Genomic DNA, 103,774 nt, shown 5'->3' on the forward strand with positions numbered 1-103,774 from the left:
CTTTACCTCTAAGGGGTTAGGAAGCTCAAATTACCTGGTTGGCACCTGACCAGAAGGACCAGTAAGGAAAGAAGATACTTTCAAATTGGATAGGGATTGGTTGTGTTCTTGGTTTTTGCTTCCTCTGGATAGAGACACAGACCAAGCAGGTAACCCAGCTCCTACTGAAGTGATAAATCTAAGATTACAGAAATTGTAAGTAATAGTAAGGAAATGTGTTAGATTATCTTTTGTTTTAGCTTGTGAATTTTCCCTGTGCTAAGAGGGAGGTTTATTCCTGTTTTTGGCACTAAAGTGGAGCCTAGAGGGGAATCCTCTGTTTTAAATCTTATTACCCTGTAAAATTACCTTCCATCCTGATTTTACAGAGGTGCTTCTTTTACTTTTCTTTATTATAAAGTTTTTAAGAAGCTGATTGGTTTTTAGTGTCTTAAAAACCCCCAAGAGTCTGGTCTGTGCTCACTTTGTTAACCTATTGGTTGGTAGATTATTCTCAAGCCTCCTCAGGAAAGGAGGTGAAGGGATTTGGGGGGGATACTTTGGGGAAATAGGCACTGCATTTGAGTGTGGTTATGGGAGAGGGGGTAGTAATGACAATTGAAAAGTTTGTCTGTCAGGCAGTGAGGACTTCAGGGAGATGCATTCTCCGCTTGCTGTGTGGAGGCCTAGGTACGGGGGGAAGGAGGGAGCTGGGCTGTGGGGGTGGGGAACACACTGAATGTGTCATGTAGGGAGGTGAAGTGCACCTGTTTGGGATGGGGGCATAGCTGGCTCAGTCTAAATTGCAGAACATGGTATGTACAACTGCCTAAATCGGTGGTCCCCAAACTTTTTACCTTGTGCTCCCCTTTACTACTTTGTGCCCCCCTCCAGAGCTGGGAGCAGGAAACAGACAGGGGTAAGGGAGCCAAGGTTGAGAGCGGAGCCTTGGCCAGGGGCAGAGGCTGGCAGCTCAGGGGTTGGGCCAGGGCTAGGAACAAAGCTGGGTGATGCTTCCTTCGTGCCTGTTGTCAAGGCTGGCTCGGGCCCCAGATGCACTTCCCTGAACGTTCCTCTGTGCCAACCTAGGGAGATGCACCCCACAGTTTAGGGACCTCTGGCCCAAGTATTAAAAACCTGGGAAATTCAATGGCAAACAATGTTAATGCCTAGTGAAGGTTGCTTGTGGTACGGGGTCCCCTTGCAGACTGCAGAGCAAAGCTCAAACTTCTGAAAGCCAAAAAATGCAGAGTTAACTTTGCTGGCTTTCAGCTATGCCCCATTAATACATACACTTTACACACTCAGCCCCACAGTTGCTGAAATGTGCAAGCTGTTAACCTCCTTTTACAATCAGAGTGGCTCACACTGCAGGAAGATAGGGCCCTGCACATGAAGAATACCTATCCAGTAGGCATGCTCAGAGGCTGCCTGCTGGATTGAGTCCACTGTGGTGGTGGTGTCCATACCCACCTTACAATTTATCCTAGGGTGAGAGCACTTTAGTTTCCTGGGATATGGGAAAGCAGGTTCCGTTCCTCCTGCCCCTCTCTGCCACAGGGGTCTCCCACTTGGCAGGAGAATGCTCTGACCATTGGGATATTCTGATGGGCAGGGGGATCCCTCAATCTCTCCTGCTGAAGCTGTTCCATTGTGGATAAATAATGAGCGATTCATAGAATCATAGGACTGGAAGGGAGCTCAGGAGGTTGTCTAGTCCCATCCCCTGCATTCATGGGGGAATGAAGTATTATCTAAGCCAGGGTAGGCAACCTATGGCATGGGTGCCGAAGGTGGCACGAGCTGACTTTCAGTGGCACTCGCACTATCCATGTCCTGGCCACCAGTCCAAGGGCTCTGCATTTTAATTTAATTTTAAAGGAAACTTCTTAAACATTTTAAAAGCCTTTTTTACGTTACATACAATAATTTAGTTATCTATTATAGACTTACAGAAAGAGACCTTCTAAAAATGTTAGAATGTATTACTGGCACACGAAACCTTAAACTAGAGTGAATAAATGAAGATTCGGTGCACCACTTCTGAAAGGTTGCTCACCCCTGATCTAGGCCATTCCTGACAGGTGTTTGTCTAACCTGCTCTCAACTTACACTGGTGGAGATTCCACAGCCTCTCTAGGCAATTTATTCCAGTGCGTAAGAAAAACTGCCTGTCAGGGTGATTAATGTCCAACCTAAACTGCCCTTACTGCAGTTTAAATCCATTGCTTCTTATCCTATCCTCAGAGGTTAAGAAGAACAATTTTTCCTCTCTCCTCTTTGTAATGACCTTTTATGTCCCCAAAAAGGTATGTCCCCTCTCAGTCTTCTCTTCTCCAGAAGAAACAAACCTAAGTTTTTCAGTCTTCCCTCAGATCATGTTTTCTAGACCTTTACTAATTTTTGTTGCTCTTTTCTGGACTCTCCAATTTGTCCACATCTTTCCTGAAGTGTCGTGCCCAGAACTGGACACATTACTCCAGCTGAGATCTAATAAGCACAGAGTAGAGCAAAAAATTACTTCTCATGTATTTAGGGTGTACCAGATGTCCCAATTCTACAGGGACAGTCCTGATTTTTGGGTAGTTGAAGTCCCCCACCATCACCAAGTCCTGTGCTTTGGTGGATTTTGTTAGTTTTAAAAAAGCCTCATCCACTTCTTCTCTTAGGTGGTCTGTAGTAGATCCCTACCCTTTTTTTTAAAAAGCTCTTTTATCCTTACCCAAAGACTTTCAAGAAGTCCATCTCCTATTTCCATCTCAGCCCCAGTCTGTACACTAATATACAAGGCAACACCGCCTCCTTTTTTCCCCTGCCTGTCCTTCCTGAGGAAGCTGTACCCTTCTATACCAGTATTCCAGTCATGCGTATTATCCCACCAAGTCTGTGATGCAAAGTATGTCATAGTTGTGTTTATTTACTACCATTTCAAGTTCTTCCTGCTTATTCCCCCCAGGGCCACCCAGAGGATTCAGGGGGCTTGGGGCAAAGCAATTTCAGGGGCCCCTTCCATAAAAAGTTGCAATATTATAGAAAGCTATTCTCATGGGGGCCCCTGCAGGCCCCAGGGCCTGGGGCAAATTGCCTCACTTGCCCCCCCCCAGCAGCCCTGTATTCCCCATACTTCTCACATAAAATACAGACATCTAAGATACTGATTTGATTCCCCTCCACTCTGTCTTGTCTCCCCTTTATCCCTGCTATAACAGCCCATGCACCCCCCAAATTCAGACTCTTCTCCCAGGTCTCCATGTTTTTTACTTACCTGTAGGTTTGATCATCTGCCCCTTCGAATCTAGTTTAAACCTCACAAGGTTAGCTAGTCTGTATCCAAATATGCTCTTCCCCTTCCTCAATTGGTGGGCCCCATCCCTGCTTAGCAGTCCTTCTTCCTGGAAGAGCATCCCATGGTCAAGGAAGCCAAAGCCCCCCTGGCAACACCATCCTCACAACCAGGCATTCACCTCCAGGATGCATCTGTCTCTGGTTGGGCCCCTACCCTTGAATAGAAGGATCAAAGAGACCACCACCTGCACTCCCAACTCTTTCACCCTTACTCCCATAAACTTGGGTTTGTAATGGGGTCAGGACTCACCACCACTGGCACCTCCTGCTGGTTGCTCGAGGAATTAGCTCATTAGCCATGGAGCACCCTCTGCATATTGTGTCTTGCCCATTGTCTGCTCTGCTGGTTTGGGACCTGCATTGTTCCCTGCTCAGCAGCATCCACCTCAGAGCACCTACTACTCCATTCTCACCCGCCTTCTGGGGTGTGTGAAGGTTTAATAGCAGTCCTTCAGCTTGCACCTGCCTCAGTGGCCAACCACAACCCCAAAGTCTAGCCTTTCACCTCAGGGGCAAGTTGCAATCAGTCTCAGCCATACTCCTCCATGGCCAGATGCAGTGCAAGGGAAGAAGGGGGGGAAGAGATCCAGGCCCACCCACTACTCTGGGTCTTGACCCAGGCAACCTCTAGCAGTAGGATTTCTGTCCTCCTCTCCCCTCTTGTCCATCTGTCTTCCCTGGGCCACTTCCCCTTTGGCCCCTTTCACCTTCTCAGCCCTTCTAATCAGGGGCCATAGCCTGGCAGGTAATGGGACAGAGTTCTCCTCTGCTCCTCCAAGCCTGCCCAGCAGTGCTCTGTCCAAGGAACTACCACCTTGCCTCAGGCACCCAACCTTCTCCCTTACTGGTCAGGGAGACACTGACTTGCCCAGCTTAGCCTAGGCAGCTTTTATATAGGGCCCAGTCTGGCCCTGATTGGCTGCCTCTTTCTTGGCCCTGATTGGCTCTCCACAGGCCTTTGCTGATTGGCTGCTGGTCTGCACAGTCTCTCTGGCCTGTTCCATCCCTTTTTCTCATGGAGTGGGGCAGCCACCCCATTTCAGTGCTATAAAGTAAAAATGTAGAAATAAAAATGCCAAATTAGAAGTCATAGGAAATGCTATACTAGAAACACAGAGGGCATTGCTAAAGCTACTAGCAACTATTTACTTAGAAATATTTTCAGTGATTATTTGCTATTAAGATGTTAATTAAATAGCACAATGAGATCCATCCGCACAATGTTAACAAAGGTCAATGATGAAATGCTAAAAGTAATGAGTAATCATTTTTAAAGTAAACAAGAAGAAGCAAAGAGTATATTTCAAATGGATTACAAGGAAGGGAGTGCAATTGAAGGAATGGCAGCAGCAGATATGCAATGCAAATATCTGAGCTGCTAGGAGACTTTCTGCAGACATATACACTGATATGGGATTCTTCTACATACTCAGAATGTGTGACATGGTTTTTGGAGATGTATGTAGAATATTTCATTGAACCAAGCCTCCTGCAGCCCCTCAGTAGATTATGTCAGACAGAGAGGAGCTGTCTGGCTAGGTATTGAAATGCCTTTGAGGACACAGCCCTCGGAAGCTGAGTTGTCCTGTTCTGTGAGAGGGGAAATAAAAAAGCCTTTGACTCTGCCCCCACCCTATTTTTGCAAACACTGCAGGTGGCTCACCCCTCCCTGGGCTGGGGCTTTGCTCTCTGGCTGTGCCTCCTCAACCCAGTTCTTTATCATGGCTCCTACCCCTTGTTCCTGATTTTGCACCTCAGCCCCTTTTCCTTCCCCTGTCACCAGCTGTTTGATCCCCCTGCACAGTCAGTTTCTGCCCCCTGCACATGACCCCTCCGATTTGCCCCCTTTGACTCTCTTTTAGCCCCTGTGAACAGCAGGCAGCAGATTTTAATCCCAGGTGAGGGCAGAGCGAGGGCACTGGCTTCAGCAGCTGTTACTGGGCATGCTCAGTCCTCCCAGTACAGCGAATGCAGTTAGGCAGCATCCACACAGGTGGGTGATGCTTCTTTAATGGGATAATGGTGGAACCAAAATAGAAACAATTTCTATGCGCTGATGCTGCCAAATAACGGTCACCATGGACCCATCCATCCCAGAGGTGGCTACATCTCAGCACTGGATGAAGTAACCCCTCACGGAGACTGTTTGTCGTGGGGTTTGGGATACTCCCGGTGAAATCAGTGGTGGGGACGTGTGGGGTTAATACAGTAGTTATGGTGATGCCGGGACAGCAGACAGTAAGGACCCAGTCCCACGCTGAGCAGCCCCCTCCTGTATCCCTTCCAGGCCCTGTTGGTGGCAGGGAATGGACACCTCATGCCCACCGAAGAGGCCGCTTCCCACCCTACGAGGTGCGCGAGGTCATTTCTTTTAGTGGCCCAACTTCTGCTGGCGAAAGAGACAAGCTGGTCCAATAAAACTATCCCCTCCCCCACCTTGTCTCTCTAGTATCCTGGGACCCACACGGCTACAGCGCCCAGGGGCCATTTCCCATCCAACCAAGGGCAATTTCCCGCAGCTAAAATGGGTGGGAAAATATCCCAGACGTGAGACTAATTGAAAACTGACCGTCAGCGAGGAAATGGGGGGCTGGGTGAGGGGCCCCCCAGAGGGCCCCCGAGGTGGGAGAAAGGGGGACTCTACGGGGCGCTGATAAAGGATCGTAGGGTCAGACGGGCCCGCCGGGGACATTAGCCCTGGCCCAGGGCAGCGCCCCGGCTCCCTGGCACGGCGGGGAGCCGAGGAGGTTTCTCGCCCACAGCAGCTCCAGTCCCCGCCAGTCACAACCCCCTGCGAGGGGCCCGCCGGGGGCAGGGCCAGGCCGGGGAGGCGCCGCCCCTTCCTGTCCCCTTTGTGTTTGCGCTTCGCAGCGGGGCCATGGCCGGGGCCGGCGGCGCAGCGCGGGGCCTGCTGCAGCCCTGCAGCCCGCGGGGCAGCGCGGTGGGGCCGGGGGCAGCGCGGAGCGGGCAGGGCCCGGGGAGGCGGGGACACGCGTGGGGCGGACACGCTCCTGCCGGGAGGCGCCGGGCCCGGCTGCCGGGTTCGCCCCCTGCCCGGGGGGGTCCCCGAGCTCCCGCGGCCGGAGCGGGGCTGCGGGGGGCGAGTGTCCTGGGCGGGGCGGAGCGGCCCCTGCTGCGGGGCCGGGGCGACGGAGCCGGGAGCGGCCGGGCCGGGAGGTGCAGGAGGGGCTCGGAGCCTGGCTCGGCCGCGGAGCTCGGAGCCCGGCTGGGCCCCGGGAGCGAGGGGGTGGGGGTGTCTGGGGGTCAGAGCCGGGGCTCTGGGGTGGGAGAGATGGCGGGGGCCGGGGCTGTTTGGAGCATGCCAGTGTGGGGGGCTCAGAGCTGGGAATTGGGAGATATTTGGTTGGGGCCTAGGGAGGGGGGTGTCCATGTTTAGATCCAGCACATGGGCAGGGTTGGGGGAGGCAGCTGGGGAAGTGGGAGGTGGGGGAAATGTCTGAAGTTAATTGTTAGGGATGTGGGTGTGGCCGTGGGGATGTTCACCAAGGGGTCCTGCGTTTTCTCTATAAAACCTGCCCCCTTTTTCACCAGCCCCTCTTGGATGTTGCTTGCTGTGGTTGAACTAGCCCTGGAGAAAAAAAAGGTCTAAGTGCATCCCAGGGACTCTGCTCAGGCATCCTCAGGGCAGGCGGGCTTTGAAGTGCAGTTGTGAGGCCATTTGTAGCAGGCTGTAACCCTCTCCCCTGCTTCTCGTAGGAGGCACCAGAAGAGTCTCTGGCCCCTCTGCGGAAAGAGAGAGAAGTAGACAAAGCCAAGGAGGAGCAGCAAAGTGAGGAGCTGCTGGTAGGTGCCCCCTGCCCCTCAGGTTTGCCTGGGATCAGAGTGCCCTGAGCGATGAGGTGAATGCAGGGCCCAGCCTGCCAGGAAACCATCCCCACTGGAGTCCAAGGAGCATGCAGGGTCAGACAGGTGGGTAATGTGATGTCCTTAGGATGCAAGAGGCTGCTGTGCAGGAGAGGGTCAGACTGCGTGTTAACCTAGTAACCCTGCCCACGGGCTGTCTGGATATTACAGTGACCGGGGTTCCTCTGTAGCGGTATGGGGAGATGGGGAGGAAGGAGATGAAATGTGGGCTGCAGAGATGGAGAGTGTAGCCCAGGGCAATTTGATGAGGTTTTGGGGAGAAAAGCCTCTTCTGTTAGTGATGTACAGCTCACCTCTGCCCTGATCCCTCCACCCTTCCTGGCCTAAATGAACTTCCCATCACCCACTGCAGGAGATCCTGTGTTCTGGTAAACAATTCCTCCATCTGCAGGAGGCACGTTTATGGTTCTCCCTTGTCGCTGATCTGCCCTTTCCCTGTGATTGCAGAAACAGACGGAAGTCGAGAGGCAGAAGATCATCTGGGAGTGGAAGGAGCTGCAGGAGTTTCTGGAGGAGCAGGAGCAGCGGTTGCTGTCCCAGCTGGAAGAGCTAGAGAGAGCCATTGTCCAGAGAAGGGATGAGGGCCTCTGCAAACTTTCTGGGGAGATTTCAGTGCTCCGTGAGAGAAGAGGAGAGAAAGGACAGCAGCCACTGAGCCAATATTTGCAGGTCAGGCTGTGTTATTGCAATGATAATATACAGTGTTTCTATAGGAGTGTCTTAGCCCTAGACCCCAGAGCACTTTGCAAAGGGAGGGGTCAGGGCAAGGTCCCTATTTTACAATGGGGAAAGTGGGGCATGGGGAGAAGGTTAAGGTCTGACCAAGGTCACACAGTAAATGCCTTGTACATATCTAACTGCATTTGGGCTTGAGTGTGACATCTCCTCCCCACCATGCCGAGGTCCTCCTGAGCCTAAAGCCCCACATCACCCCAGGTGAATGGGTTTAAGGGGTAGGGTGCTTGCGGGACTCTCAGCACTAGTGGGAATTTCACTTTCCAGGCAGATGCATATTTTCTTGCTTGTAAAGTGCATGGGCAGAAACTTTCCCCAATGACGACGTCCCAGCAGGGATCCCTGTGGGGGTGGCAGCTGCTCTCTGGACATGATTTTGAGTGTCTGAAATTCTCCAAACACCCAAGACTCCAATGGTGCCTGCCCTGCAGAGCGGGGGGTCTCCCCAGCCTGGGACACCCCACCTGACTGCATCTCCTTTCTCTCCCTCTCAGGGTGCTGGAAGCACTGAGAGCAGGTAAGTCCCTGGCTCCTTTCACTCCTCCTTCTGCTCAGCTGTGCTTGAGAACTGCACTAAAGATGGAGCTTTCCCCTGCAGTGTTAGTGCCTGTGATCACATCTCCCCTAGTGGCTGCCTCACCAAGGGATAGAGTCTGTGACTATCTGACAGCTAATGAGGTCACCCCACGCTGTCAGACATATGGGCCAGACTCTGCCTGTCTGATGTATTTATGTGGCCACATCACATACTCACGCTGTGTTGAAACTCAGCTTTCAATTTTATAGTGAATTTCTAATCTTCATGGTTGCAAAGAAACCCTCCCATATGCAAACAGAGACGCTGTTGTCTGTCTGATTTAGCAACGGCCTGAAGCTGGGACTGAGATGGCTGTGAACGCCCCCCGTCCTCCGTTAATCTCATTGGCGTGTCAGCTGAAATGATGCCACTTTAATGTCAACATTAAATATTCCACAGCCGATCGCTCTAGCAAGTGGAATGGGGAGGGGGTGAGAGTGAAACCCTTGAGGGGTGGGAAGAAGGAGTTTCTGTAGGAAGGACAGAACAGAGGGGAGATACGAGGACAAATGGAGAAATAGAGAAAGGAAGGGAAATAGAGTAGAAATGCATGAGCCCTAGCCGGGGTGGGAGGGGGCTGTGTTCCCACGGAGTGATACTTACTGTGACAATAAAGGACTTAACAAATAGTAGTAACTCAGAAGTGTATTTCCTATAGAAAGGGCAGACTCTCGCCTTGACCTTGGTACGTGGGTGTCCCACTGAGAGCAGTAGGTGTCCTGCCATGAATGGAGCATTGTACATAGTCCTAAATTGATACCCTGGCCCGCTGGCCGCAACAGGAAGTGGAATACGGCCATTGTCACCATTTAAGTTGGACACCCCAGGGTTACTGCTTCTGTTGAAGGGCTTAGGGCTCTTGGCATTAAAGGGCCCAGGTTCACTCCCTGCTGAAGATCTGGCCTCTGGGGCCTCAGTGAGCACGAAAGACGCCCACTCTTTAGTCCATGTCTCCTCCCTTTCCCCATAATCCCAGTGCCCATCGTTACTGGAATAACCCGCTGTGGGAGGTGCCTCAGCTCCCCAGACGAGGAGGGTGTCCCAGAGAAAGCTCCACCCTGTATCCATTCCTCCTCATGTCCTGTCTCTCTGGGCCCATGGAGAGCACAGGGCTGAGGGCAGGTGACTCACCAAAACTGTGATCATCTTAGGCTACAAAGCTCAGATCCAGGTTTCTGGAGTTTGGGGGCTTCTGGGGCTGGGGCCCATTTCTCACCCCTCCTGCTTTCCTTAGCAGGGAGGACGGGAAGTTTCAGAAGCCAGAGCTGGGGTTTATGGTGCTGGAGAAGAGACTCTGCAATTTCTCTCTGAAAAGTGCCGCCCTGCAAGAGGTGCTGCTGGGATTCAAAGGTGAATTGGAGTCTGGGGTGGCGTCTCCTCTAGTTAGATTGTCTCGCCCTGGAGAGAAGTCAGGGATCTAGTGATGTTACTGACCCTGAGCTCCATTTCACAGCCCAGCTCAGCGAGTCGCCCTGCCCCATGGGAGCACCCTTGTGGGGCTGGCTCTGTCTGCAGCGGTCTGTGTCACCATCTCAGAGTTAACAGCAGTTACCTTAATACCCGCTAGGAACAACCCCACGAATGCCAGGGCCTGAATTCTCACCTCTTCCGTCCTCTCCTTCCTCTAGAGACGCTGCGACTGGAGCTGGGGAGCGACACAGGTACGTTTCTGTCTCTGATGGGCTAAGCAGAGATTTCAGACCAATCACTATGTTATTGCACCAGGAAACTGTTGAATAGTGTGAGCCCCGTGACTGCCCCATTTACTCCTCCTGTGGCTTCTGATGGGGATTCAAAGTAAATCCTAATCTCGGGTGTGTTTCCTCCTGGGGAGAGGAACAATACCCTGAATGATGTGAAATAGGGTGAGACAAGGATGAAATATCCAGACACTGAAGAGTCTGACAGCTTCAATGGGTGACTGAGCATGGCCACAGGGGGGTAGCCGAGTCTCAGGTGTCAGGAAGGGGTGGAGCCCAGCTGTGTCCTGAATAGAAACTGACTGTGCGTGAGAAATGGGGCTGGTACCCTGTGCACAGACTGGGTATGAAGGGGAAGAGAGCCCTAGATTGCATATGGGATCATTTTGAATGAGAAGGGAGCTGCTATTGTGCGTCTCAGTATTTCTCTCATTTTCCCCATTTGGTCCAATCTCTTGCGTTCACTGTGAGAGTAAGAATAAAACGTGTATCAAGGCTGAGCTTATATAACTTGGGTGTGTGTGTCATGAGGCTGACAGAGAATAGTTGACCTTGAAGTTGAAAAGTGACAGGAAGTGGGAGAATGAGACTTTCTTTGCTTTAGATCATAACAAAATGGATAATACACCTCTACCTCTGTATAACGCTGTCCTTGGGAGCCAAAAAATCTTACTGCGTTATAGGTGAAACCACGTTATATTGAACTTGCTTTGATCCACCGGAGTGTGCAACCCCGCCCCCCGGATCACTGCTTTACTGCGTTACAACACGAATTTGGATATATCGGGTAGCGTTATATCGAGGTAACGGTGTATCTCAAAGGTCCATCTTATTGCCTGTCGCGAGCCACTTGGGGTTGTGAACCAGGGTGTGAGAAACAATAGGCTAGATCATTCATTATCTTATATCCCTATTGACTGTGAATGGGAAGAGGGTATTACTGCGTATGTGGGCGTACTGTGAATGAGCAGTTGGCTGCTATACAAAATATGGACTGAGTCAAAGGGCAATGAATTCCCATAAAACCGCCATTTCAAAAATCTTTTCCTTATTTTAGAATCCCAGCTGTGAAATCAGGAGACTTGCACCTGTGCCCAGTGGCCCTTTCTCTGCTGTGTCTGTGTCACAGCCAGAGAGACTGAAACCCAGCCAGGGGTTAGCAGAGATGAGGATGAAGCACAAAGATTGGATCCCAAATTTCACACTTGTAGGATAGTGAAAGCCTCCATGAATAGACAGTAACCAGGTCGCCCCGCCAGAGGGAGGGGAGAGAGAAACTCAGGAGAAGTAAGTGGAGAGAGAGGCCACAAGTGCCCAGACCTACTCATATCCGGTTCCTGTCTCCGCACTGGACAGATTTTGTCCAGTCGCTGCCTCTGCCTAGATCCCACCCTGCCGGGGAAAGGTGCTGCCCTCAGGAACCAAGTCAGGTGTTAAAGGGTCTCAGTGAGTTTAGCCGTGGTGGGAAGGGATGCAATAAACTGACTGAGGGTTTTCCCCTTAGGAGAGCCTAGAACATTTATCTGCAGGGAAAGAGCCTGGGGGATGTGCTGTGAAATTATCTAAAGCCTGTTCTAAAATCTCTCCTATCCCCCTTCTCACCCTGGCAGGCTGCAGAACAACATCCACTTTTCACTCCAGATGGGCCCAGCCTCCCAGGGAACGGGGAAGGGAAATGGATGCTGTGGAGCTGGCTCAGGTAGGGATTATGAGAGAGTTGCTCATAAGTTCCCTCTGGACTGTGAGGGGCAGTAAACACATAGGAGATGGGAACAACAAGGAACAACTTTTTCAGATGCGAGGTTTTTTACCCACGAAAGCTTATGCCCAAATAAATCTGTTAGTGTTTAAGGTGCCACCGGAGGCGTTGTTTTTGTGGATACAGACTAACACAGCTACCTCCTGATACAGGAGATGGGAGCTTCTAGGGAGTTTAGTTTGGAGGTGGGAGGGGGCAGGAAATCCACAGGGTGGAGAAAAGGAGGAGGACAGGCTGTGACAAACCTGCTGGGACTTGTTTAACCTGAGGCTCACGTTCTAGGAACAGACCCATGGGGGTTGAGGGAGGAAATTGGCCTATTTATGGAACAGAAAACACCCACCTGGACGGGGCTGGGGAAGTTACCAGACTGCCAGTGCTGAAGCTGGAACCTACTAACCCAGTGGCTCCTATGAGATATGAAGGGGGCACCCACCAGTGGGTCATAGGGCATATGCCCCCTCCCCTCACATCCAGCTGCTGGCAGTGAGGAGGGTATTTGGATTCCTGCCAGAGGGCTCCATCTCCTGTATCAGCCTCTGTCTAGCAGGTGTGAGAGACATGAGAATATCCTGCCCCCCCTATTTCCTGTGAGGGATGAGGGCCTCTTTCTCCTCTCACCCTGATGCCTCCTGAGCAGGGTGCAGGTGGGACTCTGCTTGCTGCTTCCCAGAGCTTCCATTTGATTGGTCCTGCTTCCCCATGACTAGTGGGTTGTGACTGGGGTAGCAGGTGCTGAGTGGGGGATTCTTGTTTTTTTAGGGGCTGGTGACCTTTGAGGAGGTGGCTGTGTATTTCACCAGGGAAGAGTGGGCTCTGCTGGACCCTGCTCAGAGAGACCTCTACTGGGATGTCATGCAGGAGAACTATGAGAAGGTGACCACTCTGGGTAAGGATTTCTGTCCCTTGGTTATTAGAAGGGGAGATGAAGAGTAAAGTTCAGGTCATCTCCATAATGCAACCTTGACTCTACCGTGTTTCAGCAACACTTGACATGCCAGTGACACACACATTAGGTCTCTACCTTGCTGCTAGAGAACACTTTGGGAGCAGAGCTCAGGAGCTGTAAAGCACAAAGTCTAACATCTTCTGTTTGATAAGGCAAAACTCGGGTGTAGGTTTGGCATAAAGAACAGAAGCTGCCTACACCTCTGGCCGACATTCAAACCCTGAGCCCGCTCCACTCAAACCATCTCCAACTTGCAAAATGTTCCTCCCTCCTTTCCCCCCCGCTCCTGATGATTCCTTCTGAGACATTGCCTTCACGTACCCCTGACTGAGTCCTGGAGACAACTGGCATGTACGTGACCAGAGTTCTGACAGTCCTCATGGCAAGAAAACACCCTTGTGCACGTTTGCTGACACAGCCTGCAACACAGCACTGAAATGAGGCAAACGGTCCTTCAAGGTTCACTTGCACCTCTCTTCATATCACAGTCACAGCTCTGCAAAGCTGCTTCAACTAATTCCTCCACCATCCAATTACAGCTACAGCTGACTCAGTGCACGCAGTTGCAGTGCATGCAGATCAGTGCTGGTATTCCAGTCTGTGGAACACAACACAAACAATGGCGTGTTCTTTTAGTCCTTCCTCGTAGCTACTGTAGATTCATAAATTAAAAGGCCAGAAGTTAGGTCATGTGCTTAGACCTCCTGTACAACAGTTACTGCTGTATTGGCCACAGCATGTCCCCTAGAGACAGCTAAATACTGTGACAGCCGGAAAACATAATCCCAACTATACATATAAAATGGTAGGGTCTAAATTAGCTGTTACCACTCAAAAAAGATCTTGGAGTCACTGTGGATATTCTCTGAAAACATCCACTCAGTGTGCAGCGGCAGTTAAAAAAGCAAACAGTTTTGGGAATCATTAAGAAAGGGATAGATAAGAAGACAGAAAATGTCATATTGCCTCTATATAAATCCATGGTACGCCCACATCTTGAATACTGCGTGCAGATGTGGTCGCCCCATCTCAAAAAAGATGTATTGGAATTGGAAAAGGTTCAGAAACGGGCAACAAAAATGATTAGGGGTATGGAACAGCTTCCATATGAGGGGAGATTAATAAGACAGGGACTTTTCAGCTTGGAAGAGAGATGACTATGGGGGGATATGATAGAGGTCTATAAAACCATGACTGATGTGGAGAAAGTAAATGGGGAAGTGTTGTTTACTCCTTTTCATTACACAAGAACTAGGGGCCACCAAATGAAATTAATAAATAGTAGGTTTAAAACAAACAAAAGGAAGTATGTTTTCATACAATGCACAGTCAACGTGTGGAACTCTTTGTCAGAGGATGTTGTGAAGACCAAGACTACAACAAGGTTCAAAAAAGAACTAGATAGCCATTGAGGGACCTATCCTCCATGAACTATTAGCCAGGATGGGCAGGGATGGTGTCCCTAGCTTCTGTTTGCCAAAAGCTGGGAATGAATGACAGGGGGTGATCCCCTGATGATTACCTGCTCTGTTCATTACCTCTGGGGCACCTCGCATTAGCCACTGTCAGAAGACGGGATACTGGACTAGATGGATCTTTGGTCTGACCCAATATGGCCGTTCTTATGACAAGAAGTTCTCTGTGGTTAAGAGTCTGAGTCTTCCTACAAATGTGCTTTTCAGTCTCTTCGATTCATCAGTTTGGCTCATATTGATCTGACATTCCAAATTCTACAGTTAACATTTTCAATACTGCTTCCCCAGAGAGGCAGTGGAGGCCATGTACTAGCTGAGATAAATGCCAAGTGACTGAGATCAGTCGGGGGACAAATAGAAGGACAGTTTCAGCCGAGGTGTGTGCATAATGTTGTAAGAATACGGGGATTTTGTAAAAAGGTTCTTTTTTGGGATTGGGTGGGGGGTGGGGGGACTGGAAGGGAATCTCAGGAACTCCATGCTCAAATAACACCAAATTTAAACCACTATCCATGCCCTGCATACCCATAGCAAATGTCAAAACAGTCCGAGCATGCACCTGGATCTCAGGGCATTTAAATTAGTCAACTTTTAAACAGTTTTTAATGTGGGAGTCAGCTGGGCCATTCCACTGATAGAAGACAGTGTGAGGTTCCTATTCTTAGGAGAAGGGAGAGCAGGGAGCAGTGGAGGGGATAAATTGATAGGGTGCTGGTGACACTGCAGTACCACACAGCAGGGAGGGCTGAGGGCAGTGGGAGGAAGGGGAGTGGGTGTCCTACTGAGTGACAGAGATAGCTATACCTCTGTCCCCTTCCCGGGATCTCTAAGTGGCCCCCCACAGCAAGTTGTCAGCCTCATGCCTTTCCATCTCATGGAATGGATTTCTGCAGTTCTCTCTCTCCTTGACTGGGCCCTGGGCTACTATACCTGGCACACCAGCTGTGCTTACCCCACAGATCAGGCTGAGTGCAGACATCTTTGGGAGCCTGAGATCAGTGGTGTACAGTGACAAATGCTCCTTTGGTATGCAGAAGGCTGTTTTATTTTGCAGTAGGAACTAGCTGAGGTAACCTCAGCACCATTAGCAATTATCGTTGAGAACTCATGGAAAACAGGTGAGGTCCCAGAGAACGGGTGAAGGGCAAACATTGTTCCTCTTGTTAAAGATACCGAAAGAGGCTGTCTCTACACTGCACTTTTGGCCGTAATACATTTGTTGATCAGGTGTTTGAAAAAAACACCCCCAACCGACCAAAGAATTACCGACGAAAAGCACCGGGGCGGACAGCACTTTGTCTGTGAGAGACGCTCTCCTGCTGACAGCTGCTGCCACTTGTTGAGGTTGGTTTTATTTTCCAGCAGGAGAACTCTCTCCTGCTGGCAAAAAGCCTGCTACACAGGAGACCTTACAGCAGCACAGCCGGTTGAAAGATCATACTCAATCTTAATCTGCAGCAAGGGCTATTTAGGTTTGCCACTAGGGCAAAACTGGTAACTACAAGGGTAGTTAAGCTCTGAAACAAGATTCCAAGGGAGATTGTGGAATCTCCATCATTGGAAACTTTTCAGGACAGCTTAGACCAGTGGTTCTCAACCTATTTACTATTGTGGGCTGCATGTTATATGGGCTGCATCCACACGATATGTATACTACCTCTACGGCCCTAAGGATGTCACATGGGCTGCAGCTGTGTGCTGATGGGGCCGCAAGTGGCCCAGGAACTGCAGGTTGAGAACCGCTGGCTTAAACAAATACCTATCAGGGATGGTCTAGGTGTACTTGGTCCTGCCTCAGTGCACGGGCTGGATTCAGTGACTCTTGAAGTCCCTTTCTGCCCTGCGTTTCTGTGGTTCTGTCACTTTATAACTTTCACTATACACTGGGGGATTTTCATACTCCTTTCCATTACGCCTGACTCACTATAGTCCCTAATTCCTCAGCAAGTGCTTTCCTGATATCCAACACCCTGACTTACTGCCCTCAGTGATGTCCCCTTAACTGCTCAGAGCTCAACCAGCCCGTTTCCCTGTTACTGTCTCATTATCCTTGCGTCTCTCTGTTGGTAGGAAGCAGTTCCAAGCTAATTTCCCTTTGGCTTTCCATGATGTGGAGTTACTGGGTTTTAGGAGCCCCTTTGAACAGGAGTGTCTGGCCATGTGTCAGCAGAGCGGTGGAGAATTAATCCCCTTATAGGCAGAGTGTCTGGCATCTTACCTGGGGAGCTAGCTCCAGAATTTCAGTGCTTTAAAATGAGCAGGGGTTTAAAAAAAGGCCATGCTCTTTGTGAGACATGTCCCATGAATTCATCTGATCTCACTTGTTTTCCTTCATCTGAGCAGGGTTACCAGTTTCCCAACCTGAGGTGATGCCCCAGCTGGAACGAGGGGAAGAACTGTGGGTCTCAGATCTCCAGAGCTCTGAGGAAGGAGAGATCCTGAGAAGAACCTTCCCAGGTGAGGAATCATTAGTCCAACAACTCAAATACTGTCTGTGCCTGAAGAAAACAGCTGGGATTCCCTACCAAGCCCTTGAGAGCTCACTGAGCCCAGATTGTCCCCCAGCAGATGTTATATCCTCAGGGCAGACGTCACTGATGGCTTCCTTCCCATCCCAAGCAACACGTGGCAATAGCTCCCTTCATTGCCTCTCTTCATCCTGAGCTTTGGGATGGGATGTGGAGATAGAATTGATCCCTTCCTCTTTCCCCTCTGGGGAAGAATTTGGAGAAATTCATTTCCTGATATATCCCTCTTTTCTCCAGCACTTCCCCTTGGTTTCCTCTTCCCATTTTCGTTCCTGCTTCTGAGGTTTCTCTCTGTGTCGCAGGAGATGGTGGGATGGTGAGTGAGAACAGGGAGCACAATCCACAGCAGGAGGATGCTGAGCATGTGGAACCACACTGGGAAGTATCACAAAGAACGAAGGGGGACATGTCCAGGAGTCATAAGGAGAGGCAGCAGGGAACCCAGCCAGTGGAGAAAATGATTAAATCCATCAATTGTGAGGAAAATCACAAGGACCTCCAGGAAACCACAGTGCAGCAGAGAATCCTCATGGGAGAGAGGAAACACACATGCCCTGAGTGCGGGAGAAACTTCAGTAGACGCTCACACCTTATTCACCACGAGCGAATCCACACAGGAGAGAGACCCTATGAATGCTGTGAGTGTGGGAAAAACTTCACTCGGCGCTCAGACCTTATTAGACACCAGAAAACCCACACAGACGAGAGCCCCTATGAATGTTGTGAGTGCGGGAAAGCCTTCATTTACTGCTCAGACCTGAGGAGACATCAGAGGATCCACAGGAGGCAGAGACCCTATGAATGCTGTGAGTGTGGGAAAAGCTTCCATCAGGGGTCACACCTTATTTATCATCAGAGAATCCACCAGGGAGATAAACAGCATAAAATCCTTGTCTAGGGCTTGCAAAACATACAATTGTTTCTTTAATATTTTTGATACTTCCCAGACGTGCCCTTAAAGGCTGTTAGTGCCATTTACATGATTGTGGTCTCAGCTCCCCCATGTGAGTTGTCCAGTTCTGCTTTTTGCAGCTAGCCCTTCTTTGGGGGGATCCCCAAAGCCCGGTTCTGCCAGCTGCTTTGCTCTGAGTCACAGGAGTGTGAGTCCCTCTTACTAGGGATGTGCGTCAGGCCCAGGTGAGGGGACAGGAATGTCCTTAGTTAGCTGCATTGTGATAAAATCTACCTGGGCCTTGTCTCCATTGGCATTTTTTTGCAGTTAGCCAGCTCGAGTGAACTATCCAGATGGAAAATCACAACTCTGTTTTCTGCGCTGATATGACCCAAGTACAATAGTCTGGGCAGGTAGCACTTTTCCCTCGACCTGACCTAGCCTCCTCCACTTTTCCTAGCCTAGACAAACCATTATCATGATGCTAAAACTTTTGTAAATAACACAACTCAATAATAATGAGACAGCACTGAGTGTGAAGCAGGTTTCAGTGGATCAGAGGAGAATGCAACGGGAAAATGTGTGGTTCTCATTCTGAGTCATCAGATGTAACCTGCTCTAGAATCTCGTTCTACCTGAAATGGAAAATGTCTTATACCGCCATAAGATGTAGATTTTTCTCTCTCCTGAAGGCTGTTTGGTCACACAACTGGCAAAATGTAGTTAGGATTTATTGTGGATGTTGAGTCAAATTACTATTTGCTTCAATAGTCATTTCTTCCTTTACTTTTGCTTCTCCCTCACCCCTCCAAGATTTCATGGGGAAAGTTCAGTGCAGCTCAGTCAGCTGGAGAGAATACTCCCAGTTCTGGGATAAGCTACCAAGGAAACAGGAGTGGTTTTAAATCACCAGTTGAGATGGTGGACATCTGCACATTCCGCACTCTGCAACTAACTGGACATAATCACAGCGTTGTTCAGTTATTTAGGTCAGTATTATCTCAGATAACCCAGGGAGAGAGTTCCACATTAAGTGACTTTGAACTACGCAAAATGCCCATGTATTTGGTTCCCAAAACAGTTGTAATCAAGGCAATACTGGCAGTTACCAGGTACTAGCTGAGACAACTGCCAAGTGACTAAGGTCAGTCGGGGGACAATAAGCAGCATAGTTTCAGCCTAGATGTGTTTAAAAGGTTGTAAAACGAGGGTTTTATAAAAAGATCCTTTTGAGGGGGGAGACCTAGGGGAAAATCTAGGGAACTCCTTACTCAAATAACCCCAAATTAGAACCACTAACTATGCCCTGCATGCCCATAGAGAGTAGCAAATGTCAAGACAATCTGAGCACGCATGTGGATTTCAGAGCAGTTAGATCAGTCAGTGTCTAAACAGAAAGTCGTGCTGACCCATAAGAGGGTCAGAGCTGGTGCTCTGCTGTAATCTCTTCCCAAACGCATGGAGCATGTGGGAGTCAGCTGGGCCCATCCAGTGATAAAAGACAGTGTGAGGATCCTATCGGGTCACAAAAGTTGGGAGGTATTGCCAACGCGGAGGAGAACCGGAATATCATACAAGAAGATCTGGATCACCTTGTACACTGGAATAATAGAATTGGGATGATATTTAATATGGCAAAGTGCAAGATCATGTATTTAGGGACTAACAACAAGAATTTTTACTATAAGCTGGGGACTTATCAGTTGGAAGTGACAGTGGAGGAGAAAGAGCTGGGTGTATTGTTTATTCACAGGATGACTATGAGCCGTCAATTTGATGCAGCTGTGAAAAAAGCTAATGCAGTCCTAGGATCTATCAGGCAAGATATTTCCAGTAGAGACAGGGAAGTGTTAGTACCATTATACAAGGCAGTATTGAGGCCTCATCTGCAGTACTGTGTGCAGTTCTGATCTCTCATTTAAGAAAGATGAAATCAAACTGAAACAGGTGCAGTGAAGGGCTACTAGGATGATCTGAGAAATGGAAAACTGACCTTATGAGAGGAGACTCAAAGAGTTTGGCTTGTTTAGTCTAATCAATAGAAGACTGAGAGGAGATATGATTACTCTGTATAAATATATTGGAGAGGGATGAATACCAGGGAAGGAGAGGAGTTAAGTTAGGTGCCAATGTGGACCCCAGAACAAATGGATATAAACTGTCCATCAGCAAGTTTAGGCTTGAAATTAAGTGAACGTTTCTAACCATCAGAGAAGTGAAGTTCTGGAGCAGCCGCCAAAGAGGAGCAATGGGTCAAAAACTCAAACTGGCTTCAAGACTGACCTTGATTAGTTTCTGGAGGGGATGGTATGACAGGGCTGCCTAGAAGGCATGTGACCCATCGGTGACTGCCAGTAGCAAAAATCCCCAATGGCTGGAGACAGGCTCTGAGTTACTACAGAGAATTCTCTCCCAGGTATCTTCCTGGTGGATCTTGACCACATGCTCAGGATCTAACTGATCACCATATTAGTGGTAGGGAAGGAATTTTGTCCTGGGTCAGATTGGCAGAGACTTTGTGGAGAGTTTCACTTCCTTCGCAGCATGGGTCACGTGCAGGTTTAAACTAGTGTAAATGATGAATTATTTGTAACTTTCCATCTTTAAACCACTTTGTGAGGACTTCAGTGGCTCAGCCAGAGCTCAGGGGTCTAGTACAGGAGTGGGTAGTGGAGGTTCTGTGGCCTGCGATGCGCAGGGGTTCAGGGTAGATGATCACGATGGTCCCTTCTGACTTCAGTAAGCGTATCTGAGTAAGACTAGACATTACAATTTTAAACCCAACCAGTGATCCATAAGTGACTTGCCACAAGATGTCAGAACATATTAGTATTAGAGCTGAGTGAGTTGAATATTTATTTAATTTTCTTTCTTGATATAGGAATTAGAAATATCTGACAGGAGCACTGTAAGTTAGGCAACTGAAAACTCTGGTGTGTTTGCAGATAAGTAGCCTCTGGAATCATGGTTAAAGTTCTTCCCCCCAGCCCTCCCAAATGTGAAATGGTGCCCCTGTGGGCAGGCACAGATTTTTGTTGTGTCCTCTTCCCCCCCGCCCCCACCCCACGTGGTCCTGTTGGCCTGAATAGAGCCACCTCGCAAATATAGAAGTTGAACTACGCTTATGGTTTCCGCAATTCTCTCTCTCCTCGGCTGGGCCGTGGGCTACCATACCCTGCGTACCAGCTGTGGTTACCCCGCAGGCCAGGCTGGGTGCCGACACCATTGGGAGCCTAAGATCAGTGCTGTATAGACACAAACACTCCTTTGATGTGCAGAAGGCTGTTTTATTTTTCCAAAGGGGAAAAAGGATTTTAAAATAGCAAACAGTCTTCACGCCTGTGTGTCCCCCGGTGGTCAGTGAGGCAAGTCTATGGCCTTCAGACACCCCAGGGGGGTCATCTTGTCTCTTCCCCGAAACAGTCACCAGAACAGCTGTGCCCCTCACAAGAGGGAGTCCCTTTTTTAACTGCTCCAGTCTGTTTGATTTTCTGGTCCTGTTCGTCTAAGCCATGTCTGTACAATCGCTGGAGCTGGGAAGTAGAATACCCAAAGCTAATCGTTCAGACATTGTCTCTTAACAGTCCTTAAGGGTTTGCCAAGGTGTGGCTCCTGTTGAGCCAGTCTTCTTCCCTTTTTGCTTCTTTTCCTGCCAGCCCCCTATTGAAGGAAACCAAAGTGTTCATGCCGTAAATATCTCAGTATCCAGGACAACACATAACACACCGTTATTACAGATATCAGAGGGGTAGCCGTGTTAGTCTGGATCTGTAAAAGCGGCAAAAAATCCTGTGGCACCTTCTAGACTAACAGACGTTTTGGAGCATGAGCTTTCGTGGGTGAATATCATTCACTGTGAATGGCTTGCCAACTACAGAACCAGTTTCTCCTCCCTTGGTTTTCACACCTCAACTGCTGGAACAGGGCCTCATCCTTCCTGATTGAACTAACCTCATTATCTCTAGCTTGCTTGCATATATATACCTGCCCCTGGAAATTTCCACTACATGCATCTGATGAAGTGGGTATTCACCCACGAAAGCTCATGCTCCAAAACGTCTGTTAGTCTAGAAGGTGCCACAGGATTCTTTGCTCCGTTATTACAGAGCCACTCCAGCTCCACCCCAGGGGGCCGTGGGAACTAGGACTAAGGGCTTGTCTACTGTGAATGCTACAGTAGCAGAGGCACAGTGCTGCAGCTGTGCCGTAGTAGCACTTCAGCGTAGACATGAACCAGAGGGACAGGAGAGATTCTCCCCACGCCATAGTCAATCCACCTCCCCAAGTGGTGCTAGCTAGGGGTTGCTGGAAGAGTTCTCCCATTGGCCTAGCATGGTCTGCACTGGGGGTTAGGTCAGCTTAATTGTGTCACTCCGTTGCATGGATTTTTTCACCCCTAAAGAGTGATGGGTGAGCTGAACTTATGAGTGGCCTAAAGGTCTCCAGGTAAGTGGGGAGGGTGGGGTTAGTGAGCAGGAGGGAGAGGTGGTTTGTGGATCCTAGAGCCTGTTGTGAGAGAATCCCTGCCCAGTCCCCATTGGTGGAGAGCCTGAACTCCATTCTGATCACAGTCCTCTTTCAGTTCACATATTTTCAAATATTACAATTCTCATTCTTATCTCTCCGCTGTTCAGGGCCTCCCTCCCTTCCACCCTCTTCCCTTCAAACTGTGACCCCAGCCTCTGTTCCTGAGTCCTCACAAGGTGACTCCTTCCCTGGCATTAATGTGCATTTGCTTGGTGACATCGTTGGTTGGTAATGAAACTTCTGGGGGAGAGTCCTGCTCCCCCTGTCCCTATCTGCAGGAGCTACAGTCTCTTCTCTGCAGGCTCCTTGGATCTCTGAGTCAGTCCCTGCTGAGATCCCATGGTCTTATTCTTACTTTCCCAGAGGAATTAGTTTGTTGCTACTAGTTTTAATCCTATCTAATTCCCCACCCTCATCCTAGGTACTTAAGGAACTAGCTGAGGCAATCTCAGCACCATTAGCAAGTATTGTTGAGAACTCGCGGAGGACAGGTGAGGTCCCAGAGGACTGCTGAAGGGCAAACGTTGTTCCCCTTATTCAAGATCGGTACTAAGGAGACCTGGGAAGTTATAGACCAGTCAGCCCAACTTATCTACCTGGGACATGTTATTACACAATCAGTTTGTAAGCACCTGGGGGGTGATTGTGTTATAAGGAATAGTCAGTATGGATTTGTCCAGAACAAATCATACCAAACCAACCTGATTTCCTACTTTGGCAGAGAGATTGGCCTAGGGTATTACAGAGAAGCAGCAGATTTGGTGTATCATCATTTTAGTACATCCTTTGACACAGTCCCACATGCCATTCTCATAAGGAAACTATGGAAATGGGGTCTAGCTGAAATTATTATAAAGTGAGCGCACAAAACTGGTTGAAAGATCGTACTCCATCTTAATCTGTAGCAGGGGCAATTTAGGTTAGATATTAGGGAAAACCTTGTATGTGCAAGGATAGTTAAGCTCCAGAATACACTGCCAAAGGAGGTTGCGGAATCCCCATCATTGGAAGTTTTAAAGAACAGCTTAAACAAATACCTCTCAGGGATTGTCCAGGTGTACTTGGTTGTGTGCATGGGCTGGATTAAATGATCATCCAGTCCTACATTTCTGTGGTTCTATCATTCTGTAATTTTCTCCACATACTGGGGGATTTTCAGACTTATTCCATTACACCTGACTCACTATATTCCCTAACTCCTCAGCATGTGCGCTCCTGATATTCAACATTCCTGACATACCACATACGGTCATATCCCCTCTCCTTCCTGTTCCTTACTGTGCTGAGCCCCACCAGCCCCAGTTTCCCTGTTACTGTCTCATTATCCTTGGGTTTCTTTTGGTAGGAATCAGTTCCAAGGTGATTTCCCCCTGGCTTTCTGTGATGTGGAGCTACTTTCCCTGGGTTTTAGGAGCCCCTTTGTGCAGGAGTATCTGGCCATGTGCCAGCAGAGTGGTGGAGAATTAATCCCCTTATAGGCAGAGTGTCTGGCACCTTGCCCGGAGAATCTAGCTCCAGAATTTCAGTGCTTTAAAATGAGCAGGGGTTTAAAAAAAGGCCATATTCTTTGTGACTCATGTCCCATGAATTCATCTGGTCTCACTTGTTTTCTTTCATCTGAGCAGGGTTACCAGTTTCTAAGCCTGAGGTGATGTCCCAGCTGGAACGAGGGGAAGAGCTGTGGGTCTCAGAGCTCCAGGGCTCTGAGGAAGGAGAGATCCTGAGAAGAACCTTCCCAGGTGAGGAGTCATTAGTCCAACAACTCAAATACTGTCTGTGCCTGAAGAAAACAGCTGGGATTCCCTACCAAGCCCCTGAGAGCGGTTTGCGTTCTGGATAGTCCCTCAGCAGGTTTCAGCTCCTCGGGGCAGATATCACTTATGGCTTCCTTCCAATCCTGAGCAATACATTTCAATAGCTCCCTTCCTTAACCTCTCTTTATCCTGAGCTTTGGGATGGGATGTGGAGACAGAGTTGATCCCCTCCTCTCTCCCTTATGGAGAAGAATTTGGCGAAATGCATTTCCTGATATTTTCTCCCATCTCTCCAGCATTTCCCCTTGGTTTCCTCTTCCCATTTTCGTTCCTGCTTCTGAGGTTTCTCTCTGTGTTGCAGGAGATGGTGGGATGGTGAGTAAGAACAGGGAACTCAGTCCACAGCAGGAAGATGCTGAGCATGTGGAACCGCACTGGGAAGTATCACAAAAAACGAAAGGGGATGTGTCCAGGAGTCATGAGGAGAGGGAGCAGGGAAACCAGCCAGCGGAGAAAATGGGAAAATCTATCAAGTGTGAGGAAGATCACAAGGACCTTCAGGAAACCACAGCGCAGCAGAGAATCCTCATGGGAGAGAGGAAACACACATGCCCTGAGTGCGGGAGAAACTTCAGTAGACGCTCACACCTTATTCACCATGAGCGAATCCACACAGGAGAGAGACCCTATGAATGCTGTGAGTGTGGGAAAAACTTCACTCGGCGCTCTGACCTTATTAGACACCAGAAAACTCACACAGACGAGAGCCCCTATGAATGTTGTGAGTGCGGGAAAGCCTTCATTTACTGCTCAGACCTGAGGAGACATCAGAGGATCCACAGGAGACAGAGACCATATGAATGCTGTGAGTGTGGGAAAAGCTTCCATCAGGGGTCACACCTTATTTATCATCGGAGAATCCACCAGGGAGATAAACAGCATAAAATCCTTGTCTAGGGCTAGCAAAACATACATTTGGTTTTTTTAATATTTTTGGTACTTCCCACATGTGGCCTTTAAGGCTGTTAGTGCCATTTACATGACTGTGGTCTCAGCTCCCCCATGTGAGTTGTCCAGTTCTGCTTTTTGCAGCTAGCCCTTCTTTGGGGGGACCCCAAAGGCCCGTTCTGCCAGTGCTTTGCTTTGAGTCGTGGGAGTGTGAGTCCCTCTTACTAGGGATGTGCGTCAGCCCCAGGTGAGGGGACACGAATGTCCTCAGTTAGCTGCATTGTGGTAAAATCTACCTGGGCCTTGTCTCCTTTGGCATTTTTTGTAGTTAGCCAGCTCGAGTGAACTATCCAGATGGAAAATCACAACTCTGTTTTCTGCGCTGACATGACCCAAGTACAATAGTCGGTGGATATCAGAGCAGTTAGATTAGTCACCATTTACACGGAAAGTCGTGCTGAACCGTAATAGTGTCAGAACTGGTGGTCAGCTGTAATCACTTCCCAAACACATGGAGCGTGTGGGAGTCAACCTGGCCTATCCGGTGATAGAAGACAGTGTGAGATTGCTATTCTTAGGGTACGTCTATGCTAATCGATCTATCGGAGATCAATTTATTGCGTCTAGTAGACGCAATGAAATCGATCCCCGATCGCTCTGCTATAGACTCTGGAACTCCACCGCGGTGAGAGGCGGAAGCAGAGTCGACAGCAGAGCGGCAGCGGTTGACTTGGCACTGTGCTCACGGCCTGGTAAATCAACCTAAGATACGCCGACTTCAGCTACACTATTCACGAAGTTGCGTATCTTAGGTCGACACCCCACCCCCTGCCCCCCAGTGTAGAGCAGGCCTTAGGAGAAGGGGGAGCAGTGGGTGGCTAAATTGATGGGGTGCTGGTGACCCGGCAGTACCATACAGCAGGGAGGGCTGAGGGCAGTGGGAGGAAGAGGAGTGAGTGTCTCAGTGAATGACAGGACTAGCTGTATCTCATGGTATGTGTACACTACGGGATTATTCTGATTTTACAGAAATTGGCATTTGGAAACAGCTTATATAAAGTTGAGGGCACGCGGCCAAACTAAGTACATTAATTTGGTGGTGTGCGTCCATGTACCGAGGCTAGCGTCGATTTCTGGAGCGTTGCACTGTGGGTAGCTATCCCATAGCTATCCCATAGTTCCCGCAGTCTTCCCCGCCCATTGGAATTCTGGGTTGAGATCCCAATGCATGATGGGGCAAAAACAGTGTTGCTGGTGATTCTGGGTAAATGTCGTCACTCATTCCTTCCTCTGTGAAAGCAACGGCAGACAATCATTTTGCGCCCTTTTTCCCTGGATTGCTCTGGCAGACGCCATAGCATGGCAACCATGGAGCCCATTTTGCCTTTTGTCACTGTCACCGTATGTGTACTGGATGCTACTGACAGAGGCAGTACTGCAGTGCTACACAGCAGCATTCATTTGCCTTTGCAAGGTAGCAGAGACTGTTACCAGTCCTGTTGTACCATCTGCTGCTGTCATGGGTGCTCCTGGCCAGCCTCGCTGAGGTCGGCCGGGGGCACATGGACAAAAATGGGAATGACTCCCCAGGTCATTCTCTTCTTTACATTTTGTCTAAAAGTAGAGTCAGTCCTGCCTAGAATATGGGGCAAGTCTACTAAGGAACCAGAGAGCACAGCCGCTCCGGGTCAGAGTCCCAGACATCCCACAGAAATGATGAGCTGCATGCCATTCTGGGGAGGGGGGAGGGGAGTACCCTTGCAACAACCCCACCCCTTGCTTCCCTCCTCCCCCACCCCTCTTGGGCTACCGTGGCAGTGTCCGCCCATTTGTGTGATGAAGTAATAAAGAATGCAGGAATAAGAAACACTGACTTTTTAGTGAGATAAAATGAGGGGGAGGCAGCCTCCAGCTGCTATGATAGTCCAGGCAGGACTGAATCTCCAGGAGGCAAAGCTTAAAGAAGGGAATGACCGAGAGTCATTCCCATTTTTGCCCCGGCGCCCCGGCCGACCTCACCTAGGCCAGCCAGGAGCACTCACAGGATGATGATGATGACAGTTATCAGTCCTATTGTACTGTCTGCCATCAGGGAGGGGCTGCTGCTGTTTAGTGCTGCAGCAGCATCCAGTAGACATACGGTGACATTGAAAAGACGAGAAATGATTTTTTTCCCTTTTCTTTCACGTGGGGAAGATGGGTGAATTGACGACATATACCCTGAAACACCTGCGACAATGTTTTGAACTCTTCAGGCATTGGGAGCTCAGCCAAGAATGCAAATGCTTTTCCGAGACTGCAGGAACTGCGGGATAGCTCGAGTCCTCAGTCCCCGCTCCCTCCTTCCATGAGCGTCCGTTTGATTCTTTGGCTTTCCATTACGCTTGTCATGCAGCACTGTGCTGAGTCCCTGCTGTGGCCTCTGTCTATCATAGCCTGGAGTTTTTTTTCAAATGCTTTGGCATTTTGTCTTCTGGAATGGAGCTCTGATAGAACAGATTTGTCTGTCCATACAGTGATCAGATCCAGTATCTCCCATACGGTCCATGCTGGAGCTCTTTTTGGATTTGGCACTGCATGGTCACCTGTGCTGATCGGTGCTCCATGCTGGGCAAACAGGAAATGAAATTCAAAAGTTCGTGGGGCTTTTCCTGTCTACCTGGCCAGTGCATCCGAGTTCAGATTGCTGTCCAGAGCGGTCACAATGGTGCACTGTGGGATAGTGCCCCGAGGCCAATACTATCGAATTGCAGCCGCGCTAACCCTAATCCAACATGGCAGTTTCGATTTCAGTGCTACTCCCCTCGTCGGGGAGGAGTACAGATATTGGTATTAAGAGCCCTTTATATCGATATAAAGGGCTTCGTTGTGTGGATGGGTGCAGGGTTAATTCGGTTTAATGCTGCTAAATTCGGTATAAACGCATAGTGTAGACCAGGCCTCTGTCCCCTTCTCAGTATGTCTGAGCCTCCTGCCCCGCCCCTCCCCCCACACACACCAGGTGCAGCCTCATGCCTTTCCATCTCTTGGAGTGGATCTCTGCTATTCTCCCTCTCCTTGACCGGGCCCTGGGCTACCATACCCTGCGTACCAGCTGTGGTTACCCCGCAGGCCAGGCTGGCTGGCGACACCACTGGGAGTCTGGGATCAGTGCTGTATAGACACAAACACTCCTTTGATGTGCAGAAGGCTGTTTTATTTTTCCAAAGGGGAAAAAGGATTTTAAAATAGCAAACAGTCTTCACGCCTCTGTGTCCCCCAGTGGTCAGCGAGGTAGGTCTGAGGCCTTCAGACATCCCAGCGGGGTCGTTTTCTCTTTTCCCCCAAACAGTCACCAGAACAGCCGTGCCCCTCACAAGAGAGAGTCCCTTTTTTAACTGCTCCAGTCCATTTGATTTTCTGGTCCTGTTCGTCTAAGCCATGTCTGTACAATCGCTGGAGCTGGGAAGTAGAATACCAAAGCTAATCGTTCAGACATTGTCTCTTAACAGTCCTTAAGGGTTTGCCAAGGTGTGGCTCCTGTTGAGCCAGTCTTCTTCCCTTTCTGCTTCTTTTCCTGCCAGCCCCCTATTGAAGTAAACCAAAGTGTTCATGCAGTAAATATCTCAGTATCCAGGACAACACATAACACACCGTTATTACAGAGCCACTCCAGCTCCACCCCAGGGGGCCGTGGGAACTAGGACTAAGGGCTTGTCTACTGTGAATGCTACAGTAGCAGAGGCACAGTGCTGCAGCTGCGCCGTAGTAGCACTTCAGCGTAGACATGAACCAGAGGGACAGGACAGATTGTCCCCTCGCCATAGTCAATCCACCTCCCCAAGTGGTGCTAGCTAGGGGTTGCTGGAAGAGTTCTCCCATTGGCCTAGCACGGTCTGCACTGGGGGTTAGGTCAGCTTAATTGTGCCACTCCGTTGCATGGATTTTTTCACCCCTAAAGAGTGATGGGTGAGCTGAACTTATGAGTGGCCTAAAGGTCTCCAGGTAAGTGGGGAGGGTGGGGTTAGTGAGCAGGAGGGAGAGGTGGTTTGTGGATCCTAGAGCCTGTTGTGAGAGAATCCCTGCCCAGTCCCCATTGGTGGAGAGCCTGAACTCCATTCTGATCACAGTCCTCTTTCAGTTCACATATTTTCAAATATTACAATTCTCATTCTTATCTCTCCGCTGTTCAGGGCCTCCCTCCCTTCCACCCTCTTCCCTTCAAACTGTGACCCCAGCCTCTGTTCCTGAGTCCTCACAAGGTGGCTCCTTCCCTGGCATTAATGTGCATTTGCTTGGTGACATCGTTGGTTGGTAATGAAACTTCTGGGGGAGAGTCCTGCTCCCCCCGTCCCTATCTGCAGGAGCTACAGTCTCTCTTCTCTGCAGGCTCCTTGGATCTCTGAGTCAGTCCCTGCTGAGATCCCATGGTCTTATTCTTACTTTCCCAGAGGAATTAGTTTGTTGCTACTAGTTTTAATCCTATCTAATTCCCCACCCTCATCCTAGGTACTTAAGGAACTAGCTGAGGCAATCTCAGCACCATTAGCAAGTATTGTTGAGAACTCGCGGAGGACAGGTGAGGTCCCAGAGGACTGCTGAAGGGCAAACGTTGTTCCCATTGTTCAAGATCGGTACTAAGGAGACCTGGGGAGTTATAGACCAGTCAGCCCAACTTATCTACCTGGGACATGTTATTACACAATCAGTTTGTAAGCACCTGGGGGGTGATTGCGTTATAAGGAATAGTCAGTATGGATTTGTCCAGAACAAATCATACCAAACCAACCTGATTTCCTACTTTGACAGGGAGATTGGCCTATGGCAGGGCTAGTCCATAGGTGGACCACAGGCCAAATCCAGGCACTTTTTAATGGAGCCTGAAATCTTTTTATTTTCTTATAACAAGGACTGTCTAGAAATTAATTTTTTTATCATATGATTAATTTTTGTAATCGCGATTAATTGCACTGTAAAACAATAATAGAATACCATTTATGTACATGTTTTTGGATGTTTTCTATATTTTCAAATATATTTCAGTTATAACAATACAAAGTGTACAGTGCTTACTTTATATTTTTTATTACAAATATTTGCACTGTAAAAAAGAATTGTTGTGCAGTCTCTTTAGAATGAAAGATAAATGTACAAATTTAGAATTATGTACAAAAAAAACCTGCACTCCAAAATAAAACAATATAAAACTTTTAGAGCCTACAAGTCCACGCAGTCCTCCCACTTGCTCAGCCAATCGCGAAGGGAAACAAGTTTGTTCACATTTACAGGAGATAATGCTGACTACTACTTATTTACAATGTCACCTGCAAGTGAGAACAGACATTTGCATGGCACTGTTGTAGCCGATGTCACGAGGCATTTATGTGCCAGATGCGCTAAAGATTCATATGTCCCTTCATGCTTCGACCACCATTCCAGAGGACGTGTCCATGCTGATGATGGGTTTTGCTCGAAAGAAGTAGGACTGAATGGATGTGTAAGCTCTAAAATTTTTTATTGTTTTGTTTTTGAATACAATTATGTGACCAAAAAAACCTGCATTTGTAAGTTGCACTCTTATGATAAAGAGATTGCACTACAGTACTTGCATGAGGTGAATTGAAAAATACTCTTTATTTTACTTATCATTTTTACAGTGCAAATATTTATAATATAAATAATATAAAGTGAGCAGTGTACACTTTGTATTCTGTGTTCTAATTGAAATCAATATATTTGAAAATTAGAAAAATACTGAAAATTATTTAATACATTTCAGTTGATAGTCTATTGTTTCAGTGTGATTAAAACTGCAATTATTCACGAAATTTTTTTAATCGTGATTAATTTATTTTTTAGTTAATCGTGTGAGTTAACTGCAATTAATCGACAGCCCTACTTATTATCATTGGGTTGTTTTTTTTAATTGTTTTCTTTCAAGTCTGGATCTTGACTATCCCTTGACCAAGATATTTGGACCTTAACAAAAATTAACTAACTACACTGGCTTAAGGTATTACAGAGAACCTGCAGCTTTGCAATATCTTCATGTTAGTATATCCCAGGGGTCATCAGCCTATGGCACGCGTGACAAAGATGGCATGTGAGCCAATTTTTAATGGCACGCGGCTGCCTGCTCGGACTCCACGTGTCATTAAAAATCCTGCCAATGCGGCAAGCTGCAGGGTCCGCGGTCCTGGGCCGGAACGCCGGCCTCAGCGCAGCAAGCCACCAGCCCCTCCCCCGCCTTCCCCCCTTCCCCTAGAGCCCTGCTGCCATGTGCGCAGTGCTCTGGGGGCTGGGGCTGTGTGCTCCCGCGGGGCAGCATTTGGCTCCACGGGAAGGGAAAGACGCTCCCCACTCATCCGGAGCCCTGCTGCTGCGCGCACAGCACTCTGAGGGGAGGGTCCGGGTGGGGCTGCACACACACATGGCGGCACGGCTCCGGATGAGCGGAGAGCCTCATGGTAAGGAGGTTGAGGCCGGGGCCGGGGGGTTGTTAGGTAAGGGGTGGGGGCAGTCAAGGGACAGGGAGCAGAGTGGTTTGGATGGGGATGTGGGATCCCTGGGGGTGGTTAGGGGTCGGGGTCTCTGGAGGGTGCGGTCAGGGAGCAGGGGGGGGTTTATGGGGCATGGGAGTACTGGGGTCTGTTTGGGGGGTGGATGGGGGTCAGGGCAGTCAGGGGACAGGGAGTAAGGAGGGTCCTAGGGGAGCAGTTAGAGTGGGGGGGGTCTCTGGAGGGGGTGGTCAGGAGACAAGGAGCTGGGGGGGTTGGATGAGTCAGGAGTTCTGGGGGGGGGCTGTCAGGAAGCAGGGGTGTGGAAAGGGGTTGGGGCAGGCAGGGAGCCAGGGACGGGGGTTATATGAGACCAGAGTTCTGGGAGTCCTGTCAGGGGGCGGGGAGCGCTTAGATAGGCAGGGAGTCCAGGGGGTTCTGTCTGGTTGCGGGGGTGTGGATAAGGGTTGGGGCAGTCAGGGGACAGGTAGGGGGTAGGGTCCTAGAGGGGCAGTCAGGGGACAAGGGGCAGGGAGGCTTAGATAGGGGGTGAGGTCCCAGGACGGAGTAGTCGGGACAAGGAGCAGGGGGGTTGGGGGTTCGGGGGGGGCAGTCACCCAGCCCTCTGCCCTGAGCCCTGCCCCCCCAACACCCTCCAGGCCCCTGCCCTTAGCCCTGTACGACCCGGCCCTCTGTTGACTCCTTCACCCCTGCCCCCATGACCCCAGCCCTGACTCTGGCACCCCCTCACATACCCAGCCCCCCTACCCTGACACCTGCACCCCCTCACATGCCCCCAGCTCCCTGCCCTGACTCTTGCACCCCCCCACATCCCATGCACCCCGCACATCCCAACCCCACCCTGAGCACCAAATGGGAGCTCCTGCACCCCTACTCACATTCCCACCTGCACCCCTCACACCAAATGGGAGCTGCCCAGGTAAGTGCCCCCACACCCAAACCTCCTGACCCAACCCTGAGCCCTCTCCTTCATTCTAGCTCCTGGCCAGACCCTTCACCCCTAGCCCTGTGCTCGGTCCACTCTCACCCTCAGTTCAGTGCAGAGAGAGGAAGAGAATGGACCAGAACCAGGGAGAAGGTAGGTACCCACTATGTGGGCAGGGCCGGGACCCCAGACCGGCAGCAGGCTGAGCAGGTCCTTCAGCCAGGATCCCGGCTGGAGGATGGAACCCCTGAGCGGCAGTGGGCTGAGCCACTCAGCCCACTGCTGGTCTGGGGTCCCAGCCACCAGCCCCACACAGCCTGCTGCCAGTCTGGGGTTCTGGCTGCCAGACCCTTTCCAGCTGGGGTCCTGGCCGCAGGCCCCGCTCAGCCCACTGCCGGCCTAGGTGAACGGAACCCCAGACCAGCAGCAGCCTGCGCGGGCCGGTGGCATAAGATCAGCATTTTAATTTAATTTTAAATGAAGCTTCTTAAATATTTGAAAACCTTGTTTATTTTACAATAGAACGCTAGTTTAGTTATATAATATATAGACTTATAGAGAGAGACCTTCTAAAAAACGTTACAATGTATTACCGGCACACAAGACCTTAAATTAGAGTGAATAAATGAAGACTTGGCATAGCACTTCTGAAAGGTTGCCGACCCCTGGTATATCCTTTGACATGGTCCCACGTGCCATTCTCATAGGGAAACTAGGGAAATGAGGTCTAGATGAAATTATTATAAAATGAGCATACAAAACTGGTTGAAGGATCATAATCTGCAGCAAAGGTGATTTAGGTTAGATATTAGGAAAAAACTCAAGGGTAGTTATGCTCTGGAATAGGATTCCAAGGCAGGCTGTGGAATCCCCATCATTGGAAGTTTTTAAGAACAGCTTAAACAAATACCTATCAGGGACGGGTTCTAGATGTACTTGGTCTTACCTCATTGCATGGGCTGGATTAAATGACCTCTTGAAGTCCCTCCTATCCCCACATTTCTGCAGCTCTGTCACTCTATAACCATCTCCATACACTGGGGGATTTTCATACTCCTTTCCATTACACCTGACTCGCTATATTCCCTAACTCCTCAGCATGTGCTCTCCTGATATCCAACACCCTGACATACCACATGCGGTGATATCCCCTCTCCTTCCTAGTCCTTACTGTGCTGAGCCCTGTTTCCCTGACTGTCTCATTATCCTTGGGTCTCTCTATTGGTTGGAAGCAGTTCCAAGGTGACTACCCCTTGGCTTTCTGTGATGTGGAGTTACTTTCCCTGGGTTTTAGGAACCCCTTTGAGCAGGAGTGTCTGGTCGTGTGTGTGCCAGCGGAGCGGTTATTCCCCTTATAGGCAGAGTGTCTGGCACCTTAGAGCACCTGGAGAGCTAGCCACAGAATTTTGGTGTTTTAAAATGAGCAGTGGTTTTAAAAAAAAGGGCCATGTTCTTTGTGGTAAGTGTCCCATGAATTCACCTGATCTCTTTTGATTCTTTCCTCTGAGCAGGGTTACCAGTTTCCAAGCCTGAGGTGATGTCCCAGCTGGAACGAGGGGAAGAGCTGTGGGTCTCAGATCTCCAGGGCTCTGAGGAAAAAGAGATCCTGAGAGGAACCTGTCCCGGTGAGGAGTCATCAGAGGAACCCAGATACTGTCTGTGCCTGAAGAAAACAGCTGGGATTCCCTATCAAGCCCTTGAGAGCAGTTTGAGTTCTGGATTGTCCCCCAGCAGGTGTCCTCAGGGCAGATATCACTCATGGCTTCCTTCCCATCCTGAGCAATTTGTGGCAATAGCTCCCTTCCTAACCTCCCTTCATCCTGAGCGATGGGATGGGATGTGGAGACAGAGTTGATCCCCTCCTCTCTCCCTTGTGGGGAATAGCTTGGGGGAATTAATTTCCTGATATTTCCTTCAACTCTCCAGCACCTACTCTGGTTTCCTCTCCTCTTTTAGTTCAGGTTCTCTTCCTGCACGCTCTAGAGTATCCCCTTTACCCTTCCATGGGCTCAGGGCATAACCTGGTTAATTTAAATCGTCTCCCCCCACCCCCTAAGCATAATCTTCTTCAGGTTTGCGGGGTCTTTTACTAGTGAAAGAGCCCTGCACAGTAATATCCTTAACTTCTGTTTATTAACAGTTACCTAAGCAGAACACACACACTAAGCATTCAATGCTCACCACTCCCCATAATCAGACACACTTTTCTTGGTGGCCAGCCAGGATCAGGTTGTCTGCGGCTCCACCAGCTTCTCCATGATGGAGTTGGCAGGATGTTGAGGTCTGGCAGCTCTGATCTTGGGCTGTACCCTGGAGTCAGTGTCCAAGAAATTCCTTTTGGACTCCAGTTATTATAGTGAAACTTGAGTCCTGCTTAGCTGTACTGTCACCAGCCATTGTAAATGAAAGTCGTACAAAGCAGTATTTTTCACCCATCCCAGCCCATAATGAAACCACTCTTTACCCAATCAAACCCCACCACTTGAGCTTATTTAAATCTTGCAAAGTTAGTGGTGCATCAGGCAAAAACGATCAAAGAACCAGACCGAGACCAGACAGATAAACAATAGAGAAGCAGGGACCATGAAGGCAAAACAATAAAGAAGTATAGATTTCACAACCACATCTGTTAGGTGATTCCTTGCCAGACAGAATGCTGTCAAAGTTTTCTTTATCTGGTGATGGTGCTATTATGACAGGAACCTCCTTAATAGCCAGATATTGCACTGTTCTGATATAATTTAAAGGGACTGTGAGGATGTGACATCCTGCTTTTTACCTTATGGCTGCTGCTGTCCTAATATGGCTGCAGAAAAAGGCCTCAGACCTTACAGTTTCTCTCTGTGTCTCAGGAGATGGCGGGATGGTGAGTGAGAACGGGGAGCACAATCCACAGCAGGAAGATGCTGAGCATGTGGAACCACACTGGGAAGTATCACAAAGAACGAAGGGGGACATGTCCAGCAGTCATGAGAGGCAGCAGGGACACCAGCCAGCGGAGAAAATGGGCAAATCCATCAATTGTGAGGAAGATCACAAGGACCTCCAGGAAACCACAGTGCAGCAGAGAATCCTCATGGGAGAGAGGAAACACACATGCCCTGAGTGCGGGAGAAACTTCAGTAAACGCTCACACCTTATTCATCATGAGCGAATCCACACAGGAGAGAGACCCTATGAATGCTGTGAGTGTGGGAAAAACTTCACTCGGCGCTCAGACCTTATTAGACACCAGAAAACCCACACAGACGAGAGCCCCTATGAATGTTGTGAGTGCGGGAAAGCCTTCATTTACTGCTCAGACCTGAGGAGACACCAGAGGATCCATACAGGACAGAGACCCTATGAATGCTGTGAGTGTGGGAAAAGCTTCCATCGGGGTCACACCTTATTTATCATAAGAGAATCCACCAGGGTGATAAACACCATAAAATCCTTGTCTAGGGCTTGCAAAACATAAAATTTTCTTTAATATTAATGGTAATTCCCACATGTGGCCTGTAAGGCTGTTAGTGCCATTTATTTCATTGTGATCTCAGCTCCCCCAGGTGAGTTGTGCGGTTTTGTTTTTTGCAGCTAGTCCCTCTTCTTTGATACCTGGAAGGAGACTGGAACATACTGTTAAACATTCTCTTTTGTAAGCACCTGGAGGATAAAAGCTGTATAAGAATAGTCAATATGGATTTGTCCAGAACAAATCATACCAAACCAACCTGATTTCCTACTTTGACAGGGAGATTGGCCTAGGGTATTAAAGAGAAGCAGCAGTTTTTCTGTATCTTCATTTTAGTACATCCTTTGACACAGTCCCACATGCCCTTCTCATAGGGAAATGGGGTCTAGCTGAAATTATTATAAAGTGAGCACACAAAACTGGTTGAAAGATCATACTCAATCTTAATCTGCAGCAGGGGCAATTTAGGTTAGATATTAGGGGAAACCTTGTAAGTGGAAGGGTAGTTAAGCTCCAGAATACACTTCCAAAGGAGGCTGTGGAATCCCCATCATTGGAAGATTTTAAGAACAGTTTAGACAAATACCTCTTGGGGATTTCCCAGGTGGTTCTGTGCATGGTTCTGTGCATGGGCTGCATAAATGATCTTCCAGTCCTACATTTCTGTGATTCTATCATTCTGTAATTTTCTCCATACACTGGGGGATTTTCATACTTTTTTCCATTACATCTGACTCACTATATTCCCTAACTCCTCAGCATGTGCTCTCCTGATGTCCAACATCCCTGACATACCACATGCGGTCATATCCCGTCTCCTTCCTAGTCCTTACTGTGCTGAGCCCCACCAACCCATTTTCCTGACTGTCTCATTATCCTTGAGTCTCTTTTGGTAGGAATCAGTTCCAAGGTGATTTCCCCTTGGCTTTCTGTGATGTGGAGTTACTTTCCCTGGGTTTTAGGAATCCCTTTGAGCAGGGTTTTCTGGTCGTGTGTGTGCCAGCAGAGCTGTTATTCCCCTTATAGGCATAGTGTCTGGCACCTTGGAGCACCTGGAGAGTTAGCCACAGAATTTTGGTGCTTTAAAATGAGCAGTGATTAAAAAAGGGTCATGTTCTTTGTGACAAATGTCCCATGAATTCACCTGATCTCCTTTGATTCTTTCCTCTGAGCAGGGTTACCAGTTTCCAAGCCTGAGGTGATGTCCCAGCTGGAACGAGGAGAAGAGCTGTGGGTCTCAGATCTCCAGGGTTCTGAGGAAAGAGAGATCCTGAGAGGAACCTTCCCAGGTGAGGAGTCATTAGTCCAACAACTCAAATACTGTCTGTGCCTGAACAAAACAGCTGGAATTCCCTACCAAGCCCTTGAGAGCAGTTTGAGTTCTGGATTGTCCCCCAGCAGGTGTCCGCTTCTCGGAGCAGATATCGCTCATGGCTTCCTTCCCATCCTAAGTGACTCCAGGCCAAAGCTCCCTTCAGCTTTGGGATGGGATGTGGAGACAGAGTTGATCCCCTCCTCTCTCCCTTACGGGGAAGAATTTGGGAAAATTCATTTCCTGATATTTTCTCCCATCTCTTCAGCACTTACCCTTGGTTTCCTCTTCCCATATTCATTCCTGCTTCTGAGGTTTCTCTCTGTGTCGCAGGAGATGGTGGGATGGTGAGTGAGAACAGGGAGCACAATCCACAGCAGGAGGATGCTGAGCATGTGGAACCGCACTGGGAAGTATCACAAAGAACGAAGGGGGACGTGTCCAGGAGTCATGAGGAGAGGCAGCAGGGAAACCAGCCAGCAGAGAAAATGGGCAAATCCATCAATTGTGAGGAAAAACACAAGGACCTCCAAGAAACCACAGCGCAGCAGAGAATCCTCATGGGAGAGAAGAAACACATATGCCCTGAGTGTGGGAAAAACTTCAGAAGTCGCTCACACCTTATTAACCATGAGCGAATCCACACAGGAGAGAGACCCTATGAATGCTGTGAGTGTGGGAAAAACTTCATTCGACGCTCACACCTTATTAGACACCAGAGGATCCACACCGGTGAGCGACCCTATGAATGTTGTGAGTGTGGGAAAACCTTCCTTTACCGCTCAGACCTTGGGAGACATCAGAGGATCCACACAGGACAGAGACCTTATGAATGCTGTGAGTGCGGGAAAAGCTTCCATCAGGGGTCACACCTTATTTATCATAAGAGAATCCACCAGGGAGATAAACACCATAAAATCCTTGTCTAGGGCTGGCAAAACATACATTTGTTTCTTTAATATTTTTGCTAATTCCCACACGTGGCTTTTAAGCCTGTGAGTGCCATTTACATGATTGTGGTCTCAGCTCCCCCATGTGAGTTGTCCGGTTCTGCTTTTTGCAGCTAGCCCTTCTTTGGGGGGAATCCCCAAAGCCCTGTTCTGCCATCTGCTTTGGTCTATGAGTCGTGGGAGTGTGAGTCCCTCTTACTAGGAATATGCGTCAGCCCCAGGTGGGGAGACACGAATGTCCTCAGTTAGCTGCATTGTGGTAAAATCTAACTGGGCTTTCTCTCCATTAGCATTTTTTGCAGTTAGCCAGCTTGAGTGAACTATCCAGATGGAAAATCACAACTCTGTTTTCTGCGCTGACATGACCCAAGTACAATAGTCTGGGCAGGTAGCACTTTTCCCTCGACCTGTCCTAACCTCCTCCACTTTTCCTAGTCTAGACAAACCATTATCATGATGCTAAAAACTTTTTTAAATAACACAGCTCAATAATAATGAGACAGCACTGAGTGTGAAGCAGGTTTCAGTGGATCAGAGGAGAATGCAATGGGAAGATCTGTGGTTCTCATTCTGAGTTATCAGATGTAACCTGCTCTAGAATCTCATTCCATCTGAAACTGAAAATATCTTACACCTCTGTGAGCAGGGTTAGATTTCCAACTAGGCAGTCGGAAGGTTGCCAAGTATTTGATTTTCTAGCCTTTGGGCTATTTTCAGCTGTCAATTGCCAGGGTTTTTTTAGCAGTTGGAAGTTGCAAGATTTTGAGTTCTTTTGCTACACTGCTTCCACTGGCCACACTGCTCAGGAGGGAGGGAGCCTCCTGATCTGTCCCATCCCTTGCCAAGATGCCCCACACACCACTTGTCTCAGTTCATGGTCCCTCTCCTTAGGTGACATTTGCAGCATGTGTAGAATTCTTATCCGAGGGAGGCAGAATTTTTTTTCTGCAAAAATATGCTGCAGTTCTGTCTTTTGTCCACCAGAGGCCACTGTGGTGCCAGAACAGCTTGAGCTGGCTGAGGCTGACTGCTCCAGCAGGCAGCTGCAAACAGCTGGCAGGCCAGTGGCAGGGGCATTTCTTCCTCAAGTGAAAAGTTGCAGCAGCCTTCTTGGAGGCAGAGCAGGCCACACAGGACTGCTGGGCTGGGGAGGTCACAGGGTCACATGGGGAGGCAGGGGGGCCACTGATGATGCTGTGCCTAGGAGCACAAGATGTAAATCCAGCCCTGATTTTCCTCTCTTTCCTGAAGGCTGTTTGGTTACACAACTGGACATTAGTATTCTGTGGCAGAATGTAGTTCAGATTTATTGGGGACTTTGAGTCAAATAACCAGTTGCTTCAATAGTCCTTTCTTCCTTTATTTTTCCTTTTCCTCCACCCCTCCATGATGACATGGGGAAAGTTCAAACGCAGCTCAGTCAGCTGGAGAGAATATTCCCAGTTCTGGGATACGCTACTAAGGAAACAGGAGTGGTTTTAAATCTCCAGTGGTTAACAACAGCACACCCCAAACTCTGCAACTATCTGAAGTAACTAGGTATAATCACAGTGTTGGTCAATTATTTAAATCATTATTATCTCTGATAACACAGGGAGAGAGTGCCACAGTAAGTGATTTGGAACTAGGCAAAATGCCCATGTATTTGGTTCCCAACACAGTTGTGACCCAGCTCCTACAGGAAGTTACTCCTGAAGATATCTCTGAGCTAATCCTAATATTTGGGAAATACTGCTTTTAGCTATGCAGATGTGGGGGAAATAGAACTGGTGTTTTTTGTTGAATTCACCCTTTGTAATACTGCAAATGTGTGTAAAATAAATTCAGTGTTCAGTGTGAGACAGCTGAAGGAAAAATAACTCTTTTTGAACAGAACCCAACCTCTTGTACCATCCAATGAGTCTCATCAGGGCTATATCTGATTGCTGATTTAGACCTGTTCCATCAGATTAAAGAAGTAACCTGGGCATGTTTGAGGAAGTCATTACTCGCTAGCACAGCTGACATTCTGGGTGAGCTGGTAAAGGATTCTTCTCCAAAGAAACGTAAATATGTCCTCCTCAAGACGAAGGATTTGGCAAGAACTCAGAAACCACAGGCACCTAACTGCTGGTTTTCAGCACAGAGATGAAAGCTATGGTGAGCTATGGTCTAAGCAGAAATGTGTTTCGAACACAACTCCTTAGTTCTGTGACATTGATTAGAGTCCCAACAGGTGCTAGTTTGATTGAGAACAATTGTCCTTTACCATTTGAATCCAGAGTTTCATGAGGCAAAGAAAAAGAGTTGATGCCTTCAGAGGACATTCCTTCCTCAGAAGGATCCCAATCTGGCTGCCTTGTTGGACAATAAGCACTTTCCTTCTGTGCAAGTGATGGTAATCCATGAGGAAATGAGTGGGTCAAGCTCCAAGTTCAGACTGTAGGATCTATGAATGTTGAATCCTGATTCTGTGCTTTGATCTCTTGGTTTTGGTCTTGTGTTTTGTGCCTTTGCATCACGTCTCCATCTCCTGTTACTTTGAAAGATTAAAAAGTGTGAAAATAGAATAGAAGGTTTTTCTCATGTTGCAAACCTTGTTGCCACGTAGTGTGAGACCCCTTCCACCAACGCTTATGGCAGAAGAGCCATAGGTAAACTAACTTCCAGAAACGGAAGGCACCTATATAAAAATACTGCTCAGGCATGCAGGAGTGAAATCAGGAAGGCCAAATCACACTTGGAGTTACAGCTAGCAAGAGATGTTAAGAGTAACAAGAAGAAAGTCAAGGAAAGTGGGGGCCCCTTACTGAGTGAGGGAGGCAGCCTAGTGACAGAGGATGTGGAAAAAGCTAATGTACTCAGTGCTTTTTTGGCCTCTGTCTTCTTGAACAAGGTCAGCTCCCAGACTGCTGCACTGGGCAGCACAGCATGGGTGGGAGGTGACCAGCCCTCTGTGCAGAAGGAAGTGGTTCGAGACTATTTAGAAAAGCTGAATGAGCACAAATCCATGGGGCCGGATGCGCTGCATCCGAGGGTGCTAAAGGAGTTGGTGGATGTGATTGCAGAGCTGTTGGCCATTATCTTTGAAAACTCATGGTGATCAGGAGAGGTCCTGGATGACTGGAAAAAAGTTAATATAGTGCCCATCTTTAAAAAAAGAGAAGAATGAGGATCTAGGGAACTACAGGCCAGTCAGCCTCACCTGTGTCCCTGGAAAAATCATGGAGCAGGTTCTCAAGGAATCAATTGTGAAGCACTTGCAGGAGAGGAAAGTGATCAGAAACGGTCAGCATGGATTCACCAAGGGCAAGTCATGCCTGACTAACCTAATTGCCTTCTATGAGGAGATAACCGGCTCTGTGGATGAGGGAAAGCAGTGGATGTGTTATTCCTTGACTTTAGCAAAGCTTTTCATATGGTCTCCCACAGTATTCTTGCCAGCAAGTTAAAGAAGTATGGGCTGGATGAATGGACTATAAGGTGGACAGAAAGCTGGCTAGATCGTCGGGCTCACCAGGTAGTGATCAATGGCTCCATGTCTAGTTGGCAGCCAGTATCAAGCGGAGTGCCCCAAGGGTCAGTTCTGAGGCTGGTTTTGTTCGATATTGTTAATGATCTGGAGGATGGCATTGACTGCACTCTCAGCAAGTTTGCAGATAACACTAAACTGGGAGGAGTGGTAGATACGCTGGAGGGTAAGGACAAGATACAGAGGGACCTAGACAAATTGCAAGATTTGGCCAAAAGAAATCTGATGAGGTTCAACAAGGACAAGTGTAGAGTCCTGCGCTTGGGACGGAAGAATTCCATGCACTACTACAGACTAGGGAGTGAGGGGCTAGGCAGCAGTTCTGCAGAAAAGGACCTAGGGGTTACAGTGGACAAGAAGCTGGATATGAGTCAACAGTGTGCCCTTGTTGCCAAGAAGGCTAGCGGCATTTTGGGCTGTATAAGTTGAGACAAATTACAGCAGATCGAGGGACATGATCATCCCCCTCTGTTCGACATTGATGAGGCCTCATCTGGAGTACTGTCTCCAGTTTTGGGCCCTACACTACAAGAAGGATGTGGAAAAAGTGGAAAGAGTCCAGCGGAGGGCAACAAAAATGATTAAGGGGCAGGAGCACATGACTTATGAGGAGAGGCTGAGGGAACTGGGATTGTTTAGTCTGTAGAAGAGAAGAATGAGGGGAGATTTGATAGCTGCTTTCAACTACCTGAAAGGGGGTCAAAGGAGGATGGATCTAGACCGTTCTCAGTGGTAGCAGATGACAGAACACGGAATAATGGTCTCAAGTTGTAGTGGGGGAGGTCTTCTTTGGATATTAGGAAAAACTTTTTCACTAGGAGGGTGGTGAAGCACTGCAGTGGGTTCCCTAGGGAGGTGGTGGAATCTCCTTCCTTAGAGGTTTTTAAGGTCAGGCTTGACAATGCCTTGGCTGGGATGATTTAATTGGGGATTGGTCCTGTTTTGAGCAGGGGGTTGGATTAGATACCTCTTGAGGTCCCTTCCAATCCTGATATTCTATGATTCTATGTGAGTGTAAACCACAACTTTACAGAAGGGTTCATTTGGTGGAAATGAGTGTTAAATTGAATTAAAGGAAAGTAACAAAAAAGATTTTTATTACCTGTGAGAATGAAATTAAACATGAGGTTAATTATTAATGAACAAGACTAATTATGTGATGACTTTCAGCTTTCCAGTATAATTCTGATTTATGTTTTCTTTTTATTGGTAATATAGGAAATGGTGGCTAATCCTTAAAGGCTTGTTTGATGTATTTTACTCCCTTCTGACTAAGGAATTCTGAAATAAAACTTTACTCCAAATGTTGCAGTGATGGAATATGTGAGAGAAATGAGGTATCTGAGAATACGGGTCAGTATGGACATGAATTATTTCCAAATGGAATTTATTCTGTTAAGAGGAAAACTACTCAAGAAGACGAGTTGTGTATCCTTTTACTGGTTAGACTGTAAAGGTCACTTAGTTCCTCACTTCCCTTGTTAGCAAAGGAAAGACAAGACTTGTGATGAGATATCCATATTTATTTATAAGAAAGATGATGGATGCATTTTTTTGCTAAAAACTTCTGCAACCAATTTTTTTTTTATGGGAATCCCAGACCCCTTTTCGAAGGCCACCCATTAAAGCCTGGCCATTGTCTCCTTAGGCCAGGCTATGGAGACCTCCTCAAAACTGGCCTTGCTTTTCTTTCATTTTTATCTTTGGGATCCATGCATCCACTGAATGTGGTTTTCAAGAACAGCTATTTTAAGAAAACTGCTGGATTAAGGGAGAATTATCCAAAACGATGTTAGCTCAAAGTGTGCCTCATTCCAAGTGGATTGGGTCATGATGTCGGTATCCAAGGCATACTTCACCCCGAGATCTCACCATAAAATGGAGTAAGCTGGAATATTCAGCCATAAAGACCAAGGCTGAAGTCTTTCACCTTTCAGGTCAACAAGTTGTCTAAGAAAGATTGATCTCCTCTGGGGAAGGAAGTCATGTCATCAATGACAGGCTCTGTCAGCCTTTTCCGTCTCCCTATGTCTGAGAAAACCTGCTGGTGTGGAGTGCTGGGCCAGCTGCCCAATCACCTTGTTTCTCAACTGCAGTTACTGCCTCAACTATATGTGAGTTCAAACACTGAGAGAGCTGGAGAGTTCCAACCCCTTGTCATTTTAGTGTTCCTTTTTCTGCTTTTTATCCTTCATTTTTATTAACAGGGAGATGTCCTGGCTTTTCTGTTACATTAGGGCAGTGGTTCTCAACCAGGGGTGTACACACCCTGGGGTACGCAGAGATCTCCAGGGGGTACATCAACTCATCTAGAGATTTGCCTAGTTCTACCTCAGGCTACAGAAAAAGCACCAGCGAAGTCAGTACAAACTAAAATTTCAGACAGAGGCAACTTGTTTATACTGCTCTACATGCTATACACTGAAATGTAAATACAATATTTATATTCCAATTGGTTTAGTTTATAATTCTATGGTAAAAATGAGAAAGCAGGTTATTTTTCAGCAATAGTGTGCTGGGACGTTGGTATTTTTGTCTGATTTTGTAAGCCAGTAGTTTTTAAGTGAGGTGAATCTCAGGGGTACACAAGACAAATCAGACTCCTGAGAGGAGTACAGTGGCCTGGGAAGGTTGAGAGCCCCTGGATTAGGATGTGGCTCAATGTGTAATCCACACAGGGAAGGCACGAGATAGAATAGTTCTCCAAATCCAAATAGCCCTTCAACTCTGCCCTCTGAAATGGTTGAACGTGCACTCCTCGTTCTGCAAAAGTCTGAGGAAACTAAACTCAGCTGTAAACTATTCAGTCAGAGCTGTTAAACCTCTGCTTATTGAAGTCTCAGTAGAGTCTGGATCTCAGTTGGAGGGGGAGGCAGAAGGGTTTAGCCAATAGGGAAATGGAAGGAGGCTTTAATTGACCGTGAGGTTGTAGCTTAAACATGAGCGATCATGTGGTTTCAGCATTCAGTTGCCTCAGTGTGAAGTTCTCTGATTGGGGCTTACAATTAAATGAACAGCTGCCTCTCTGAATTATTAGGATTTATAAGGGTTGATTTGGATTTCTTCATCAAGTAGTTGAAAGTACCTACGAGAGGGGATGCCATTTTAGATTTGGTGTTGGTGAGCAGTGAGGACCTCGTAGAAGAAATGGTGGTAGGGGACAACCTTGGTTCGAGTGATCATGAGCTGATTCAGTTCAAACTAGATGGAAGGATAAACAAATGTAGATCCGGGATTAGGGTTTTCGACTTCTCGAGGGCTAATTTTAAAGAGTTAAGGAAATTAGTTAGGGAAGTGGATTGGACGGAGGAATTAGTGGATTTAAATGCGGAGGAGGCCTGGAATTACTTTAAGTCGCAGCTGCGGAGACTGTCGGAAGCCTGCATCCCAAGAAAGGGGAAAAAAACCATGGGCAGGAGTTGTAGGCCAAACTGGATGAGCAAGCAACTCAGAGAGGGGATTAGACAAAAGCAGAAAGCTTACAGGGAGTGGAAGAAAGGCAGGATCAGTAAGGAAAGCTACCTTGGTGAGGTCAGAACATGTAGGGATAAAGTGAGGAAGGCTAAAAGCCACATTGAACTGGACCTTGCAAAGGGAATCAAAACCAATAGTAAAAGGTTCTACAGCCACATAAATAAGAAGAAAACAAAGAGAGAAGAAGTGGGGCCGCTATACACTGAGGATGGAATGGAGGTTCTTCTTCGAGTGATTGCTCACATCCATTCCAGTTAGGTGTGCGCGCCGTGCGTGCACGTTCGTCGGAAACTTTTTACCCTAGCAACTCCAGTGGGCCGGCAGGTCGCCCCCTGGAGTGGCGCCACCATGGCGCTCGATATATACCCCTGCCGGCCCACCCGCTCCTCAGTTCCTTCTTACCGCCGTGTCGGTCGTTGGAACTGTGGAGTGTGGCATAGCTGTCCTCCACGTCCCTAGCTCTCCTTGTTATCTCTCGTTATTGTTATAGTTGTTAGTTAGATCGTTAAGTATAGTTAGTAAGTAATTAGGTGTAAATAGTGTTGTAGATAGTTGTTCGCCGGGGGCTGTAGCCCTTCCCGGCACCCGGCACCGGGCTCATGCCTGGTTCGCCGGGCTTTAAGCAGTGTGCGGCCTGTAAGAAGCCTATGCCTACGAGCGACCCCCACGACGCGTGCCTGAAGTGCCTGGGGGAATCGCACAGATCGGACAAGTGCCGCATCTGCAAGGCTTTTAAGCCCAGGACAAAAAAGGAGAGAGACCAAAGACTCCGGACTCTCCTCATGGAGGCGGCACTTGACCCGGCGGCTTCACAGGCCGTGATCTCGGCGCCGGCACCGGATCGCACCGGCACCGGGAAGACTCCCCGGCACCGACCTTCTCCGGCACCGGGTGCAGAGCCGAGACCGTCAGCGTCTGCTACTCCAGCCAGGCAGACCCGACTGGAGCGCCCGGCCTCTACATCGGCCGCGGCGCCGCCGGCACCGTCGACTCCGGGCCCGGCGGGTCCGTCGAGTCCGGTGCCGCCAAGCTCCCCCATAAGATCTGGGGTTGAGCTATTGGTCCCATCCACGCCGGAGACCTTCGCCTCGGCACGGGACCTTATTGCCTTGACGGAGCCTACTCAGCTGCCACCCCCCGGTACCTCCGGTGCGGGTCGCATCTAGAGGCAAGCCCATGATGTCGGCACCGTCTCGGGACTCGCGCTCGCGGTCCAGGTCCCGACGTCACGGCAGATCAAGATCCCATCGCCGCTCGCAGTCCCGGCACCGCTCCCCTCGTCGGTACCGGTCGCACTCGCGGCACCGATCGACCTCCAGACGGTCGCGGTCTGACTCCAGCCGCCGATACCGGCACCGCGACTCCAGGAGCCAGTCCCGCCGTCACTCGCCGCACTGGTCGACCTCCCGGCACCGAGCTGGTGGCAGGTCCCAGTCCCGGTCGACCTCCCGGCACCGCGTCGGTGGCAGGTCCCGGTCCTGATCCCGGCACTGAAGCGGCGGCCGGTACCGGTCCAGATCCCGGCACCGAGACAGAACCCGGTCCCGGTCCCGATCCCGGCACCGCTATGACTCCCGGTACCGATCCCCAGCACCGAGAAGATCTTCGCTGCCGACCCGCACAGACCTTTACCAGCCAGGGTCGGCCCCGCTGTGGCCTTCTAGGCAGCCGTCGGTGTCTTCGCAGACAGACAGTGGGTATGCGCTGGGCACCGACCGGCAGGCGGCGCTCTTTCAAGACCCGCCGCAACAGGACCAAGGCCCGCAGCAGTGGGGGTTTTGGACCCCATGGGCATACCATCAAGCCCAGGGCCCCCAACAGCTTCCTGCTAGGCCTGCGACGGCGGAGCACAGGGTGCCGGAAGCCTCGTTGTCTCGCCCCCCTCCCTCCCCGGATGGAGAGGAAGGGTCCAAGCAGCAAGACTCCGCTCTGGCTCCTGAGACAGAGGCGAGGGCCGAGGGGGACCCCCCATTGGACACTTTCTTGCCGGGGGTCTCCTCATCCTCCTCCCCTGATGAAGCGGTGGCTGGCACCTCCTCCAGTAGCCCCCCCCCCCCCCCGCTGGATCTCAGGGCGCACCAAGACCTCCTTAGGCTAGTAGCTCAGAATCTGAGCCTACAAGCCGAGGAGGTCTCGGAGATCGAGGATCCGATTGTCACCATCCTCTCGTCGGATGCTCCCACCAGGGTCGCCCTACCCTTCATAAGGACGATCCAGGCCAATGCCAATACTATCTGGCAGTCACCGGCCTCCATCCCCCCTACGGCGAGGGGCGTCGAGAGGAAGTACATGGCCCCCTCTAAAGGCTATGAGTACCTCCATGTCCACCCGACACCGTGTTCCGTGGTGGTGCAGTTGGTGAATGACAGGGAGCGTCATGGGCAGGAAGCTCCAGCCCCCAAATCCAGGGAGGCCAGGCGTATGGACCTCCTTGGACGCAAAGTCTACTTGGCTGGGGCACTGCAGCTCAGGGTTTCGAACCAACAAGCCCTGCTCAGTAGGTACACGTTCAACTCATGGGTGGCAGCGGACAAATTTAAAGAGCTGCTGCCGCAAGACGCCCGCCAAGAATTTGCGGCCATCCCAGATGAGGGCAAGAAGGTTGCACGAACATCGTTGCAAGCTTCTTTGGACGCTGCAGACTCGGCTGCCCGCACCCTCGCCTCGGGGGTAACGATGCGCCGTATCTCCTGGCTGCAGGTCTCTGGCCTTCCACCGGAGCTCCAACATACCATCCAGGACCTCCCGTTCGAAGGCCAGGGCCTGTTTTCGGAAAAGACAGACCCCAGACTTAAGAGTCTCAAGGACAATCGGGTCATTATGCGCTCCCTCGGGATGCACACGCCGGGAACGCAGCGCAGACCCTTCCGGCCACAGCAGCAACAGCAGCGCAGGCCATACCCCCAGTTCCGCCAACGGCAGGACCTCAATAGGCGCCGTGGCAGGAATGGAAGGCGTAGGCATTCGGGGAACCAAGGGGGGCAGAATCAAGGCTCCTCTAAGCCCCCGCCTGGACCCAAGCCTTCATTTTGAAGGTGCGCCCGAGGGCGCAGTAACAGTTTCCCCCACGGATCCTTCCCCCCCGTTTTCCAACCGCCTTTCGTTTTTCCTTCCGGCGTGGACCCAAATAACATCGGACCGCTGGGTCTTGCGTACGGTGCAGACGGGATACCGCCTGCAGTTTACATCGTTTCCTCCTTCCCGCCCCCCTTCCTCGTCCCTCTTCAGGGACCCCTCTCACGAGCAATTCCTTCGACAGGAGGTACAGACGCTCCTCAACAAAGGAGCTATAGAGGCGGTTCCGGAAAACGAGAAAGGCAAGGGGTTTTTATTCCCGCTACTTTCTGATCCCCAAGGCCAAGGGAGGCCTCAGGCCTATCCTCGACCTGCAAGAGCTCAACAAATACCTGGTGAAGTTGAAGTTCCGCATGGTATCCCTGGGGACCATTATCCCATCCCTGGATCCGGGAGACTGGTACGCCGCCCTCGACATGCAGGACGCTTATTTTCACATTGCCATTTGGCCACACCACAGACGTTTCCTTCGTTTCGTGGTGGGCCCCCTTCACTACCAATTTGCAGTCCTCCCATTTGGCCTTTCTACGGCCCCGAGGGTATTTACAAAATGCATGGCAGTCGTTGTGGCACATCTTCGGCGCAGTCGTATCCATGTGTTCCCTTACCTAGACGATTGGTTAATTCGGGGCACGTCGGAACTGCAAGTTTGCAGCCACGTCCGCGTGATCACCGGCCTGTTTGCTACCTTGGGCCTCATGATCAACATGGACAAGTCCACCCTGATCCCCACGCAGAGGGTGGAGTTCATCGGGGCCGTCCTGGACGCCACCGTGGCCAGGGCTCTTCTGCCGTTGCCGAGGTTCCAGGCATTGTCGGCGATCGTTCAACGGCTGCGGGCAGCCCCCTTGACATCAGTACGGACATGTCTAACCCTGTTAGGCCACATGGCAGCATGCACGTTTGTGACCGGTTATGCTCGGCTCCGCATGAGGCCCCTCCAGTTGTGGCTCATCGAACATTACCGGCCAGCAAGGCAGCCGCTAGACATGCTGATCACAATCCCCCAGAGGGTGTTAGATTCTCTCGACTGGTGGCTAGACCAGTCCGTAGTGTGTGCGGGGCTCCCTTTCCACCCACCTCAGCCCTCGGTGTCCCTGACAACGGATGCCTCAGATCTCGGCTGGGGGGCCCACCTGGGAACCCTGAGAACGCAGGGCCTGTGGTCCCCGCAGGAGGTGAGGTTGCACATCAACATGCGGGAGTTGACAGCGGTCCGCCTTGCTTGTCAAACGTTCTGTCACCAGCTTCAAGGTCGTTGTGTCGCGGTGTTCACCGACAACACGACGACCATGTACTATATCAACAAGCAGGGCGGCACCAGATCCTCTCCCCTATGTCACGAGGTGATGCGACTCTGGGACTTTTGTGTAGCCCACTCCATTCACCTCACGGCTTCCTTCCTCCCCGGAGTACGGAACACGCTGGCGGATCGCTTGAGCAGATCCTTCCTATCGCACGAGTGGTCCCTTCGCCCGGACGTCGCCCTCTCCATCTTCCAGAGGTGGGGTTATCCCCGTGTGGACCTCTTCGCGTCCGGGGGGAACAAGAAGTGCCAGGCGTTCTGCTCCTTTCAGGGCAGGGAGCCCGGGTCTATAGCGGATGCCTTCCTTATTCCGTGGACGACCCACTTGTACTACGCGTTTCCCCCGTTTCCTCTGGTCCACAGGGTCCTTCTGAAGGTGCGCAGGGACAGGGCTCGCGTGATCATGGTAGCCCCGGCGTGGCCCAGGCAACATTGGTACCCCATGCTGCTGGACCTGGCCATAGCCGACCCAGTTCCCCTGCCCCTTCACCCGGACCTGATTACCCAGGAGCACGCGTCTCTCTGTCACCCGGACCTGCAGTCGCTGCACCTAGCGGCGTGGTTCCTGCGTGGCTGACCGGCTCTGAACTGCGCTGCTCCACACCGGTACGGGAGGTGCTTTTGGGCAGCAGGAAGCCTTCCACGAGAGCGACATACTCGGCCAAGTGGAAGCGTTTCTCCTGTTGGTGCGTGGAGAAAGGTCTCCGCCCTATGGAAGTTTCGGTGGCCAATATCTTAGACTACGTTTGGTCCCTCAAACAACAGGGTCTGGCGATATCGTCGTTGCGGGTCCACCTGGCAGCTATCTCCACCTTTCACCCGGGTGGGGATGGTCGCTCCGTTTTTTCTCACCTGACAGTGTCTAGATTCCTTAAGGGGCTGGAACGTTTATACCCTAACGTCCGACTCCCTGCTCCAACCTGGGATCTTAACCTGGTGTTGTCTCGGCTCATGGGGCCCCCCTTTGAGCCGTTAGCTACTTGCTCCCTACTTTATCTCTCTTGGAAGACTGCCTTTTTAGTAGCTATCACCTCAGCTAGGCGGGTGTCGGAACTCCGGGCTCTTGTGGTAGACCCCCCGTATACAGTCTTCCACAAAGATAAGGTGCAGCTGAGGCCACACCCTGCCTTTCTCCCCAAGGTAGTCTCGACCTTCCACATCAACCAAGAGATATTCCTTCCGGTTTTTTTTCCCGAAACCTCACTCTTCAGGCAGGGAGCAGCAGCTCCACTCGCTTGATGTCCGTAGGGCTCTCGCGTTCTATGTGGAGAGGACCAAACCCTTCTGCAAATCCCCCCAGCTTTTCGTGGCGGTAGCGGACCGCATGAAGGGGCTTCCTATCTCCTCCCAGAGGTTATCCTCATGGGTAACGTCCTGTATCAGGACCTGCTATGACTTGGCCCACGTCCCTACGGGCCGTGTGACTGCGCATTCTACCAGGGCGCAGGCGTCGTCGCTGGCTTTCCTCGCCCGTGTGCCCATCCAGGAAATCTGTCGGGCAGCGACCTGGTCATCGATCCACACCTTTGCTTCCCACTACGCCCTGGTCCAGCAGTCAAGAGAGGACGCGGCCTTCGGATCGGCAGTGCTCCATGCCGCGACTTCTCACTCCGACCCCACCACCTAGGTATGGCTTGGGATTCACCTAACTGGAATGGATGTGAGCAATCACTCGAAGAAGAAAAGACGGTTACTCACCTTTGTAACTGTTGTTCTTCGAGATGTGTTGCTCACATCCATTCCACACCCGCCCTCCTTCCCCACTGTCGGAGTAGCCGGCAAGAAGGAACTGAGGAGCGGGTGGGCCGGCAGGGGTATATATCGAGCGCCATGGCGGCGCCACTCCAGGGGGCGACCTGCCGGCCCACTGGAGTTGCTAGGGTAAAAAGTTTCCGACGAATGTGCACGCGCGGCGCGCACACCTAACTGGAATGGATGTGAGCAACACATCTCGAAGAACAACAGTTACAAAGGTGAGTAACCGTCTTTTAAGGATAACCTAGGCATGGCCCAACATCTAAACAAGTACTTTGCCTCAGTTTTTAATAAGACTAGTGAGGAATCTAGCGATGATGGAGGGATGATAAACGGGAATGTGGATATGGAAGTGGATATTACCGCAACTGAGGTAGAGGCCGTACTTGAACAGCTCAATGGGACAAAGTCGGAGGGCCCGGACAATCTCCATCTGAGGATATTAAAGGAACTGGCGCGTGAAATTGCGAGCCCGTTAGCGAGAATTTTTAAGCAATCGATAAACTCGGGGGTTGTGCCGTATGACTGGAGGATTGCTAATGTAGTTCCTATTTTTAAGAAAGGGAATAAAAGTGATCCGGGTAATTATAGGCCTGTTAGCTTGACGTCTGTAGTATGTAAGGTCTTGGAAAAAATTTTAAGGGAGAAAGTAGTTAAGGACATAGAGGTCAATGGTAATTGGGACGAATTGCAACACGGATTTACTAAAGGTAGATCGTGTCAAACCAATCTGATCTCCTTCTTTGAGAAGGTGACGGATTACTTAGATAAAGGAAATGCGGTAGATATAATTTACCTAGATTTCAGTAAGGCGTTCGACACGGTTCCGCATGGGGAACTGTTAGTTAAATTGGAAAAGATGGGGATTAATATGAAAGTTGTAAGGTGGAGGGGATGTTATGATAGGATCGTTAATTTGGGCAATTGATCTTGGTTTACCACCAGATAGGTCTGCTCAATGAATGGTCTGCGGGGAGATGTTGGATGGGATGGGAACTGAGTTACTGCAGAGAATTCCTTCTTGGGTGCTGGCTGGTGAGTCTTCTTGCACCTCTCCCACCCACTCCTGCAGTAAGCCCATAACCTCTGGCTGAGTTATTGAAGTCCTCAAGTCCTGATTTAAAGACTCCAAGTTAGAGAGACTCCATCATTTGCAAACTGGCAAGTGACCCATACCTCATGCTGCAGAGGAAGATGAAAACTCCCAGGGTCTCTGCCAATGTGACCTGGGGAAAAATTCCTTCCTGACCCCAAATATGACTGGTTAAAGGGGAGACTCCAGCGGGTCGTATTGAAAGGTGAACTGTCAGGCTGGAAGGAGGTCACTAGTGGAGTCCCTCAAGGATCGGTTTTGGGACCGATCTTATTTAACCTTTTTATTACTGACCTTGGCACAAAGTGCGGGAATGTGCTAATAAAGTTTGCGGATGACACAAAGCTGGGGGGTATTGCTAACACGGAGAAGGACAGGGATACTATTCAGGAAGATCTGAACCACCTTGTAAACTGGAGTAATAGAAATAGGATGAAATACAATAGTGAAAAGTGCAAGGTCATGCACTTAGGAATTAATAATAAGAATTTTGGATATACGTTGGGGGCGCATCAGTTGGAAGCGACGGAGGAGAAGGACCTTGGGGTACTGGTTGATAGCAGGATGACTATGAGTCGCCAATGTGATATGGCTGTTAAAAAAGCAAATGCGATTTTGGGATGCATCAGGCGGGGTATTTCCTGCAAGGATAAGGAGGTGTTAGTACCATTATATAAGGCATTGATGAGACCCCATCTGGAATACTGTGTGCAGTTCTGGTGTCCCATGTTCAAGAAGGATGAATTCAAACTGGAACAGGTTCAGAGACGGGCTACAAGGATGATCCGAGGAATGGAAAAACTGCCTTATGAAAGGAGACTCAAAGAGCTTGGCTTGTTTAGCCTGGCCAAAAGAAGGCTGCGGGGGGATATGCTTGCTCTATATAAATATATCAGGGGGGTTAACGTTAGGGAGGGAGAGGAATTATTTAAGTTTAGTACTAATGTAGGCACAAGGACGAATGGGTATAAACTGGATATTAGGAAGTTTAGACTTGAAATTAGACGAAGGTTTCTAACCATTAGGGGAGTGAAGTTCTGGAACAGCCTTCCGAGGGAAGTAGTAGGGGCAAAAGACTTTTCTGGCTTTAAAACAAAGCTTGATAAGTATATGGAGGGGATGTTATGATAGGATCGTTAATTTGGGCAATTGATCTTGGTTTACCACCAGATAGGTCTGCTCAATGAATGGTCTGCGGGGAGATGTTGGATGGGATGGGAACTGAGTTACTGCAGAGAATTCCTTCTTGGGTGCTGGCTGGTGAGTCTTGCCCACATGCTCAGGGTTTAGCTGATTGCCATATTTGGGGTCGGGAAGGAATTTTCCTCCAGGGCAGATTGGCAGGGGCCCTGGAGGTTTTTCGCCTTCCCCTGCAGCGTGGGGCAGGGGGTCACTTGCTGGTGGATTCTCTGCAGCTTGAGGTCTTCAAACCAATTTTGAGGATTTCAATAACTCGGTCCTGGGTTAGGGGTTGTTATAAAATTGGATGGGTGGGGTTCTGTGGCCTGCCTTGTGCAGGAGGTCAGACTAGATGATCATATTGGTCCCTTCTGACCTATGAGTCTGAGTCTATTTTCTGCTGTTTTAATATGATGACTTGATTCCAGTCTAATATCATTGCTAACTCATTGACTCACTGATGTGATCTTATTTGTCTATTGGTTGAATACACAGTTGAGAAGGTAGGTGAGGAAATATGTGTTATTGGACTAACTTCTGTTGGTGCAAAACACACGCTTTTTAGCTACTCACAGACTCATACACTTTGAGGCCAGAAGAGACCATCTTGATTATCTCGTCTGACCTGCACATTGCAGGCCACAGCACCTCTCCCACCCACTCCTGCAGTAAGCCCATAACCTCTGGCTGAGTTATTGAAGTCCTCAAGTCCTGATTTAAAGACTCCAAGTTAGAGAGACTCCATCATTTGCAAACTGGCAAGTGACCCATACCTCATGCTGCAAAGGAAGATGAAAACTCCCAGGGTCTCTGCCAATGTGACCTGGGGAAAAATTCCTTCCTGACCCCAAATATGACTATCAGTTCAACCCTGAGCCTTTGGGCGAAACCCACCAGCAAAACACTTGGGAAAGAACTCATTGTGGTAACTCAGAGCCATGGGAAGGCTGTGCCTGGCCCCACCCACACTCCTCCCCTTGCGTGCCTTTGCCCCTTGGTCCCGGCCCAGGCAGGCTGCTCCTCTTCAGGGAAGCAGCATGCTAGGGCAGGGGCTAGGGAGGCCGGGACTTGGGGTGGTTCACCCGCTACCCCTGCTCAGAGCCCTCCCCATCTAATGTCCCATTTCTTACCATTTAGGTATTTGCTACTAGGAGTTGCAGATGGGCTACATGCCATTTCCTCTAGAAATTTATCAAGGTAATTCTTGAAACCAGTTAGGGTTTAGCCCCCGTGGCTCCTCTTGGGAGGCTGTTCCAGAACTTCACTCCGCTGATGGCTAGAAACCTTCATCTAATTTCAAGCCTAAACTTGTTGATAGCCAGTTTACATCCATTTGTTCTTGTGCCAACATTGGCCCTTAGCTTAAATAACTCCTTTCCCTCCTGAGTGCTTATCCCTCTGATGTATTTAGAGAGAGTAATCATCTCTCTCCTTAGCCTTCATTTGGTTAGGCTAAAGAAGCCAAACTCCTTAAGTCTTGTAGGGTAGTTTTTCCATTCCTTTGATCATCCTAGCAGCCCTTCTCTGTACCTGTGCTCGTTTGAATTCATCTTTCTTAAACATGGGAGACCAGAATTGCACACAGTATTCCAGAGGAAGGCTCACCAGTGCCTTGTAAAATGGTAATGACACTTCCCTGTCTCTACTGGAAATACCTCGCCTGATGCATCCTCTAGGATTGCATTAGACTTTTTTATGGCTGCATCACATTGGTTTGTCACAGGATGACTATGAGCTGCCAATCTACCTAGGTCTTTTGCATGCTCTGTTTCTTCCAACTGATAAATCCCAAGCTTCTATCAGAATTCTTGGTGTTAGTCCCTTGCAAATTTGCAATTTACAAGGCTTGGAAGCTCCACACAACATGAATAATTGAATTGTGCCAATCACGATTGCTATTGCCACATGGACAGGGCATCCTAGAGAAATAGTTTATATTAACCTTATGGGTACTATTGAGAATGGACCACATAAGCAACACTATCCTAGTGTCGAGTTAGCAACGAGGGACACGGTTAACAACAGTGTGAGTGTGCTGGGATACCATCACTTTTTGATTGGGACAATGCCATAGCATGTGCACCTGGATAGATGTTGTATAAACCTGACCTCTCTGTCTCAACTGGAACCCTTGCCCTATAGCCAGGTGTACGGATTGAGGACAGCATGATGGAGAAAGTGATGGGAAACACTAAATAATAATCATTAGTGACTAACCTCTTTGTACCCATCCTCCCTTATCCATTAACCCAACTGTTTTTGTAAAGAGAGACAGAGAGCAATAGGTGCCCATTACCCAAATGATAGCCCATCACCAGCAATTTGTGGCTAACACTGTACGCCCATGAACTTGCATCCTTGGAGTGTACGGTAAGTTTAGTCTTAATGGAAATTCAAATAATTCAAATTATTTTGCTCCTGGGATTGTGGTGCTGGCCAATAAAACTAAAAAACTGTTCACCAAGAAACAACTACTAACATAAAAAGACAGAAGCCCTGGATTGTAGGCATAGAACTTGCACAGAGCTTGATTTGAGTGCAAGGTTAAACTGTAAAACAGGCTTTGTCCTGGAGCTGGTGTTTTTGGACTATGTGAGACTACTCTGAACTGACAAGCTTGCAATGCAGATAAGGGGCAGTTGCTTATGTCCTCCCTTTATGTGGCCTGCAAAGCGCATGGTCCATGTATGATCTGTACAGTGTCCAAACCCATTATATTCTAGAGGTGTAGATGTTAGTAGTTAGGAACAATGTATACAAACTGTGTAGTGTGTGACATGACTGGGAACTGTGATATCACCTTGTACCTGAAACCACTGCATCTGGGCCTGACAAGGGCGGCCGCAGAGCAAGAACGTTCCTAATGTAGTAATGAATAATGATGTAGCATCAAACAGAGATTTTGGATCACAGAGGCCTAGATAAGGGGATCTCCCAGAACGGGACAATGGATTCTGGATAAGCCAAGTAGAAAAGGTCTCGAAGAGAATTCCAACATATGGCTGCATACATCTCTACGCCTACAGCCCTGCTGCAGGACTCTGTGCAAATCCATTCCTCCTGCTGCCCCCGAAGGCTCCAAGCATTTCCAGCCATCTGCAGCAAATTGCCCCTTGAGTGCTCAAGTGTCAGAAGCTAATGGGCAACACAGGTGCCCCATCCTACAGAGAGCAAGCCAAACCCTAGGGCCTCGTTATTTCAATGCAGTATTGATATCAATAGCAATGCAGAGATATCACAAAGTGTCTGCATGGCTTGAGCTCAGATTAGACTTTGAATCCCTGGTCTCATCTTGGTATTCTGGTGCTTCAGGGCAGGGGAAAGCAAATCAAAGTTCCATGAAAGTGCCCTTACGCTTGCGAAAGTTTCGTGGCCACTGGGAATCGTCCCAGACTTGCAATACTGGTGCCACCTGTCTGTGCTTGTTTCCAGGGCCCAGAATCGGCGTTCCACAGCATGAACTTGCCCCATTAACACCATGATGTGCACTTTGCTGGGGCCTGTACTTTGTGAGAAGTCTATGTCCATGTCTGTGTCCTCATCACTCTCGTCACCGTGCTGCTGTCGCCTCCTCACCTGGTTTAACTTTGGCAGGTTCTGGTTCTGCATATACTGCAGGATAATGCGCTTGGTGTTTACAGTGCTCATAATTGCTGAGGTGATCTGAGCGGGCTCCGTGATCCCATTGCTATGGCATCTGGGCTGAAAAAAGGCGTGAAACGATTGCTCTGAGGGAGGGAGGGGTGACTGATAATATGGCTTACAGGGAATTACAGTCCACAAAGGGAGTGGCTTTGCATCAAGGAGAAACACAAACAACTGTCACAGAATGGTCCCCTCAAGGATCGAACTCAAAACCCTGGGTTTAGCCGTTGATTTCACAGAGGGCGAGAGGGAGGAAGCAAATGAATGCAAAACAAATCAGGTCTATTTCTTGTTTTGATCCAGTCCATCTATCTTTTACATCTTTAGGGTGGCAGCAGATGGTGCAGTTCGACTGCTAGCCATCGTCATCTCCTGGGTGCTCAGCAGAATATAGGAATGACCAGGCTGAGTCATTCCCATGTCTGCCCAGGTGCCCTTGACTGACCTCGCTGAGGTCAGTTAAAAGAGCACCCAGGAATACGACAACAATGGCTACCAGTCGTAACGCACCATCTGCTGCCAAAAGGCAATGAGATGCTGCTGCGTAGCAATGCAGTCCCACATCTGCCAGCACCCAGGAGACTTACAGTGACAGTCAGCTCTGCAGGCTTCATGCTTGCCGTGGTATGGTGTCTGCACAGGTAACCCAGGAAAAAAGGCATGAAACGATAGTCTGCCATTGCTTTCACGGTCGCAGTTGGCTGTTGGTTCCAGGGATGGTAGAGTTTACAGCAAACTTCCCCACGGGTGATGGGATGGGTCTGGCTGGGTGATCTTGGATGGCATTATGCTGTAGCTGCCAAGCTCTCGCATGGGGCTTGCAGCTACACAGGACATGAGGTAGTGTCTCATTGGCATAGCCACACTTCTTGCATTGCTTGTCCCGATTCCCATGGTGGACAGCTCTGTTCAATGGGACGCCATTGACCCAGGTCCTGTGGATGAACATCCAGTCAGTAAATCAGCTGAAGGTGCCCCCAGGGAGGAAGTGGTTGCTGGTGTCCCATTTGCACATCACCTTGAACGCCTTTCACGTGTTGGCAGCAGATGGCATCCTTCAGGGTGCTCTCCAGCATGGTTCTAGCTCTCGGAGTGATTATAGTGTGATCTATACATATCTTTGTTTAAGGGACAAAAACATAAGCTAGAGCCTTGGAGGACTGGATTTGAGTTCAACTGATGGACAGATGTGCTGGATTTTTATATCTTTATAAAGCAAAATGATGAGTGTTAAAATTCTTTTCAAGCTCCTCCATTCAGTGGAACTTCTGAACATGATGAAACATGGATATGAAAATGTATTTTCATTAGAAAAATCTTCTAAGGGGGCATGTGGATTTCAACGTGATGTGCACTCACCTGCTTTCCCACTGAACTTTTCCCCTGCTTTCCCTCCTGTGATAATGATGTTTTGGAGTCAGTCATCTTAAGGACCTTGAAGGACAGACCCTGTTTCAAAGAGCTCCTTTGCCATTTCCAGACCGTGGGTGGTTTTACAAATGGGGATTGATTAAACTTCATAGACTATCATTTAAATCAGCTTCAGTACCAGATGACTGGAGGATAGCTAATGTGACACACATTTTTTAAAAGGGCTCCAGAGGTGATCCCAGCAATTACTGGCCGGTAAGCTGACTTCAGCACCAGCCAAACTGGTTGAAACTATAGTAAAGAACAAAATTGTCAGACACAGAGATGAACATAATTTGTTGGGGAAGAGTCAACATGGCTTTTGTAAAGGGAAATCGTGCCTCACCGATCTACTAGAATTCTTTGAGGGGGTCAATAAGCACATGGACAAAGGGGATCTAGTTGATATGTAGTTAGAGTTTCAGAAAGCCTTTGACAAGACCGCTCACCAAAGGCTCTTAAGCAAAATAAGTTGTCATGGGATAAGAGAGAAGGTCTCATGGATTGGTAACTGGTTAAAAGATAGGAAACAAAGTGTAGGTATAAATGGTCAGTTTTCAGAATGGAGAGAGGTAAATAGTAGTGCCCCCAGGGGTCTGTACTGGGCCCAGTCCTATTCAATATATTCATAAATGATCTGGAAAAAGGAGTAAACAGTGAGGTGGCAAAATTTGCAGATGATACACAGTTGCTCAAGATAGTTAAGTCCCAGGCAGACTGTGAAGAGCTATGAAAGGTCCTCTCAAAATTGGGTGACTGGGCAACAAAATGGCAGATGAAATTCCATGTTGATAAATGCAAAGTAATGCACATTGGGAAACATAATCCCAACTATACATATCAAATGATGGGGTCTAAATGGGCTGTTACCACTCATGGAAGATCTTTGAGTCATTGTGGATAGTTCTCTGAAAACATCCACTCAGTGTGCAGAGGCAGTCAAAAAAATGAATAGAATGTTGGAATCATTAAGAAAGGGATAGGTAATAAGACAGGAAATATCATGTTGCCTCTATATAAATCCATGGTACACCCACATCTTGAATACTGCATGCAGACAGAGTTGCCCCTTCTCAAAAGAGATATATTGGAATTGGAAAAGGTTCCGAAAAGGGCAACAAGAATGATTAGGGGTATGGAACGGCTGCCATATGAAGAGAGATTAATAAAACTGGGACTTTTCAGCTTAGAAAAGAAATGACTGTGGGGGATATGACTGAGGTCTATAAAATCATGACTGGTGTGGAGAAAGTAAATAAGAAAGCGTTATTTACTCCTCATAATACGAGAACTAGGAGTCACCAAATGAAATGAACAGGCAGCAGGTTTAAAACAAACAAAAGGAAGTATTTTTTCACACAACGCACAGTCAACCTGTGGAAATCCTTGACAGAGGATGTTGTGAAGGCCAAGAGTATAACAGGCACCAAAAAAAGAACTAGATACGTTCATGGAGGATAGGTCTATCAATGGCTATTAGCCAGGATGGGCAGGGATGGTGTCCCTAGCCCCTGTTTGCCAGAAGCTGGGAATGGGCAACAGGGGATGGATCACATGATGATTACCTGTTCTGTTTGTTCCCTGTTGGGCACCTGGCATTGGCCACTGTCAGAAGACAGGATACTGGGCTAGATGGATGTTTGGTCTGACCCAGTATGGTCATTCTTATTTTCTTATGCATGTAAAACCACAACTTGCAATTCCTCACTCCTGCTCAGTCTCACCAGAGTACAACAACTTTTCTGGGACCACACCCTGCTCCTCTCCTCTGTGCCCTTTAGCCTCTCCAGCATTGCTTCAGCCCTTAAAGGGTGCATGTAAATAGAACCCATTCATCTCTGTATCTTTAATTAATTCCATTCTGCGCAGAACCATGGTGCTCCTCCGAGTGGCAGCCCTACCCCTGTGTGCTGCAGCAGAGGCAGGCAGTAGCAGCAAGCAGGGGCCTAATGCAGCAGTCACTTAGTTATATTTTGAAAACATGCAGTTCAGTGGGCAAATTTCTGGCTCCCATACAGCAGACCTGCCTATGTGTAGTTTGACTCTTACCTTTGGGGAACCTGGGGACGCAGGACTGAGGCTTTAGGGGAGAGCCCTTTTCTGAGACATCAGAGTGTAATAAACTATGCGGTCACCCCCTAAACCAGGGGCCTCTTCCGGCCCTGATCTGAGCTGCCGGGATCCCTCCCACAGAGCAGGCTGCCTCAGATTACAGCCTGAAAATAGGCGTATAAAACTAACTCCTGTTTGCCCTGCATCAGAGCTGGGGGTCAAATCACCCCTCTATTGCCATAGGGAGTGTGGGCATTGTGCCATAGCACTGGGCAGCCATTCATAGTATCAGCATGTCTATCAGCAGCACTGGGTCAGGCCCAAACCTCCAAAGGGGCAACGATGAGCTATTTACATCATTCATTGCAAATGTACAGCATGGCCAGCTGCAGCAGGAAAAGCAGCTTGGCGACCAAGCAGCTCAGGGGCTGTTCCATTCTGTGTCCACCCCAGGCCCTGGCGCTGTTTATACCAACAAAAACTGCATTCGTGGACAAATAAAATCAGTCCCAAAGGCCCCGTTCATCAGCCCTAGACATTCATCTGAACTCATGTTTAGCTCTTAGAGAAATAAACAAATTTGTCTGTGAACAGAGGAGGGGGAGTTCAGCCATTTTCATAATCAAGGTGCCCACCAGGAGCCTGTTGCTTTTCATTCCTGATATGGTGGTGCCATCATGTGGCATTTTATTATTATTACTGTTAAAAATGGTGTTTTTCACTGAAACGTTTTCCTTGTGGAGATCCAGGAGCTGATTCATCTACAAAAGGAAGGTGATTCTGAGCCGTTCTGGAGAGAGAAGGGAACATTTTCAGCATTACTGAATGAATGTGTTGTGCCTCACATGCAGAGAGAGAAAATAAACAATTTTTTGAGCTACCCAACACGTGACAGAATGAAATAAACATGCATGCGTCATGTTTAATCAACTCCCATTTTTAAAGCCAATGGTAGACTGGGACTGGCAAATGAGCTCTTTGAAGCAGCATCTGTCCTTCAAGTTCTTTCAGGTCAATGATTCCAGTGACATGCTGCTACAGGGGCATAGCTCAGTGGTAGAGATTTGATCGCACATCAAGTGGTCCTTGGTTCAAAACCAGGTGCCCCTCTTGAAGCCTTTTTTTTTTAATTAAAACATATTTTCATATCCATTTCCATTATGTTCAGGAGTTCCACTGAATGAGGATGCTTGAAATGAATTGAAACACTCAACATTTTCCTGTGCAAATGCATAAAAGCCTAGTAAACCTGTCCATCAGCTGAAATTAATTCCAATCCTCTAAGTGTCTGGTTTATATTTTCACTGATTAAACAAAGATATCATATGAATGCACATTTGCAGGTCTCTGTTCTTCATGGGCTGTGCTGTGCTGTGCTGTGCAGAAGAACAAGAATCACATCCTGTTGGGGCTCAGGAGCCTGATGAGCAAAGACACCTCAGCCCAGGCTAAGGTCACCAGAACTTTGGTCCCTTCACATTCAGCTAGCAGGACCCAGCCGGGCCCCCAGGACAAGGCATGAGACAAAGCCAGTGACTCTGAGCAGGAAACTAGCAACCAAGAAGCTGGCTAGAGCTGCCAGGTTCCCCAGAAAAGCCACTATCCGCATTTCTAGGAATGGCCATAACAAAATGGCAGCTGCAGCAGGGACAAAAAAGGCAGAGAAAAGCCCTCAAAAGGTCAAAGCTGCCAAGCCCCAGAAGGTCAAGATCCCACTTGAAATCAAGTGAGGAGAGAACAAGACTAAAGCCAAAGCCCCACAAGCCAGGGCTAAGAAGGTGGCCCTGAGAAAGATGTGAAGAGATTTCCCTGGGAACAACTCCAGCCCCCCAATGACTCTTTTAAGAATTACCTTTGACATTCGCTTGCTCCCCTGGAGAGCTCACGGTCCCTCAGGACAGACACCCCCTGGAGAGCATAAGGAGGGAGGGGGGCAGGAGTGTTTCTCTTCCAGAGGGGAAGGGTTGTGTTTTGTGAAACACATCCCAGGTGAGTGATGGACTGACAGGGCAGCTGCCCATAGCTCCTACATGAGCTGGTTCTCTTCCACCTGCTTCTGCTCTTATTTTAGACCCAGCACTAGAGGAAATGCATCCCTGTGATTTCATCAGCTGCTGAATAGGTGGCATTTGCATTTCAGCTTCAATTAAGCCCAGTTTTTAATATTCCAATTGTGACGCCATTTAGCCTTTGTTATCCTGAGCCTGCGAGAAGCCCTGACCAGACCGGGCTGGAGAGAAGGACCCAGGTGACATCAACACCTCCATCAATTGTGGCTGAATCCCAGTCACCACCAGGGACTTGAGACTTTGTCTTCTCCCTCTCCTACCCTCACCCCTGTATGTCGTTCCCTTATTTCTTCTCTTTCCTAGCCCTCTCCTTTCTCCTTCCATCTGATACAGGCTTGGCCAGCTAAGCCAGTCTCTTATTTTGCAACATAGCTGTCAGCCTGTGACCAGAAATAGGAAGCTAAAAACGATGTCCTAACTAAATAACCAGACACTAGTACATTTCTTTCAAAATTGTGAAATGACCGCAATATCACTCACAAACGGTTCATAGGAAGAAGCAGGATCGGGCCCAGGCAAGCAACAGATAAAGAAACTGAAAATCAGTTTGGAAGCCCTAAGGGTGTCAGGAGTAAGAAAAGCAGTAAGTGCAGGCATGAACCCCTGGAACAATACTTAAAATAGTTAAATTTGAGTTCATAAAGGTGTCATTTTGGGAAATAAACAAGTGATTTAAGGAAAGAGAGTAAAAAGTTAACTCTACAGAGGCTGGACAAAATTAAGCAGTTAAACTTTGTAAAAATGTTAAAAAAGAACCATGTTAAAAAGAAAAAATTCTTGGTTTCTTTGCAGCCATTCTGAAGGGAAAATGGGCCCTTTTCCAAAAGAGTGCTTGTAAATAATCCAAATAAAGAGACTATCTGATTGAAATTATTTGACTATGTACAAGTTAGTCAAATTCACTAAAAAAACCATGAGGGGGTTCTACTGGAACTTAACTGCCCCAAATGTATAAAAGGAATGTAATCAACCCAAATGTATAAAGAAAATATAATCTATGTACAGCTATGTAAAAACAGAGCAGTGTAAAAGGAATGTTAAGGAAAAGAAAAAATGTATGTATCTATTTGTCTGGGGAAATATGTACCGTTCTAAGAATTTAAACCAGCACACCTGGTTTGTAAAACTCCTGTTTTGTAGGTTTAAGATAAATTGGTTTTGTTTTTGTTTTTAGTGGCACTAAAAATTCATTTAATTCTTTAATTCAAAGTTACAAAACTGACAAGACCTTTTGCCAGAGACAGGTAATCAGTGTTGTTTGGCTTTGGGATTTGGCATTTAACCCTTAAGGGGTAACTTGATTCTTTTACAAAATTTAAAATGTTTTTAAATAAAGACTAAGTCATGGCTGCAGCAGGGCAGTCAAAATCAGAAGAATAGGAAAAGATTCTGGATTCTTTTTGTTTGTGTGTTTGTTTTTGTAACAAAATAGCAGATAAAAGCTACTATTCATATTATACACGCAAATGAGGACAGGTTAAGAATTGCCACTGCAGAAAGACTTAACAGCTTACCATTGGTATAACATTTTCTGGATGGTCTCCCACAACTACTGGCATACTAATGTTACTACCCCTAATTGTTTTTGGTTTTAAATTGTATGTGTTTAATTGCAATGTTTGGAATGTGCTGTTGAATAAAACGAATGTAAGCAAGGCCCAAATCACCTCCCAGTATTTTCTATTACGCGGACTAAATAAGAAGTGACACTGGCGTTTAATAATCTTGGTGTCAAAAGGGGGATATGTAGGAGCAGGATTTTATAATGTCCCATAAGAATTAATGTATGATTTTATTTCATCCTGCTAGCCACCCTTTTTTTAATAGCAGAAAGAAATAACCCTCTGGGACTATAAGATTCTGTTTTCCCATATGCATTACAAATTGGGCCCTCTCTTAACTCTATATTTTAAGTTTTAGTTAGTAAAAGACAGGATTCTCTATTGTCTATGTTAAGTAAATTAAAGAAACTTTGAAGCCCTGGGTCTCAAGGCAAATTGTCTTGGTTATTGATTGTAAAACTTAGCAAGGTTTAATTTGCAATGCCATTTTGCTCAATATAAAATACTACTGTTTACATTCTCAATCTGTTTGTGTGAATGAGGAATGTCTGCATCAGGAAAAGATAAGGTGGGAAGGCCATTGTTATAGCCAGAGTCAAGGAAGACGTAGTAAAGAGACTTAAAGGACATCAAAGAATCATCAGGCACTGCTTACTACCCAGACGGCCGTTAAACTGTCTGGCATCGCAGCGTGGATACATGCTTCACAGTGTAAGAATGCACCACCCCCAGCGAACCAATCATCACCTCAGGACCACGCGGAGTCAATTTTGACTCCAGAAGAAGACATAGAGGAACAGCCTGCAATACCTTACAATCTACGTTCTCGTAAGGGTTGCCAGGAGCAGACGACGACCTTAAACAAGGCCCAAGAAGAAGCAGTAGTAAGCCTAGCGCCTGCTGCCTGGCGGACGTAAAACTACGCAGTTTCCTCAGTTGAGGTTGTCAGAACCAGGAGGGCCGTGCCTCCAACATGCGCCTCTGGTGGCATCTGTTCCTCAGCTGCTGGTATCTTAAGGTCTGGGGAGTCCACAATGACAATTCTTTTATCCAGCAGCAAGTGTGGATAGCCCAGACCCTTAATATTTCTAAATGCTGGGTCTGCAGTCACATCCCAGCCCACTCTCAAGCTGGTGTCCCTGTCCTGGCAATCCCACTCAATTCCCCAGACCCCACTGGAGGACCTTGTCCGTTTAATGCAATATGGAACAGTAATGACACTTGGGGGAGTAATACACCATGCAAAAAGGTTCCTGAGGTTACAAGCAGTAGTTAAAATAATGACAAATAAAACTGGAGAAAGTTTAAGAGCCCTGGTCAAAGAAACAGGGGTGATCTGACAGGTGGCCCTCCAAAACCGTCAGGCATTGGATATAGTTCAATCAAAGGAGGGACCTGTGCTTTCATTGGAAAAGAATGTTGTGTGTTTATACCTGACGATACCAATGAGGTAATAGATTGCGCTAGCCACTTAGAACAAATCGCGTATCTTCCACATGAAGAGCCGAGTTCTCTATGGAAGTGGCTAAGTAACTTGTTCAATTTCTCTGGCATAGGAAACTGGTTGTTTCAGGGAGCTCTGACTATCCCATTTGGAATCCTAATGATTTTTGTATGTTTTCAGTTAATCTCCTGTTGCATCCAGAATTGTGTAAGGTATGCCACCCTGGTGACTGCCCCAAAACAGAGTGCTAATATGATGATGTTAAATATCACTAATGAACGAAGAGATAAATAACGATTAATATGTGGAACCCAGTAATTGTTGGTCTTTGCGTAAGCTTGACCAAAGGAGGGATTGTGAAAATGAAATGAATTATATTAAAGAAATAAAATTAATTAAAGAATGCTGTATGTGCCTTTAAGTAGAAATGAAAAGAATGCTGTGATCCAGGTCAGGAAAGCAGACATTAAGGTAGAACAATCAATTGATAAGAGTTAATAAGGAAGTAGGATATGCATGCTGTGCCCCAGGTAAATTTTACAGTTTTGCTCTCTTTGTCCCTTTGTTTAGTTCGCGCTCTTTTACCTGTATAAATAAGACTGTTTGGGTCTTGCATGGGGGCTCACATTATCTGGGTGTTATTAGCAGAGCGCTGTGCTAATAAAACAGAGTGGTCTGACAAACTGTGAGTCCTGAGTCTGACTTTGACAAGACTCTCTATGAAGCCTAAACAGCTCTCTCTAAACAGGAGAGAGGGACAGGTCAAATAGTGCCTGTGACTCTTAGGCAGAGCCCACGCCACCAAGCAAAACACCTGTGCCTGACCCACTCTCTCTTCACTAGGATCTGGCATCCAAACCTCCTGCTTAAGAAGTGCAGTTCAGTCGAGGATGTCCAGTGCTTAATTTGTAAGGAAAGAGGTGCTGGGGCTCAAGCAAGTTTGTGTCTTTCATAACTGATGTGACAAGCGCAGAGGCCCCAGGTCTATGAACTGCCGAGCCTAGAGGTGCTGGGGCTCAGCCCTGGCAAGCCCTAGCACAAATTAAGCGCTGAGGGAATAAGGAGAACAACATGTCATGACCCCCACATTTAATACTTAAGTGATTTGTAACCCAACACCAGCCAAACTTGTTCACTTGTGCAGCACAGTTCTGTCTGCTGGATACCTCGGCAGAATAGATGAGTTCTTGTAAATAGAGTCTGGTCCTGAAGCCTTTCCACCCACCACTGGCTCAGCACTAGTTGTCAGGGGAGAGCTCATTCAGACCTTGCTTATAAATAATAATTTGAAATGATTAGGTAGGCTAATATAGCAGAAACAAATGTGCCGACATTGTCATAAATAACAGCTGTATGAGGAAGCTAGTCTTTGTTTATACTTTTCAAACCCATTATGCTTTCTCAGGTACAAGTACTTTCTCATATACAAAAAAAGAACAGGAGTACCTGTGGCACCTTAGAGACTAACAAATTTATTTGAGCATAAGCTTTCGTGGGCTACAGCCCAATTCATCGGATGCATGGAGTGGTAAATACAGTAAGAATATATATATGTACCCAGAGAACATGAAACAATGGGTGTTACCATGAGTGATCAGTTAAGGTGAGCTATTACCAGCAGGAGAGAAAAAAACTTTTTGTAGTGGAAATCAGAATGGTCCATTTGCAGCAGCTGACAAGAAGTTGTGAGGAACAGTTGGGGGGAAAATTAACTTGGGGAAATAGTTTTACTTTGTGTAATGACTCATCCACTCCCAGTCTTTATTCAAGCCTAATTTAATGGTGCCCATTTTGCAAATTAATTCCAATTCAGCAGTCTCTCGTTGGAGTTTGTTTTTGAAGTTTTTTTGTTGTAATATTGCGACTTTTAGGTCTGTAATCGAGTGACCAGGGAGATTGAAGTGTTCTCCTACTGGTGTTTGAATGTTATAATTCTTGACGTCTGATTTGTGTCCATTTATTCTTTTGTGTAGAGACTGTCCGGTTTGGCCAATGTACTTGACAGAGGGACATTGCTGGCACATATCACATTGGCAGATGTGCAGGTGAACGAGCCTCTGATAGTGTGGCTGATGTAATTTGGTCCTATGATGGTGTCCCCTGAATAGATAAGTGAACGGAGTTGGCAACAGGCTTTGTTGCAAGGATAGGTTTCTGGGTTAGTGTTTTTGTTGTGTGATCTCAGAGGTTCTCAGACTGGGGGTCAGGACCCCACAGGGGGTTGTGAGGTTATTACATGGGAGGTTCCCAGCTGCCAACCTCCACTCCAAACCCTGCTTCTCTTCCAGCATTTCTAATGGTGTTAAATATATTAAAAAGTGTTTTTAACTTAAGGGGAGCGGTCACACTCAGAGGCTTGCTGTGTGAAAGGGGTCTGCTCTCTGCTTGTATGTACTTTTAAAGTGTATAATAATGTTTCGATTTCAATTGAAATTTCCAACCAAGGGCTAAATTTGAGGAGGTGGGTGCTGGGGAAATTTGTGTATGTGTGTGGGGGTGTCCTAGGGAAATCCCTACTCCCCCCCCCCCACCGAGTGAAAGTGAGTGAGGACCTGGGAGAGCGAGCGAATGGGGGGGGGGGGGCGGCCCGAGCAGTGGGCGGGGCCTGGAGAAGGGTCGGGGCAGGGTGCTGGCACCCTAGGGTGGGGTCACGGATGATGTAAATAGACTCGGGCCCGCCCCGCCCCGCCCCCAGGTCTGTGAGTTCGGATCCGGCCCGGCAGGGGAACGTTCAGCCCCTTGGCTGCCCCCAGCCCAGGCCGGCCCGGAGGGGCGGGGCTGCCGCTGCCCGGGCCCGGCGCGCGATGGCGGCGGCGCGAGGTGAGTCCGGGGCGGGCTGGGGCAGGCGGGAGGGCTGCGCCGGGCCTGGGCTGATCGGCGGCGGCTGGGCCGGGTCCCCGGGGCGGCCCGGCCCGGCCCGGCCCGGTTCAGGGTTCCCGCCGGAGGGGCCCGGCCCGGCCCGCACCGCACCGGGGTCCGGACTCGCCTTCCCAAGGGCGCCAAGGGGCGGAGAACCCGAGCCCGCCCTCCGCGGGGCTGTTCGCTTGTCCCGGGGCTCGTGGCACTGTCGGGGGGGGGGGGGCGGTGTCCCTGCTGCTCCCGGGACTCGGGCAGGGCCGCGGCCTCGCCACGGGGGTGGGAGTTCAGGAGCGGCGGGGTGACTGGAGGCTGCTGGGATGGGCGAGCAGGCGGGAGGAGGCTGGGGGAGTGCCCGGGGGGAGCACCAGCGGGTTCAGTTGGGAGGCTGGGGAGCCCTGGGCATGAAGTGGGAACTCTGAGGGCTCGTCTCCTGCTGCCTGGGGCCGATCTAAGAGACACAACTTCAGCTGCGTGAATAGCGGAGCCGAGTCCAGGTACTTAGATCTACTCACGGCAGTAAATCGACCGCTGGGCGCGCCCCCGTCGACTCCGCTTGCTCTTCTTGTTCCGGTGAAGTACCAGAGTCGACGGGAGAGCGCTCAGCGCTCGATTTATCCCCTCTGGGACCGATTGCTCCCTGCCAATCCGGCACGCGGTGTAGACAAGCCCTGAGAAATGCTCCAGTTTCCCCAAGTGGAGCAATAGGTGTGAGGAAGGGGACGGGAGCCAGGAGAGGTCAAGGTGTCCGTGACGCACCTTGGCTGTGAGGATGGACTGAGTAGCTATGATTGGTAGGGAAGGTGGGGGAGCAAAATGGAAAGATACAAAGAGTGGAGTATGGAGGAGGGAATTGGGGGGATGCGTGGGGGAAGGGAACTGGGTCTCCAACAGGGGCCTGAAGCAGAGGGATTGGATTTAGGAGTGACATGGAGAGGAGAATTGGAAGATGCTGTGGGCTGGGAATCGGGCTGGAGCCTGGGGGTCTGAGATGCAGGAAATGCTGTTCCTTTGAGGAGTATAAAGAAAATGCAGTGTCTGCTCCCAGAGCCATGCAGCAGCACTGGGGCACTCTCCCAGCAACTCCCAGGGTGTGTGGAGGGACAAATTGCCATTGACAGTGCAGATCTGAGCGAATGAATGAATTGGTTTGCAGAACTGCTGAATGACCCTCTCAGGGAGAAGCAAGAATTTTGTTTGAAGTTCCTCTTGTTTTGATCTCTGCAAAAGTAACTAAGCAAGTCTGTAGTTAAGCCAATATTGTTTTCAGTTGGCAGTGTCCCTGTGTGAAACCTGCCCCAGATGACCCACTGGCTTCTGAACTACAGCTGCGAAACATACGCTGCCTGATTCAAAGGGGAATGGCCAGAGACACCTCTGCCCAAGTAGAGCTTTGACAGTGAAGTGCTTGGACTGTTTTGCTTGTGGACAGAGGATAAAGTGATGGATTCTAGTGTATCCTGTGTCTCTCCTGAACTGTGTAATGTGTTTCAAACCAGCTGTATTTAAAACATTGCTTAATGGCAGTGTTACTGTCTAACTCTCCCTGCTGCACCTGGGAGAAGCTTTTCCAGGGGATTTCCTTCACTCATCTGAGTGACAGTGAAGAGCTCTGATTTGTATCTTGCAGATGCTGTTGGTAACTAAGTGTTAGAGCTGGTCAAAACTCATGTTCTGTGGAAAAAAATTTAAAACAAAGTGTGTGTGTGTGTGTGTGCAATGCAAAAATGTGTGTTTCAGTGAAAAAAAAATTTCATTTTGGTGGGGGAAATCCTTCACTTTCTTTTTAAACTCCCCTCTGCCACAATTTTTTTCCAAGTAGGGGAAACAGGTAAGAAATTACGCATAAGAGAAAGTGAGGGGAAAAACACTTTTTCTCATTAGAAAAAAAAAAAGTTTTGTAGAGTTTACATCTAGAAAGGACCATCAGATCTTTGAGTCTGACCTCCCACTACATCTCAATAACTGTATTAAGCCCAAAGACTTTAGTTGGGCCAAAATATTTTGGCTGTGAGAAAAAGAGAACAGAAGGTGAGGCCAAAGTCCCTGTGATATCAGGGAATGATTAGATGAGCTGTGCACAGGAAATCCCAGCAGGTGAGCCGTGCCTCATGCTACAGAGGAAGGCAGAAAAGACCCTAAGGGCTCTCACCGTTCTGAGCTGGAGGAAATTCCTTCTCAACTCCAGATCTGGTGATCAGTGTGACCTTGAACATGTGAGCAAGAGGCACTATCCAGGCTTGCTTTTCAAAGGAAAAAGGTTACTTTTGAATGTAAATGTTCTTTTCCCTCACACTTCTCTAATGAGAAAAATGGGGGAGGGAGGTGATGGGAGGAAAAAATAGAGGGCATTTCCCCACCATTTTTAAACAAATAATTGCAGACATACTGAAAAATAACCTCTCCGTGAACTTATTTGTTTTGAAAGTGTTTCTGAAAACTAAATCTTCACCTCCTCCAAAGACATGTTTGATGGGTGGGAGAAAGAGTGCAGTTTTTTGACAACCCCATTTTTTACCAAAAAAAAATTTTTTTTAATGAAAAACTTTGACCGGGTCTATCAAGTATGTGCCAAGTAAGTAGCTGACAGTGCTTGCTGTTGGAAGGATTTTTTATGATTAACGTATGTTGCACATTTACTACTTTGGAGAATGACTCATTTGTGAACTGCTCCTGATGTTTGCTGCATCTTTTGGGCAACAGATTTTCATCCATGGGGTGGTTCTCATCAGCGGATCACTGTTTATTTGCATGGTGCTGGTTGCCCAAGTTACAGGGGTTTGCTTTTGATCCTTGAGTGGACCACAGACATTTTTAAACAGGAAGAGAACTGGGAATAACCCTGGTTCACTACCAAAAATAGTCATACCTTCCTGTCAGTTGCTGGGAATAGGCCACATCCACTGTGATTGAATTGGCCTCGTTAGCACTGACCCCCCACTTGGTAAGGCAACTCCCATCTTTTCATGTACCTGCTTACTGTATTTTCTGCTCCATGGATCTGATGAAGTGGGTTATATCCCGTGAAAGCTTATGCCCAAATAAATTTGTTAGTCTCTAAGGTGCCACAAGGACTCCTTGTTGTTTCCACTTTTTTATGTTGGATTTTCAAATGAAGATCAGTAGTGCTTAAAAACGTATGGTGATTTTGGGATTTGGAGAGAACTTGATGAATCCCCAGAAAATGCCCGAATCCTTTAGAATAATAAATAACAAAAGGCCGCAAATCAAAATAAATGGAATTTGGTCCTTGTATTTGTAAAAATATTCATAAATATTGCCTTTTAAACTTCAATCCTTTCTACTAGCTGATCAGTTGGCGGCTGATCAGCACCTCAGACTGTTCATCTCTCATAGCACTAACAAGAACTAAGACTGTTGTAGGCCTCAGATACTGGCTGCACTTCCTTCTTAGCTACTGGAAGAACATGGAAGTCAGTATGTAATAACAAGCTTTCTGTGCATTTGCAAGCTGGAATCACATCCTCATTTCACAGCTCTCTGTGCCAAGGACTGCATGTGTCTCTCCCCCATCGGCCTGAAGGTTGCAGCCAGGAATCTGGATCCAGAGCGTTTCATTTCTCATTTCAGGCTATGTTTGACATTGCTGTCTAGCTCTCCTGAGGAGGAGTGGGAGGAGCTAGCAGGATGGCAGAAGTTGCTGTAGAAGGATGTGATGAGGGACAACGACAAGACTTTGGTCTCACTGGGTAAAAATTATTACATAACTCCTCACTTAAAGTCGTCTCGGTTAACGTTGTTTCATTGTTACATTGCTGATCAATTAGAGAACATGCTCATTTAAAGTTGTGCAGTGCTCCCTTATAACGTTATTTGGCAGCCACCTGCTTTGTCCACTGCTTGCAGAAAGAGCAGTCTGTTGGAGCTAGCTGGTGGGCGCTTAGAACTAGAGTGGACTGGCAGCTCCCCTAAATTCCCTCTGTGGCAGCCGCCCAGCAGGCTATCAATTGCCGGGCAGTTCAGCTGTCCCTCCCCCACTGCCATGTGCTGCTCCCGGGAGCCTCCTGGTTGCTGTGCAGAGCGGGGGGTGGGAAGAGAGGTGCTAACATTAGGGTGTCCCCTTGCTCCTGCCCCAGCTCCCCTGCTTCTGTACCTTATCTCCACAGAGCAAGTAAGGGGGAGAGAGACGACAGGGCTCAGGATGGAGGGATCTTGCTAGCAGCAGCTGCTGTCTCAACTTGCTAATCTTCTTATAAAGGCAATGTACTTAGAGCGGGGTCAGCATACTTAAAGGGGCAATGCGCATCTCTCTCACACTGTGTGTGTGTGTGTGTCTCTGTCTCTGCCATGCTGTCTGCCCTCCCTGCATTCGTGCTGCCTTGTAGAGTGTGAGGCTACATTAACAACAATGTGTTAACCCTTGAGGGCTCAGATGAGTGCTAGTTCATCATTTAGCAGTAAGGCATTCCCTGGGAAATATCCCACCCTCTGACTCCACCACCTCAACCAAGCTTCACAATCATCATTGCTGTGTACAGTGTTAAATTTTGTTTAAAACTTCTAGAGTGTGTGTGTGTATATACATACACAAAATGTCTTTGGTGAAAAAATTTTCTCTGGAACCTAAACACCGCCCCCCCTTTACGTTAATTCTTATGGGAAAATTGGATCTGCTTAACATCGTTTTGCTTAAAGTAGCATTTTTCAGGAACAGAACTACAAAGTTAAGCGAGGAGTTACTGTGTTCACTGGTTTGCAGAAGTGGCATGAGCTGTAAGGGGCCTGAGTGATCTTCAGAACAGGGTTTTTCTCACGTTTGCACCTGCATTCTTTTGGGGGCGGGAGGAATCTGCTCCAGTCAATGGAGACTCAAAATACAGAAGGTAGCTCTAATCTCTCTCTTTACAGTATTTTCCGGTTTAGGACAATGGCTGTACTTCTCCATCTCTGTCTAGCTCAGAAGCAGAAGTGAGTTGCTGGGTCGTTGTACGTGATGCATTGGTGCAAATAAGGGATGTTCCATGTGGAAAGAGAGTCAATATTCTAATAGAAGCAATTTCAATTTTCTGCAATTCAACATCCACACAATCAGCCAGGAAATTGCCTGTCTCTCATCTAAATTGTTCGTGGCCAAAGAGTTCTGTACAGTTATGTGGTGTTTGTCTTTTATGACTCTCCTGCAGAAATACATTGAATCTCAATCCCAGTTCCTTGTAACCTCTTAGGAAAGAGATCAAGGTGTCATTGTGGACACATCAGTGAAGAAGTTTGCTCAGTATGTAGTGGTTACTGAGTAAGAAATTAAGATATTAGGCTGTACTGTGACAGACAGAAAACATTACAAAGTTATCTGTGGTACAGCTTCACCTTAAATAATGCTGTATTCATTTTTGGGGCCTTTATCTCCTAGACTATAGTCTGTGGTATGCAGGAGGTCAGATTAGATTATCACAGTAATGTCTTCTGGCCATTGATTCTGGGAATCATATGACAGAAGAGACCTATTAAAGAGACTGATATTGGTATTTTAGTAAAACATTTGCTAGAGTATTGCAAAACCTTACTCCCAAAATTGGATGGGATAGGAGAACAATTTCTTGGATATAAAACAGTCCAAAGATCACAAACTAGAATTAACAACAAATAGCCATGTTCCGGGCTGGGAGAAGGTTACGGCAGCATTTGGTCCAGCATTTAAAATGGTGGTCGTTGCACTGGATGGGGAGGTAAGCAGCATACCAATGGATTTAGGTGGTGATGCTAAACTGGGAAGAATTGCAAACGCCAATGAGGACAGGAAAACAATAGGAAATGTTGCAAAATAACAAAACTACAAACAATATGGCAGCTAATATATTGGGGGACAGGTTGAAATGCTCCATTGGAAGGACAATCCTGGGAAGCAGTAATGCTGAATGAGACTTTTACAAAATACCAAATACTCTGTGCTTGCCAAGTTACAGAAAACATCGTGTGATTCTTTTTTTTGCTGACAGGCATCCTGTCAACAAATCGGACATTGTGTCCCTGATTGAACATGAGGAAGAGCCATGTGTCCGAGCTCACCAGGATTCGAGGGAAAGAGGCTTTTCTAGAGGGGTCTCCTCTGGTGAGTAATAACTAATGAACTCTTCAGAAACTTTGAGTGAGGTAATGAGCTGAGAAAGAAGGCTGCATTTCATGAGCTTCTATTGACACAGCTTTTGTCCCCTCCAGTCAGCTTAGTAGCCAGCCATTATTACATCTTTTTGGCAGGTGTCTGTCATGGATTCCTACCTATCTTGACTGGCTTTGGATTGTAGCCCCCCCCCTTTGGACTTCTGAGTGGTCAGGTGGGATGGCAGGACATAGTGGATATCATTGTCTTGTCCCTTTGTAGAGCTTTGAAACATTAGCTAAGCCAGGAGGTGGAGAGGGAGCTTCTGAATCATAGAAATGTAGAGCTGGAAGGGACCTTCAGAGGCTAATTTAGTTCATCTGCCTGCACTGAGGCAGGACCCAGTCCGAGGAAACCTAAACCAACCCTGACAAATGTTTGACCTGTTCGGAAAAACCTGCAATGAGACAGATTCCACAACCTCCTTAGTTAATAGAATTATAGAAGATTAAGGTTGGAAGAGACCTCAGGAGGTCATCTAGTCCAACCCTCTGCTCAAAGCAGGACTAACACCAACTAAATCATGTCAGTCAGGGCTTTGTCAGTTAACCTGTTCCAGTACTTAACTATCCTTAGAGTTAGAAAGTTTTTCCTAATATCTAACCTAAATCTCCCTTGCTTTAGATTAAGCTTCTTGTCCTTCCTTCTGTGGATATAGAGAACAGTTGATCACCATCATCTTTATAACAGCCCTTCTCGTGCTTAATGACTGTTATGGGGTCCCCCTTCAGTCGTCTTTTCTCCAGACTAAACACGCCCAGTTGTTTTTAACTTTTCTGCATAAATTAGGTTTTCTAAGCCTGTTATCATTTTTTTTGCTCTCCTCTGGACAGTCTCCAATTTGTCCACATCTTTCTTCAAGTGTGGCACGCAAAACTGGACACAGTATTCCCACTGTACTCAGCACTGTGGCCTCAGGTGAACGGTTACCTCCTGTACATACAACACTCCTGAAGGAAGATGGAAGGAATATGTTCAGCTTTTCTAATAGAGCCTGTAGTCAGAACGCCAACATGATATGCTGTATGTTTATGCTTTACATTCACAAGTCCAGTGTTCTTTGTGTGTTGAAGTAACATCTGGATTCTCCATTTATTCCAGCAGATAATGGAATCAAGTGGAAGACTGAAGAGAATCATCAGCAGGGAAATTCTGAGGGTTTGGCAGAGCACAGGAATTTATCACAAAGAGAGAAAGCAAATAGCTCTGATGAGGGAAATATGTGTGAGGGTGAACACAGACCAGCCGGTCAACACAGGAACATAGAGGATGAGAGCCTGGAGAAATCCAATCCAAATGAAAGACCTTTCAGCAAATGCCAAAACATTCCTATCCGCACAGGAGAGAGACCCCATAAATGTACTGAGTGTGACAAAAGCTTCACTCGCCGCTCACATCTTCTTCAGCACCAGAGAATCCACACAGGGGAGAGGCCCTATAAGTGTACCGAGTGTGAGAAAAGCTTCAGACAGAGATCAGAGCTGATTGATCATCAGCGAACGCATACTCAAGAGAAACCCTACAAATGTGACAAGTGTGGGAAAAGGTTCATTCGGAGCACACGGCTTATTCAGCATCAAAATGTTCACAATGGCGTGAAACCCCACAAGTGCCCCCAGTGTGAGAAAAGTTTTAGCTGGATCTCATCGGTTATTAAACACCAGAGAGTCCATACAGGTGAGAAACCCTATAAATGCCCCGACTGTGAGAAAACCTTCAGCTGGAGCTCAACCCTTATAAAGCATCGGAGACTCCACACAGGAGAGAGACCCTATAAATGCCCTACCTGTGCAAAGTGTTTTGTACAGAGTGCAAATCTTATTAAACATCAGAGAATCCACACAGAACAGAAACCCTATGCATGTGGGGAATGTGAGGAAACCTTTCTGATCAGGTCTCATTTCATTCTGCATCAGAGAATGCACGCAGGAGAGGAACTCTACAAGTGCGATGGCTGTGAGGAGTGGTTTGGTCTTGTCTCGGACCTTCATAAACATCAGAAGAGCCACACAGGAAAGAAGCCCTATAAATGCTCCGAATGCAACAAAAGCTTCAACAAGAGTTCAAATCTTATTAAGCATCAGAGAATCCACACGGGAGAGAGACCCTATAAGTGTCCCGACTGTGACAAAAGCTTCATTCAGAGCTCTCACCTGATGTTCCATCAGAGAGCGCACCGGGGAGAAAAACCCTACAAATGCCTGGACTGTGAGAAAAGTTTCCACCAGAGCTCCCATCTCATTCAGCACCAGAGAGTCCACACGCAAGAAAAACCCTTTAAATGTCCTGAGTGCGAGAAAAGTTTCAGCCGAAGCTCAGTGCTAAATAAACACAAACTAATCCACGTGGAAGACCAGAGCTATAAATGCAGCCAGTGTGAGGAAACCTTCAACAGCAACTCCCGCCTTCTTCAGCACAAGAGAACCCACCATGTGGAAAGACCTTACACATGCCCTCGCTGTGAGAAGAGTTTCAGTCACAGTTCGCAGCTTATGCTCCATCAGAAAAACCACACAGCAGAGAAACCTTACAAGTGTGTTGACTGTGACAAAGGCTTCATTTACAGCTCACATCTAATTCAACATCAGAGAACTCACACTAGAGAGCGACCTTATAAATGTCCAGTGTGTGAGAAAAGCTTCATTCAGAGCTCACATCTCCTTCAGCATCAGAAAATCCACACGGGAGAGAGACCTTTTAGATGCAGTGATTGTGAGAAAACCTTCAATCGGAGCTCCAACCTTATTAAACACCAGAGAACTCACACCAGGGAGAACCTGTAAGAGATGCTTCCATATGAACTCCACGCTCTTGACTATAAGAGTATTCACACAGAAGGAAAATCCTATAAATAGGTGAGAGAACCTTCAGTCAGAAATGTCATGTTGTTCTTCAACTTCACTATACTGAAGTGAATTAAGGTCTCTAGGAAACTTGCCTTGACCTTCTTATATTGGCAACAGTTTTGCTGGTATAAATTATACCAGTTTCCCCAACAATATACTATCCTGGCAAATGGACTCATTTGCCAATATAACTATGCCTACACTACAGAGTTTGCCAGCACAGTTATGTCTATTAAGGGTGTGATGAGGTGTGATTTGTGAGTGAACAATGTGCTGGTAAAAGCCCCTAATGTGGACACAGTTACATTGTCAAAATTTGCACTTTTACCAGTAGAATATATTTTGTTTGTGTGGGGATGAGGACGGACACTGTAATAAATTATACCAGCAAAATGCTATTTTGCCAGTATCACCTGAGTCCAAGTTAGCAGCAGTTTGAGGGTATTGTATATTGGTATAATACATTGGTATAGCGATATTGGCAAAGTTTTACAAGTGTAGGACTCCAACACAGTATATAACAAAGCATTGATTGCCTGAAGTGAATAGTTAAGCTCCCCTAAAAATGGGAAAGAGACTGCAACTTGATACCTGTCCATGTGCAGAGAAAGAATAGACTCCCCCCCCTTCCTGGTTACAAGAATGGATCAGAGGTGATTATTTAGGTTCTGCTTTCAGGTCATGTATTCAATCATCTGTCATTGGGACTGTTCCACCTGGAAGAGGGATTAACTTACATGGTCATTAAATATTCAGATGGTATAAAACTGGTGCAAGCTGCAAATGCTATTGAGGAAAGAGAAATAAGTCAAATGAGCCTGGGGGGAATTAGGCACCCCATATGTGTAGAAATCAACAGGCTAGGTAGGAAAATGAAAACTGCTGCATGTGGGCAAAAGTGAATTGAAATACAAGTCGTCACTGGTAAAGAAAGCTAGCGTGAGTGGTGCTGAAGATAAGACAACAGTATAGAGATGTTTGCTTTCGGGTATGTCACTGTACAGTCATCTTGCCTGAGTCTAGCTCAGAATATCACTAATGAATTAGAAGTTGTGACTGAGAGTCCAGCACTGAGTTCTGTTCCCAGCTGTCCCATGGACTCTTGCTTTGTGCCTCTGTAGAAGAGAAAAACAAATGTAATTTTGGGTTGTAACTGCAGAGGCATGAGATACCAGAACAGCTGTGGAACAGTCTCCAGTGAGAAGTGACGAGATTCATGTGGCTTTGGCCTTTTAACACTAGGCTGGGCACATCCCTGGAAAATATTCTGTGTTGGTTGTCTGATTTGGGGGGGAGGGGGTAATATCTGATCTGACAGTACACCAGCAGGGCTGTTGTATTTTTTTGTTCTTAAGCATAAAAAAAATTAGTAAATCTTTGGAATTAAAATGGTATTTTATCAAACTTGCTAATTGTCTGGAGGAATTAATCATTTAGCTGAGAAAGAAAACAATGAACATTTTTTGTAAGTGAAATGAGCCGACGTGGTGCTTCATTCCAAGGGCTGGGCTAGTTTTTAACCATCAGTATTTGCATGTGACTTGAGCAGAGGAAGGCTCCAACAGCAGGAGTTCCAGTGGCTCCTTTGCGTAGTGGATGTTCAACATGGCATAGTCAGCTGAAGCATGCTGGGCTGGAACCAGCACTGAAATTTGAGCCACTGGCGCTTTTAATTGGCCAGAGGTGTGATGTCATCAGCAAACAGCTCAATAGCCCCACCTCTGTGCAGCTGTTTGTACACATAAAAAAAAATTAAACCGAAAACTCCAGTGTGGTATAGACTGGTGAGGGAGAAATCCGCTCCTGGAGTTGGGGACGGATGCTCCCAGTGTGCAGTGTCCTCAAATGGCTATGTTGGGTTGCCTGTGAATTTAGTGCCGCTATGTTCTCTAGCAGGGCTGTCTGCCTTTGTATCACCGTCACTATCTTGTCAATGCGCTCTGTCCACAGCTCACTATCCTCATCTTGGTGTCATGGTAAAGGAAACTTTCCCTCCACTCTTCAGTCGTCTTCTGCCTTTACAGATGCCGACACAAATATGCCTTCTCACGTGCATGTGCTCTCTCTTCCCCCCTTCCTGAAGATTTGCCTGGCATTCAGCCATGGATAATGCTTCTGTCCATGTGGGCAGCGATGTGTCAGGACCGTGGGGGGGAGGAGGAGTAGAAACAGCACAAGTAACTGTCGTCTCAGTTCTAGTCTCCATGCCAATAATAACAAAGTGTTTCTTTTCCTTTGTTTTGGAATTCCATTCACATGGGACCACCAAAGCTTGGAGATGGTAAGATATTTTTCCACCTTGCTTCTCTCCTTGTATAGGGCCTCTGTAGAAATGCCAGGTTGGTGGTGGACTGGGAATTGGGGAAGGTGAGGGGGGTGGGAGCTGCGGGCAGGTTAAGCTCATGTGCACAGCTGTAGGCTGTCTGTACTTGGGGAATATGATGCTGAGGGCATCTCTCCAAAGGCAGAGCAAGATCTTGTTCAACAAGGCCATGGGCAAACCGGGAAGATGTTCTCTATCGCTCTTTGCCAGGCTGATGCCGGAGTGGAAGGGAACCACAAGCTGTAAAGGTAGAGCCAAGTTAGTTGCATTGCCTTGCAATGTGCATGGAAAAATAGTCATGTCTTTGCCTTAAGTTCTCTTTTGTGATACCTGCAGAGCAGCCCAACATGCACTGCAAAATCAATGGAATTTTGCAGGAATGGCTCCAAGTCCAAGGGATCAGATAGCCATGATTGCCTTAATATTGCTACACATTTAACATGTCTCTGTAGCCTTCTTTAGGCAATGTACCTCCTCAAATCTCAAGGCAGCTAAAAGTTGAGGTAAGCCCAAGTACTTTCTGTCTCTGGCGCTACACTAAGCATGCCTGCTGTGCAGCCGATGTGTTTGACTTATATTTTTTTAGACTAGTGTGGTGCCCCTGTCTTGGGTGGGTGGGAAGGAGCAGGAAGCAGCATAGGAAGAGGGGTGAGTAACATGTCTCACTGATGGTTGTAGGATTTGATATTTTAGAGAAATTGCTTTGAAGCATTCCTCTAATGCACAGCAACCCAACACGGCGGTGCCCTGAGGGTGCCTGGAATAAAGCTGTTTAAGGGTTGTATTTTGATATAGCCCCTAATAGTTATGGGGAAAGGTCCCCTTCCCAGCAGTGTCAGGATGGGTCTCTGGCTGGCAATCCGGCATCTCCTGGGTCTGCAGCACTACCTGTGTGAACTGGTGATATCCTGACTGGCTGGGCAATCTCTTCCTCTTTAGGGTTCTGGTTGGCATCAGTGGGGGGTTCCTTGCTGCAGTCCAGAACAGGCTGGGGTTCAGTGAGGGACTGAAAATCCACTCCAGCTACTCTCAAGAGATGCAGGGCTTGCTGAGTCTTGTTATTGTCCCTGGAATTTTTGTAACCTCTGTACTGCTGCACGGCATCCCCCTGACCATGACACCCGGGTGGCCCACCTCTAAGGCTGGCTCTGGGCTGGCATGTTGTGAGGTTAGAATCGGATGCTGTGAGTAGGGGAGGGTAGAGAGGTGCCTGCTGCAGGTAGAACTTGGACTGGCTTGTGGGAACAAAATGGACAGATACAAAGAGTAAAGTCTGGGAGGTGATGGATGCATGGGGGAGGGGAATTGGGTCTCTAACAGGGGCCCAGAGCAGTGAGATTGGATGTAGGAATTGCCTGGATGGAAGAATTGGGAGACGCGGTGGGGGTGGGAATCAAGCTGGAGCCCGGGAGTTTGAGGAACAGGAATGTCTTGAATGCTGTTCCTTACAGAGTAAAAGAAGGCTGCAGTGTCGCTCCCAGACCCATACAGAACTGGGCTGTGAAAGCAGTAACTCCAGGAAGTGCAGCGGGACAGATTGCTGCTGACAGCACAGGTCTGAGCGATGGAATGAATCAGCTTGTAGAGCTGCAGAATGACCCTTTCATGGTGGCAGATTAGTAGGGTGACCATATTTACCAGGACACCTGGTAAAATTACTCGTATTCAAACGATTTCAATGGCAATCAGTCAAACTGTGCAGTACACTCGTCTGTATTTTTGTACAACCAGCACTTGATTTCTCCAGGATTAACCTTAACAATCTTGATTTGTACAAATGGCTGCACATGGGTAGGTAGCATTTTGCCCGGTATGTCTAACTTCCGCAGGTCCCTTTGAATTATTTCTCTTTCTTCGCGGCTCCTACCAATTTCATACCATCTCCATATTTAATACCCCTGTTAGTCATTTCTTCTTCCAGACTAAACCACTAAACTCAGGACAGATGAGTGAAGATGACCTGAAAAGCACAAGTTAAATAATCACCTCAACTCATCTCTTGTGATCAGGGAGTCTCGTGTTTCTCTGCACAGGGACAGGTATCAAGTTTCAGAGTCTCTCCCATTTTTAGAGGATCTTGACTCTTCACTTCAGGCAGACAAGGTTTGGCACTTATTGATTGTGTGGGGGTAAATTTATACTCAGGCCAGGTCTACACTTGGAAGACTTTGGCAGTAAAGCTTTGCCAATATACTATCCCGGCAAAGAACTGTGAGTGTGGACACAGATGAGCAAAATGGTACTTGTGCCAGTTCAGTCTATTCCAGCCCCTCCCCTAAGCAAAATAAACTAGACTGGTAAGAGTGCGGTTTTCCCTGTATAATCACACCTGCACACGTGGCTTTTGCCAGCAGATTGGGAACAAATCCTACTTTATCTCCTGCTAACAGACACAGCTGTGCTGGCAAAAACACAGGCATAGACATTTATACTGCAAAAGACTCCATTTGCCGGTGTAGCTTATTTTCTTTGGGGAGCTGGTCTAATCTTTCATTTTTAACCCTTCAAAGGTAATTTTGTACTATTCATTCATGTTCTAGGTTGCCTTTACTGCTGGTTGTTACCATCTGGTAAGCTTTGCTGGGCTGAAGACAGGAACAACTAGCTTCTCTGTTCCGTTGGATTGGCTGGAATATATTGATGTAATTCTTCAGTGCCTAGTACATTAGCAACAACTTTGCCACATTTGGTTACTGGACAGTGAGCTTATACGCATCTGCTTTAATCTCTGACCTGACTTTGGTTCATAGACTCTAGTTCAGCCCTTAGCTCTTGTTCCAGGCCCAGTGCTCCAGGCTTCTCTCCCTACTACAAGGGGTATCGACCACATGGCCTCCTAGGGCCTTTCCTTCTCTGTTCTATCAATCCCTCAGTTCATTGTAATTACTTTAACCTCTAATCAGCAGTTCATACTTTATACCAGGGTCCCCAACACGGTGCCCACGGGCACCATGGCACCTTCGGGTGCATCTAAGGGCACTCATGTACTGGCCGGCGGATGAGCATCCACTGAAATGCTGCCAACAAGCAGCATCATCCAGAGGTGGCATTTCAGCAGCGATTCCTCTAGATGACGCTGTTTGTTGGCGGCATTTCGGCAGCAACACCTATTGATGTTGCCACTTGGCGGCGGTATTTTGGCGGATGCTTGTCTGCTGCCACAGTCCTTCATGGCTCGTCGTCTGGCACCCACCAGACAAAAAAGGTTGGGGACCACTGCTTTATACTGTTGCATTTAAAGCTTTGTTCAGTGCTGATAAGGATTGTCATTTATTTTGAGGCTATTTTGTACTGACTTTCTGCTATAAGTTTCTGTTTCTAGCAGTAGGTTGTGGAAGAAGGTTATAGTAGTTCACTAGAATCAGGAAGCAGAGTGTCTCATTAGAGCACATGAGGGTTTTGGTTTTTTGTAGGTATTGATGAAATAGCCTTTTTTCTTGTCATGGAGGCTTTGTTCATCTGTAATTGGTGGTGCTGGAACTGATTATTTGTCCCTGGAGATCTCAACTACTGTAACTATGCAGTCCCAGGGAATCTACAACACTGAGAAATCGGTCTGAGGAAAGCTTCCTTTGGTGTTCGTTCAGCACGAAAGTTGAAGAACCCATAAGATAGGCGCACCTGGGGTAAGCTGATCAAACAATGCAGGAGAAAGGTCCATGTGCAGTCAGCCAGGTCCTCCTCTCTAGGATCAGTCTGGAGTTCATCTCTTGTATGACCCTTGGATGTGGAGCCCAGCCTTCTCAGATGCATTTTCTCCACTTTCCGTCTCTCAAGAAGCCAGTCTTACAGCCCCTCCTTTCAACACCTGGGCAGCAGAAAGGGGAAGCTGAGGAGAAGTTAACCATTATTTACTTGGGAGCAGGTAAGGCCCCTGCACCTTGTCACACCCTGTAAGTAGGCTCAGTGCTGAGTTGAACCAGAAATCCCAAATCAGTGGGGGCTGGAGAACTTTTTCCTTAGTCTATAAGGGCCTGTTTTCATTGCAAAGTTAGCCCAGGTGCTTACTCAGATGTTGCCCCAACTCCCCACTCATCCACACCAAACCCTTTCAACTGAGTTTGGTGGCACTCTAAACGCAGGGTATCTGGCACTGCTGGGTTGTGGGCTAGAGCCAGGATGATGCTTTACACTCAATCTGGAGGTCATCTACTTTGCAGTGTGGACACAGGCTAACCCACTCAAGTGCTGATGTGTAAGGCTATGATTTTGGCATGGAAATTTTTAGTAGATTTCACAGCAGAGGTGCAGGAAAAACATCCAAAGTCCCAGAAAGATCACCAAACATGTAGTTTTTGCTGCATCAATGTACACAAGAGCTTTTAAGTAGTAAAAGTGTCTGATATTAACACACTGATCAGTGATGATAGATGTACAATTAAAATCAATAATTTACTCCTGGTGGAATTCTGCAACAAACAATTTAAAAATTCTACACACAATATTTAAAAATTCTGCATATTTTATTTGTCAAAATATCACACTGTAATCACAACAGTTTCAATTATTTTTGGTCATTTATTTCAAAATACCTGTCAGCAATATGTCTATAACAAACAGATTCAGGAACTGTATTTTGACAAATAGCTTCCTTACTAGGCATATTAATACAGCACTGAGTAATAATTCCTTTAAAGCCTGGCTTACAGCTGTTAGGAGAATGTGAAGTAAATAGGGTAAAAACTAAACAATAATAATCTTGCTTCTGGCTTTTTAATTTAAACAGGCTAAATAAGCAAGCAAGAGAATGTAAGTGAAAGCATGAGGCCACACCCACTCACACGAGCTGCTAGCCTTGCCTTTCAGTAACAAGAGAAGATAAGGGGACCTAATCAAGCAAGGAGTTGCTAAGGTAATGACACAGCTGGAGTGGAGGGGAAGGTGTAAGGAAGAGACATGAAGTCAGCAAGAAAGTGACTATGGCCAAAAGTAACCCATCTCCCTACACCTCTCAGGTAGAAAAGAGGTGGTCTTCCTGACCCAAGACCCCCTAGAATGGAACATAACCATATATTGGAAGGGGTGGCATCAGGGAAGGGGCACAACATTTAGCCTCTGCCCCAGTCTCTCCTCCCCCACTAGCCCTTATGAGCCCCTGCCTGACCCTCCCCACCTCCACACCATATGCTGTGTTTCCCCATAGCCCCTGTTTCCTGACCTGGTCTGGCAGGTGCTATGAAGAAAGCAAGCTTTTTCTCTTCCCTAGCTGGCCAGAAGCTGCTGCTTTGTTCTGTGGCCTTAGCACCCTCTGGTGGTCAAAAGGCAGAACTGCACCAACATTTCAGCAGAAGCTTTTTTCTGGGCTAAAAACGTGCATGGCTCATTAATTATGTGCATGCACTGTAGCAAAGAATTCCCCCAGGAGTATATAATATAAAGACTACTGCCAAGTTTAACTGTTACTTTAGAGTACATCATGGTGGTTTTACTTAGTTTTCCACAACTGTGAAATAGAATGTTGTACACTATGAGATTGGCATCCTTGATTCCACATTTGCCATCTTGCAAGATAAGAAGAGAACAAAAGTAAAGGGCTCTATACCTTTCACCACCATGTACGTTTCGACTGGTTTCCAGGCGCCATTCCAGCTCTCATTTTTGAACGTGTAAGGTTTGGGCATCATGGCCATTTATTTATTCTTTTTCATTGGGCACATTATGGCTGCTTGGGTTTTTTTCACATTTAGAGCCATTTAAAAAAATTAGGGTTAGAAATAACATTTTTCAGAAGAAAGTAGGCTTTTTAAACATTTAGGGCCTTTTAAATAAAGTTTAATAAACAGAGAAATAAAATGTTAAGACATAAATATGTTAACAGACCTTTTTTAAATGGAAAAAATACATTTTATGCATTTTTTTAAATAAAGACATTAAATATTAGTAACAGAACACATGCTTTTAGAGAAAAATAAAGAAGGGAGTGGTTGTTTCTCTGTTCCACAGCTTTGAGTGTGAGAACGCAGAAGAGGTTTCTAAGAGAATATGCTGCTCCGAGATTCTCCCCTATGGACCTGTGCCATCCACAGGAGCTGGCAGGAATGCTGAGGACAAAGCCAGCAGAGAGTCAGCTATGCTAGCCAGGTGGATTCTTGCTGTCCGCATCTCCTGGATGATGATGCCTAATTCTTTCTCCAGCCTGTTCGCAGAGGCAGGTTTCTGCTCAGTTACAGGATGCTCAGTTCTCTGTGCTCTGAACATAGGTGTGTTATTCTCAGATCCTCGATTTGTGTGAGAAGCAGATTCAAATGTCTGGACTTGCCCAGGTACATAGATCTGCTCAGAATGTGGATGTAGGCCAGGCAAGGCTGGAGGTGAGCAAAACACCCTGTCCAGTGCTTTCTCCTCACTCTCCACTTGGCCATGGACTGCCCCACTGAGTGCACATGGAGACGTACTGCTGGGCCTCTCTACGCATTCGGCAATGCCCATGCTGTTCTCTCCCTGGTCTGTATGCCCTAGGTGTGCCTCCCAAATCCACAGGCTGGTCGAATGCACAGGGGATGGAGAGAGGTCCACTTTGTGGGAGGAGGGATCAGACAATGGAGGTGCAGGAGAAAGCCCGGGTGGTGAGGATGTGAAGGCTGTATTCAGAGCTGTGTCAGCAGATGATGCATCTGTGTAGGCACAAAACTGTGTTAAACTTAGCAGTTTAAATAGTAACTCCAAGTGCACATCTGAAAATCTAGCTGCTGAGGCCAGAATTTCAAAAGAAATTAGGTTCCATTCCAGCACCTCAAGAGGGTCAGAGATTCCAAAGTACTAAGCACCCAGCAGTAGATCAAGCCACAGTCTGAAACATCAGTGTGTCTGGGGAAAGAGCAGGAGGAGCTCAGAAACTCTGCCCCTTAGGGCGATTAATTCAGAATAAGTCTTGATCTTCTTGGGGAAGTGGAAATTGCTGTATTCTGAGACCTTCACTTGGGACAGATGGGTGAGTTGTAAAAGGTACCCCAGGAGCCATTTCTACTTTCTAGCTCAGTCATTTGCAAACTGTGGTCTGTAGAATGTTGTAATTTGAGAACCGAAGAGGGAGAGCTGGGGGATTGGGAGGTTAAATGGGTCCCTGAAAGAGACTCTTACAAAGTGGTCCATGCAGGATAGGAAAGTAGTGATTCACCCTTGTGAATCAAGCCACCTTCAGGGAAGTTCTCTCTCTTTGGGGCAAAGTATTTGTGAGCCCTCCAGAGAAGAGAGATGAAGATACCCATTCAATTGCAACATCCAAATGCTCACAAAATAGCTGGACAAAAAGCAGAGGGTCAGGGGGAGTGGAAAGAGATGATTGATGTCTGCCAAGAGAATGGGACATCTGCTAGATACCAACCTCCTGCATGGAGCTGTAGGTGCACGCTGGGGCGGGGTGGGGAGTCATTCTGGATACATTATACTATTGATTGATTGATTTGTATGAAGGAGCCTCAGTCATGAGCTATGGGGCAAGGAGCTGTACAAACACATAACAAAGATGGTCCCTTCCTATGATGGGGTGAAACCCCATCATGAGCTAGAATGGGTTAAAAGCAGTCAGTTGCAGTTACTGCACCTGTGTCATAATTAAATGGTTGCTTCTCAGCCAGAGGGGGTGGGACTAAGAGGTGTCAGGTGATAACTTAATGCACACCGGGGCACACCTGAGAGCGTTCAGTCAGGGTGGGGACAGAGGTGAGAGGGACCCAAAATGGACTCCTGTGAAGGGGCCTGAACCAGAGACTGCTGGAGAACAGACCTTTCAGGAAGGCTCAGTACGGGAGCTGGGCAAAGACTCCGGATTGACCCCAGAAAGGGGACTGAAGACAGAGCCCAGAGGACGGGCTGATTTGCTGGGGCACCTGGGTTGTTAGATGGACTGTCTGTCCCAGGAAGGGCTCTGAATTAGATGTTCCTTTCCGGGAGGGCTGACTGCACAAAGGCAGCTGGCCTACAGAAGGTTCTAGCGGTGAAGACCCCTGTAATGAGGCCCTGCTACTAGGGGGCTGTCATAAACAGATAGCTAAGGGTTAATGTCTCTTTCACCTGAAAAAAAAAAAAAGTAACCTGAGGCACCTGACCAGAGGACCAATCAGGAAACAGGATTTTTTCAACTCTGGGTGGAGGGAAGTTTGTGTGTGAGTCCTTTGGTTTTTTTTTTTTTTTTTTTTCTGCCTGTATGCTCTCTCGGCTATGAGGGGATTTCTGTTTCTTGCTTTCTAATCTTCTGTTTCCCAGTTGTAAGTACAAAGGATCAGCTAGTGATCTATATGTTTTTTTTGTATTTACATGTCTATAGTTGCTGGAGTGCTTTGAATTGTATTCTTTTTGAATAAGGCTGTTTATTCAATATTCTTTTAAGCAATTGACCCTGTATTTGTCACCTTAATACAGAGAGACCATTTTTATGTATTTTTCTTTCTTTTTATATAAAGCTTTCTTTTAAGACCTGTTGGAGTTTTTCTTTAGTGGGGAACTCTAGGGAATTGAGTCTGCAGCTCACCAGGGAATTGGTGGGAGGAAGAAGTCAGGGGGAAATCTGTGTGTTAGATTTACTAGCCTGACTTTGCATTCCCTCTGGGTGAAGAGGGAAGTGCTTGTGTTTCCCGGCTGGAAACGGGGGAGGGTGGAATCCCTCCACTTAGATTCACGGAGGTTGCTTCTGTGTATCTCTCCAGGAACACCTGGAGGGGGGAAGGGAAAAGGTTTATTTCCCTTTGTTGTGAGACTCAAAGGATTTGGTTCTTGGGGTCCCCAGGGAAGGTTTTTGTGGGGACCAGAGTGCCCCAAAACACTCTAATTTTTTGGGTGGTGGCAGCTTTACCAGGTCCAAACTGGTAACTAAGCTTGGAGGTTTTCATGCTAACCCCCATATTTTGGACGCTAAGGTCCAAATCTGGGACTAGGTTATGATATGGTGTGCAGCGTAGTGGGAAAGATAGAAGCCAGTAGGAATATTATATTTTTCTTTTCTCTGCTAGGGGCTTTTAAGCAGAAACAGTTTGGGTTTAAAAGGAACCAGAGAGAATTTTTTTTCTGCTCTCTCTGGCAGTTGTGGCTTGCATATTAAGCAAGAAACCATTAAGGAGCTGTTACGGGTCTTTTGTCACACAATAGCACTCCCATTAGGAGTCAAATACCAGCACTATATACGTGCAAATAAAGTGGTTTTTCTGGTTTACTTTACATTGAAAACATTAGCTAGAGAAAGAAAGGGAAAAAAGGCACTGTTGCTAGGCAGACCCCAGGAGGCAACAGAGCCTGCAGTTCAGAAGATAAACACCGGAGGTCACCCCAACACAAGAAAACAGGAACCATGCCTACCAAGACAAATATGGAGACCGAAGAACAAATCAAAGAAGCTGAACACAGGCGAGAACTGGAAAAAAGACTACAAGAGATGGAGCTGAGAGAAAGAGAGGCAGCCTACAAAAGAGAGCAAGCAGCCAAAGATGCAGACCACCAAAAATAGCTGGAACTCCAGAGGGAAGCCCACCGACAGGCCATGGAATTAGAAAAGGCTAAGCAAAACACAGCCAACCCTAACAACCCTGCGCCAATGATTGTTCCACAGCACAGGAAATTTCCCACCTACAAGGCAGGTGATGACACCAAGGCCTTCGTGGAAAAATTTGAAAGAGCCTGTCTTGGGTACCACATCCCTGAAGACCAGTACATGGTAGAATTGAGGCCACAGCTCAGTGAACCTTTAGCAGAGGTGGCAGCTGAAATGCCTAAGGAGAACATGAACGACTATAAACTTTTTCAAACCAAGGCCAGATACAGAATGGGGATCACCCCGGATCATGCCCGTCGGCGTTTCAGAACCCAAAAGTGGAAACCAGATGTGTCATTTCACAAACACGCCTACTACGTTGGGAAAAATTATGAGGCCTGGATATCAGGACACAATGTTAAAACCTTGGAAGAACTGCACCTCCTCATACAAATGGAGCAGTTCTTGGATGGTGTTCCTGAGGACATCACACGGTACATACAAGATGGAAAACCCAAAAATCTCGCTGAGGCGGGGGAGATTGGAGCCAGATGGATGGAAGTGGCAGAAAGCAAGAAAGCTAGAGTCAGGGGGAACGAATACCCCAGGGGGCACACTGACCATAAACCCTACAACCGAGGATAGCCAAAGACCCCACATACAACCCAAGTCAAGCCACAGACGCCCTATTCTTCCACCTCACCAGTCTCCAGTAACTCACCTCGACCCAGTGACCCATCAGATGGAAGATGCTTTAAGTGTAATGAACTGGGACATATCAAGGCCAACTGTCCAAAGAACGCCATCCGAGTGCAGTTCATTACACCACCATCACCCAAAAGATCCCCAGGCCCGGATGCCTCTCAAATACCCTTGGAGCGGAGGGAAAATTTGAGAGTGGGCGGAAAGAAGGTTACTGTGTGGAGAGACACGGGGGCACAGCTATCCACCAATCCTTCGTAGACCCCAAATTCATCAACCCAAAGGCCCAAGTGACAATTTACCCCTTCATGTCACAAGCTGAAGTCTTGCCTACAGCTGAACTGCCTGTCCAGTACAAAGGCTGGTCAGGAATGTGGACTTTTGCAGTCTGACAATTATCCTATCCCCATGCTACTGGGGGAAGACTTGGCCAACCAGGTGAAGCGAGCCAAGAGAGTGGGAATGGTTACACGTAGCAAACCAGGCAAGCTTCCAGACCCATTCCTGTTCCTGAGCCGTCCACAGACGCCCCGTCTGTGTTACCAGAGACCCAGACAGAGGTAGTGGACCCGGATTCCATGCCTACCACTGAAACAGCCACAGCACCTCCAGTCCCAGGCCCGGAACTGGAACATCAACCAGCACCAGCAATTGCAACCACATCTTCAAACTCAACGCCAGAGGGCACCAGCGAGCCAGAACTGGCAGAAGCAACATACAGCCATACCCAAAAGGCTCAGCCCGAGCCTGAAATACCCTCAGGTGCACCAGCGGAGAGCGGTTCACCAGCAACGGAAACAACCCCATCACCTACATCACTTCCAGAGGGACCAAGCCCAAGTCCACAGTCTGAGGAAGAACTGGTGACCCCAGCCTCAAGGGAACAGTTCCAGACTGAGCAGGAAGCAGATGACAGCCTTCAGAAAGCTTGAGCGGCGGCACGGAGCACCCCACCGCCTCTCAGCTCTTCTAATCGATCCCGGTTTGTTATAGACCAAGGACTTTTATACAAGGAGATTCTTTCTGGTGGACACCGGGAAGAATGGCAGCCGCAAAAACAGTTGGTGGTTCCAACTAAGTACCGGGGGAAGCTCTTAAGCTTAGCCCATGATCATCCCAGTGGCCATGCTGGGGTGAACAGAACCAAGGACCGGTTGGGGAAGTCCTTCCACTGGGAGGGGATGGGCAAGGACGTTGCCAAGTATGTCCGGTCTTGTGAGGTATGCCAAAGAGTGGGAAAGCCTCAAGACCAGGTCAAGGCCCCTCTCCAGCCACTCCCCATAATTGAGGTCCCATTTCAGCGAGTAGCTGTGGATATTCTGGGTCCTTTCCTAAAAAAGACACCCAGAGGAAAGCAGTACGTACTGACTTTCGTGGACTTTGCTACCCGATGGCCGGAAGCAGTAGCTCTAGGCAACACCAAGGCTAACACTGTGTGCCTGGCCCTAACAGACATCTTTGCCAGCGTAGGTTGGCCCTCCAACATCCTTACAGATTCAGGATCTAATTTCCTGGCAGGGACCATGGAAAAACTGTGGGAAACTCATGGGGTGAACCACTTGGTTGCCACCCCGTACCACCATCAAACCAATGGCCTGGTGGAAAGGTTTAATGGAACTTTGGGGGCCATGATACGTAAAGTCGTCAACGAATACTCCAATAATTGGGACCTAGTGTTGCAGCAGTTGCTGTTTGCCTACAGGGCTGTACCACATCCCAGTTTAGGGTTTTCACCGTTTGAACTTGTGTATGGTCACGAAGTTAAGGGACCATTACAGTTGGTGTAGCAGCAATGGGAGGAGTTTACGCCTTGCCCAGTAACTAACATTCTGGACTTTGTAAGCAGCCTAGAAAACACCCTCCGACACTTTTTAGCCCTTGCTAAAGAGAACCTAAAGGATGCTCCGGAAGAGCAAAAGGCCTGGTATGACAGACATGCCAGAGAACGTTCCTTCAAGGTAGGAGACCAGGTTATGGTCTTGAAGGCGCAACAGACCCATAAGATGGAAGCATCATGGGAAGGGCCATTCACGGTCCAAGAGCGCCTGGGAACTGTGAACTACCTCATAGCATTTCCCAATTCCTCACTAAAGCCCAGAGTGTACCATGTTAATTCTCTCAAGCCTTTCTATTCCAGAGACTTACAGGTTTGTCAGTTTACAGTCCAGGGAGATGATGCTGAGTGGCCTGACGGTGTCTACTATGAAGGGAAAAAAGACGGTGGCGTGGAAGAGGTGAACCTCTCAACCACCTTGGAACGTCTGCAGCGGCGACAAACCAAGGAGCTGTTCACTAGCTTCGCCCCATTGTTCTCAGCCACCCCAGGACGGACTGAACGGGCATACCACTCCATTGACACAGGTAATGCTCACCCCATTAGAACCCCACCCTACCGGGTGTCTCCTCATGCCCAAGCTGCTATAGAATGGGAGATCCAGAACATGCTACAGATGGGTATAATCTGCTCATCTACCAGTGCATGGGCATCTCCAGTGGTTCTGGTACCCAAACCAGATGGGGAAATACGCTTTTGTGTGGACTACTGTAAGCTAAATGTGGTAACTCGTCCGGACAACTATCCAATGCCACGCACCGATGAGCTATTGGAGAAGTTGGGACGTGCCCAGTTCATCTCTACAATAGACTTAACCAAGGGGTACTGGCAAGTACCGCTAGATGAACCTGCCAAGGAGAGGTCAGCATTTGTCACCCATGCGGGGGTGTATGAATTTAATGTCCTTCCTTTCGGCCTTCAAAATGCACCCGCCACCTTCCAGAGGCTAGTAGATGGTCTTCTAGCAGGACTGGGAGAATATGCAGTTGCCTACCTCGATGATGTGGCCATTTTTTCGGACTCCTGGCCCGAACACCTACTACACCTGGAAAAGGTCTTTGAGCGCATCAGGCAGGCCGGACTAACTGTTAAGGCCAAAAAGTGTCAAATAGGCCAAAACAGAGTGACTTACCTGGGGCACCAGGTGGGTCGAGGAACCATAAAACCCCTACAGGCCAAGGTGGATGCTATCCAAAAGTGGCCTGTCCCAAGGTTAAAGAAACAGGTCCAATCCTTCTTAGGCTTGGCCGGATACTACACGCGATTTGTACCACACTACAGCCAAATCGCTGCCCCACTGACCGACCTGACCAAAAAGACCCAGCCAAATGCAGTTAACTGGATGGATGAGTGTCAAAAGGCCTTTACCCAACTTAAGGCAACGCTCATGTCTGACCCTGTGCTCAGGGCCCCGGATTTTGACAAGCCATTCCTAGTAACCATTGATGCATCTGAGCGTGGTATAGGAGCAGTACTCATGCAGGAAGCAACGGATCACAACTTCCATCCTGTCGTGTTTCTCAGCAAGAAACTGTCTGAGAGGGAAAGTCACTGGTCAGTCAGTGAAAAGGAATGCTACGCCATTGTGTACGCCCTGGAAAAGCTACGCCCATATGTTTGGGGACGGCGGTTCCAGCTACAAACTGACCATGCTGCACTAAAGTGGCTTCATACTGCGAAAGGGAACAACAAGAAACATCTTCGTTGGAGTTTAGCTCTCCAAGATTTTGATTTTGAAATTCAGCACATCTCAGGAGCTTCTAACAAAGTAGCTGATGCACTCTCCCTTGAGAGTTTCCCAGAATCTAGTAGTTAAAAAGTGTTCTTTAAATGTACAAGTCTGTTAGTTATATACTTAGTGGTATATGTAACGGTGCATGTGTTGTATTAATCTGTTTATTTTAAAGTTCTAGAAGGAAATCGCCGCCAGTGAGCTTCCCCACTGTCTGCAATTTGGGGGGCGTGTCATAAACAGATAGCTAAGGGTTAATGTCTCTTTCACCTGAAAAAAAAAAAGTAACCTGAAGCACCTGACCAGAGGACCAATCAGGAAACAGGATTTTTTCAACTCTGGGTGGAGGGAAGTTTGTGTGAGAGTCCTTTGTTTTTTGTTTTGTTTTGTTTGTTTTTCTGCCTGTATGCTCTCTCGGCTATGAGGGGATTTCTATTTCTTGCTTACTAATCTTCTGTTTCCCAGTGGTAAGTACAAAGGATCAGCTAGTGATTTATATTTTTTTTTGTATTTACACGTCTATAGTTGCTGGAGTGCTTTGAATTGTATTCTTTTTGAATAAAGCTGTTTATTCAATATTCTTTTAAGCAATTGACCCTGTATTTGTCACCTTAATACAGAGAGACCATTTTTATGTATTTTTCTTTCTTTTTATATAAAGCTTTCTTTTAAGACCTGTTGGAGTTTTTCTTTAGTGGGGAACTCTAGGGAATTGAGTCTGCAGCTCACCAGGGAATTGGTGGGAGGAAGAAGTCGGGGAAATCTATGTGTGTTAGATTTACTAGCCTGACTTTGCATTCCCTCTGGGTGAAGAGGGAAGTGCTTGTGTTTCCTGGCTGGAAACGGGGGAGGGTGGAATCCCTCCGCTTAGATTCACGGAGGTTGCTTCTGTGTATCTCTCCAGGAACACCTGGAGGGGGGAAGGGAAAAGGTTTATTTCCCTTTGTTGTGAGACTCAAGGGATTTAGGTCTTGGGGTCCCAAGGGAAGGTTTTTGTGGGGACCAGAGTGCCCCAAAACATTCTAAGTTTTTGGGTGGTGGCAGCTTTACCAGGTCCAAGCTGGTAACTAAGCTTGGAGGTTTTCATGCTAATCCCCATATTTTGGACGCTAAGGTCCAAATCTGGGACTAGGTTATGATAGGGGTGCTATGCTGGTGAATATGACCACTCCCACTGCCCCGGAGAGCTGCTGACTCACTTGCGGAGGTGCATCTGTCCCTGGAGTCCTGGTGAGCACTGACACACGGCTCTTCCCCTCGCTCCAGCTGGGATATAATATCCGGTTTGGCAGCAGCGCAGCCTGCGGGGGGAGAACGGTGATTACACGCTGGCTGTGATATCCAGGGAACACGTCCTGGAGTACTGATGTGCTAGATCTCCGTGTTCCCAACATGGGACGGAGCTTCCTGTCAGCACTGCCCTGCCAGTGCTCCATGAGGAGCATTGTGGGAAAATCTGATGCCCTGGCCTGTGTTACTATTGTTTTCAGTTCCGTAAGACATCTCTGTCTGGATGTGTTAGGGGGTCCAGACTTTATCCCCAGGATCTTGAGAAGGAAAGTTTTTTCAAATAACTAAGTGAAGGTAGGGATCAGAGCACATTCTATGTAAAAACTGAGGGAGCTAAAGACAAGTGTTACAGTATTATCATCTCCTGTGTACTTGCTCAGTTCCACAGCTAATCTCCTGGCTACTATGCTGAGGAAAGGCAGAAGGTGGCTATAATTCTACTAGAATCTCTCTTAATGGAGTAGGTTTTGCATCAGTGCCGCTCCTCTACAGTAGTCTGCAGCAGCTGAGGATCAGTGCGGGTCATTCCTCTGCAACCACTCTACAGGGGGTGAGAACAAACCAATGTGGTGTTTACCTTCAGTGGTTTTGCTTGAGTGCACAATATAGGGTTTGGCCCACAGAACTCATAGCTAGAATGATTAAAACCACCACAGCATTTTGTAATTCTTCTAAGCATTTTAAAGAGGGATGTACCTAAGCGCATGAGAGCAGATCTGAGCCGAAGCTAACTCGGGCCCTTCAAAGTTCATGCAGCTTCTAGAAATAGGTGAATGATCATTGTTACCCAGCGAGATCACAGCCTCGTAGTTGTCCCTCATCACGTCCTTGTATAGCTCCTTCTGCCACGCCGCTAGCTCCTCCCACTCCTCTGCAGAGAAATAGACAGCGACGTCATCAAATGTGACTGGAGTCTGAAACAGCGAATAAACCGTGATCAGCAACGTCTGCTTCAGTCACACCCTGACAGCAGCAGCCCTGAGTCCAGCAGGGCAGGGAGAACGTTTCCTGAACAAGTAACTTGCATGAGTAATACACACAGCACAGGCGGTCCATCTGGAGTGTGATTCCCGCCCTGTCAGCTCACACCGGCCACTCCAGGGCTCTGATGGAAGGAAATCGGTTTCCAAGTGGATGCTGAGTTGTAGCCCAGCCATTGTCACAGTGGAGACCCCATCAAGGCGGCACCAGTCCCTTCCCCCCACCCCACCTATTTGCAGTGATATCTAACTGGGATTTGTGTTGTCCAGTGAAACACACAGCTAGAGAGGACACGAAGGCAAACCCTATACTGAGCACGCCTGCATGTCAGAGCCTGGAATGCACTGCCCCCTCAACTGTATCCTTCTTTGACTTGAGATGGATAAGGCATCCATTCAAAATTGTCCCCTGAGGGAGCTCGTTTCTCCCTGGCTTCCAAGCCAGCTCCTCCCCTGCCCTGTGTGTTCCCCACTCCTGGGACTAGTTCTTCCCTTTTTGTTTCCTGACAGAATGTTGTTAGGAGCTTTCTCTGGAGCATGGGGCTTTCCCTGAGCCAGGTGAAGCTCTGGGGGAGGACCCATGAAACCACATGTCCTGAACCCCCCCCCCCCCCCGAGATCCCTCAACTCTGGGTGAACTGGAACTGGACTGGTTTGCACAGCTCCACTGCGAGGTGCAGCACTGGTTCTAAAATCACATGGGCAGAGGAAACAGGGAACAGTCGTAGAATAGAATCATAGAATCTCGGGGTTGGAAGGGACCTCAGGAGGTATCTAGTCCATCCCCCTACTCAAAGCAGGACCAATACCAAGACAGACTTTTGCCCCAGATCCCTAAATGGTCCCCTCAAGGATTGAGCTCACAATTCTGGTTTAGCAGGCCAATGCTCAAACCACTGAGCTACCCCACCCCCCATAAATGCAGCTCCTTCTCCAGAGTCCTTACAGTTCACAGGAAAAAGTCGAGTTCAGGGACAAAGTCCTACCTGAGCAGAGTCCCCACCAGCTATTCCCCATCCCACAGGATGCAGATGTTTCCTCCCAGATTCAGCAGCTGGTGGGGAGTCCAGGCCTCCTGCTGGGACTGCCACAGGCTTCATGCTGCTCTGGCCCTTCCTTCCCAGAGCAGCTGCTGCTCTAGTGGAGGCAGATACAAAGGAGATGGGGCGTGAGTAGCACAGGCATATCCCATGAGAGGCCAGAGGGAGGCTTAGCATCAGGAGGAAGATTTGCACATTCAGACTGAAGAGCTAAATTCCATGCAGGGTTGTACATCAGTATCGGGCCAATCTGGATTTGGTAGTTAAACTGCTGGGGAAAATAACAGAGAGAATGGCTGGGGCGGGCAGGGTAACAATTCTGTGTCCAGATCTCAATAGTATGGCCAGAGAGGCCTCTGCTCAACTCCCGGAGCATCAAGAAATTAAACACAATTCCCCAGCCTAGATGGGACGGCTTTGCTTTCTTCCCTTCCCATCTTTCTCGCTCCTTTTTCTGTTCCTAAGCTGGTCTGTTTCCCCCTTGTGAGTCCATCTCCTCCCACTGCTGGCCTTTCTCTCAGCCTCTGCAAGGCAGCATCTCTTCTCATCCTTTGTCTCGCCCGTATCCGTCTCCCTGCTTTCTGGTTCATCCTGCCGCTTCTCTTCCCCACAGTCATCCCTTCCCCTTAGCTCTCCCGCTGGGCTCTGGTCCCTCAAGCTCTTCCACCCTCCCTTGCCTTGCGCCTTTCCTCACCCGCCTTTCTCAAGCCTCCTTTCTCTGGAGCGGTTAAAACAGACGGAAACAACCCACTGCCCCGGCTGGAGGGGGAGAAATCTCTGTGCTGACTGCACCAGCTGAGGGGAGCAGGGCACAGTCCATATATTTGGGGCTTTGTCTTAGGTGCCTATTACCCCCCGCCCCCTGTCCTGATTGTTCATACTTGCTACCTGGCCACCCTAACTGCACAGGCCAAGGAGAGCGCCTGATGCTCACTGCGGTCTACGTGCACTATGCTGCCCGAGAGCACAGAGACCACTCCTCCCCTAAGCTTCCCCCCTTGTGGACAAAATCTACACTTGCAACTTCACAAATAAGCCAGCTGCAGCAGGACAGCAGCTAGCAGGGGGATCGGCTGAGTCGGGCCCTCCCCCCGAGAAAGTCAGGCCTTGCAGACGGAGCCATTGCTGGCATAGACGGAGGAGCCTGGGGGCGTAGGATGTTCTTCTAAAACTCTGCTCTAGGAATTACTTTGGGGCAGTTCTCTGGCTATACAGGGGTCAGACTTAGATGATCACAATGGTCCCTTCTGGCCTTGGACTCTATCAACCTATACACTATGGTTAGTATCTTTAGGGGTTGCTTATAACTACAACATGTGACGGCTGCTGTGCTGATTGAACTCTTTAGCCCACCTGCAATTAGAACCCCGCTCACTCTCTCTGCAGGGCCCAGCCTCATCAGGAACAAAGCAGCTACAGGGACTCTTCCTCAACTCCATTTGTCTCGCTTTCCATCCATTTCACTGGCACTCCTCCCCAGAGATCAGAGGGGGAAGAGCAGGGGCAGGAGCCAACCTCCCCGTGGGGATCGTGGACAGGAAAACGAGCTAAATATGAAAAGCTTCTCTGGGGGGAAATAAAATGGAGGAGCCCTGCTCTGCGTAGCTGCACAATGCTGCATGCTAACGCTCTGCCCCTGGAGCAGGGCCTCTCAGTGCAACCAGATATTTCCTCCGTTTGCACAGCCCAGATGTAGAGGCCCCTACACCTCCCAGAACCAAATCTGTACAACTGCCAGGCAAGCTGTTTGCAGCCCCCCCACCGACCCGAGGCTAAGGCTGAAAGAGGAGAAAAACCCGCAGCCTCCTTACCTGCAGCCTGTCTCTGTTTCACTGATGGCAGTCCCCAGCGCAAACGCCATGGAAAGCAGTCTATAACCCTTTCATGCCCAAATAACTCTTTCATGCCCAATTCAAAGCTTGCCCCAATACAGGCGTGCATGTGTGTTTCAGGATTTCTGTCACACGCCAGACACTGCCCCTTCACCACAAAAGCAGCCGGTGGTGAGCAGACATTTTAAAATGGCCACAGTGGAGGGGTGGGGGGCAGCTTTGGAAAGGGGAAGAAAATTTCCAAGAAATCCCATAGTTCCTTGGAGCTAATTTCTGTGCATTATTGCTGGGGCTTGGGAGTTGTAACTTTCCTCCATCGTTACATTTTAAAGAATGTTTAAAACTTTTCATTTTATAGTCCATCAGCCGGGTTGCCCCGGAAAGGGACATTGTGTGCAGGGGCTGGATGAGGTGACCTCTCAAGGGCCCCCAGTCCTGAGATTCTCTGATTCTACAAAATCTGCCATCAGTGTTTCCAGGTTCATCCCAAGAGTGGCCACCTATAGTTAGGGTCCAACCAAATTTGTGGTCCATTTTGGTCAATTTCATGGTCATAGGAATTTAAAATAGTAAATTTCATGATTGCAGCTATTTAAATCTGAAATTTCACAGTGTTGTAATTTTAGGGGGCCTGGCCCATAAAGGAGTTGTGAGGGGGGGTCACAAGGTTATTGTAGGGGGGGTTGTGGTACCTCTACCCTTACTTCTGCGCTGCTGCTGGCGGCGGTGCTACCTTCAAAACTGGGCAGCAGGAGAGTGGTGGCTGCTGGCTGGGAGCCCAGCTCTGAAGGCAGCGCAGCCACCAGCAGCAGCGCAGAAGTAAGGATGGCCTGGTATGGTATTGCTACCCTTATTTCTGCACTGCTGTTGGCAGGGCGCTGCCTGCAGAGGTGGGCACCTGGCCAACAGCCACCACTCTCCAGATGCCCAGATCCAAAGGCAGTGCAGAAGTAGGAATGGCAATACCACTCCCTCCCAAAAAAAAATAACCTTGTCTCCCCCTGCAACTCCCTTTTGGGTCAGAATCCCCAATTTGAGAAACACTGGTTTCCCCTGTGAAATCTGTATAGTATAGGGTAAAAGCACACAAAAAACAGATTTCATGGGGGAAGACAAGATTTCATGGTCCAATTTTCATAGCCGTGAATTTGGTAGAGCCCTACCTATAGTCTCCGCCCTACGCTTAATTCTCCACAATTGAGGTCAGTGTATCTCAGCAGCAACTGGCACTGAAGTCAGTTGTGTTACACTGACATAAAACTGGGGTGACCAGATGGCCCGATATTAGGGGCAATTATACCCACCCCCCGAAAAAAAAGTGTCCTGATTTTTCACACTTGCTGGCTGGTCACCAGCGCAAATCAGAGTGGACTCAGGCCCTTTCTCTGGGGGTTACACTAGATGACCCTGGCGGTCCCATCTAAACTCTGATAGCCCCTCTGAGGGAATTGCTCTGACAGCGAAGAGTTAACAGGTTATAATCAGATTGCACCATTTCACAAACCTTTCTAGTGGTGGCGGCTACAGATCAGACGTGTGGGCGGGGGGCATTTTACACTGACTTACCAGTGTTATTTTATATTTATTCCACCTTAACTATACAACCCACAATCAGGGCTTCTCTAACGTATTTATTCACACTGTGCCTTGTGCTGGTATAGTGTCCCGGATAGACACGACCTAAACTTGAAAATGTTTAGCTACCTGGTGTGCAGTGTCCTCTGGCTCTCATGCTGCTCAGTATTGTCTCACTGGTTCCTTGTGCCCCACATCTGTTGTGTTGTATATCCTGGAAGCTGTGTGGGGCAGGGACTGTGGGTTTGTAGTGCCTGGCATAGTGAGGTCCTGGTCCATGACGGGGGCTCTGGGCACTACCGCAATACAAATAAACAATAACATTTTGATTGATCATTCAGGGTCACCCAGAGGATGCAGGGGGCCTGGGGCAAAGCAAGTTCAGGGGCCCCTTCCATAAAAAAAATTGCAATACCATATTCTGGTGGGGGCCCCTGCAGGGCCCGGCGCAAATTTCCCCACTTACCCCCCTCCCCCGCCCCACGGGTGGCCCTGGGAAAAATGAACCTTCCGCATCTCAGCACAAACCCAGTTTTGAGAAAACTTCTTTACAAGGTATCACTGGTTCTCAGCATCAGCTAGTGCTAAAAGGCACTAAAGCTCATTAAAAGGGTTGGACAAATATTTTCCGTCAAAACTTTTTTTGGATCGAAAACTAGGGGTTTTTAAAAAGCAGAAAAAAATCATGGACAAAGTCTTCTTTCCTTCAAAATCTGTTGTACTTTTTTTTAATTGAAAAGCTGAAATTAGTCTGCCAAAATTTGAATATGGTTTGGGGTTTCAGCTGTGTGTGGCCAAATATTTGCTGCTTGCTGTGTTTGATTGTTTAAAGAAACAATAACATTCTGCTTAAAAAAAATCCAAAACTTTTGAACCACCTCAGCTTGTGACCAAACGCCTGAGCCCATCCAGTCAGAGATTTTTCCAGGTTTCCAATACTCTGCTGGCTTCCTTGACTCATATCTGTCTCCATAACTTTGGGTTCATTTAGGTTAGAACATAAGAACAGCCATACTGGATCAAACCAAAGGTCCTTCCAGCGCAGTATCCTGTCTACCTACAAAGACCAATGTCAAGTGCCCCAGAGGGAGTGAACCTAACAGGTAATAATTAAGTGATTTCTCTCCTGACATCCATCTCCACCCTCTGACAAACGAGGCTAGGGACACCATTCCTTACCCATCTCGGCTAACAGCCATTAGTGGACTTAACCTCCATGCATTTATCTGTTTCCTAGAGACTGGCTCCATGGGGTCCCTCACAAACTGGAGACGGTTCCTGTGGGTTTGTCTTTAGTATAGCTTATGTACATACTCCACGAACTGAGCATTTGAGCTTGTTCCAGAATCTGGGTTGAGCCTATGTTGTGAAAACTGAAATGCTCAAAATAGCACATGCATGTGAATGGACACAGGGTGCTAAAATTAAATTAACCCAGGGGTTCTCAAACTGGGAGCCGGGACCCCTCCGGGAGTCACAAGGTTATTACTGGGGGTCGTGAGCTGTTAGCCTCCACCTCAAACCCCACTTTGCCTCCAGCATTTATAGTAGTGTTAAATATATAAAAAAGTGTTTTCAATTTATAAGGGGGGGGAGGGGTCACACTCAGAGGTTTGCTATGTGAAAGGCGTCACCAGGACAAAAGTCTGAGAACCCACTGAATTAACTCCTCTTAAGCATCAGGGAATGCAGGGGAGGGGGGTCTCCTTTGGTAGGGTTGGGAAGGATATTGCTCTTCTCATGTGATCCCTCCCTCAGTGGCTAATTGTAAATGAAGCTACCCTCCCCTGATATGAATCTCCCTATGGCACTGAAATTAAATGTAGACTATAATTTGGCATTTGAGAAGTGAAAGGGATGGCAGCCCTAATGGAAAACCTAACAGCTTGGCTCTTCTGCAAGCCTCAAACTGCTGAATGAGCTTTAGGGTAGGGAAGGCTGTGCTTTCCAGACAGCCTGGCCCTGCGCCCTATCCAACCCCCACACAATTCCTGCCCTTCAACTGCCTGCCCCACTCAGAATCCCTGACCCATCCTGTTCCTTGCCCCCTCACCGTCCCCCAGAGATCCCCACCACCACCACCACCCTGGGACCCCACCCCTGTTCCCTGTCCCCTGACTGCCTTGACCCCTATCCACCCTGCCGCTGAGTCCTGACAGACCCCCAGAATGCCCACAATCCAACCCCAACGTTCTCTGTCGCCTGACCGGCCCCCCAACTTCTGCCCCTGTCCCTGGGACTCCCTGCCCCTTATCCAACCCCACCCCGCCCCGGCCCCTTGCCCCTGGTTCCCCTCTCACCTGCAGCCTCAGTGCATCCAGGACCACCCCTGGACAGCTGCAGCGTGGCTCCGGCGGGGCCCCTGAGCTCCTCCCCGCCCAGAGCTGCGTGGTCAGGAGGAGGGGCTGCGAGCTCCAGGCTGAGCGGGGTGGAGCTCAGGAGCCCCGCTGGAGCCATGCTGCAGCAGTGTTCAGGGACGCTGCTGGATGTGCTGAGGCTCCGGGTGAGGGGCGGAGGCGGGGTCGGGCCAGGGCTGGAGCCTCAGCCGTTCTCTTGAGGGCCCCTGCGGAGCCCAGAGCAAATTGCCCCACTTGCCCCCCACCCCAGGGCGGCCCTGCCAGCCAGGAGGGCTAGGGTGCCTGTTTAATAAAACAGGTGGTCTCCAAAGGAAAGCCGAGGTGTGTCCTTTGGCTGCATTTCAGGACTTTTATGGACTATATGCCTTGTGTGTGAGATAAATGGTCTGTGTCTTGGGCCTTTTGAGGATTGTTTGCACTGTTGGGATAATAAACCAGACCTGGGTAGGGGTAATATCAAACCCAGGAGAAGGGGCCTGAGAGGGGAAACTGAGGCGGCAATCCTTGTGTTACTGCGCCCACCCACAAGGGGGTGCTTGGGTCAAGGGGAATAATGACCATCAATCTGCCACTTCAAAACAAAAAATAAGTAAAGAAAAAACACCTCGGGTTATTTGCATGCTACTTTCTCCATCAGGAAGTAGCAAAGCCCATTTTTTACTAATCCAGTGTAGGGCGGGGAAGTGGAGCTGGCATTCTTTCCCAAAGGTTCTGGGGACTGTACATGCAAAACCATCAGAAAACAGAAAACACGAGAACAAGCCTAAGCTAAAGCAAATGTGTGCTTCAGATTCCTGCAGCGCCTAATAAACGAGAAAACAATAGTCACTACCCAGCGAGAGCAAAGCCTCATGATTGTTCTTCTTCACGTCCTTGGACAGCCCCTTCTGCCATTCCGCTAGCTCCTCCCACTCCTCCGCGGAGAAATAGACAGCGACGTCATCAAATGTGACTGGAGCCTGAAACAGTGAATAAACCGTGATCAGCAACGTTTGCTTCAGTCTCCCCTGACAGCAGCAGCCCTGGGGCCCAGCAGGGCAGGCAGAGCCGGCTTTAGGCC

At 48.2% G+C, this 103,774-nt stretch overlaps 3 protein-coding genes across 27 annotated transcripts; 2 read left to right on the plus strand and 1 right to left on the minus strand.

Moving 5' to 3' along the window:
- Window positions 1-6,193: 6,193 nt before the first annotated feature.
- LOC127034642 (zinc finger protein 14 homolog) lies at window positions 6,194-43,006 on the plus strand. 15 transcript variants are annotated; one of them, XR_007769448.1, is made up of 17 exons: window positions 6,754-6,928; window positions 7,042-7,128; window positions 7,657-7,878; window positions 8,352-8,461; window positions 9,756-9,871; window positions 10,150-10,182; window positions 11,832-11,920; window positions 12,743-12,869; window positions 16,748-16,861; window positions 17,235-17,738; window positions 23,977-24,090; window positions 24,467-24,970; window positions 33,987-34,100; window positions 35,328-35,828; window positions 37,105-37,218; window positions 37,575-40,330; window positions 42,921-43,006. XR_007769448.1 is itself a non-coding variant. In XM_050923691.1 (16 exons), the coding sequence occupies exons 1-16, from the start codon at window positions 6,203-6,205 to the stop codon at window positions 38,168-38,170; spliced, it is 3,408 nt and encodes a 1,135-aa protein (XP_050779648.1). In that variant the 5' UTR covers window positions 6,194-6,202; the 3' UTR covers window positions 38,171-43,006. The 15 variants fall into 15 exon arrangements, 14 of the variants coding, with proteins under 14 accessions (XP_050779648.1, XP_050779657.1, XP_050779658.1 ...); XM_050923691.1 differs by lacking the exon at window positions 6,754-6,928 and adding an exon at window positions 6,194-6,265 and having other exon boundaries at window positions 37,575-43,006; XM_050923693.1 differs by having other exon boundaries at window positions 6,753-6,928; window positions 17,235-17,570; window positions 37,575-43,006.
- A 25,526-nt stretch (window positions 43,007-68,532) lies between these two features.
- LOC127034668 (zinc finger protein 883-like) lies at window positions 68,533-87,442 on the plus strand. Of its 6 annotated transcripts, none has more exons than XR_007769456.1 (5): window positions 68,533-68,586; window positions 72,214-72,332; window positions 74,580-74,692; window positions 75,842-77,595; window positions 85,853-87,442. XR_007769456.1 is itself a non-coding variant. In XM_050923792.1 (4 exons), exons 2-4 carry the CDS (start codon window positions 72,271-72,273, stop codon window positions 77,521-77,523), a joined length of 1,857 nt encoding a protein of 618 aa, XP_050779749.1. In that variant the 5' UTR covers window positions 68,533-68,586; window positions 72,214-72,270; the 3' UTR covers window positions 77,524-78,994. The 6 variants fall into 6 exon arrangements, 1 of the variants encoding a protein (XP_050779749.1); XR_007769453.1 differs by lacking the exon at window positions 85,853-87,442 and adding an exon at window positions 82,450-85,836; XR_007769457.1 differs by lacking the exon at window positions 85,853-87,442 and adding an exon at window positions 82,450-85,836 and having other exon boundaries at window positions 75,845-77,595.
- Window positions 85,913-99,388, minus strand: LOC127034696 (zinc finger protein 746-like). 6 transcript variants are annotated; one of them, XM_050923861.1, is made up of 5 exons: window positions 98,762-99,388; window positions 96,897-97,218; window positions 95,718-95,844; window positions 94,840-94,941; window positions 85,913-86,523 (listed from the first exon to the last, which is right to left on the minus strand). In XM_050923861.1, exons 2-5 carry the CDS (start codon window positions 97,125-97,127, stop codon window positions 85,913-85,915), a joined length of 1,071 nt encoding a protein of 356 aa, XP_050779818.1. In that variant the 5' UTR covers window positions 97,128-97,218; window positions 98,762-99,388. The 6 variants fall into 6 exon arrangements, with proteins under 6 accessions (XP_050779818.1, XP_050779817.1, XP_050779816.1 ...); XM_050923860.1 differs by having other exon boundaries at window positions 96,897-97,221; XM_050923859.1 differs by having other exon boundaries at window positions 98,304-99,388.
- Between the last annotated feature and the right edge of the window lie 4,386 nt (window positions 99,389-103,774).

The sequence above is a fragment of the Gopherus flavomarginatus genome, chromosome 15, assembly GCF_025201925.1.
Source record: "Gopherus flavomarginatus isolate rGopFla2 chromosome 15, rGopFla2.mat.asm, whole genome shotgun sequence".
In the NCBI taxonomy this organism is placed as follows: Eukaryota; Metazoa; Chordata; order Testudines; family Testudinidae; genus Gopherus; species Gopherus flavomarginatus.

Bases quoted from the DNA above. Each gene is read 5' to 3' on its own strand.
- LOC127034696 (XM_050923861.1), bottom strand. From the start codon at position 97,127: ATGCTAAGCCTCCCTCTGGCCTCTCATGGGATATGCCTGTGCTACTCA. The intron at 95,845-96,896 runs GTAGGACTTTGT...TCGCTGTTTCAG, and splicing joins CTGGTGGGGACTCTGCTCAG to ACTCCAGTCACATTTGATGA. The intron at 86,524-94,839 runs GTGAGTCAGCAG...GTGCCTACACAG, and splicing joins GGACAGATGCACCTCCGCAA to ATGCATCATCTGCTGACACA.
- LOC127034668 (XM_050923792.1), top strand. From the start codon at position 72,271: ATGGCAGAAGTTGCTGTAGAAGGATGTGATGAGGGACAACGACAAGAC. The intron at 72,333-74,579 runs GTAAAAATTATT...TTTTGCTGACAG, and splicing joins CAAGACTTTGGTCTCACTGG to GCATCCTGTCAACAAATCGG. The intron at 74,693-75,841 runs GTGAGTAATAAC...CATTTATTCCAG, and splicing joins TTCTAGAGGGGTCTCCTCTG to CAGATAATGGAATCAAGTGG.
- LOC127034642 (XM_050923686.1), top strand. From the start codon at position 6,821: ATGTTCACCAAGGGGTCCTGCGTTTTCTCTATAAAACCTGCCCCCTTT. The intron at 9,872-10,149 runs GTGAATTGGAGT...TCCTTCCTCTAG, and splicing joins GGTGCTGCTGGGATTCAAAG to AGACGCTGCGACTGGAGCTG. The intron at 37,219-37,574 runs GTGAGGAGTCAT...TCTGTGTCGCAG, and splicing joins CCTGAGAGGAACCTTCCCAG to GAGATGGTGGGATGGTGAGT.